Raw genomic sequence first — 131141 nt, forward strand, 5'->3', positions numbered from 1 at the left:
GTTACTTCTGCTTATAATGGCACATTTGGAGGTGGTCCAAGTATGCAGCAGTGTTTGCTGAGAAATGGGAGAGTTTGCCAACAAAGACTTTCCCATCTTTTGGTCATAAACTTGCTGAGGTGCTTTTGAGCAAGTCACTGCAACCCAAACACTTATTGTACTACAGTGCAAATATGTGGAAGTTAAAGTGAAACGGGGGTATTGTTGGAAAAGAGCATGAAAGCTGAGCTGATTTTCCTTGGATTTAAAAAGAATCTGGTTTCATGCCTTTTTCTATATGCGTGTGTGTGTGTGTGTGTGTGTGTGTGTGTGTGTGTGTGTCGTGGGTTGATTCCCCAGCATGCATGTTTTTTTTTCCCAGTTTCTATTCTTATGCGGGATGTGGAGAGGAAACCAGGAGAAGGAATGTGTCCCTTCTCCCTCTTGAGAGCACGGATCCTTTAGGGATTTGTTTTTGGAACACATGACTTGTAACTTTACTAGCAGCTTTATTTATAGTGTTCCAAAAATATCATTGTGTTATATACTACGGCAAATGTGGACATTTTGTTTTCCCATCCAGTAATGGCCACATACTGCAAATAAAATGTAACACATGCTGCATTATGTTTTCCTATGAATATACATGTGTGTGTGTGTGTCTTGGTGGAAAAGCATATACTGTATGGGTGTGGTACAGTTATGAGAGCTGAGAGTCATGCATTGTTTTGTATGATGGGCTAGGTTAGCTCCAAATCACACCCCTCCATCCCCCCAACCATCACAAGGTGTGAGCAGTGCTCGCTGAAGTCTTTCTCTTTCTCACACACCCCAGTATTTTCACAATTAACAGCAGTCATCAAAGATTTTTTGAACCTACAAGAGGCTGAGTCAGCGTTTTGTCATCAAGAACAGGCTCAAAGTAGCAAAGTGACTTGTTTCTTCAAAAGAATTGAATAAATATATGAAACCAATAAGCTGGCATCCCAACGCGAGTGTGTTATCGAAAGTGATTTAATCAATGCCCCTTTCTCTTATTCTTAATCACATAAGAGCACCACCACAGCACTCTGCGTAGCATTCTGCTTGTAAAGCAACATGAGGTCAGAGCCTCCAGCTAACTTCCCACTGCTGCTGCACATTCGATGAGCCCGTGTGTGAGGGGGCGGGCGGGGGCCAATCTGCAACATTAGACCGTGCGGGCCGCGGTGAAAGAGACAGACGGTGGCTGAGGAGAGCATGACAGATGCCCCTTTCACCAACAAATGCAGGCAGGCCGCCAGAGGTCATAGCATCAGCCAAGGGTCAGAGGTCATCCCGCCTGCAGTGTGCGTGGACGGGCGAGAGATAAGACAGATATGGTGATCAGAGGTCAGAGGATTCAGCTTGTGAACGGCGAAAATATTAGCGAGGAAGCATTAGTATGATGTGCCCCAGTGCTCTAAATACACACTCCCACATGGCTTCAGTGTATGCATGGGTGCTCACACACACACACACACACAGCCAGACACACATAGACACGCAGGTAAAAGCAACTTTAATGCCATCTCTAATGCCTCTGCAACAAAAATGAAAGATTTATTCAGAAAGGGAGCAACATTCAAGCCTGAGGCCTCTTCTCACAGGAAATGGATCCTATCTTCATCTCTGCATGTGTGTGTGTGTGTGTGTGTGTGCGTGTGTGTGCAAGTTGTTATTATGTGCATGAATGACTTGTTGTGAGATGCTGGCAAAGCATGCCTACGCACACATTCACAAAGACCTGGATGTTGGGAGGGGTAAATAATTCGTCTTATTTTTAGAGGTCTGCTCCAATTTGTGCCTCACTCCTCTGAACCCAGCCGGAGTCAGAGCTAATCAGCACTGCCTCCCCACAGCCACAGAGAGAGCAACAAGCCGCAGCCGGTGTTCCTGTGTGGAGGAAATACCTCCATCTCTCCACTCATCTCAGCACAAGGAGAGGCAGATTTGTTCTATTTTTTGGTTTTCAAAAATCGTTTGTAACTCTGTGATGGTGTATATATCTTTCTACATGGCCATTGTTTACTGTAAAGCATATCGAGTTTGTATCATAAACATTTTATTGCCTTGCCTTCCAAAACAAAAAAGGATTTAAAATTCTTTAAACTCCTTTTTTCTTGTAACCATGACTTGAAGTGTCTTTTCAGGCCGTTACTCTATTTTCATCTGACTTCAAGCATGTGGCGCTGGGTTGGTAGTGTTGTGACGGCTGAACCTGACAACTTCTCATTATCACATGTGAGCTCATTGTGACTCCAGCAAAGAGAAATAAGATGCATTAGATGCAGTGAAGTGCACTAGAATAAACACTGCTTCCTTTCCCACCACTGTCTCCATGTTGCCCCGAGGATGCAGGTTGGTATTAACCTTTAATTCAAACTGTTCGTGCACATCTTCATTTGTTTCCTTAAACCTGTTTGGTTTTCTCTCTGCTGGCCGTCTTTCGCTGCTTGGTGCACAGCTGTGTTACACAGAGCACGGTCAACACTGACAGCTGCTCATGTAAATGAGCCGCTTGCGTCACTGCTGTGTTATTTTGATGGTGGACTGGAATTTACCAGGGTCCAGACCTTTGAATCTGGTCATGTGCATGGATGAACAGAAACGTCTCCTCTGGACTCAGTGTAATGCATTGTTCTGTAAGTGGCCCTGTGAGTATTCCTCCTCGTGGAGCCTGGGCTCCTCTTTGGCTGCTCTCAGTGCTCCCTGCAGAGTTTCCTGCCGCTGAACTGACCCTGACCCCCTCCACATGCCTCCATCGCAGCTCACATGCTCCGTCTGTGAGTGTGTTTGTGTGTGTGTGTGTGTGTGTGTGCATGGAGGGTGGCCATTTCAACTCGTGCTTGGTCAGAGGATTTCAGCGCGTGCAGGCTACATCTTGACCTCGGACTGAATAATCACACACTCGCATTCCTCCCTGTTTGCTTTGCTTCCAAAGTTCTTCTATTAAGGCAGAGAGGACAGCACTGACCTCTGGTTACTTTAAGGAACAAGGGAGAGAAGAGAAAGAACAAATATTGGGATGATCTGGTCACCAAAGCGAAGCGTCCTTATTTTATTATTTGGAACAAAGTTTGACTCGGTACAGGATGATTCAGTTTTGCGTTATTATGTATCACTGAAGGAATTTACGTTGCTGATGTAAATATTCTGTACCACATATTCTTCATTTTTCATTTGGTACAGCATTGATGTCGTACAGGAGCTGCATTTTAAGACAGTGTTGAAATATTCACAATGATCATTATCCTCTATTACAGCGTACAGCTTCCAGGCTTGACTATGCTGCCCTCTTCGTCTTTGCCTCACCATTTCCCCACACACTGCTTCCTCCTTTGTTGCTCCAGTAATTTTGCTGAACTGCAAAAGTGAAGTTTGCCCTCTTGTAGTTTATTGATACATTTTTAATATGTAACTGAAAGTAGTCTATTAATCAATCAGTTAATAGTTATTAATGTCCCAAGATGACATGTACAGATATACGAAATCAGTGACATTATGTCATGGCTGTAAAATGACCATGATGCTAAGAGTGCAGCTCGTTTCATTAAGTGCAATGAATAATATTTCCCATACTGTATTCTATAAGCTGGACAGAGGCCTGATTCTTGGGCAGCCAAGTGTTATGTTTGCCTTGGCTACGACACTCTCTGACTGCAAACCACTTGGTCACACTGCAAATCCCTCAAGCAAACAGCCATTGGTAGCACAGTATATGTGTGTGTGTGTGTGTGTGTGTGTGTGTGTTGGATGGTGGAGCACGGAGAGAGAAAGAGAGACGAGAATCCACTTCACACAGGAATTCAACCATGTGTTATTGTCCTCTATCTCCGCTTGCACTCTTTCAGTGCACCATCAGTGCAGTTTGGCAGAAGCTGTCTACCTCTCATATAATGACCATGTGTGTGTGGGAGATCACATATGTGCTATGACACTGTAACACCTTCCAGTACAACAGCCCTGGAAGAAATATTTGTGCGTCTTCTAGCGTCGTGCAACGTTTACTTCACAAGACACACATTCATGGAAACAACTAGAGACTGTTGATTTGACTCTGTGGTTTTAGGAGTTAATGGGGATGTCAGACTGCATTACAGTGTGAGCGGTTTGTGTACTTTACTCTTCTATACAGAGAGAGGTGACAGATTACAGGAAACACCTGAAGAAATCAGCAAATAAAAACATGCCTACATGCTACAGATGATTCCATACAGAACATCACAGCTCACTAAATGTACTGAAAGCACATTTAATTAACTTTCATTGACTTGTAGGTTACTTGCATATGTCCATTGTATTCTTCTTCATACTTTACCAATTAAGACTTTTCCACAAGACACATCAACAGTAAATCAAATCTGAAGCATTTCCATCAATCAAATGGCTGTCAGTGTGTAGAATCAGAGCTGAAATGATCTGTTGGTTCATTTGGTCAAAACTTATTCCATTGACTGATTAATCATGGAAGTAAATCCTCGTGCAACAACAGCAAGTTTTCACGGCTTCAGCTTCTCGGGTGTAAGGTTTTGTGCATACATGAAGCACACAGGATCCTACGGCTCTCAGTCTAACTGAACTTGAACACGTGTGGGTGATTTTGGATTTGTGAGACAGTGGTCTCCACTACCATAATAAAAACATCAACTGTGGAAATACCTTTAGTTTACAACATGGAGCATTGAAGCTGGTGGTGGAAGAAAACTTTCCTAACACACTTAATTTTGATTTTCCCCTTCATTCGTCAACGATCTGCATGTAGCTGGACTCTAAACTATTAGATGAATAGGAGAGCGTGTTCACATTAGCATTATATTTATTCATAATCTGCCAGATGCAAATATTTCAGAAGGCAGTATTGTGAAAAACATCATCATTAGACGTCATCCAAGGTGTTCCAGAATTATCCAATATCCATTTTCACAGCTGAGCTACGTTTGAGTTATAAACATTCATTCAGATTCAGACAGCAAAGCCAAATATAAAGTACAACATGGAAACATGTAGAAAAGAAAAATGATGCTCATGATATTTCATCAAAACAACTTGTAACTTGTTTTATTGTGTTGCTCACCTCCACAGACAGAGGAGGGCATGTGAACTGCTTTAGATGAATACTGCTGTGTTGGTGCTTGCCCTGTCATAGAGCAGCATGTGCAGTTCATCTGAAAGCCGGTCAGCTGCACTCAGTACAAATACTCGAGAAATAATCCAGGCCGGAACCAGCATCTTTACACACTCGATACAAACTGAGCGTTATTGAAATGCCACAGAGTACTTATGTGTCTTTGCTGAAAAGAGGCATCCTTTTACCCCTGCAGTCTGCGCCTTCCACTATCCACAATACAGCCGCCGCTCATCATCTCAGCATAGTCTCTGAAACACTGTAAAGGTGGAAAGTGCACGGGGGCTCTCCTCAGTCTTTTTGAGCCCTTTATGAATACTTTCCTTAAGTCTGCACTCTTGCACTCTTTCCTTCAGGGGATAATGTTGTGATGTTAAAAATAGGGATGACAGAGGGGGGAAAAAAAAGATGTGCTACATGTGCCCATGTAGCTGATCAGTAAGCCCTGTGTGGAGCTGTTTGACTCATGGTGGCACAGGGATGTTTCTAGATGATTTTCTGTGATTTAATTCAACAACAAATTCTATTTTGCTTGTACACTGAGAGGAAAACTCCCCAATTAAACTGCACAAGCTCATTCTGCAGGCCACAGAAATGTTATGCACGCTCATGTGACTTTCTAAACTGTTTCACCTTCTTACAGTCATGCACATGTGCATGTATAATGTCAGTTTAATTCGGCAGGTTGTGGGTTGAAGCTGGGCAGCTCTGATCCTTAAAGGATCATTCCAGTTTCATAGAACTTGTGTCTCGTTTTTGTAGTTTTGACCAGTACGTCTATTAATTATGTCCATGTACTCACCAAGCTAAGGGAAAACTGCAGCTTATTACAACTTTTGACTGACATTGTCATTATATAGTTAATTGTTGAGATCTGATTGAGACATCAGTAAAATAGGCCATCAGACCAGTTTAGCAGAACATATTTGGAGAAAGAGAGAAAACAAAGATGAACAGCATAGTTATAATCGGGCCTGCGTCTCGTAAACGTCCATCACAGTTTACAGGCCCGTCTCTGCTTCAGCTTCCACTTACTGTGTTTACCATGGCGGCTCAGCACAGTCTACTATACAATGTGGAATTATGATCAACATTTTGAGCACTCATTCTGGACAACAACACGTGTTGCCCCACGACACTTTAGCAAAGAGACCAACACAGCTTAGTTCACGAAGGGCAACTGAACATCCACATCATTTTAGCAGCACCCATGATTGGAGTCCAAGACATATGCTATGTTTTTACAATAAGACCAGATCTTTACAAATTTAATATTTTCCAAATTTCAACATTGTCCGCATTTTGAGTAAGAATTGACTTTCCTTGAAATGAGTCAAGGAAATAACCAGCTATTTATCACCTAATTAAATAATGTTGGAATCATTTTCAAGAACGTTTGAGGTAAACGTTAAAAATGTCACTTTGCTTGCTTATTATGACCTTCTCACCATGACATTTACAGACTTATTATAAAATAAAATGTTACCAGAATATTTACGGGACTCTATTAGACAAATACCCTAAAACAATGTAGCTTTTATGACGGCAGACTTGTCCCTCAGTACAATCAAAAAATACATTAGAGGAAATTACACAATTGCTGGTATGTATATAATTATATTAAAACATATTGATGCAATCTTCGTTGTTCTGTCTGCTGCCATGAACTCATATTAGTCTAACTCCTGTTTGCACTCCTTGTCTGCAGCTGCTTACATTAGAATCACGTTAGCGCCAATGATTTATCACTCCTGACATATGTGCTCATGTATTTACAACATGGATTTATTCCTCTGTGTACTCCCATGCACCTGTGGAGCAGATTTATGATACGCAAACTCCCACATATCACCACATGAGTCTTCCACATTAACATGGTGAGGAATAGTCCGTCTCTTGGACAATACTTCATTTAAATACGAGACATTTTTTTGTTCCTGCCTAAATTTGATTTTGGGAAGCAAAGAGTAAAAGAAAGTTTTTCTTCTTCCTTCTTATTGTTTATGCAAAGTCAGCTGCTGTACAATCCTTCTACACCGATAACAGAGATGAGATCGCCGCTGCAGATCTGCTGTTTTCTGCCGACATGTGCACTATCTCAGCCCGATGCACACACACACACACATCGCCCACAGGCACATGCATACACACATCCACACTCACATTCGCTCTAATCTGATTGTTCCGGAAAACTGAATATAAAATTGCAATCAGTGTAGTGCAATTATTAGCCATCGTGCAATTCAGTCTGCACTCTACTCTTCCTCCTCAACTGCTGGAAATCAGCACATTCACTGCAGGCAAAAAGAGGAACAAGTGGGTGGAAGGAACGACAAAGAAAGAAGTGAGTAAAGACAGAGAGAGAGAAACAACAGAAAGAAAGAAAGACAGAAAGAAAGAGAAATCAATTGCTGTCACATCCATCACAGAAGATACAGTGGTATAAAGAGACAGAAAGACAGAATTTAGTATAACGTAGGCACAGATTTTGAGAAATGGCTGAAAGAGAAGTAAAGTATGAGGAAAGATGGAGTAGGAGGAAATAGTTGAAAGAACAAAAGCAAAATAAAGAAATCAATTAGTGTCAAATCTGTCGGAGGAACTGCAGTGGTGGAAAGAAAGAAAATGAGAAAGGTTGAGGAGGGAATCACATCTGAAAAACTTACATCTAAAATTCAGAAAGCTTCCTCCGCAAAACTACTGAAATATTCAAATGGCAGTAGCCTAGGGACGGCACATCCATCGGCCTAATATGTTTGATTTTTCCATGTAGAAATAAAAAGCCAGTGAGTAAAATATTGATATCTTCTTCCTAATGACCTATAGAGGATGTGGAGCAAAATTATGATGTATAGAGCATGAGACAGGAGAGTAAAATGGAATAAAGGACACAATAGAAGAGACCTATTTTGCCCAGGAGAGGTGAAGGGGGCTCAGGACAGACATTGTAATACCCTCTATAGAACATAATTCATGGCATACGGACATATACCACAGATACTGAAGCAATTTTTCTTACTTTGTATTGGTGAACATACGGTCGTATCCCACATGACTGGTAATTTATTATGCTGGGTGAGTATTCTCACTGGTAACTTTTATAATTTTTGTACAACAGACTCAAAGACTGTGATAGAGAGTCAAAGTTTTCAGGGAGGACAAGACTAAGCGTCCTATTTTTGTAGCAGCACAACTATAGATTTATAAAGAGAACTGGATACAGTGTTGGGGGCGGGGCCCCATTCATTCCTATGAAAGTTGCTCAGTAGCGCATGAAGCAAAAACAGTTTGACTTCTAGGTATAAAATGACCCTGATCTTAGGCCCATAGAGCAAGCATATTAGTGTCTTCTCTATCCCCGCCTCCCAGTCACTCAGTCGACTAAAATAACTCTGCTAATAGTTAATAACTCTGCTAACTTTACAACAGTTATTTGAGTGTTCGGGCACGGTAGTTGATGTGCCTCAAAAAAAAAAAAAAATTGTCTAATTTACAGATGCCTGCGTACATCTTTTTTCCTCCTTGTTTTACTCTCAGTCCACATCAGTCCGTGTCAGTTTTGAAAGCAGCTCAACTGTTTGTATGGAATCGAAGACACTCTTCTTCTGCTTCTTCTTCACTGTCGCCGCTTTGTTGTTAAAAATTTCTGAACATAAAAATACGACAGTGTCCGTTATAGCTCGACAATACGGCAGACTATCATAAGGCCATCAGTTTGAATTATTTCCTCCTCAATTCTACAAACGATTATTATTATTTTCATCCATTTTTCATAGTGAAAGTGGCATCATTATCCATGACTCTCATTGACTGTTGCTATGGATGCAACCACTGTCCACTTTGCATTATGTTATAAAATGCACAAAAATTACTATGATGCTCTCACATCGTTGACTAGATATTTGATAGATATATCTTTTTACAACCCTGCTTTGTAAACTGTAAGAATTGCCATCCAAAAACTTTGTTGTCTAGAATCTTAGCTTAAATATCTGGCATAAACCAACAAATTTATTTTTTCTTAACATGGATCATCTAGATGCAGCGTTATTACTAATTCAGCTGTAATATATATATGATATATTCAAAAGATGTGTATTTTTATAACCTTACTTTTTAAACTGTAAGAACTGCCAGTCTAAAACTTCATTTTCTAGAATGCTTGCTTTAATATCTGGCATGAACCAACATGTTTAATTTTTCTCAACACAGATTGTCTAGTTGCAGTGTAATTACTAGTTTGGGTATACTAGATGTGTGATACATCCAGTATATATATATGTGTGTATATATATATATATATATATATATATATATATATATGTGTGTGTGTGTGTGTGTGTGTGTGTGTGTGTGTGTGTGTGTATATATATGTATATATGTATATATATATATACACACACACACACACACACACACACACACACACACACACACACACACACACACATATATATATATATATATATATATATATATATATATATATATATATATATATATATATATATATATATATACATATATATATATATACGGTATATCTTTTTATGACCCTTTTTCTAACCCTAAACTTAGAACTACAACTGTGGTGCTAATCTGTATCAGATTGGATGGTGCAGCTCTAAGGAACAATAGTTTTCGATAACAGCCCTCTATAATAGTTGGTCCCATGTGTGCGGCCCCTTATGATGCTGAATTATAAGCCTTTGTACATGCTGCAAGGTGAAGGTTCAACGGTTAGTATTACACTGCAGGAGCCATGTAGAATCAGCATACTTATATATGTTACTGTACAGGCTTACACTTTTCTGATGATGTGTTTGGTTTAGTTCTATGACCGTTTTACTTTTTTTAATTTCATGGACACAGTGCATCTAGTTTCAGAGAAGACTTTTGAGCCCCACTTTATAAAATGAAATAAAAAAAATGGGTCCAGTATTATTAATCAAATTGAAAAATTCAAATTGCAGAGTTGAATAGTAAGCTAATAGTTACAAAATGAAGAAACTAGAAATATTGACCGTACAAATGAAATGTGGACTGTACTATGGATAAACAAAGGAAGTGTAGGCCTGTGAAATATATGAAGGTGAAAAAAGCAAAAATTTAATGTGACACATGGATAAATAATTAAATTGTTTAAAGTCCAGTTTGATGAAATATATGAAGGTGACAAGTGCAAGGATTAAATGAGGGATGTGGAGTGTAAAATCCAGCTTGATAACCCCATCTTCATGCCATTTATATGGTTATCGTACAAAATTTGATGCCAACAACACGGTGTACTTTGATACATCAAGTATATCAAGTATGATTAAATCCTGTACATAAATGATATGATTCTATCACATTAATAATAAAGTTTTGTAATTTAAAGCTGATGTGTTCGTCCGACACTGAGGAGGAAAAGTGGAGCATCTTCGCCTCCATAAAAAGCTTCATTATTAAAAACCAACAAAAAACATGATTTTCCAGGATCAAAGGAGAAATAAATAGTATCATAGCATTAACCCGTCTTATTGTTGATTTATCAAGTGCACATTTTTGACCAGCAGAAAAGAAAAAAAAAAAGACATGACATAGACATGAAAACACAGTCCCATAGATATACATTAATTAAAAATTCCTGCCAATGTGAAAAAAATTTGACATTTTATGTCCAAGGACATTCGTGTCATAGATAAAAATTTGTGACTACGTCACAAGCATTTGTCAGACAGGTTCAATCAATCAATCAATATACTTTATTAATCCCCGAGGGGAAATTCCGTTTACAGTGGGGGGGAAAGTGGGGAGGAAAACAGGAGGAGAGAGAGGGGAGGAGGTTGCTAGATTGCTTGGATATTCATGTTCCACATGACTTCTGGTGACTCCCTGACATTTTATTTCACTTCACCTCCACCTAAACCTTCTATTTGACCACCACTTTGGTCCTTTAAAACTTATATCATGATTGCCATAGAATTTGCTTCAATGGACCCCACAGCATGACCCCAAACATTTCCTCCAGCACAGCTTATCCAAATCTAGCTAAATTGCTATTAAATGTAATGAGCATGTTAATGCTGATTAACATCCATCTATCCATCTATTTATTCATCCATCTTGCACCATTTACTGTAGGTACTGCTGACACTGAATTGCTCATAGGATCGTTAAAGTGCAATTATTATTATTATCATTGTTATTATTATTAGTCTGATAGACATTATGCATGCAGACCGAAACAGTATGATAGAATATATTTTGCCATGTAATTGGAGTGCACTGATCATATACACCAGATCAGGGTGGAGACTGGATCAAACACAGACCATGTTAACCAGGTCAAGCATCAGCCAGACATGACCGATCTACATCATTATCATATTGTAATTATGAAATACAGAGTTTCAGCGAGTTACAATAAATCACTCAACGACTCCAAATTCTGCACTATGGTAGAAAGATCTATAAAGATGTATTTTAAAACCATCATAATAAATAGAAATAATGTTTAACTCAAGCCATGTCTCAACTGCATCACAGTCCATTGTTGTGGAGTTGTGTACAGGATAGCAATGACATGTCCAGACCAAAACTGGTTGAAGATCTATATGTACAAAAGGAAATCTGGCAGCATAACATATTACTGGTTTGGGTATTTTGATGGGATTTTTCCAAGGAAAAAAAAACAGCAGCCTCACCCTTTAAAAAAAAGAGCTAAGTACAAAGAAATATAATCAATAAATGAATATATATATATAGATATACTGTATACTGAAATACTGAGTAGACCAATAAGAAACTGTCCTGTGCACATCGCACGAGGGAAATTGCTAGATTCAGAGTTTTAATACTATTACCATTATTTAAATTAACAAGCTGTGGAATTAGACTATTAAACTAGTAACTAACAAATACTGTGAAAAATGTGAAATAAGACACCCAGAGAAATTAAAGTCTTTTATTGGAGGCTGTGTTTCAGTTCATTGCAGTAGTGAGGTGCATACTTGGAAACCAGTCGTTCCTAGTTTGGAGCTGGAACGATGAACTTTTCGAGCCTGTGATTTTGAGGTAAAATATCTCAGCAGCTTAGATGGCATAGTTTTACTAATAAACGATATGGCGGTCAACTCCTGAAAACATGCTTGGCTCGTCCAGCTGTGGTCCGGTTTGGCTCCATCCTCAGCGCAGCTTTAAATCCCACCAGAAGAGTTTTTTTTACCCATAAGACGTATTTGGACTGGGGCACTGCCAGTCATTAATTGTGTTTTCTTTACTTTTTACACTCTTGATATTTTCTCGTACTTGAGAGCATTTTAGTTATTTTAGCCACTTTAACTAGTTCTTTTTAACCCATATTTTTATTCATTGTGTTTTTATTACTTTTTCAGCTTAGGAGCAATTTTTAATGACATGGTGTTTTCAGTCAATCAAATAATCTTTACTTATATAGCGCCAATTCACAACAACCGCTATCTCAAGCCACGTTTCATGAAAGACCAAACTCTTTTTGGTTTTAATAAATTATTGAAAGTTCTCCCATGAGGTTGTGTGACATCATAAACATAATGGTTTACACAGGCTCTGCCACACTGATGAGAATAAAATGATAACTATATTGATATGATAACTAATAACTATATTGCTTCAGTCTCTCAAAATGTATACAGGCCAAAGCTATTGCTGACATGGCTATGTACACCTTTTCCTCTTTGCATTATCACGGCAAAGTACTGTTTCGTTAGGCAGAGCGACTGCTTGACCAGCCAAGTCCAATGGAAAGACAGAGTAGTGACCACAGCCAGCACTGGATGCCTCACTGCATCACCAATATTTTGGTCAAAGTATTCAATTACCCCTTTAACAGAGAGCTGAGCCAAAGAAAGCGGACTTCCCGACTCTGTTTTAGTGTGTGAGGGTGTGTGTTCGAGTGTGTGTGTGTGTGTGTGTGTGTGTGTGTGTGTGTGTGTGTGTGTGCAAGTGCACATGGGGACCTAAAAGCAGACCTAATTGAAACCAGCTGTTCCACTGAGACAGTGCTGGAATGAAGCCATAGCGCCACATTGGTCTGACATGGATAGAGCGAGAGACATGTACAGAGACAGGGAGAGAGAGATAAAAGAATGTGGGGCTCATGCAGAGAGTCAGTGTTTGATAGAAAAAGGAGGGGGAGTGAGTGGTTCTCATTGTTTCTCTCGAGACTTCTGTGACAATTTCATGACTTTTGTATTGTGCACAAGTGTCAGACTGGAAGTGAAAGACATGCAGATAGCTCACTGACAGGAAGAGCTCATGGAAAGTAAAACCATTACCATCGGCAGTGCTGCAAAAGAGCCTCATTGTAAAACATTTGCTTATGTACAGTACATAATCATGGGTCTCCCCACAGGCAAAGTTATTCTGTTTTCATTACTTGGACCCAGATATCAAAGCGTAAGGGCTTTTGACATATGGAAAGTTCAAATCAGCTGCAAAATACGTTATTTCTGATTTTGTTCTGACTCACTATAAGACTTTTAACCTTAATGATGAAAATTCCCTAACCTTCATGACATTCTTGCTTTTAATCCAAACCCTAATTTTAGACACTAACCACGTTGTTTTTGCCTAATTCCAATGAAACCTTAATAGCGGTGACATGACTGTTTACATGAATCATTTTTGTATATTTTGTAAGGCTCCGGCCAGAAACAGCCAGAGCCTTGCTCTTTCTGCCAATAGGGGATGTTTTAAAGGACACTGACATTTTTTTTTCATGACCTATTGGATCCATTAACCCCGCTAGTTATGACCTAGAGGCCAACATTGTCATCTGATGACTGTTCAGTTGTGTTGAGAGCAGTGAATTAATTAGTCTAACTGAATTTACTCACACAAACATTTTTGATAGACTTTATTGTCTGCCCCAGACGGTGACAGAAATTGTCCTTTGACAAGGCTCTAACAATAAAAAACAACACATATCACACACACATATGACAAGTGAAATGTTAAAAGCAAACAGCAGCCAATACATGCCAAACATGAGGATTCCATGCCAGTTAACTCAGTTAATATTAAGTCTTTAATTCTAACTAGGATCAGATGGACAATTATGTCAAAACTGAAATTAATATAAATAATTAGTACAAATTATGAACTTGGAAAAGAAATTGGAAAAAAGTCCTCGAAATTTGTTTTATGTGGGAGTTAAGGACAAATCCCGATCAAAGATAACTCCTAGATTCCTCACAGTGGAGCTGGAGGCCAGAGTAATGCCATCCAGAGCAGTTATATTGTTAGAAAATGTGTCTCTAAGGTGTCTGGGGTCAAGCAGAATAATTTCAGTTTTGTCTGAGTTTAGCAGCAGAAAATTGCTGCTCATCCAGGACTTTATGTCCTTAAAGGGTTAAGGCAGACTTGGAGTTTAGTCAACTGATTGGATTAATCTGGCTTTATTGATAAGTATAATTGGGTATCATCTGCATAACAGTGGAAATTAATGGATTGTTTCCTGATAATATTACCCACAGGAAGCATACATAAGATAAATAATATCGGGCCAAGCACCAAACCTTGTGGAACTCCGTCTTACTTCTACTACTTGTGGAAGGAGGACTCATTGTTAACATCTACAAACTGAAATCGATCTGATAATTAGGACTTAAACCAGCTTAATATGGTTCGTTTTATGCCAATGAACTGTTCCAGTCTCTGTAATAAGATGTGATGGTCAATGGTATCAAACGCAGCACTCAGGTCTAACAAGACCTGTACAGAGAGAAGTCCTCTGTCTGATGCCATAAGAACAGCTGTTTCCATGATTCCTGAGTTTGAGGTTAATCAGACCCTGTTGATGGCAGAAGGCAATGAATTAATCTCTAATAGTTAGAATTTTATCATGAAAGAAGCTCATGAAGTCGTTGCTACTGAGCCTGGCTAACGTGCTGTTTTTACTTTGTTCTATCAGTGAGGAGTAATAGGTGGCTCTGGCATTACAGAGGGCCTTTCTATAGGTTTTCAGACTGTCTTGGCAGATTAAGGGTAATTCTTCTAGAACCCCTCAGAACCCCTAGACTGGGGCATAACATCACTTTCGCTAAAGGAAGCAGAGGAATAACTAAACATATGACACACCGAGCAATAGCGAGCAGGAGAGCGAGAGGAGAGAGAGAAACCGTCAAAAACCCGTTAGCAAGGTTAGCTGTTAAGATCCCTGATAAGCTAAAGTTATTCAACTGTGGAAATTGTGGGACAATCGCTAAAAGAAAGTGAGAGCTGGGCATGCTAGCCTAGATTGAAATGTATGGGTGATTAGTCATAACAGTGAAGTATAAATCAGATTTAGTTAAATGTGCAGTATTTGTTCATTTACTAAAGGGTGTGTCGCTCTTTAAAATATTGAAGGGACTACCGGTCTGTGTTTCCTTTCCAGTGGCTCTCCAGTTTAATGTCACAGATACTACAGATCTCATATCTGAAAACTCATATATCTCATATATGTGAGTGTCAGTATCAGCTGAACTGTTTGTGGAGTAAAAGTATTAGCAGAATCCAAAGCAAATGGATAAATTCCTCTGAACGGGGAGTTGGCGCAGTATTGTGTGACACTGTTTCAAGTTAGAAAGTAGCACAACACGCACCTGTACGAACAAAAATGTCATATATTATTACTGCAAGAGAGAAGTGTGGAAATGGTAAATGGTCTGTATTTGTACAGCACCTTTCTAGTCATTTCCACCACTCAAAGTGCTTCTACATCACATCCTCATTCACACATCATTCATTCAGGAGGAGACTATTCTTTCACACACATTCACACACTGAAGCTGCTTCAGGAGCAGGTTAGAGTTCAGTGTCTTGCCCAAGGACACTTTGACACGCTGACTCATAGGAGCTGGGGATCAAACCAGCAACCTTCCGCTTGATGGACGACCCACTCTACCTCTTAGCCACAGCCGCGAAACATCAATGAAATGAATGTAGAAAAGATTCTAGAGCACGAGGGAAGAGTAACGATATAATTGAAGCTGCCTGTCTTCCTCCCTCTCCTCTCCTCTTCTTTCAGTCCCATCTCATCTTTCCTGCCTCCTTCTTTTTGCCTAGTTCATCTTCCCATCCCATCAATTTTTATTATTCTCCATTACATTGTACAGATGTCAGCTCCGTATGCCCAGACATCTTCTCCTTTTTCCTTATTCTGTTCTGTCTGTTCCCACTCTTATCTCCCGTTACCGCTCCTCTCCTTGTCCTCTTCCTCTTCTTTCTTCTGGTTACCATGTCCCTTTACTTGTCCCCTCTTCTCTCCTCCTTTTTCTCCATCCAATCATGCATTTTGATCCATTCTCTTTTGTCATCCTCATATTTTTTCTCCTCTTGTTTTCCTTTCATTCTTTCTTTGTACATCTCCCACTTTTTTCCCTCTCTCTCGTGACAATCTGCAGGCCCTTTTTTATGCCATTATTCAGTCAGACAGCCTCTGATTCATGTGCCCATCATCCCATCCGCCCAAGGGCCATCGGGCCAGGCACAAAAGACGCAAGCAACCAAGCATCTCTTTCTCCTCTCTCTGCACTCATTTTCATTGCTCCCTTCCCTAACTTGTGTCTCTTTCTTCTCCTCTCATTCGCCTGTCACTGTCGCGCCTCTACTGTAGGTCTTGCTCTGTTAGTTTTTCTCCCTCTGTCTACCAAACATCATTCATCACCCACTTTGCTCATTTCTTCCCTTTATCTGTTTGCTTTTCTTGTATTTTCAATGCCTTCAGCTCTCATCTGTTTTCAGTCCTTTCTCTCATCCCTCCTCCTCTGCTGTATTTCACTTTCTCTCCTCATCACTCATCGCATTCATTTAACGGAGCAGAGAGGAATGTAGGACAGTTTGAGAGATTATTATTACAGAACTGAACTTATTTGGATTTTTTAGCTCTGCTTGAAGAGAATGATTGAGCCCAAATGAGATTCATCTGATTGTTCAAAGGGTGAGATCCTGGCTTTGCATCACGTGTTGACCCTAAAATCTGGCAGTGAATCCAGCTCCAGCCTGGATGCTGGACCACATCAATATTTCAAAACTCTGACTAGAATCTCCCATATGCCTGAGGTCTGTGGAAACCCAGAGTAGAGCAGTTTGATTCTGTGCGGTCTGTTGTGTAAGCCAGTTGGTGCTGACAGTCAGCAGATAAAATCAAATGGTGTGTGATAAGTAAAGATTCTTATCTAAAGTCTTCAGATCCTGCTGATTCTATCGTTCCAAATTGTTTAAGCATGTTTAATATTTGGGACTGACATTATCGACCAATGATGTTATGTGTGTGTCGCCCAAGGAGGACATACTGGTAAATACACAAAACAAGAAGAATGGGAAGCAAAAAGGTTTTTGGTGTGAGGGTAAACTGGACAATTGAAAAGGAAGATTTCTTCCAAAATTCTTCTTCCCTTCTGTTTTGGCCTTTCCAAGGGTCGTTTAGCCTACTGTCAGAATTCCAGAAATTACCGAGCTGTGAGGCAGTCTGGTGTATTTACTCAGTTGTAACGGTTTATGCTCCTTCCAGACAGTTAAAGACTAAAACATCTGAGAAAGTTGGTGGAAACAGTAGTATAAATTATATCAATATATGTAATCTAGTATCTATGGCAAGAGCATGTTAGCATGCTAACTTATGCATGTAACTAACATTAAATATGCCATACATCGCCAGTTTGGAGGAGCAGGCATGAGTCCAGCACTGAAGCTAAACAGGAGAGGTAGGGAAAGTCATGCAGCAATCGTGCCTTTTGCAATCGATGAAAACACCTTTTTACAGACTTACACCATGTAAGTATGAGCAAGCATGTATGAACGCAGTCGCCCACGATCAGAAACTTTGCAGTAGAGACTCCCACATTTGGGGAATTTGCAGAGATCAGCAAGGCCGCAGTGTATTGGCTAAGCCTCGCTCTAGGTAACTAAACCTCCTTGATGATGGTATCTCCCCTGCTAGATAAGTATGAATGGCAAGTGTCAGAGGTTTGGATGCCATTCCCAGACATGGGACCCTAGGCTGACGGGGGGAGGAGAGGAGAAAAGGCAATTCCATCCGGCCCATGTAAACGGCCACGCCCCCCGGAGCAGATCATTTGCTCATTGTTCATCACAGATAACATTTGCTAATTGTTCATCACAGATAACATTTGCTAATTGTTCATCACATATAGCATTTGCTCATTGTTCATCACAGATAACATTTACTCATTATTCATCACAGATAACATTTGCTAATTGTTCATCACCACTTTTCTGTTCTATCCGCAACAGAACTTGGAGACGAGAAATCAGTACTGAACAGACTAGCCCCGCTAGAATATCTTGCTTCTCTTTGACATGTCGATCAGGGGAGAGCGCGAACGCGGTGGTGATGAACAATTAGCAAATGTTATCTGTGATGAACAATTAGCAAATGTTGTATGTGATGAACAACGAGTAAATATTATCTGTGATGAACAATGAGCAAATGCTATGTGTGATGAACAATTAGCAAATGTTGTATGTGATGAAAAACGAGTAAATGTTATCTGTGATGAACAATGAGCAAATGATCTGCTCCGGGGGGCGTGGCCGTTTACATGGGCCGGATGGAATTGCCTTTTCTCCTCTCCTCCCCACCGTCAGCCTGGGGTCCCGTGTCTGGGAATGGCCTCCAAACCTCTGACACTTGCAACTCATACTTACCTGGCAGGGGAGATACCATGATCAAGAAGGTGGTTCACCCAGAGCGAGGCTCGGCCATTGCACTGCGGCCGTGCTGACCTCTGCGAATTCCCCAAATGTGGGAATCTCGACTGCAAAATTTCTGGTAGTGGGGGACTGCGTTCGCGCTCTTCCCTGATCGACATGTCAAAGAGAAGCAAGATATTCTAGCGGGGCTAGTCTGTTGAGTACTGATTTCTCGTCTCCAAGTTCTGTCCGCAAAGTGGTGATGAACAATTAGCAAATGTTATCTGTGATGAACAATTAGCAAATGTTGTATGTGATGAACAACAAGTAAATGTTATCTGTGATGAACAATGAGTAAATGTTATCAGTGATGAACAATGAGCAAATGCTATATGTGATGAACAATGAGCAAATGATCTGCTCCGGGGGGCGTGGCCGTTTACATGGGCCGGATGGAATTGCCTTTTCTCCTGTCCTCCCCCCCGTCAGCCTGGGGTCCCGTGTCTGGGAATGGCCTCCAAACCTCTGACACTTGCAACTCATACTTACCTGGCAGGGGAGATACCATGATCAAGAAGGTGGTTCACCCAGAGCGAGGCTCGGCCATTGCACTGCGGCCGTGCTGACCTCTGCGAATTCCCCAAATGTGGGAATCTCGACTGCAAAATTTCTGGTAGTGGGGGACTGCGTTCGCGCTCTCCCCTGATCGACATGTCAAAGAGAAGCAAGATATTCTAGTGGGGCTAGTCTGTTGAGTACTGATTTCTCGTCTCCAAGTTCTGTCCGCAAAGTGGTGATGAACAATTAGCAAATGTTATCTGTGATGAACAATTCGCAAATGTTGTATGTGATGAACAATTAGCAAATGCTATGTGTGATGAACAATTAGCAAATGTTATCTGTGATGTTGTATGTGATGAACAACAAGTAAATGTTATCTGTGATGAACAATGAGTAAATGTTATCAGTGATGAACAATGAGCAAATGCTATATGTGATGAACAATTAGCAAATGTTATCTGTGATGAACAATTAGCAAATGTTATCTGTGATGAACAATGAGCAAATGATCTGCTCCGGGGGGCGTGGCCGTTTACATGGGCCGGATGGAATTGCCTTTTCTCCTGTCCTCCCCCCCGTCAGCCTGGGGTCCCGTGTCTGGGAATGGCCTCCAAACCTCTGACACTTGCAACTCATACTTACCTGGCAGGGGAGATACCATGATCAAGAAGGTGGTTCACCCAGAGCGAGGCTCGGCCATTGCACTGCGGCCGTGCTGACCTCTGCGAATTCCCCAAATGTGGGAATCTCGACTGCAAAATTTCTGGTAGTGGGGGACTGCGTTCGCGCTCTCCCCTGATCGACATGTCAAAGAGAAGCAAGATATTCTAGCCGGGCTAGTCTGTTGAGTACTGATTTCTCGTCTCCAAGTTCTGTCCGCAAAGTGGTGATGAACAATTAGCAAATGTTATCTGTGATGAACAATTCGCAAATGTTGTATGTGATGAACAATTAGCAAATGCTATGTGTGATGAACAATTAGCAAATGTTATCTGTGATGTTGTATGTGATGAACAACAAGTAAATGTTATCTGTGATGAACAATGAGTAAATGTTATCAGTGATGAACAATGAGCAAATGCTATATGTGATGAACAATTAGCAAATGTTATCTGTGATGAACAATTAGCAAATGTTATCTGTGATGAACAATTAGCAAATGTTATCTGTGATGAACAATGAGCAAATGATCTGCTCCGGGGGGCGTGGCCGTTTACATGGGCCGGATGGAATTGCCTTTTCTCCTCTCCTCCCCCCGTCAGCCTGGGGTCCCGTGTCTGGGAATGGCCTCCAAACCTCTGACACTTGCAACTCATACTTACCTGGCAGGGGAGATACCATGATCAAGAAGGTGGTTCACCCAGAGCGAGGCTCGGCCATTGCACTGCGGCCGTGCTGACCTCTGCGAATTCCCCAAATGTGGGAATCTCGACTGCAAAGTTTCTGGTAGTGGGGGACTGCGTTCGCGCTCTCCCCTGATCGACATGTCAAAGAGAAGCAAGATATTCTAGCGGGGCTAGTCTGTTGAGTACTGATTTCTCGTCTCCAAGTTCTGTTGCGGATAGAACAGAAAAGTGGTGATGAACAATTAGCAAATGTTATCTGTGATGAACAATTAGCAAATGTTGTATGTGATGAACAACAAGTAAATGTTATCTGTGATGAACAATGAGTAAATGTTATCAGTGATGAACAATGAGCAAATGCTATATGTGATGAACAATGAGCAAATGATCTGCTCCGGGGGGCGTGGCCGTTTACATGGGCCGGATGGAATTGCCTTTTCTCCTGTCCTCCCCCCCGTCAGCCTGGGGTCCCGTGTCTGGGAATGGCCTCCAAACCTCTGACACTTGCAACTCATACTTACCTGGCAGGGGAGATACCATGATCAAGAAGGTGGTTCACCCAGAGCGAGGCTCGGCCATTGCACTGCGGCCGTGCTGACCTCTGCGAATTCCCCAAATGTGGGAATCTCGACTGCAAAATTTCTGGTAGTGGGGGACTGCGTTCGCGCTCTCCCCTGATCGACATGTCAAAGAGAAGCAAGATATTCTAGCCGGGCTAGTCTGTTGAGTACTGATTTCTCGTCTCCAAGTTCTGTTGCGGATAGAACAGAAAAGTGGTGATGAACAATTAGCAAATGTTATCTGTGATGAACAATTAGCAAATGTTGTATGTGATGAACAACAAGTAAATGTTATCTGTGATGAACAATGAGTAAATGTTATCAGTGATGAACAATGAGCAAATGCTATATGTGATGAACAATGAGCAAATGATCTGCTCCGGGGGGCGTGGCCGTTTACATGGGCCGGATGGAATTGCCTTTTCTCCTGTCCTCCCCCCCGTCAGCCTGGGGTCCCGTGTCTGGGAATGGCCTCCAAACCTCTGACACTTGCAACTCATACTTACCTGGCAGGGGAGATACCATGATCAAGAAGGTGGTTCACCCAGAGCGAGGCTCGGCCATTGCACTGCGGCCGTGCTGACCTCTGCGAATTCCCCAAATGTGGGAATCTCGACTGCAAAATTTCTGGTAGTGGGGGACTGCGTTCGCGCTCTCCCCTGATCGACATGTCAAAGAGAAGCAAGATATTCTAGCCGGGCTAGTCTGTTGAGTACTGATTTCTCGTCTCCAAGTTCTGTCCGCAAAGTGGTGATGAACAATTAGCAAATGTTATCTGTGATGAACAATTCGCAAATGCTATGTGTGATGAACAATGAGCAAATGTTATCTGTGATGTTGTATGTGATGAACAACAAGTAAATGTTATCTGTGATGAACAATGAGTAAATGTTATCAGTGATGAACAATGAGCAAATGCTATATGTGATGAACAATTAGCAAATGTTATCTGTGATGAACAATTAGCAAATGTTATCTGTGATGAACAATGAGCAAATGATCTGCTCCGGGGGGCGTGGCCGTTTACATGGGCCGGATGGAATTGCCTTTTCTCCTCTCCTCCCCCCGTCAGCCTGGGGTCCCGTGTCTGGGAATGGCCTCCAAACCTCTGACACTTGCAACTCATACTTACCTGGCAGGGGAGATACCATGATCAAGAAGGTGGTTCACCCAGAGCGAGGCTCGGCCATTGCACTGCGGCCGTGCTGACCTCTGCGAATTCCCCAAATGTGGGAATCTCGACTGCAAAATTTCTGGTAGTGGGGGACTGCGTTCGCGCTCTCCCCTGATCGACATGTCAAAAAGAAGCAAGATATTCTAGCGGGGCTAGTCTGTTGAGTACTGATTTCTCGTCTCCAAGTTCTGTCCGCAAAGTGGTGATGAACAATTAGCAAATGTTATCTGTGATGAACAATTCGCAAATGTTGTATGTGATGAACAATTAGCAAATGCTATGTGTGATGAACAATTAGCAAATGTTATCTGTGATGTTGTATGTGATGAACAACAAGTAAATGTTATCTGTGATGAACAATGAGTAAATGTTATCAGTGATGAACAATGAGCAAATGCTATATGTGATGAACAATTAGCAAATGTTATCTGTGATGAACAATTAGCAAATGTTATCTGTGATGAACAATTAGCAAATGATCTGCTCCGGGGGGCGTGGACGTTTACATGGGCCGGATGGAATTGCCTTTTCTCCTCTCCTCCCCCCGTCAGCCTGGGGTCCCGTGTCTGGGAATGGCCTCCAAACCTCTGACACTTGCAATTCATACTTACCTGGCAGGGGAGATACCATGATCAAGAAGGTGGTTCACCTAGAGCGAGGCTCGGCCATTGCACTGCGGCCGTGCTGACCTCTGCGAATTCCCCAAATGTGGGAATCTCGACTGCAAAATTTCTGGTAGTGGGGGACTGCGTTCGCGCTCTCCCCTGATCGACATGTCAAAGAGAAGCAAGATATTCTAGCGGGGCTAGTCTGTTGAGTACTGATTTCTCGTCTCCAAGTTCTGTCCGCAAAGTGGTGATGAACAATTAGCAAATGTTATCTGTGATGAACAATTAGCAAATGTTGTATGTGATGAACAACAAGTAAATGTTATCTGTGATGAACAATGAGTAAATGTTATCAGTGATGAACAATGAGCAAATGCTATATGTGATGAACAATGAGCAAATGATCTGCTCCGGGGGGCGTGGCCGTTTACATGGGCCGGATGGAAGTGCCTTTTCTCCTGTCCTCCCCCCCGTCAGCCTGGGGTCCCGTGTCTGGGAATGGCCTCCAAACCTCTGACACTTGCAACTCATACTTACCTGGCAGGGGAGATACCATGATCAAGAAGGTGGTTCACCCAGAGCGAGGCTCGGCCATTGCACTGCGGCCGTGCTGACCTCTGCGAATTCCCCAAATGTGGGAATCTCGACTGCAAAATTTCTGGTAGTGGGGGACTGCGTTCGCGCTCTTCCCTGATCGACATGTCAAAGAGAAGCAAGATATTCTAGCGGGGCTAGTCTGTTGAGTACTGATTTCTCGTCTCCAAGTTCTGTCCGCAAAGTGGTGATGAACAATTAGCAAATGTTATCTGTGATGAACAATTAGCAAATGTTGTATGTGATGAACAACAAGTAAATGTTATCTGTGATGAACAATGAGTAAATGTTATCAGTGATGAACAATGAGCAAATGCTATATGTGATGAACAATGAGCAAATGATCTGCTCCGGGGGGCGTGGCCGTTTACATGGGCCGGATGGAATTGCCTTTTCTCCTGTCCTCCCCCCCGTCAGCCTGGGGTCCCGTGTCTGGGAATGGCCTCCAAACCTCTGACACTTGCAACTCATACTTACCTGGCAGGGGAGATACCATGATCAAGAAGGTGGTTCACCCAGAGCGAGGCTCGGCCATTGCACTGCGGCCGTGCTGACCTCTGCGAATTCCCCAAATGTGGGAATCTCGACTGCAAAATTTCTGGTAGTGGGGGACTGCGTTCGCGCTCTCCCCTGATCGACATGTCAAAGAGAAGCAAGATATTCTAGTGGGGCTAGTCTGTTGAGTACTGATTTCTCGTCTCCAAGTTCTGTCCGCAAAGTGGTGATGAACAATTAGCAAATGTTATCTGTGATGAACAATTCGCAAATGTTGTATGTGATGAACAATTAGCAAATGCTATGTGTGATGAACAATTAGCAAATGTTATCTGTGATGTTGTATGTGATGAACAACAAGTAAATGTTATCTGTGATGAACAATGAGTAAATGTTATCAGTGATGAACAATGAGCAAATGCTATATGTGATGAACAATTAGCAAATGTTATCTGTGATGAACAATTAGCAAATGTTATCTGTGATGAACAATGAGCAAATGATCTGCTCCGGGGGGCGTGGCCGTTTACATGGGCCGGATGGAATTGCCTTTTCTCCTGTCCTCCCCCCCGTCAGCCTGGGGTCCCGTGTCTGGGAATGGCCTCCAAACCTCTGACACTTGCAACTCATACTTACCTGGCAGGGGAGATACCATGATCAAGAAGGTGGTTCACCCAGAGCGAGGCTCGGCCATTGCACTGCGGCCGTGCTGACCTCTGCGAATTCCCCAAATGTGGGAATCTCGACTGCAAAATTTCTGGTAGTGGGGGACTGCGTTCGCGCTCTCCCCTGATCGACATGTCAAAGAGAAGCAAGATATTCCAGCCGGGCTAGTCTGTTGAGTACTGATTTCTCGTCTCCAAGTTCTGTCCGCAAAGTGGTGATGAACAATTAGCAAATGTTATCTGTGATGAACAATTCGCAAATGTTGTATGTGATGAACAATTAGCAAATGCTATGTGTGATGAACAATTAGCAAATGTTATCTGTGATGTTGTATGTGATGAACAACAAGTAAATGTTATCTGTGATGAACAATGAGTAAATGTTATCAGTGATGAACAATGAGCAAATGCTATATGTGATGAACAATTAGCAAATGTTATCTGTGATGAACAATTAGCAAATGTTATCTGTGATGAACAATTAGCAAATGTTATCTGTGATGAACAATGAGCAAATGATCTGCTCCGGGGGGCGTGGCCGTTTACATGGGCCGGATGGAATTGCCTTTTCTCCTCTCCTCCCCCCGTCAGCCTGGGGTCCCGTGTCTGGGAATGGCCTCCAAACCTCTGACACTTGCAACTCATACTTACCTGGCAGGGGAGATACCATGATCAAGAAGGTGGTTCACCCAGAGCGAGGCTCGGCCATTGCACTGCGGCCGTGCTGACCTCTGCGAATTCCCCAAATGTGGGAATCTCGACTGCAAAGTTTCTGGTAGTGGGGGGACTGCGTTCGCGCTCTCCCCTGATCGACATGTCAAAGAGAAGCAAGATATTCTAGCGGGGCTAGTCTGTTGAGTACTGATTTCTCGTCTCCAAGTTCTGTTGCGGATAGAACAGAAAAGTGGTGATGAACAATTAGCAAATGTTATCTGTGATGAACAATTAGCAAATGTTGTATGTGATGAACAACAAGTAAATGTTATCTGTGATGAACAATGAGTAAATGTTATCAGTGATGAACAATGAGCAAATGCTATATGTGATGAACAATGAGCAAATGATCTGCTCCGGGGGGCGTGGCCGTTTACATGGGCCGGATGGAATTGCCTTTTCTCCTGTCCTCCCCCCCGTCAGCCTGGGGTCCCGTGTCTGGGAATGGCCTCCAAACCTCTGACACTTGCAACTCATACTTACCTGGCAGGGGAGATACCATGATCAAGAAGGTGGTTCACCCAGAGCGAGGCTCGGCCATTGCACTGCGGCCGTGCTGACCTCTGCGAATTCCCCAAATGTGGGAATCTCGACTGCAAAATTTCTGGTAGTGGGGGACTGCGTTCGCGCTCTCCCCTGATCGACATGTCAAAGAGAAGCAAGATATTCTAGCCGGGCTAGTCTGTTGAGTACTGATTTCTCGTCTCCAAGTTCTGTTGCGGATAGAACAGAAAAGTGGTGATGAACAATTAGCAAATGTTATCTGTGATGAACAATTAGCAAATGTTGTATGTGATGAACAACAAGTAAATGTTATCTGTGATGAACAATGAGTAAATGTTATCAGTGATGAACAATGAGCAAATGCTATATGTGATGAACAATGAGCAAATGATCTGCTCCGGGGGGCGTGGCCGTTTACATGGGCCGGATGGAATTGCCTTTTCTCCTGTCCTCCCCCCCGTCAGCCTGGGGTCCCGTGTCTGGGAATGGCCTCCAAACCTCTGACACTTGCAACTCATACTTACCTGGCAGGGGAGATACCATGATCAAGAAGGTGGTTCACCCAGAGCGAGGCTCGGCCATTGCACTGCGGCCGTGCTGACCTCTGCGAATTCCCCAAATGTGGGAATCTCGACTGCAAAATTTCTGGTAGTGGGGGACTGCGTTCGCGCTCTCCCCTGATCGACATGTCAAAGAGAAGCAAGATATTCTAGCCGGGCTAGTCTGTTGAGTACTGATTTCTCGTCTCCAAGTTCTGTCCGCAAAGTGGTGATGAACAATTAGCAAATGTTATCTGTGATGAACAATTCGCAAATGCTATGTGTGATGAACAATGAGCAAATGTTATCTGTGATGTTGTATGTGATGAACAACAAGTAAATGTTATCTGTGATGAACAATGAGTAAATGTTATCAGTGATGAACAATGAGCAAATGCTATATGTGATGAACAATTAGCAAATGTTATCTGTGATGAACAATTAGCAAATGTTATCTGTGATGAACAATGAGCAAATGATCTGCTCCGGGGGGCGTGGCCGTTTACATGGGCCGGATGGAATTGCCTTTTCTCCTCTCCTCCCCCCGTCAGCCTGGGGTCCCGTGTCTGGGAATGGCCTCCAAACCTCTGACACTTGCAACTCATACTTACCTGGCAGGGGAGATACCATGATCAAGAAGGTGGTTCACCCAGAGCGAGGCTCGGCCATTGCACTGCGGCCGTGCTGACCTCTGCGAATTCCCCAAATGTGGGAATCTCGACTGCAAAATTTCTGGTAGTGGGGGACTGCGTTCGCGCTCTCCCCTGATCGACATGTCAAAAAGAAGCAAGATATTCTAGCGGGGCTAGTCTGTTGAGTACTGATTTCTCGTCTCCAAGTTCTGTCCGCAAAGTGGTGATGAACAATTAGCAAATGTTATCTGTGATGAACAATTCGCAAATGTTGTATGTGATGAACAATTAGCAAATGCTATGTGTGATGAACAATTAGCAAATGTTATCTGTGATGTTGTATGTGATGAACAACAAGTAAATGTTATCTGTGATGAACAATGAGTAAATGTTATCAGTGATGAACAATGAGCAAATGCTATATGTGATGAACAATTAGCAAATGTTATCTGTGATGAACAATTAGCAAATGTTATCTGTGATGAACAATTAGCAAATGATCTGCTCCGGGGGGCGTGGACGTTTACATGGGCCGGATGGAATTGCCTTTTCTCCTCTCCTCCCCCCGTCAGCCTGGGGTCCCGTGTCTGGGAATGGCCTCCAAACCTCTGACACTTGCAATTCATACTTACCTGGCAGGGGAGATACCATGATCAAGAAGGTGGTTCACCTAGAGCGAGGCTCGGCCATTGCACTGCGGCCGTGCTGACCTCTGCGAATTCCCCAAATGTGGGAATCTCGACTGCAAAATTTCTGGTAGTGGGGGACTGCGTTCGCGCTCTCCCCTGATCGACATGTCAAAGAGAAGCAAGATATTCTAGCGGGGCTAGTCTGTTGAGTACTGATTTCTCGTCTCCAAGTTCTGTCCGCAAAGTGGTGATGAACAATTAGCAAATGTTATCTGTGATGAACAATTAGCAAATGTTGTATGTGATGAACAACAAGTAAATGTTATCTGTGATGAACAATGAGTAAATGTTATCAGTGATGAACAATGAGCAAATGCTATATGTGATGAACAATGAGCAAATGATCTGCTCCGGGGGGCGTGGCCGTTTACATGGGCCGGATGGAATTGCCTTTTCTCCTGTCCTCCCCCCCGTCAGCCTGGGGTCCCGTGTCTGGGAATGGCCTCCAAACCTCTGACACTTGCAACTCATACTTACCTGGCAGGGGAGATACCATGATCAAGAAGGTGGTTCACCCAGAGCGAGGCTCGGCCATTGCACTGCGGCCGTGCTGACCTCTGCGAATTCCCCAAATGTGGGAATCTCGACTGCAAAATTTCTGGTAGTGGGGGACTGCGTTCGCGCTCTCCCCTGATCGACATGTCAAAGAGAAGCAAGATATTCTAGCGGGGCTAGTCTGTTGAGTACTGATTTCTCGTCTCCAAGTTCTGTCCGCAAAGTGGTGATGAACAATTAGCAAATGTTATCTGTGATGAACAATTCGCAAATGTTGTATGTGATGAACAATTAGCAAATGCTATGTGTGATGAACAATGAGCAAATGTTATCTGTGATGTTGTATGTGATGAACAACAAGTAAATGTTATCTGTGATGAACAATGAGTAAATGTTATCAGTGATGAACAATGAGCAAATGCTATATGTGATGAACAATTAGCAAATGTTATCTGTGATGAACAATTAGCAAATGTTATCTGTGATGAACAATTAGCAAATGATCTGCTCCGGGGGGCGTGGCCGTTTACATGGGCCGGATGGAATTGCCTTTTCTCCTCTCCTCCCCACCGTCAGCCTGGGGTCCCGTGTCTGGGAATGGCCTCCAAACCTCTGACACTTGCAACTCATACTTACCTGGCAGGGGAGATACCATGATCAAGAAGGTGGTTCACCCAGAGCGAGGCTCGGCCATTGCACTGCGGCCGTGCTGACCTCTGCGAATTCCCCAAATGTGGGAATCTCGACTGCAAAATTTCTGGTAGTGGGGGACTGCGTTCGCGCTCTCCCCTGATCGACATGTCAAAGAGAGGCAAGATATTCTAGCGGGGCTAGTCTGTTGAGTACTGATTTCTCGTCTCCAAGTTCTGTCCGCAAAGTGGTGATGAACAATTAGCAAATGTTATCTGTGATGAACAATTCGCAAATGTTGTATGTGATGAACAATTAGCAAATGCTATGTGTGATGAACAATTAGCAAATGTTATCTGTGATGTTGTATGTGATGAACAACAAGTAAATGTTCTGCTCCGGGGGGCGTGGCCGTTTACATGGGCCGGATGGAATTGCCTTTTCTCCTCTCCTCCCCCCGTCAGCCTGGGGTCCCGTGTCTGGGAATGGCCTCCAAACCTCTGACACTTGCAACTCATACTTACCTGGCAGGGGAGATACCATGATCAAGAAGGTGGTTCACCCAGAGCGAGGCTCGGCCATTGCACTGCGGCCGTGCTGACCTCTGCGAATTCCCCAAATGTGGGAATCTCGACTGCAAAATTTCTGGTAGTGGGGGACTGCGTTCGCGCTCTCCCCTGATCGACATGTCAAAGAGAAGCAAGATATTCTAGCGGGGCTAGTCTGTTGAGTACTGATTTCTCGTCTCCAAGTTCTGTCCGCAAAGTGGTGATGAACAATTAGCAAATGTTATCTGTGATGAACAATTCGCAAATGTTGTATGTGATGAACAATTAGCAAATGCTATGTGTGATGAACAATTAGCAAATGTTATCTGTGATGTTGTATGTGATGAACAACAAGTAAATGTTATCTGTGATGAACAATGAGTAAATGTTATCAGTGATGAACAATGAGCAAATGCTATATGTGATGAACAATTAGCAAATGTTATCTGTGATGAACAATTAGCAAATGTTATCTGTGATGAACAATGAGCAAATGATCTGCTCCGGGGGGCGTGGCCGTTTACATGGGCCGGATGGAATTGCCTTTTCTCCTCTCCTCCCCCCGTCAGCCTGGGGTCCCGTGTCTGGGAATGGCCTCCAAACCTCTGACACTTGCAACTCATACTTACCTGGCAGGGGAGATACCATGATCAAGAAGGTGGTTCACCCAGAGCGAGGCTCGGCCATTGCACTGCGGCCGTGCTGACCTCTGCGAATTCCCCAAATGTGGGAATCTCGACTGCAAAATTTCTGGTAGTGGGGGACTGCGTTCGCGCTCTCCCCTGATCGACATGTCAAAGAGAAGCAAGATATTCTAGCCGGGCTAGTCTGTTGAGTACTGATTTCTCGTCTCCAAGTTCTGTTGCGGATAGAACAGAAAAGTGGTGATGAACAATTAGCAAATGTTATCTGTGATGAACAATTAGCAAATGTTGTATGTGATGAACAACAAGTAAATGTTATCTGTGATGAACAATGAGTAAATGTTATCAGTGATGAACAATGAGCAAATGCTATATGTGATGAACAATGAGCAAATGATCTGCTCCGGGGGGCGTGGCCGTTTACATGGGCCGGATGGAATTGCCTTTTCTCCTGTCCTCCCCCCCGTCAGCCTGGGGTCCCGTGTCTGGGAATGGCCTCCAAACCTCTGACACTTGCAACTCATACTTACCTGGCAGGGGAGATACCATGATCAAGAAGGTGGTTCACCCAGAGCGAGGGTCGGCCATTGCACTGCGGCCGTGCTGACCTCTGCGAATTCCCCAAATGTGGGAATCTCGACTGCAAAATTTCTGGTAGTGGGGGACTGCGTTCGCGCTCTCCCCTGATCGACATGTCAAAGAGAAGCAAGATATTCTAGCCGGGCTAGTCTGTTGAGTACTGATTTCTCGTCTCCAAGTTCTGTCCGCAAAGTGGTGATGAACAATTAGCAAATGTTATCTGTGATGAACAATTCGCAAATGCTATGTGTGATGAACAATGAGCAAATGTTATCTGTGATGTTGTATGTGATGAACAACAAGTAAATGTTATCTGTGATGAACAATGAGTAAATGTTATCAGTGATGAACAATGAGCAAATGCTATATGTGATGAACAATTAGCAAATGTTATCTGTGATGAACAATTAGCAAATGTTATCTGTGATGAACAATGAGCAAATGATCTGCTCCGGGGGGCGTGGCCGTTTACATGGGCCGGATGGAATTGCCTTTTCTCCTCTCCTCCCCCCGTCAGCCTGGGGTCCCGTGTCTGGGAATGGCCTCCAAACCTCTGACACTTGCAATTCATACTTACCTGGCAGGGGAGATACCATGATCAAGAAGGTGGTTCACCTAGAGCGAGGCTCGGCCATTGCACTGCGGCCGTGCTGACCTCTGCGAATTCCCCAAATGTGGGAATCTCGACTGCAAAATTTCTGGTAGTGGGGGACTGCGTTCGCGCTCTCCCCTGATCGACATGTCAAAGAGAAGCAAGATATTCTAGCGGGGCTAGTCTGTTGAGTACTGATTTCTCGTCTCCAAGTTCTGTCCGCAAAGTGGTGATGAACAATTAGCAAATGTTATCTGTGATGAACAATTAGCAAATGTTGTATGTGATGAACAACAAGTAAATGTTATCTGTGATGAACAATGAGTAAATGTTATCAGTGATGAACAATGAGCAAATGCTATATGTGATGAACAATGAGCAAATGATCTGCTCCGGGGGGCGTGGCCGTTTACATGGGCCGGATGGAATTGCCTTTTCTCCTGTCCTCCCCCCCGTCAGCCTGGGGTCCCGTGTCTGGGAATGGCCTCCAAACCTCTGACACTTGCAACTCATACTTACCTGGCAGGGGAGATACCATGATCAAGAAGGTGGTTCACCCAGAGCGAGGCTCGGCCATTGCACTGCGGCCGTGCTGACCTCTGCGAATTCCCCAAATGTGGGAATCTCGACTGCAAAATTTCTGGTAGTGGGGGACTGCGTTCGCGCTCTCCCCTGATCGACATGTCAAAAAGAAGCAAGATATTCTAGCGGGGCTAGTCTGTTGAGTACTGATTTCTCGTCTCCAAGTTCTGTCCGCAAAGTGGTGATGAACAATTAGCAAATGTTATCTGTGATGAACAATTCGCAAATGTTGTATGTGATGAACAATTAGCAAATGCTATGTGTGATGAACAATTAGCAAATGTTATCTGTGATGTTGTATGTGATGAACAACAAGTAAATGTTATCTGTGATGAACAATGAGTAAATGTTATCAGTGATGAACAATGAGCAAATGCTATATGTGATGAACAATTAGCAAATGTTATCTGTGATGAACAATTAGCAAATGTTATCTGTGATGAACAATTAGCAAATGTTATCTGTGATGAACAATGAGCAAATGATCTGCTCCGGGGGGCGTGGCCGTTTACATGGGCTGGATGGAATTGCCTTTTCTCCTCTCCTCCCCCCGTCAGCCTGGGGTCCCGTGTCTGGGAATGGCCTCCAAACCTCTGACACTTGCAACTCATACTTACCTGGCAGGGGAGATACCATGATCAAGAAGGTGGTTCACCCAGAGCGAGGCTCGGCCATTGCACTGCGGCCGTGCTGACCTCTGCGAATTCCCCAAATGTGGGAATCTCGACTGCAAAATTTCTGGTAGTGGGGGACTGCGTTCGCGCTCTCCCCTGATCGACATGTCAAAGAGAAGCAAGATATTCTAGTGGGGCTAGTCTGTTGAGTACTGATTTCTCGTCTCCAAGTTCTGTCCGCAAAGTGGTGATGAACAATTAGCAAATGTTATCTGTGATGAACAATTAGCAAATGTTGTATGTGATGAACAACAAGTAAATGTTATCTGTGATGAACAATGAGTAAATGTTATCAGTGATGAACAATGAGCAAATGCTATATGTGATGAACAATGAGCAAATGATCTGCTCCGGGGGGCGTGGCCGTTTACATGGGCCGGATGGAATTGCCTTTTCTCCTGTCCTCCCCCCCGTCAGCCTGGGGTCCCGTGTCTGGGAATGGCCTCCAAACCTCTGACACTTGCAACTCATACTTACCTGGCAGGGGAGATACCATGATCAAGAAGGTGGTTCACCCAGAGCGAGGCTCGGCCATTGCACTGCGGCCGTGCTGACCTCTGCGAATTCCCCAAATGTGGGAATCTCGACTGCAAAATTTCTGGTAGTGGGGGACTGCGTTCGCGCTCTCCCCTGATCGACATGTCAAAGAGAAGCAAGATATTCTAGTGGGGCTAGTCTGTTGAGTACTGATTTCTCGTCTCCAAGTTCTGTCCGCAAAGTGGTGATGAACAATTAGCAAATGTTATCTGTGATGAACAATTCGCAAATGTTGTATGTGATGAACAATTAGCAAATGCTATGTGTGATGAACAATTAGCAAATGTTATCTGTGATGTTGTATGTGATGAACAACAAGTAAATGTTATCTGTGATGAACAATGAGTAAATGTTATCAGTGATGAACAATGAGCAAATGCTATATGTGATGAACAATTAGCAAATGTTATCTGTGATGAACAATTAGCAAATGTTATCTGTGATGAACAATGAGCAAATGATCTGCTCCGGGGGGCGTGGCCGTTTACATGGGCCGGATGGAATTGCCTTTTCTCCTGTCCTCCCCCCCGTCAGCCTGGGGTCCCGTGTCTGGGAATGGCCTCCAAACCTCTGACACTTGCAACTCATACTTACCTGGCAGGGGAGATACCATGATCAAGAAGGTGGTTCACCCAGAGCGAGGCTCGGCCATTGCACTGCGGCCGTGCTGACCTCTGCGAATTCCCCAAATGTGGGAATCTCGACTGCAAAATTTCTGGTAGTGGGGGACTGCGTTCGCGCTCTCCCCTGATCGACATGTCAAAGAGAAGCAAGATATTCTAGCGGGGCTAGTCTGTTGAGTACTGATTTCTCGTCTCCAAGTTCTGTTGCGGATAGAACAGAAAAGTGGTGATGAACAATTAGCAAATGTTATCTGTGATGAACAATGAGTAAATGTTATCAGTGATGAACAATGAGCAAATGCTATATGTGATGAACAATTAGCAAATGTTATCTGTGATGAACAATTAGCAAATGTTATCTGTGATGAACAATGAGCAAATGATCTGCTCCGGGGGGCGTGGCCGTTTACATGGGCCGGATGGAATTGCCTTTTCTCCTCTCCTCCCCCCGTCAGCCTGGGGTCCCGTGTCTGGGAATGGCCTCCAAACCTCTGACACTTGCAACTCATACTTACCTGGCAGGGGAGATACCATGATCAAGAAGGTGGTTCACCCAGAGCGAGGCTCGGCCATTGCACTGCGGCCGTGCTGACCTCTGCGAATTCCCCAAATGTGGGAATCTCGACTGCAAAGTTTCTGGTAGTGGGGGACTGCGTTCGCGCTCTCCCCTGATCGACATGTCAAAGAGAAGCAAGATATTCTAGCGGGGCTAGTCTGTTGAGTACTGATTTCTCGTCTCCAAGTTCTGTTGCGGATAGAACAGAAAAGTGGTGATGAACAATTAGCAAATGTTATCTGTGATGAACAATTAGCAAATGTTGTATGTGATGAACAACAAGTAAATGTTATCTGTGATGAACAATGAGTAAATGTTATCAGTGATGAACAATGAGCAAATGCTATATGTGATGAACAATGAGCAAATGATCTGCTCCGGGGGGCGTGGCCGTTTACATGGGCCGGATGGAATTGCCTTTTCTCCTGTCCTCCCCCCCGTCAGCCTGGGGTCCCGTGTCTGGGAATGGCCTCCAAACCTCTGACACTTGCAACTCATACTTACCTGGCAGGGGAGATACCATGATCAAGAAGGTGGTTCACCCAGAGCGAGGCTCGGCCATTGCACTGCGGCCGTGCTGACCTCTGCGAATTCCCCAAATGTGGGAATCTCGACTGCAAAATTTCTGGTAGTGGGGGACTGCGTTCGCGCTCTCCCCTGATCGACATGTCAAAGAGAAGCAAGATATTCTAGCGGGGCTAGTCTGTTGAGTACTGATTTCTCGTCTCCAAGTTCTGTCCGCAAAGTGGTGATGAACAATTAGCAAATGTTATCTGTGATGAACAATTCGCAAATGTTGTATGTGATGAACAATTAGCAAATGCTATGTGTGATGAACAATGAGCAAATGTTATCTGTGATGTTGTATGTGATGAACAACAAGTAAATGTTATCTGTGATGAACAATGAGTAAATGTTATCAGTGATGAACAATGAGCAAATGCTATATGTGATGAACAATTAGCAAATGTTATCTGTGATGAACAATTAGCAAATGTTATCTGTGATGAACAATGAGCAAATGATCTGCTCCGGGGGGCGTGGCCGTTTACATGGGCCGGATGGAATTGCCTTTTCTCCTCTCCTCCCCCCGTCAGCCTGGGGTCCCGTGTCTGGGAATGGCCTCCAAACCTCTGACACTTGCAACTCATACTTACCTGGCAGGGGAGATACCATGATCAAGAAGGTGGTTCACCCAGAGCGAGGCTCGGCCATTGCACTGCGGCCGTGCTGACCTCTGCGAATTCCCCAAATGTGGGAATCTCGACTGCAAAATTTCTGGTAGTGGGGGACTGCGTTCGCGCTCTCCCCTGATCGACATGTCAAAAAGAAGCAAGATATTCTAGCGGGGCTAGTCTGTTGAGTACTGATTTCTCGTCTCCAAGTTCTGTCTGCAAAGTGGTGATGAACAATTACCAAATGTTATCTGTGATGAACAATTCGCAAATGTTGTATGTGATGAACAATTAGCAAATGCTATGTGTGATGAACAATTAGCAAATGTTATCTGTGATGTTGTATGTGATGAACAACAAGTAAATGTTCTGCTCCGGGGGGCGTGGCCGTTTACATGGGCCGGATGGAATTGCCTTTTCTCCTCTCCTCCCCCCGTCAGCCTGGGGTCCCGTGTCTGGGAATGGCCTCCAAACCTCTGACACTTGCAACTCATACTTACCTGGCAGGGGAGATACCATGATCAAGAAGGTGGTTCACCCAGAGCGAGGCTCGGCCATTGCACTGCGGCCGTGCTGACCTCTGCGAATTCCCCAAATGTGGGAATCTCGACTGCAAAATTTCTGGTAGTGGGGGACTGCGTCCGCGCTCTCCCCTGATCGACATGTCAAAAAGAAGCAAGATATTCTAGCGGGGCTAGTCTGTTGAGTACTGATTTCTCGTCTCCAAGTTCTGTCCGCAAAGTGGTGATGAACAATTAGCAAATGTTATCTGTGATGAACAATTCGCAAATGTTGTATGTGATGAACAATTAGCAAATGCTATGTGTGATGAACAATGAGCAAATGTTATCTGTGATGTTGTATGTGATGAACAACAAGTAAATGTTATCTGTGATGAACAATGAGTAAATGTTATCAGTGATGAACAATGAGCAAATGCTATATGTGATGAACAATTAGCAAATGTTATCTGTGATGAACAATTAGCAAATGTTATCTGTGATGAACAATGAGCAAATGATCTGCTCCGGGGGGCGTGGCCGTTTACATGGGCTGGATGGAATTGCCTTTTCTCCTCTCCTCCCCCCGTCAGCCTGGGGTCCCGTGTCTGGGAATGGCCTCCAAACCTCTGACACTTGCAACTCATACTTACCTGGCAGGGGAGATACCATGATCAAGAAGGTGGTTCACCCAGAGCGAGGCTCGGCCATTGCACTGCGGCCGTGCTGACCTCTGCGAATTCCCCAAATGTGGGAATCTCGACTGCAAAATTTCTGGTAGTGGGGGACTGCGTTCGCGCTCTCCCCTGATCGACATGTCAAAGAGAAGCAAGATATTCTAGCGGGGCTAGTCTGTTGAGTACTGATTTCTCGTCTCCAAGTTCTGTTGCGGATAGAACAGAAAAGTGGTGATGAACAATTAGCAAATGTTATCTGTGATGAACAATTAGCAAATGTTGTATGTGATGAACAACAAGTAAATGTTATCTGTGATGAACAATGAGTAAATGTTATCAGTGATGAACAATGAGCAAATGCTATATGTGATGAACAATGAGCAAATGATCTGCTCCGGGGGGCGTGGCCGTTTACATGGGCCGGATGGAATTGCCTTTTCTCCTGTCCTCCCCCCCGTCAGCCTGGGGTCCCGTGTCTGGGAATGGCCTCCAAACCTCTGACACTTGCAACTCATACTTACCTGGCAGGGGAGATACCATGATCAAGAAGGTGGTTCACCCAGAGCGAGGCTCGGCCATTGCACTGCGGCCGTGCTGACCTCTGCGAATTCCCCAAATGTGGGAATCTCGACTGCAAAATTTCTGGTAGTGGGGGACTGCGTTCGCGCTCTCCCCTGATCGACATGTCAAAGAGAAGCAAGATATTCTAGCCGGGCTAGTCTGTTGAGTACTGATTTCTCGTCTCCAAGTTCTGTTGCGGATAGAACAGAAAAGTGGTGATGAACAATTAGCAAATGTTATCTGTGATGAACAATTAGCAAATGTTGTATGTGATGAACAACAAGTAAATGTTATCTGTGATGAACAATGAGTAAATGTTATCAGTGATGAACAATGAGCAAATGCTATATGTGATGAACAATGAGCAAATGATCTGCTCCGGGGGGCGTGGCCGTTTACATGGGCCGGATGGAATTGCCTTTTCTCCTGTCCTCCCCCCCGTCAGCCTGGGGTCCCGTGTCTGGGAATGGCCTCCAAACCTCTGACACTTGCAACTCATACTTACCTGGCAGGGGAGATACCATGATCAAGAAGGTGGTTCACCCAGAGCGAGGCTCGGCCATTGCACTGCGGCCGTGCTGACCTCTGCGAATTCCCCAAATGTGGGAATCTCGACTGCAAAATTTCTGGTAGTGGGGGACTGCGTTCGCGCTCTCCCCTGATCGACATGTCAAAGAGAAGCAAGATATTCTAGCGGGGCTAGTCTGTTGAGTACTGATTTCTCGTCTCCAAGTTCTGTCCGCAAAGTGGTGATGAACAATTAGCAAATGTTATCTGTGATGAACAATTCGCAAATGTTGTATGTGATGAACAATTAGCAAATGCTATGTGTGATGAACAATTAGCAAATGTTATCTGTGATGTTGTATGTGATGAACAACAAGTAAATGTTATCTGTGATGAACAATGAGTAAATGTTATCAGTGATGAACAATGAGCAAATGCTATATGTGATGAACAATTAGCAAATGTTATCTGTGATGAACAATTAGCAAATGATCTGCTCCGGGGGGCGTGGCCGTTTACATGGGCCGGATGGAATTGCCTTTTCTCCTCTCCTCCCCACCGTCAGCCTGGGGTCCCGTGTCTGGGAATGGCCTCCAAACCTCTGACACTTGCAACTCATACTTACCTGGCAGGGGAGATACCATGATCAAGAAGGTGGTTCACCCAGAGCGAGGCTCGGCCATTGCACTGCGGCCGTGCTGACCTCTGCGAATTCCCCAAATGTGGGAATCTCGACTGCAAAATTTCTGGTAGTGGGGGACTGCGTTCGCGCTCTCCCCTGATCGACATGTCAAAGAGAGGCAAGATATTCTAGCGGGGCTAGTCTGTTGAGTACTGATTTCTCGTCTCCAAGTTCTGTCCGCAAAGTGGTGATGAACAATTAGCAAATGTTATCTGTGATGAACAATTCGCAAATGTTGTATGTGATGAACAATTAGCAAATGCTATGTGTGATGAACAATTAGCAAATGTTATCTGTGATGTTGTATGTGATGAACAACAAGTAAATGTTCTGCTCCGGGGGGCGTGGCCGTTTACATGGGCCGGATGGAATTGCCTTTTCTCCTCTCCTCCCCCCGTCAGCCTGGGGTCCCGTGTCTGGGAATGGCCTCCAAACCTCTGACACTTGCAACTCATACTTACCTGGCAGGGGAGATACCTAGATCAAGAAGGTGGTTCACCCAGAGTGAGGCTCGGCCATTGCACTGCGGCCGTGCTGACCTCTGCGAATTCCCCAAATGTGGGAATCTCGACTGCAAAATTTCTGGTAGTGGGGGACTGCGTTCGCGCTCTCCCCTGATCGACATGTCAAAGAGAAGCAAGATATTCTAGCGGGGCTAGTCTGTTGAGTACTGATTTCTCGTCTCCAAGTTCTGTCCGCAAAGTGGTGATGAACAATTAGCAAATGTTATCTGTGATGAACAATTCGCAAATGTTGTATGTGATGAACAATTAGCAAATGCTATGTGTGATGAACAATTAGCAAATGTTATCTGTGATGTTGTATGTGATGAACAACAAGTAAATGTTATCTGTGATGAACAATGAGTAAATGTTATCAGTGATGAACAATGAGCAAATGCTATATGTGATGAACAATTAGCAAATGTTATCTGTGATGAACAATTAGCAAATGTTATCTGTGATGAACAATGAGCAAATGATCTGCTCCGGGGGGCGTGGCCGTTTACATGGGCCGGATGGAATTGCCTTTTCTCCTCTCCTCCCCCCGTCAGCCTGGGGTCCCGTGTCTGGGAATGGCCTCCAAACCTCTGACACTTGCAACTCATACTTACCTGGCAGGGGAGATACCATGATCAAGAAGGTGGTTCACCCAGAGCGAGGCTCGGCCATTGCACTGCGGCCGTGCTGACCTCTGCGAATTCCCCAAATGTGGGAATCTCGACTGCAAAATTTCTGGTAGTGGGGGACTGCGTTCGCGCTCTCCCCTGATCGACATGTCAAAGAGAAGCAAGATATTCTAGCGGGGCTAGTCTGTTGAGTACTGATTTCTCGTCTCCAAGTTCTGTCCGCAAAGTGGTGATGAACAATTAGCAAATGTTATCTGTGATGAACAATTCGCAAATGTTGTATGTGATGAACAATTAGCAAATGCTATGTGTGATGAACAATTAGCAAATGTTATCTGTGATGTTGTATGTGATGAACAACAAGTAAATGTTATCTGTGATGAACAATGAGTAAATGTTATCAGTGATGAACAATGAGCAAATGCTATATGTGATGAACAATTAGCAAATGTTATCTGTGATGAACAATTAGCAAATGATCTGCTCCGGGGGGCGTGGCCGTTTACATGGGCCGGATGGAATTGCCTTTTCTCCTCTCCTCCCCACCGTCAGCCTGGGGTCCCGTGTCTGGGAATGGCCTCCAAACCTCTGACACTTGCAACTCATACTTACCTGGCAGGGGAGATACCATGATCAAGAAGGTGGTTCACCCAGAGCGAGGCTCGGCCATTGCACTGCGGCCGTGCTGACCTCTGCGAATTCCCCAAATGTGGGAATCTCGACTGCAAAATTTCTGGTAGTGGGGGACTGCGTTCGCGCTCTCCCCTGATCGACATGTCAAAGAGAGGCAAGATATTCTAGCGGGGCTAGTCTGTTGAGTACTGATTTCTCGTCTCCAAGTTCTGTCCGCAAAGTGGTGATGAACAATTAGCAAATGTTATCTGTGATGAACAATTCGCAAATGTTGTATGTGATGAACAATTAGCAAATGCTATGTGTGATGAACAATTAGCAAATGTTATCTGTGATGTTGTATGTGATGAACAACAAGTAAATGTTCTGCTCCGGGGGGCGTGGCCGTTTACATGGGCCGGATGGAATTGCCTTTTCTCCTCTCCTCCCCCCGTCAGCCTGGGGTCCCGTGTCTGGGAATGGCCTCCAAACCTCTGACACTTGCAACTCATACTTACCTGGCAGGGGAGATACCTAGATCAAGAAGGTGGTTCACCCAGAGTGAGGCTCGGCCATTGCACTGCGGCCGTGCTGACCTCTGCGAATTCCCCAAATGTGGGAATCTCGACTGCAAAATTTCTGGTAGTGGGGGACTGCGTTCGCGCTCTCCCCTGATCGACATGTCAAAGAGAAGCAAGATATTCTAGCGGGGCTAGTCTGTTGAGTACTGATTTCTCGTCTCCAAGTTCTGTCCGCAAAGTGGTGATGAACAATTAGCAAATGTTATCTGTGATGAACAATTCGCAAATGTTGTATGTGATGAACAATTAGCAAATGCTATGTGTGATGAACAATTAGCAAATGTTATCTGTGATGTTGTATGTGATGAACAACAAGTAAATGTTATCTGTGATGAACAATGAGTAAATGTTATCAGTGATGAACAATGAGCAAATGCTATATGTGATGAACAATTAGCAAATGTTATCTGTGATGAACAATTAGCAAATGTTATCTGTGATGAACAATGAGCAAATGATCTGCTCCGGGGGGCGTGGCCGTTTACATGGGCCGGATGGAATTGCCTTTTCTCCTCTCCTCCCCCCGTCAGCCTGGGGTCCCGTGTCTGGGAATGGCCTCCAAACCTCTGACACTTGCAACTCATACTTACCTGGCAGGGGAGATACCATGATCAAGAAGGTGGTTCACCCAGAGCGAGGCTCGGCCATTGCACTGCGGCCGTGCTGACCTCTGCGAATTCCCCAAATGTGGGAATCTCGACTGCAAAATTTCTGGTAGTGGGGGACTGCGTTCGCGCTCTCCCCTGATCGACATGTCAAAGAGAAGCAAGATATTCTAGCCGGGCTAGTCTGTTGAGTACTGATTTCTCGTCTCCAAGTTCTGTTGCGGATAGAACAGAAAAGTGGTGATGAACAATTAGCAAATGTTATCTGTGATGAACAATTAGCAAATGTTGTATGTGATGAACAACAAGTAAATGTTATCTGTGATGAACAATGAGTAAATGTTATCAGTGATGAACAATGAGCAAATGCTATATGTGATGAACAATGAGCAAATGATCTGCTCCGGGGGGCGTGGCCGTTTACATGGGCCGGATGGAATTGCCTTTTCTCCTGTCCTCCCCCCCGTCAGCCTGGGGTCCCGTGTCTGGGAATGGCCTCCAAACCTCTGACACTTGCAACTCATACTTACCTGGCAGGGGAGATACCATGATCAAGAAGGTGGTTCACCCAGAGCGAGGCTCGGCCATTGCACTGCGGCCGTGCTGACCTCTGCGAATTCCCCAAATGTGGGAATCTCGACTGCAAAATTTCTGGTAGTGGGGGACTGCGTTCGCGCTCTCCCCTGATCGACATGTCAAAGAGAAGCAAGATATTCTAGCGGGGCTAGTCTGTTGAGTACTGATTTCTCGTCTCCAAGTTCTGTCCGCAAAGTGGTGATGAACAATTAGCAAATGTTATCTGTGATGAACAATTCGCAAATGTTGTATGTGATGAACAATTAGCAAATGCTATGTGTGATGAACAATGAGCAAATGTTATCTGTGATGTTGTATGTGATGAACAACAAGTAAATGTTATCTGTGATGAACAATGAGTAAATGTTATCAGTGATGAACAATGAGCAAATGCTATATGTGATGAACAATTAGCAAATGTTATCTGTGATGAACAATTAGCAAATGTTATCTGTGATGAACAATGAGCAAATGATCTGCTCCGGGGGGCGTGGCCGTTTACATGGGCCGGATGGAATTGCCTTTTCTCCTCTCCTCCCCCCGTCAGCCTGGGGTCCCGTGTCTGGGAATGGCCTCCAAACCTCTGACACTTGCAACTCATACTTACCTGGCAGGGGAGATACCATGATCAAGAAGGTGGTTCACCCAGAGCGAGGCTCGGCCATTGCACTGCGGCCGTGCTGACCTCTGCGAATTCCCCAAATGTGGGAATCTCGACTGCAAAATTTCTGGTAGTGGGGGACTGCGTTCGCGCTCTCCCCTGATCGACATGTCAAAAAGAAGCAAGATATTCTAGCGGGGCTAGTCTGTTGAGTACTGATTTCTCGTCTCCAAGTTCTGTCCGCAAAGTGGTGATGAACAATTAGCAAATGTTATCTGTGATGAACAATTCGCAAATGTTGTATGTGATGAACAATTAGCAAATGCTATGTGTGATGAACAATTAGCAAATGTTATCTGTGATGTTGTATGTGATGAACAACAAGTAAATGTTATCTGTGATGAACAATGAGTAAATGTTATCAGTGATGAACAATGAGCAAATGCTATATGTGATGAACAATTAGCAAATGTTATCTGTGATGAACAATTAGCAAATGTTATCTGTGATGAACAATTAGCAAATGTTATCTGTGATGAACAATGAGCAAATGATCTGCTCCGGGGGGCGTGGCCGTTTACATGGGCTGGATGGAATTGCCTTTTCTCCTGTCCTCCCCCCCGTCAGCCTGGGGTCCCGTGTCTGGGAATGGCCTCCAAACCTCTGACACTTGCAACTCATACTTACCTGGCAGGGGAGATACCATGATCAAGAAGGTGGTTCACCCAGAGCGAGGCTCGGCCATTGCACTGCGGCCGTGCTGACCTCTGCGAATTCCCCAAATGTGGGAATCTCGACTGCAAAATTTCTGGTAGTGGGGGACTGCGTTCGCGCTCTCCCCTGATCGACATGTCAAAGAGAAGCAAGATATTCTAGCCGGGCTAGTCTGTTGAGTACTGATTTCTCGTCTCCAAGTTCTGTTGCGGATAGAACAGAAAAGTGGTGATGAACAATTAGCAAATGTTATCTGTGATGAACAATTAGCAAATGTTGTATGTGATGAACAACAAGTAAATGTTATCTGTGATGAACAATGAGTAAATGTTATCAGTGATGAACAATGAGCAAATGCTATATGTGATGAACAATGAGCAAATGATCTGCTCCGGGGGGCGTGGCCGTTTACATGGGCCGGATGGAATTGCCTTTTCTCCTCTCCTCCCCCCCGTCAGCCTGGGGTCCCGTGTCTGGGAATGGCCTCCAAACCTCTGACACTTGCAACTCATACTTACCTGGCAGGGGAGATACCATGATCAAGAAGGTGGTTCACCCAGAGCGAGGCTCGGCCATTGCACTGCGGCCATGCTGACCTCTGCGAATTCCCCAAATGTGGGAATCTCGACTGCAAAATTTCTGGTAGTGGGGGACTGCGTTCGCGCTCTCCCCTGATCGACATGTCAAAGAGAAGCAAGATATTCTAGCCGGGCTAGTCTGTTGAGTACTGATTTCTCGTCTCCAAGTTCTGTTGCGGATAGAACAGAAAAGTGGTGATGAACAATTAGCAAATGTTATCTGTGATGAACAATTAGCAAATGTTGTATGTGATGAACAACAAGTAAATGTTATCTGTGATGAACAATGAGTAAATGTTATCAGTGATGAACAATGAGCAAATGCTATATGTGATGAACAATGAGCAAATGATCTGCTCCGGGGGGCGTGGCCGTTTACATGGGCCGGATGGAATTGCCTTTTCTCCTGTCCTCCCCCCCGTCAGCCTGGGGTCCCGTGTCTGGGAATGGCCTCCAAACCTCTGACACTTGCAACTCATACTTACCTGGCAGGGGAGATACCATGATCAAGAAGGTGGTTCACCCAGAGCGAGGCTCGGCCATTGCACTGCGGCCGTGCTGACCTCTGCGAATTCCCCAAATGTGGGAATCTCGACTGCAAAATTTCTGGTAGTGGGGGACTGCGTTCGCGCTCTCCCCTGATCGACATGTCAAAGAGAAGCAAGATATTCTAGCGGGGCTAGTCTGTTGAGTACTGATTTCTCGTCTCCAAGTTCTGTCCGCAAAGTGGTGATGAACAATTAGCAAATGTTATCTGTGATGAACAATTCGCAAATGTTGTATGTGATGAACAATTAGCAAATGCTATGTGTGATGAACAATGAGCAAATGTTATCTGTGATGTTGTATGTGATGAACAACAAGTAAATGTTATCTGTGATGAACAATGAGTAAATGTTATCAGTGATGAACAATGAGCAAATGCTATATGTGATGAACAATTAGCAAATGTTATCTGTGATGAACAATTAGCAAATGTTATCTGTGATGAACAATGAGCAAATGATCTGCTCCGGGGGGCGTGGCCGTTTACATGGGCCGGATGGAATTGCCTTTTCTCCTCTCCTCCCCCCGTCAGCCTGGGGTCCCGTGTCTGGGAATGGCCTCCAAACCTCTGACACTTGCAACTCATACTTACCTGGCAGGGGAGATACCATGATCAAGAAGGTGGTTCACCCAGAGCGAGGCTCGGCCATTGCACTGCGGCCGTGCTGACCTCTGCGAATTCCCCAAATGTGGGAATCTCGACTGCAAAATTTCTGGTAGTGGGGGACTGCGTTCGCGCTCTCCCCTGATCGACATGTCAAAAAGAAGCAAGATATTCTAGCGGGGCTAGTCTGTTGAGTACTGATTTCTCGTCTCCAAGTTCTGTCTGCAAAGTGGTGATGAACAATTACCAAATGTTATCTGTGATGAACAATTCGCAAATGTTGTATGTGATGAACAATTAGCAAATGCTATGTGTGATGAACAATTAGCAAATGTTATCTGTGATGTTGTATGTGATGAACAACAAGTAAATGTTCTGCTCCGGGGGGCGTGGCCGTTTACATGGGCCGGATGGAATTGCCTTTTCTCCTCTCCTCCCCCCGTCAGCCTGGGGTCCCGTGTCTGGGAATGGCCTCCAAACCTCTGACACTTGCAACTCATACTTACCTGGCAGGGGAGATACCATGATCAAGAAGGTGGTTCACCCAGAGCGAGGCTCGGCCATTGCACTGCGGCCGTGCTGACCTCTGCGAATTCCCCAAATGTGGGAATCTCGACTGCAAAATTTCTGGTAGTGGGGGACTGCGTCCGCGCTCTCCCCTGATCGACATGTCAAAAAGAAGCAAGATATTCTAGCGGGGCTAGTCTGTTGAGTACTGATTTCTCGTCTCCAAGTTCTGTCCGCAAAGTGGTGATGAACAATTAGCAAATGTTATCTGTGATGAACAATTCGCAAATGTTGTATGTGATGAACAATTAGCAAATGCTATGTGTGATGAACAATGAGCAAATGTTATCTGTGATGTTGTATGTGATGAACAACAAGTAAATGTTATCTGTGATGAACAATGAGTAAATGTTATCAGTGATGAACAATGAGCAAATGCTATATGTGATGAACAATTAGCAAATGTTATCTGTGATGAACAATTAGCAAATGTTATCTGTGATGAACAATGAGCAAATGATCTGCTCCGGGGGGCGTGGCCGTTTACATGGGCTGGATGGAATTGCCTTTTCTCCTCTCCTCCCCCCGTCAGCCTGGGGTCCCGTGTCTGGGAATGGCCTCCAAACCTCTGACACTTGCAACTCATACTTACCTGGCAGGGGAGATACCATGATCAAGAAGGTGGTTCACCCAGAGCGAGGCTCGGCCATTGCACTGCGGCCGTGCTGACCTCTGCGAATTCCCCAAATGTGGGAATCTCGACTGCAAAATTTCTGGTAGTGGGGGACTGCGTTCGCGCTCTCCCCTGATCGACATGTCAAAGAGAAGCAAGATATTCTAGCGGGGCTAGTCTGTTGAGTACTGATTTCTCGTCTCCAAGTTCTGTTGCGGATAGAACAGAAAAGTGGTGATGAACAATTAGCAAATGTTATCTGTGATGAACAATTAGCAAATGTTGTATGTGATGAACAACAAGTAAATGTTATCTGTGATGAACAATGAGTAAATGTTATCAGTGATGAACAATGAGCAAATGCTATATGTGATGAACAATGAGCAAATGATCTGCTCCGGGGGGCGTGGCCGTTTACATGGGCCGGATGGAATTGCCTTTTCTCCTGTCCTCCCCCCCGTCAGCCTGGGGTCCCGTGTCTGGGAATGGCCTCCAAACCTCTGACACTTGCAACTCATACTTACCTGGCAGGGGAGATACCATGATCAAGAAGGTGGTTCACCCAGAGCGAGGCTCGGCCATTGCACTGCGGCCGTGCTGACCTCTGCGAATTCCCCAAATGTGGGAATCTCGACTGCAAAATTTCTGGTAGTGGGGGACTGCGTTCGCGCTCTCCCCTGATCGACATGTCAAAGAGAAGCAAGATATTCTAGCCGGGCTAGTCTGTTGAGTACTGATTTCTCGTCTCCAAGTTCTGTTGCGGATAGAACAGAAAAGTGGTGATGAACAATTAGCAAATGTTATCTGTGATGAACAATTAGCAAATGTTGTATGTGATGAACAACAAGTAAATGTTATCTGTGATGAACAATGAGTAAATGTTATCAGTGATGAACAATGAGCAAATGCTATATGTGATGAACAATGAGCAAATGATCTGCTCCGGGGGGCGTGGCCGTTTACATGGGCCGGATGGAATTGCCTTTTCTCCTGTCCTCCCCCCCGTCAGCCTGGGGTCCCGTGTCTGGGAATGGCCTCCAAACCTCTGACACTTGCAACTCATACTTACCTGGCAGGGGAGATACCATGATCAAGAAGGTGGTTCACCCAGAGCGAGGCTCGGCCATTGCACTGCGGCCGTGCTGACCTCTGCGAATTCCCCAAATGTGGGAATCTCGACTGCAAAATTTCTGGTAGTGGGGGACTGCGTTCGCGCTCTCCCCTGATCGACATGTCAAAGAGAAGCAAGATATTCTAGCGGGGCTAGTCTGTTGAGTACTGATTTCTCGTCTCCAAGTTCTGTCCGCAAAGTGGTGATGAACAATTAGCAAATGTTATCTGTGATGAACAATTCGCAAATGTTGTATGTGATGAACAATTAGCAAATGCTATGTGTGATGAACAATTAGCAAATGTTATCTGTGATGTTGTATGTGATGAACAACAAGTAAATGTTATCTGTGATGAACAATGAGTAAATGTTATCAGTGATGAACAATGAGCAAATGCTATATGTGATGAACAATTAGCAAATGTTATCTGTGATGAACAATTAGCAAATGTTATCTGTGATGAACAATGAGCAAATGATCTGCTCCGGGGGGCGTGGCCGTTTACATGGGCCGGATGGAATTGCCTTTTCTCCTCTCCTCCCCCCGTCAGCCTGGGGTCCCCTGTCTGGGAATGGCCTCCAAACCTCTGACACTTGCAACTCATACTTACCTGGCAGGGGAGATACCATGATCAAGAAGGTGGTTCACCCAGAGCGAGGCTCGGCCATTGCACTGCGGCCGTGCTGACCTCTGCGAATTCCCCAAATGTGGGAATCTCGACTGCAAAATTTCTGGTAGTGGGGGACTGCGTTCGCGCTCTCCCCTGATCGACATGTCAAAAAGAAGCAAGATATTCTAGCGGGGCTAGTCTGTTGAGTACTGATTTCTCGTCTCCAAGTTCTGTCCGCAAAGTGGTGATGAACAATTAGCAAATGTTATCTGTGATGAACAATTCGCAAATGTTGTATGTGATGAACAATTAGCAAATGCTATGTGTGATGAACAATTAGCAAATGTTATCTGTGATGTTGTATGTGATGAACAACAAGTAAATGTTATCTGTGATGAACAATGAGTAAATGTTATCAGTGATGAACAATGAGCAAATGCTATATGTGATGAACAATTAGCAAATGTTATCTGTGATGAACAATTAGCAAATGTTATCTGTGATGAACAATGAGCAAATGATCTGCTCCGGGGGGCGTGGCCGTTTACATGGGCTGGATGGAATTGCCTTTTCTCCTCTCCTCCCCCCGTCAGCCTGGGGTCCCGTGTCTGGGAATGGCCTCCAAACCTCTGACACTTGCAACTCATACTTACCTGGCAGGGGAGATACCATGATCAAGAAGGTGGTTCACCCAGAGCGAGGCTCGGCCATTGCACTGCGGCCGTGCTGACCTCTGCGAATTCCCCAAATGTGGGAATCTCGACTGCAAAATTTCTGGTAGTGGGGGACTGCGTTCGCGCTCTCCCCTGATCGACATGTCAAAGAGAAGCAAGATATTCTAGCGGGACTAGTCTGTTGAGTACTGATTTCTCGTCTCCAAGTTCTGTTGCGGATAGAACAGAAAAGTGGTGATGAACAATTAGCAAATGTTATCTGTGATGAACAATTAGCAAATGTTGTATGTGATGAACAACAAGTAAATGTTATCTGTGATGAACAATGAGTAAATGTTATCAGTGATGAACAATGAGCAAATGCTATATGTGATGAACAATGAGCAAATGATCTGCTCCGGGGGGCGTGGCCGTTTACATGGGCCGGATGGAATTGCCTTTTCTCCTGTCCTCCCCCCCGTCAGCCTGGGGTCCCGTGTCTGGGAATGGCCTCCAAACCTCTGACACTTGCAACTCATACTTACCTGGCAGGGGAGATACCATGATCAAGAAGGTGGTTCACCCAGAGCGAGGCTCGGCCATTGCACTGCGGCCGTGCTGACCTCTGCGAATTCCCCAAATGTGGGAATCTCGACTGCAAAATTTCTGGTAGTGGGGCACTGCGTTCGCGCTCTCCCCTGATCGACATGTCAAAGAGAAGCAAGATATTCTAGCGGGGCTAGTCTGTTGAGTACTGATTTCTCGTCTCCAAGTTCTGTCCGCAAAGTGGTGATGAACAATTAGCAAATGTTATCTGTGATGAACAATTCGCAAATGTTGTATGTGATGAACAATTAGCAAATGCTATGTGTGATGAACAATGAGCAAATGTTATCTGTGATGTTGTATGTGATGAACAACAAGTAAATGTTATCTGTGATGAACAATGAGTAAATGTTATCAGTGATGAACAATGAGCAAATGCTATATGTGATGAACAATTAGCAAATGTTATCTGTGATGAACAATTAGCAAATGTTATCTGTGATGAACAATGAGCAAATGATCTGCTCCGGGGGGCGTGGCCGTTTACATGGGCCGGATGGAATTGCCTTTTCTCCTCTCCTCCCCCCGTCAGCCTGGGGTCCCGTGTCTGGGAATGGCCTCCAAACCTCTGACACTTGCAACTCATACTTACCTGGCAGGGGAGATACCATGATCAAGAAGGTGGTTCACCCAGAGCGAGGCTCGGCCATTGCACTGCGGCCGTGCTGACCTCTGCGAATTCCCCAAATGTGGGAATCTCGACTGCAAAATTTCTGGTAGTGGGGGACTGCGTTCGCGCTCTCCCCTGATCGACATGTCAAAAAGAAGCAAGATATTCTAGCGGGGCTAGTCTGTTGAGTACTGATTTCTCGTCTCCAAGTTCTGTCCGCAAAGTGGTGATGAACAATTAGCAAATGTTATCTGTGATGAACAATTCGCAAATGTTGTATGTGATGAACAATTAGCAAATGCTATGTGTGATGAACAATTAGCAAATGTTATCTGTGATGTTGTATGTGATGAACAACAAGTAAATGTTATCTGTGATGAACAATGAGTAAATGTTATCAGTGATGAACAATGAGCAAATGCTATATGTGATGAACAATTAGCAAATGTTATCTGTGATGAACAATTAGCAAATGTTATCTGTGATGAACAATGAGCAAATGTTATCTGTGATGAACAATTAGCAAATGATCTGCTCCGGGGGGCGTGGCCGTTTACATGGGCCGGATGGAATTGCCTTTTCTCCTCTCCTCCCCCCGTCAGCCTGGGGTCCCGTGTCTGGGAATGGCCTCCAAACCTCTGACACTTGCAACTCATACTTACCTGGCAGGGGAGATACCATGATCAAGAAGGTGGTTCACCCAGAGCGAGGCTCGGCCATTGCACTGCGGCCGTGCTGACCTCTGCGAATTCCCCAAATGTGGGAATCTCGACTGCAAAATTTCTGGTAGTGGGGGACTGCGTTCGCGCTCTCCCCTGATCGACATGTCAAAGAGAAGCAAGATATTCTAGCGGGGCTAGTCTGTTGAGTACTGATTTCTCGTCTCCAAGTTCTGTTGCGGATAGAACAGAAAAGTGGTGATGAACAATTAGCAAATGTTATCTGTGATGAACAATTAGCAAATGTTGTATGTGATGAACAACAAGTAAATGTTATCTGTGATGAACAATGAGTAAATGTTATCAGTGATGAACAATGAGCAAATGCTATATGTGATGAACAATGAGCAAATGATCTGCTCCGGGGGGCGTGGCCGTTTACATGGGCCGGATGGAATTGCCTTTTCTCCTGTCCTCCCCCCCGTCAGCCTGGGGTCCCGTGTCTGGGAATGGCCTCCAAACCTCTGACACTTGCAACTCATACTTACCTGGCAGGGGAGATACCATGATCAAGAAGGTGGTTCACCCAGAGCGAGGCTCAGCCATTGCACTGCGGCCGTGCTGACCTCTGCGAATTCCCCAAATGTGGGAATCTCGACTGCAAAATTTCTGGTAGTGGGGCACTGCGTTCGCGCTCTCCCCTGATCGACATGTCAAAGAGAAGCAAGATATTCTAGCGGGGCTAGTCTGTTGAGTACTGATTTCTCGTCTCCAAGTTCTGTCCGCAAAGTGGTGATGAACAATTAGCAAATGTTATCTGTGATGAACAATTCGCAAATGTTGTATGTGATGAACAATTAGCAAATGCTATGTGTGATGAACAATTAGCAAATGTTATCTGTGATGTTGTATGTGATGAACAACAAGTAAATGTTCTGCTCCGGGGGGCGTGGCCGTTTACATGGGCCGGATGGAATTGCCTTTTCTCCTCTCCTCCCCCCGTCAGCCTGGGGTCCCGTGTCTGGGAATGGCCTCCAAACCTCTGACACTTGCAACTCATACTTACCTGGCAGGGGAGATACCTAGATCAAGAAGGTGGTTCACCCAGAGTGAGGCTCGGCCATTGCACTGCGGCCGTGCTGACCTCTGCGAATTCCCCAAATGTGGGAATCTCGACTGCAAAATTTCTGGTAGTGGGGGACTGCGTTCGCGCTCTCCCCTGATCGACATGTCAAAGAGAAGCAAGATATTCTAGCGGGGCTAGTCTGTTGAGTACTGATTTCTCGTCTCCAAGTTCTGTCCGCAAAGTGGTGATGAACAATTAGCAAATGTTATCTGTGATGAACAATTCGCAAATGTTGTATGTGATGAACAATTAGCAAATGCTATGTGTGATGAACAATTAGCAAATGTTATCTGTGATGTTGTATGTGATGAACAACAAGTAAATGTTATCTGTGATGAACAATGAGTAAATGTTATCAGTGATGAACAATGAGCAAATGCTATATGTGATGAACAATTAGCAAATGTTATCTGTGATGAACAATTAGCAAATGTTATCTGTGATGAACAATGAGCAAATGATCTGCTCCGGGGGGCGTGGCCGTTTACATGGGCCGGATGGAATTGCCTTTTCTCCTCTCCTCCCCCCGTCAGCCTGGGGTCCCGTGTCTGGGAATGGCCTCCAAACCTCTGACACTTGCAACTCATACTTACCTGGCAGGGGAGATACCATGATCAAGAAGGTGGTTCACCCAGAGCGAGGCTCGGCCATTGCACTGCGGCCGTGCTGACCTCTGCGAATTCCCCAAATGTGGGAATCTCGACTGCAAAATTTCTGGTAGTGGGGGACTGCGTTCGCGCTCTCCCCTGATCGACATGTCAAAGAGAAGCAAGATATTCTAGCGGGGCTAGTCTGTTGAGTACTGATTTCTCGTCTCCAAGTTCTGTCCGCAAAGTGGTGATGAACAATTAGCAAATGTTATCTGTGATGAACAATTCGCAAATGTTGTATGTGATGAACAATTAGCAAATGCTATGTGTGATGAACAATTAGCAAATGTTATCTGTGATGTTGTATGTGATGAACAACAAGTAAATGTTATCTGTGATGAACAATGAGTAAATGTTATCAGTGATGAACAATGAGCAAATGCTATATGTGATGAACAATTAGCAAATGTTATCTGTGATGAACAATTAGCAAATGATCTGCTCCGGGGGGCGTGGCCGTTTACATGGGCCGGATGGAATTGCCTTTTCTCCTCTCCTCCCCACCGTCAGCCTGGGGTCCCGTGTCTGGGAATGGCCTCCAAACCTCTGACACTTGCAACTCATACTTACCTGGCAGGGGAGATACCATGATCAAGAAGGTGGTTCACCCAGAGCGAGGCTCGGCCATTGCACTGCGGCCGTGCTGACCTCTGCGAATTCCCCAAATGTGGGAATCTCGACTGCAAAATTTCTGGTAGTGGGGGACTGCGTTCGCGCTCTCCCCTGATCGACATGTCAAAGAGAGGCAAGATATTCTAGCGGGGCTAGTCTGTTGAGTACTGATTTCTCGTCTCCAAGTTCTGTCCGCAAAGTGGTGATGAACAATTAGCAAATGTTATCTGTGATGAACAATTCGCAAATGTTGTATGTGATGAACAATTAGCAAATGCTATGTGTGATGAACAATTAGCAAATGTTATCTGTGATGTTGTATGTGATGAACAACAAGTAAATGTTCTGCTCCGGGGGGCGTGGCCGTTTACATGGGCCGGATGGAATTGCCTTTTCTCCTCTCCTCCCCCCGTCAGCCTGGGGTCCCGTGTCTGGGAATGGCCTCCAAACCTCTGACACTTGCAACTCATACTTACCTGGCAGGGGAGATACCTAGATCAAGAAGGTGGTTCACCCAGAGTGAGGCTCGGCCATTGCACTGCGGCCGTGCTGACCTCTGCGAATTCCCCAAATGTGGGAATCTCGACTGCAAAATTTCTGGTAGTGGGGGACTGCGTTCGCGCTCTCCCCTGATCGACATGTCAAAGAGAAGCAAGATATTCTAGCGGGGCTAGTCTGTTGAGTACTGATTTCTCGTCTCCAAGTTCTGTCCGCAAAGTGGTGATGAACAATTAGCAAATGTTATCTGTGATGAACAATTCGCAAATGTTGTATGTGATGAACAATTAGCAAATGCTATGTGTGATGAACAATTAGCAAATGTTATCTGTGATGTTGTATGTGATGAACAACAAGTAAATGTTATCTGTGATGAACAATGAGTAAATGTTATCAGTGATGAACAATGAGCAAATGCTATATGTGATGAACAATTAGCAAATGTTATCTGTGATGAACAATTAGCAAATGTTATCTGTGATGAACAATGAGCAAATGATCTGCTCCGGGGGGCGTGGCCGTTTACATGGGCCGGATGGAATTGCCTTTTCTCCTCTCCTCCCCCCGTCAGCCTGGGGTCCCGTGTCTGGGAATGGCCTCCAAACCTCTGACACTTGCAACTCATACTTACCTGGCAGGGGAGATACCATGATCAAGAAGGTGGTTCACCCAGAGCGAGGCTCGGCCATTGCACTGCGGCCGTGCTGACCTCTGCGAATTCCCCAAATGTGGGAATCTCGACTGCAAAATTTCTGGTAGTGGGGGACTGCGTTCGCGCTCTCCCCTGATCGACATGTCAAAGAGAAGCAAGATATTCTAGCCGGGCTAGTCTGTTGAGTACTGATTTCTCGTCTCCAAGTTCTGTTGCGGATAGAACAGAAAAGTGGTGATGAACAATTAGCAAATGTTATCTGTGATGAACAATTAGCAAATGTTGTATGTGATGAACAACAAGTAAATGTTATCTGTGATGAACAATGAGTAAATGTTATCAGTGATGAACAATGAGCAAATGCTATATGTGATGAACAATGAGCAAATGATCTGCTCCGGGGGGCGTGGCCGTTTACATGGGCCGGATGGAATTGCCTTTTCTCCTGTCCTCCCCCCCGTCAGCCTGGGGTCCCGTGTCTGGGAATGGCCTCCAAACCTCTGACACTTGCAACTCATACTTACCTGGCAGGGGAGATACCATGATCAAGAAGGTGGTTCACCCAGAGCGAGGCTCGGCCATTGCACTGCGGCCGTGCTGACCTCTGCGAATTCCCCAAATGTGGGAATCTCGACTGCAAAATTTCTGGTAGTGGGGGACTGCGTTCGCGCTCTCCCCTGATCGACATGTCAAAGAGAAGCAAGATATTCTAGCGGGGCTAGTCTGTTGAGTACTGATTTCTCGTCTCCAAGTTCTGTCCGCAAAGTGGTGATGAACAATTAGCAAATGTTATCTGTGATGAACAATTCGCAAATGTTGTATGTGATGAACAATTAGCAAATGCTATGTGTGATGAACAATGAGCAAATGTTATCTGTGATGTTGTATGTGATGAACAACAAGTAAATGTTATCTGTGATGAACAATGAGTAAATGTTATCAGTGATGAACAATGAGCAAATGCTATATGTGATGAACAATTAGCAAATGTTATCTGTGATGAACAATTAGCAAATGTTATCTGTGATGAACAATGAGCAAATGATCTGCTCCGGGGGGCGTGGCCGTTTACATGGGCCGGATGGAATTGCCTTTTCTCCTCTCCTCCCCCCGTCAGCCTGGGGTCCCGTGTCTGGGAATGGCCTCCAAACCTCTGACACTTGCAACTCATACTTACCTGGCAGGGGAGATACCATGATCAAGAAGGTGGTTCACCCAGAGCGAGGCTCGGCCATTGCACTGCGGCCGTGCTGACCTCTGCGAATTCCCCAAATGTGGGAATCTCGACTGCAAAATTTCTGGTAGTGGGGGACTGCGTTCGCGCTCTCCCCTGATCGACATGTCAAAAAGAAGCAAGATATTCTAGCGGGGCTAGTCTGTTGAGTACTGATTTCTCGTCTCCAAGTTCTGTCCGCAAAGTGGTGATGAACAATTAGCAAATGTTATCTGTGATGAACAATTCGCAAATGTTGTATGTGATGAACAATTAGCAAATGCTATGTGTGATGAACAATTAGCAAATGTTATCTGTGATGTTGTATGTGATGAACAACAAGTAAATGTTATCTGTGATGAACAATGAGTAAATGTTATCAGTGATGAACAATGAGCAAATGCTATATGTGATGAACAATGAGCAAATGATCTGCTCCGGGGGGCGTGGCCGTTTACATGGGCCGGATGGAATTGCCTTTTCTCCTCTCCTCCCCCCCGTCAGCCTGGGGTCCCGTGTCTGGGAATGGCCTCCAAACCTCTGACACTTGCAACTCATACTTACCTGGCAGGGGAGATACCATGATCAAGAAGGTGGTTCACCCAGAGCGAGGCTCGGCCATTGCACTGCGGCCATGCTGACCTCTGCGAATTCCCCAAATGTGGGAATCTCGACTGCAAAATTTCTGGTAGTGGGGGACTGCGTTCGCGCTCTCCCCTGATCGACATGTCAAAGAGAAGCAAGATATTCTAGCCGGGCTAGTCTGTTGAGTACTGATTTCTCGTCTCCAAGTTCTGTTGCGGATAGAACAGAAAAGTGGTGATGAACAATTAGCAAATGTTATCTGTGATGAACAATTAGCAAATGTTGTATGTGATGAACAACAAGTAAATGTTATCTGTGATGAACAATGAGTAAATGTTATCAGTGATGAACAATGAGCAAATGCTATATGTGATGAACAATGAGCAAATGATCTGCTCCGGGGGGCGTGGCCGTTTACATGGGCCGGATGGAATTGCCTTTTCTCCTGTCCTCCCCCCCGTCAGCCTGGGGTCCCGTGTCTGGGAATGGCCTCCAAACCTCTGACACTTGCAACTCATACTTACCTGGCAGGGGAGATACCATGATCAAGAAGGTGGTTCACCCAGAGCGAGGCTCGGCCATTGCACTGCGGCCGTGCTGACCTCTGCGAATTCCCCAAATGTGGGAATCTCGACTGCAAAATTTCTGGTAGTGGGGGACTGCGTTCGCGCTCTCCCCTGATCGACATGTCAAAGAGAAGCAAGATATTCTAGCGGGGCTAGTCTGTTGAGTACTGATTTCTCGTCTCCAAGTTCTGTCCGCAAAGTGGTGATGAACAATTAGCAAATGTTATCTGTGATGAACAATTCGCAAATGTTGTATGTGATGAACAATTAGCAAATGCTATGTGTGATGAACAATGAGCAAATGTTATCTGTGATGTTGTATGTGATGAACAACAAGTAAATGTTATCTGTGATGAACAATGAGTAAATGTTATCAGTGATGAACAATGAGCAAATGCTATATGTGATGAACAATTAGCAAATGTTATCTGTGATGAACAATTAGCAAATGTTATCTGTGATGAACAATGAGCAAATGATCTGCTCCGGGGGGCGTGGCCGTTTACATGGGCCGGATGGAATTGCCTTTTCTCCTCTCCTCCCCCCGTCAGCCTGGGGTCCCGTGTCTGGGAATGGCCTCCAAACCTCTGACACTTGCAACTCATACTTACCTGGCAGGGGAGATACCATGATCAAGAAGGTGGTTCACCCAGAGCGAGGCTCGGCCATTGCACTGCGGCCGTGCTGACCTCTGCGAATTCCCCAAATGTGGGAATCTCGACTGCAAAATTTCTGGTAGTGGGGGACTGCGTTCGCGCTCTCCCCTGATCGACATGTCAAAAAGAAGCAAGATATTCTAGCGGGGCTAGTCTGTTGAGTACTGATTTCTCGTCTCCAAGTTCTGTCTGCAAAGTGGTGATGAACAATTACCAAATGTTATCTGTGATGAACAATTCGCAAATGTTGTATGTGATGAACAATTAGCAAATGCTATGTGTGATGAACAATTAGCAAATGTTATCTGTGATGTTGTATGTGATGAACAACAAGTAAATGTTCTGCTCCGGGGGGCGTGGCCGTTTACATGGGCCGGATGGAATTGCCTTTTCTCCTCTCCTCCCCCCGTCAGCCTGGGGTCCCGTGTCTGGGAATGGCCTCCAAACCTCTGACACTTGCAACTCATACTTACCTGGCAGGGGAGATACCATGATCAAGAAGGTGGTTCACCCAGAGCGAGGCTCGGCCATTGCACTGCGGCCGTGCTGACCTCTGCGAATTCCCCAAATGTGGGAATCTCGACTGCAAAATTTCTGGTAGTGGGGGACTGCGTCCGCGCTCTCCCCTGATCGACATGTCAAAAAGAAGCAAGATATTCTAGCGGGGCTAGTCTGTTGAGTACTGATTTCTCGTCTCCAAGTTCTGTCCGCAAAGTGGTGATGAACAATTAGCAAATGTTATCTGTGATGAACAATTCGCAAATGTTGTATGTGATGAACAATTAGCAAATGCTATGTGTGATGAACAATGAGCAAATGTTATCTGTGATGTTGTATGTGATGAACAACAAGTAAATGTTATCTGTGATGAACAATGAGTAAATGTTATCAGTGATGAACAATGAGCAAATGCTATATGTGATGAACAATTAGCAAATGTTATCTGTGATGAACAATTAGCAAATGTTATCTGTGATGAACAATGAGCAAATGATCTGCTCCGGGGGGCGTGGCCGTTTACATGGGCTGGATGGAATTGCCTTTTCTCCTCTCCTCCCCCCGTCAGCCTGGGGTCCCGTGTCTGGGAATGGCCTCCAAACCTCTGACACTTGCAACTCATACTTACCTGGCAGGGGAGATACCATGATCAAGAAGGTGGTTCACCCAGAGCGAGGCTCGGCCATTGCACTGCGGCCGTGCTGACCTCTGCGAATTCCCCAAATGTGGGAATCTCGACTGCAAAATTTCTGGTAGTGGGGGACTGCGTTCGCGCTCTCCCCTGATCGACATGTCAAAGAGAAGCAAGATATTCTAGCGGGGCTAGTCTGTTGAGTACTGATTTCTCGTCTCCAAGTTCTGTTGCGGATAGAACAGAAAAGTGGTGATGAACAATTAGCAAATGTTATCTGTGATGAACAATTAGCAAATGTTGTATGTGATGAACAACAAGTAAATGTTATCTGTGATGAACAATGAGTAAATGTTATCAGTGATGAACAATGAGCAAATGCTATATGTGATGAACAATGAGCAAATGATCTGCTCCGGGGGGCGTGGCCGTTTACATGGGCCGGATGGAATTGCCTTTTCTCCTGTCCTCCCCCCCGTCAGCCTGGGGTCCCGTGTCTGGGAATGGCCTCCAAACCTCTGACACTTGCAACTCATACTTACCTGGCAGGGGAGATACCATGATCAAGAAGGTGGTTCACCCAGAGCGAGGCTCGGCCATTGCACTGCGGCCGTGCTGACCTCTGCGAATTCCCCAAATGTGGGAATCTCGACTGCAAAATTTCTGGTAGTGGGGGACTGCGTTCGCGCTCTCCCCTGATCGACATGTCAAAGAGAAGCAAGATATTCTAGCCGGGCTAGTCTGTTGAGTACTGATTTCTCGTCTCCAAGTTCTGTTGCGGATAGAACAGAAAAGTGGTGATGAACAATTAGCAAATGTTATCTGTGATGAACAATTAGCAAATGTTGTATGTGATGAACAACAAGTAAATGTTATCTGTGATGAACAATGAGTAAATGTTATCAGTGATGAACAATGAGCAAATGCTATATGTGATGAACAATGAGCAAATGATCTGCTCCGGGGGGCGTGGCCGTTTACATGGGCCGGATGGAATTGCCTTTTCTCCTGTCCTCCCCCCCGTCAGCCTGGGGTCCCGTGTCTGGGAATGGCCTCCAAACCTCTGACACTTGCAACTCATACTTACCTGGCAGGGGAGATACCATGATCAAGAAGGTGGTTCACCCAGAGCGAGGCTCGGCCATTGCACTGCGGCCGTGCTGACCTCTGCGAATTCCCCAAATGTGGGAATCTCGACTGCAAAATTTCTGGTAGTGGGGGACTGCGTTCGCGCTCTCCCCTGATCGACATGTCAAAGAGAAGCAAGATATTCTAGCGGGGCTAGTCTGTTGAGTACTGATTTCTCGTCTCCAAGTTCTGTCCGCAAAGTGGTGATGAACAATTAGCAAATGTTATCTGTGATGAACAATTCGCAAATGTTGTATGTGATGAACAATTAGCAAATGCTATGTGTGATGAACAATTAGCAAATGTTATCTGTGATGTTGTATGTGATGAACAACAAGTAAATGTTATCTGTGATGAACAATGAGTAAATGTTATCAGTGATGAACAATGAGCAAATGCTATATGTGATGAACAATTAGCAAATGTTATCTGTGATGAACAATTAGCAAATGTTATCTGTGATGAACAATGAGCAAATGATCTGCTCCGGGGGGCGTGGCCGTTTACATGGGCCGGATGGAATTGCCTTTTCTCCTCTCCTCCCCCCGTCAGCCTGGGGTCCCCTGTCTGGGAATGGCCTCCAAACCTCTGACACTTGCAACTCATACTTACCTGGCAGGGGAGATACCATGATCAAGAAGGTGGTTCACCCAGAGCGAGGCTCGGCCATTGCACTGCGGCCGTGCTGACCTCTGCGAATTCCCCAAATGTGGGAATCTCGACTGCAAAATTTCTGGTAGTGGGGGACTGCGTTCGCGCTCTCCCCTGATCGACATGTCAAAAAGAAGCAAGATATTCTAGCGGGGCTAGTCTGTTGAGTACTGATTTCTCGTCTCCAAGTTCTGTCCGCAAAGTGGTGATGAACAATTAGCAAATGTTATCTGTGATGAACAATTCGCAAATGTTGTATGTGATGAACAATTAGCAAATGCTATGTGTGATGAACAATTAGCAAATGTTATCTGTGATGTTGTATGTGATGAACAACAAGTAAATGTTATCTGTGATGAACAATGAGTAAATGTTATCAGTGATGAACAATGAGCAAATGCTATATGTGATGAACAATTAGCAAATGTTATCTGTGATGAACAATTAGCAAATGTTATCTGTGATGAACAATGAGCAAATGATCTGCTCCGGGGGGCGTGGCCGTTTACATGGGCTGGATGGAATTGCCTTTTCTCCTCTCCTCCCCCCGTCAGCCTGGGGTCCCGTGTCTGGGAATGGCCTCCAAACCTCTGACACTTGCAACTCATACTTACCTGGCAGGGGAGATACCATGATCAAGAAGGTGGTTCACCCAGAGCGAGGCTCGGCCATTGCACTGCGGCCGTGCTGACCTCTGCGAATTCCCCAAATGTGGGAATCTCGACTGCAAAATTTCTGGTAGTGGGGGACTGCGTTCGCGCTCTCCCCTGATCGACATGTCAAAGAGAAGCAAGATATTCTAGCGGGACTAGTCTGTTGAGTACTGATTTCTCGTCTCCAAGTTCTGTTGCGGATAGAACAGAAAAGTGGTGATGAACAATTAGCAAATGTTATCTGTGATGAACAATTAGCAAATGTTGTATGTGATGAACAACAAGTAAATGTTATCTGTGATGAACAATGAGTAAATGTTATCAGTGATGAACAATGAGCAAATGCTATATGTGATGAACAATGAGCAAATGATCTGCTCCGGGGGGCGTGGCCGTTTACATGGGCCGGATGGAATTGCCTTTTCTCCTGTCCTCCCCCCCGTCAGCCTGGGGTCCCGTGTCTGGGAATGGCCTCCAAACCTCTGACACTTGCAACTCATACTTACCTGGCAGGGGAGATACCATGATCAAGAAGGTGGTTCACCCAGAGCGAGGCTCGGCCATTGCACTGCGGCCGTGCTGACCTCTGCGAATTCCCCAAATGTGGGAATCTCGACTGCAAAATTTCTGGTAGTGGGGCACTGCGTTCGCGCTCTCCCCTGATCGACATGTCAAAGAGAAGCAAGATATTCTAGCGGGGCTAGTCTGTTGAGTACTGATTTCTCGTCTCCAAGTTCTGTCCGCAAAGTGGTGATGAACAATTAGCAAATGTTATCTGTGATGAACAATTCGCAAATGTTGTATGTGATGAACAATTAGCAAATGCTATGTGTGATGAACAATGAGCAAATGTTATCTGTGATGTTGTATGTGATGAACAACAAGTAAATGTTATCTGTGATGAACAATGAGTAAATGTTATCAGTGATGAACAATGAGCAAATGCTATATGTGATGAACAATTAGCAAATGTTATCTGTGATGAACAATTAGCAAATGTTATCTGTGATGAACAATGAGCAAATGATCTGCTCCGGGGGGCGTGGCCGTTTACATGGGCCGGATGGAATTGCCTTTTCTCCTCTCCTCCCCCCGTCAGCCTGGGGTCCCGTGTCTGGGAATGGCCTCCAAACCTCTGACACTTGCAACTCATACTTACCTGGCAGGGGAGATACCATGATCAAGAAGGTGGTTCACCCAGAGCGAGGCTCGGCCATTGCACTGCGGCCGTGCTGACCTCTGCGAATTCCCCAAATGTGGGAATCTCGACTGCAAAATTTCTGGTAGTGGGGGACTGCGTTCGCGCTCTCCCCTGATCGACATGTCAAAAAGAAGCAAGATATTCTAGCGGGGCTAGTCTGTTGAGTACTGATTTCTCGTCTCCAAGTTCTGTCCGCAAAGTGGTGATGAACAATTAGCAAATGTTATCTGTGATGAACAATTCGCAAATGTTGTATGTGATGAACAATTAGCAAATGCTATGTGTGATGAACAATTAGCAAATGTTATCTGTGATGTTGTATGTGATGAACAACAAGTAAATGTTATCTGTGATGAACAATGAGTAAATGTTATCAGTGATGAACAATGAGCAAATGCTATATGTGATGAACAATTAGCAAATGTTATCTGTGATGAACAATTAGCAAATGTTATCTGTGATGAACAATGAGCAAATGTTATCTGTGATGAACAATTAGCAAATGATCTGCTCCGGGGGGCGTGGCCGTTTACATGGGCCGGATGGAATTGCCTTTTCTCCTCTCCTCCCCCCGTCAGCCTGGGGTCCCGTGTCTGGGAATGGCCTCCAAACCTCTGACACTTGCAACTCATACTTACCTGGCAGGGGAGATACCATGATCAAGAAGGTGGTTCACCCAGAGCGAGGCTCGGCCATTGCACTGCGGCCGTGCTGACCTCTGCGAATTCCCCAAATGTGGGAATCTCGACTGCAAAATTTCTGGTAGTGGGGGACTGCGTTCGCGCTCTCCCCTGATCGACATGTCAAAGAGAAGCAAGATATTCTAGCGGGGCTAGTCTGTTGAGTACTGATTTCTCGTCTCCAAGTTCTGTTGCGGATAGAACAGAAAAGTGGTGATGAACAATTAGCAAATGTTATCTGTGATGAACAATTAGCAAATGTTGTATGTGATGAACAACAAGTAAATGTTATCTGTGATGAACAATGAGTAAATGTTATCAGTGATGAACAATGAGCAAATGCTATATGTGATGAACAATGAGCAAATGATCTGCTCCGGGGGGCGTGGCCGTTTACATGGGCCGGATGGAATTGCCTTTTCTCCTGTCCTCCCCCCCGTCAGCCTGGGGTCCCGTGTCTGGGAATGGCCTCCAAACCTCTGACACTTGCAACTCATACTTACCTGGCAGGGGAGATACCATGATCAAGAAGGTGGTTCACCCAGAGCGAGGCTCAGCCATTGCACTGCGGCCGTGCTGACCTCTGCGAATTCCCCAAATGTGGGAATCTCGACTGCAAAATTTCTGGTAGTGGGGCACTGCGTTCGCGCTCTCCCCTGATCGACATGTCAAAGAGAAGCAAGATATTCTAGCCGGGCTAGTCTGTTGAGTACTGATTTCTCGTCTCCAAGTTCTGTTGCGGATAGAACAGAAAAGTGGTGATGAACAATTAGCAAATGTTATCTGTGATGAACAATTAGCAAATGTTGTATGTGATGAACAACAAGTAAATGTTATCTGTGATGAACAATGAGTAAATGTTATCAGTGATGAACAATGAGCAAATGCTATATGTGATGAACAATGAGCAAATGATCTGCTCCGGGGGGCGTGGCCGTTTACATGGGCCGGATGGAATTGCCTTTTCTCCTGTCCTCCCCCCCGTCAGCCTGGGGTCCCGTGTCTGGGAATGGCCTCCAAACCTCTGACACTTGCAACTCATACTTACCTGGCAGGGGAGATACCATGATCAAGAAGGTGGTTCACCCAGAGCGAGGCTCGGCCATTGCACTGCGGCCGTGCTGACCTCTGCGAATTCCCCAAATGTGGGAATCTCGACTGCAAAATTTCTGGTAGTGGGGGACTGCGTTCGCGCTCTCCCCTGATCGACATGTCAAAGAGAAGCAAGATATTCTAGCGGGGCTAGTCTGTTGAGTACTGATTTCTCGTCTCCAAGTTCTGTCCGCAAAGTGGTGATGAACAATTAGCAAATGTTATCTGTGATGAACAATTCGCAAATGTTGTATGTGATGAACAATTAGCAAATGCTATGTGTGATGAACAATTAGCAAATGTTATCTGTGATGTTGTATGTGATGAACAACAAGTAAATGTTATCTGTGATGAACAATGAGTAAATGTTATCAGTGATGAACAATGAGCAAATGCTATATGTGATGAACAATTAGCAAATGTTATCTGTGATGAACAATTAGCAAATGTTATCTGTGATGAACAATGAGCAAATGATCTGCTCCGGGGGGCGTGGCCGTTTACATGGGCCGGATGGAATTGCCTTTTCTCCTCTCCTCCCCCCGTCAGCCTGGGGTCCCGTGTCTGGGAATGGCCTCCAAACCTCTGACACTTGCAACTCATACTTACCTGGCAGGGGAGATACCATGATCAAGAAGGTGGTTCACCCAGAGCGAGGCTCGGCCATTGCACTGCGGCCGTGCTGACCTCTGCGAATTCCCCAAATGTGGGAATCTCGACTGCAAAATTTCTGGTAGTGGGGGACTGCGTTCGCGCTCTCCCCTGATCGACATGTCAAAGAGAAGCAAGATATTCTAGCCGGGCTAGTCTGTTGAGTACTGATTTCTCGTCTCCAAGTTCTGTTGCGGATAGAACAGAAAAGTGGTGATGAACAATTAGCAAATGTTATCTGTGATGAACAATTAGCAAATGTTGTATGTGATGAACAACAAGTAAATGTTATCTGTGATGAACAATGAGTAAATGTTATCAGTGATGAACAATGAGCAAATGCTATATGTGATGAACAATGAGCAAATGATCTGCTCCGGGGGGCGTGGCCGTTTACATGGGCCGGATGGAATTGCCTTTTCTCCTGTCCTCCCCCCCGTCAGCCTGGGGTCCCGTGTCTGGGAATGGCCTCCAAACCTCTGACACTTGCAACTCATACTTACCTGGCAGGGGAGATACCATGATCAAGAAGGTGGTTCACCCAGAGCGAGGCTCGGCCATTGCACTGCGGCCGTGCTGACCTCTGCGAATTCCCCAAATGTGGGAATCTCGACTGCAAAATTTCTGGTAGTGGGGCACTGCGTTCGCGCTCTCCCCTGATCGACATGTCAAAGAGAAGCAAGATATTCTAGCGGGGCTAGTCTGTTGAGTACTGATTTCTCGTCTCCAAGTCCTGTCTGAAAGTGGTGATGAACAATTAGCAAATGTTATCTGTGATGAACAATTCGCAAATGTTGTATGTGATGAACAATTAGCAAATGCTATGTGTGATGAACAATGAGCAAATGTTATCTGTGATGTTGTATGTGATGAACAACAAGTAAATGTTATCAGTGATGAACAATGAGCAAATGCTATATGTGATGAACAATTAGCAAATGTTATCTGTGATGAACAATTAGCAAATGTTATCTGTGATGAACAATGAGCAAATGATCTGCTCCGGGGGGCGTGGCCGTTTACATGGGCCGGATGGAATTGCCTTTTCTCCTCTCCTCCCCCCGTCAGCCTGGGGTCCCGTGTCTGGGAATGGCCTCCAAACCTCTGACACTTGCAACTCATACTTACCTGGCAGGGGAGATACCATGATCAAGAAGGTGGTTCACCCAGAGCGAGGCTCGGCCATTGCACTGCGGCCGTGCTGACCTCTGCGAATTCCCCAAATGTGGGAATCTCGACTGCAAAATTTCTGGTAGTGGGGGACTGCGTTCGCGCTCTCCCCTGATCGACATGTCAAAAAGAAGCAAGATATTCTAGCGGGGCTAGTCTGTTGAGTACTGATTTCTCGTCTCCAAGTTCTGTCCGCAAAGTGGTGATGAACAATTAGCAAATGTTATCTGTGATGAACAATTCGCAAATGTTGTATGTGATGAACAATTAGCAAATGCTATGTGTGATGAACAATTAGCAAATGTTATCTGTGATGTTGTATGTGATGAACAACAAGTAAATGTTATCTGTGATGAACAATGAGTAAATGTTATCAGTGATGAACAATGAGCAAATGCTATATGTGATGAACAATTAGCAAATGTTATCTGTGATGAACAATTAGCAAATGTTATCTGTGATGAACAATTAGCAAATGTTATCTGTGATGAACAATTAGCAAATGATCTGCTCCGGGGGGCGTGGCCGTTTACATGGGCCGGATGGAATTGCCTTTTCTCCTCTCCTCCCCCCGTCAGCCTGGGGTCCCGTGTCTGGGAATGGCCTCCAAACCTCTGACACTTGCAACTCATACTTACCTGGCAGGGGAGATACCATGATCAAGAAGGTGGTTCACCCAGAGCGAGGCTCGGCCATTGCACTGCGGCCGTGCTGACCTCTGCGAATTCCCCAAATGTGGGAATCTCGACTGCAAAATTTCTGGTAGTGGGGGACTGCGTTCGCGCTCTCCCCTGATCGACATGTCAAAGAGAAGCAAGATATTCTAGCGGGGCTAGTCTGTTGAGTACTGATTTCTCGTCTCCAAGTTCTGTCCGCAAAGTGGTGATGAACAATTAGCAAATGTTATCTGTGATGTTGTATGTGATGAACAACAAGTAAATGTTATCTGTGATGAACAATGAGTAAATGTTATCAGTGATGAACAATGAGCAAATGCTATATGTGATGAACAATTAGCAAATGTTATCTGTGATGAACAATTAGCAAATGTTATCTGTGATGAACAATGAGCAAATGATCTGCTCCGGGGGGCGTGGCCGTTTACATGGGCCGGATGGAATTGCCTTTTCTCCTCTCCTCCCCCCGTCAGCCTGGGGTCCCGTGTCTGGGAATGGCCTCCAAACCTCTGACACTTGCAACTCATACTTACCTGGCAGGGGAGATACCATGATCAAGAAGGTGGTTCACCCAGAGCGAGGCTCGGCCATTGCACTGCGGCCGTGCTGACCTCTGCGAATTCCCCAAATGTGGGAATCTCGACTGCAAAATTTCTGGTAGTGGGGGACTGCGTTCGCGCTCTCCCCTGATCGACATGTCAAAGAGAAGCAAGATATTCTAGCGGGGCTAGTCTGTTGAGTACTGATTTCTCGTCTCCAAGTTCTGTTGCGGATAGAACAGAAAAGTGGTGATGAACAATTAGCAAATGTTATCTGTGATGAACAATTAGCAAATGTTGTATGTGATGAACAACAAGTAAATGTTATCTGTGATGAACAATGAGTAAATGTTATCAGTGATGAACAATGAGCAAATGCTATATGTGATGAACAATGAGCAAATGATCTGCTCCGGGGGGCGTGGCCGTTTACATGGGCCGGATGGAATTGCCTTTTCTCCTGTCCTCCCCCCCGTCAGCCTGGGGTCCCGTGTCTGGGAATGGCCTCCAAACCTCTGACACTTGCAACTCATACTTACCTGGCAGGGGAGATACCATGATCAAGAAGGTGGTTCACCCAGAGCGAGGCTCGGCCATTGCACTGCGGCCGTGCTGACCTCTGCGAATTCCCCAAATGTGGGAATCTCGACTGCAAAATTTCTGGTAGTGGGGCACTGCGTTCGCGCTCTCCCCTGATCGACATGTCAAAGAGAAGCAAGATATTCTAGCGGGGCTAGTCTGTTGAGTACTGATTTCTCGTCTCCAAGTCCTGTCTGAAAATGGTGATGAACAATTAGCAAATGTTATCTGTGATGAACAATTCGCAAATGTTGTATGTGATGAACAATTAGCAAATGCTATGTGTGATGAACAATGAGCAAATGTTATCTGTGATGTTGTATGTGATGAACAACAAGTAAATGTTATCAGTGATGAACAATGAGCAAATGCTATATGTGATGAACAATTAGCAAATGTTATCTGTGATGAACAATTAGCAAATGTTATCTGTGATGAACAATGAGCAAATGATCTGCTCCGGGGGGCGTGGCCGTTTACATGGGCCGGATGGAATTGCCTTTTCTCCTCTCCTCCCCCCGTCAGCCTGGGGTCCCGTGTCTGGGAATGGCCTCCAAACCTCTGACACTTGCAACTCATACTTACCTGGCAGGGGAGATACCATGATCAAGAAGGTGGTTCACCCAGAGCGAGGCTCGGCCATTGCACTGCGGCCGTGCTGACCTCTGCGAATTCCCCAAATGTGGGAATCTCGACTGCAAAATTTCTGGTAGTGGGGGACTGCGTTCGCGCTCTCCCCTGATCGACATGTCAAAAAGAAGCAAGATATTCTAGCGGGGCTAGTCTGTTGAGTACTGATTTCTCGTCTCCAAGTTCTGTCCGCAAAGTGGTGATGAACAATTAGCAAATGTTATCTGTGATGAACAATTCGCAAATGTTGTATGTGATGAACAATTAGCAAATGCTATGTGTGATGAACAATTAGCAAATGTTATCTGTGATGTTGTATGTGATGAACAACAAGTAAATGTTATCTGTGATGAACAATGAGTAAATGTTATCAGTGATGAACAATGAGCAAATGCTATATGTGATGAACAATTAGCAAATGTTATCTGTGATGAACAATTAGCAAATGTTATCTGTGATGAACAATTAGCAAATGTTATCTGTGATGAACAATTAGCAAATGATCTGCTCCGGGGGGCGTGGCCGTTTACATGGGCCGGATGGAATTGCCTTTTCTCCTCTCCTCCCCCCGTCAGCCTGGGGTCCCGTGTCTGGGAATGGCCTCCAAACCTCTGACACTTGCAACTCATACTTACCTGGCAGGGGAGATACCATGATCAAGAAGGTGGTTCACCCAGAGCGAGGCTCGGCCATTGCACTGCGGCCGTGCTGACCTCTGCGAATTCCCCAAATGTGGGAATCTCGACTGCAAAATTTCTGGTAGTGGGGGACTGCGTTCGCGCTCTCCCCTGATCGACATGTCAAAGAGAAGCAAGATATTCTAGCGGGGCTAGTCTGTTGAGTACTGATTTCTCGTCTCCAAGTTCTGTTGCGGATAGAACAGAAAAGTGGTGATGAACAATTAGGAAATGTTATCTGTGATGAACAATTAGCAAATGTTGTATGTGATGAACAACAAGTAAATGTTATCTGTGATGAACAATGAGTAAATGTTATCAGTGATGAACAATGAGCAAATGCTATATGTGATGAACAATGAGCAAATGATCTGCTCCGGGGGGCGTGGCCGTTTACATGGGCCGGATGGAATTGCCTTTTCTCCTGTCCTCCCCCCCGTCAGCCTGGGGTCCCGTGTCTGGGAATGGCCTCCAAACCTCTGACACTTGCAACTCATACTTACCTGGCAGGGGAGATACCATGATCAAGAAGGTGGTTCACCCAGAGCGAGGCTCGGCCATTGCACTGCGGCCGTGCTGACCTCTGCGAATTCCCCAAATGTGGGAATCTCGACTGCAAAATTTCTGGTAGTGGGGGACTGCGTTCGCGCTCTCCCCTGATCGACATGTCAAAGAGAAGCAAGATATTCTAGCCGGGCTAGTCTGTTGAGTACTGATTTCTCGTCTCCAAGTTCTGTTGCGGATAGAACAGAAAAGTGGTGATGAACAATTAGCAAATGTTATCTGTGATGAACAATTAGCAAATGTTGTATGTGATGAACAACAAGTAAATGTTATCTGTGATGAACAATGAGTAAATGTTATCAGTGATGAACAATGAGCAAATGCTATATGTGATGAACAATGAGCAAATGATCTGCTCCGGGGGGCGTGGCCGTTTACATGGGCCGGATGGAATTGCCTTTTCTCCTGTCCTCCCCCCCGTCAGCCTGGGGTCCCGTGTCTGGGAATGGCCTCCAAACCTCTGACACTTGCAACTCATACTTACCTGGCAGGGGAGATACCATGATCAAGACGGTGGTTCACCCAGAGCGAGGCTCGGCCATTGCACTGCGGCCGTGCTGACCTCTGCGAATTCCCCAAATGTGGGAATCTCGACTGCAAAATTTCTGGTAGTGGGGGACTGCGTTCGCGCTCTCCCCTGATCGACATGTCAAAGAGAAGCAAGATATTCTAGCGGGGCTAGTCTGTTGAGTACTGATTTCTCGTCTCCAAGTTCTGTCCGCAAAGTGGTGATGAACAATTAGCAAATGTTATCTGTGATGAACAATTCGCAAATGTTGTATGTGATGAACAATTAGCAAATGCTATGTGTGATGAACAATTAGCAAATGTTATCTGTGATGTTGTATGTGATGAACAACAAGTAAATGTTATCTGTGATGAACAATGAGTAAATGTTATCAGTGATGAACAATGAGCAAATGCTATATGTGATGAACAATTAGCAAATGTTATCTGTGATGAACAATTAGCAAATGTTATCTGTGATGAACAATGAGCAAATGATCTGCTCCGGGGGGCGTGGCCGTTTACATGGGCCGGATGGAATTGCCTTTTCTCCTCTCCTCCCCCCGTCAGCCTGGGGTCCCGTGTCTGGGAATGGCCTCCAAACCTCTGACACTTGCAACTCATACTTACCTGGCAGGGGAGATACCATGATCAAGAAGGTGGTTCACCCAGAGCGAGGCTCGGCCATTGCACTGCGGCTGTGCTGACCTCTGCGAATTCCCCAAATGTGGGAATCTCGACTGCAAAATTTCTGGTAGTGGGGGACTGCGTTCGCGCTCTCCCCTGATCGACATGTCAAAGAGAAGCAAGATATTCTAGCCGGGCTAGTCTGTTGAGTACTGATTTCTCGTCTCCAAGTTCTGTTGCGGATAGAACAGAAAAGTGGTGATGAACAATTAGCAAATGTTATCTGTGATGAACAATTAGCAAATGTTGTATGTGATGAACAACAAGTAAATGTTATCTGTGATGAACAATGAGTAAATGTTATCAGTGATGAACAATGAGCAAATGCTATATGTGATGAACAATGAGCAAATGATCTGCTCCGGGGGGCGTGGCCGTTTACATGGGCCGGATGGAATTGCCTTTTCTCCTGTCCTCCCCCCCGTCAGCCTGGGGTCCCGTGTCTGGGAATGGCCTCCAAACCTCTGACACTTGCAACTCATACTTACCTGGCAGGGGAGATACCATGATCAAGAAGGTGGTTCACCCAGAGCGAGGCTCGGCCATTGCACTGCGGCCGTGCTGACCTCTGCGAATTCCCCAAATGTGGGAATCTCGACTGCAAAATTTCTGGTAGTGGGGGACTGCGTTCGCGCTCTCCCCTGATCGACATGTCAAAGAGAAGCAAGATATTCTAGCCGGGCTAGTCTGTTGAGTACTGATTTCTCGTCTCCAAGTTCTGTTGCGGATAGAACAGAAAAGTGGTGATGAACAATTAGCAAATGTTATCTGTGATGAACAATTAGCAAATGTTGTATGTGATGAACAACAAGTAAATGTTATCTGTGATGAACAATGAGTAAATGTTATCAGTGATGAACAATGAGCAAATGCTATATGTGATGAACAATGAGCAAATGATCTGCTCCGGGGGGCGTGGCCGTTTACATGGGCCGGATGGAATTGCCTTTTCTCCTGTCCTCCCCCCCGTCAGCCTGGGGTCCCGTGTCTGGGAATGGCCTCCAAACCTCTGACACTTGCAACTCATACTTACCTGGCAGGGGAGATACCATGATCAAGACGGTGGTTCACCCAGAGCGAGGCTCGGCCATTGCACTGCGGCCGTGCTGACCTCTGCGAATTCCCCAAATGTGGGAATCTCGACTGCAAAATTTCTGGTAGTGGGGGACTGCGTTCGCGCTCTCCCCTGATCGACATGTCAAAGAGAAGCAAGATATTCTAGCGGGGCTAGTCTGTTGAGTACTGATTTCTCGTCTCCAAGTTCTGTCCGCAAAGTGGTGATGAACAATTAGCAAATGTTATCTGTGATGAACAATTCGCAAATGTTGTATGTGATGAACAATTAGCAAATGCTATGTGTGATGAACAATTAGCAAATGTTATCTGTGATGTTGTATGTGATGAACAACAAGTAAATGTTATCTGTGATGAACAATGAGTAAATGTTATCAGTGATGAACAATGAGCAAATGCTATATGTGATGAACAATTAGCAAATGTTATCTGTGATGAACAATTAGCAAATGTTATCTGTGATGAACAATGAGCAAATGATCTGCTCCGGGGGGCGTGGCCGTTTACATGGGCCGGATGGAATTGCCTTTTCTCCTCTCCTCCCCCCGTCAGCCTGGGGTCCCGTGTCTGGGAATGGCCTCCAAACCTCTGACACTTGCAACTCATACTTACCTGGCAGGGGAGATACCATGATCAAGAAGGTGGTTCACCCAGAGCGAGGCTCGGCCATTGCACTGCGGCCGTGCTGACCTCTGCGAATTCCCCAAATGTGGGAATCTCGACTGCAAAATTTCTGGTAGTGGGGGACTGCGTTCGCGCTCTCCCCTGATCGACATGTCAAAGAGAAGCAAGATATTCTAGCCGGGCTAGTCTGTTGAGTACTGATTTCTCGTCTCCAAGTTCTGTTGCGGATAGAACAGAAAAGTGGTGATGAACAATTAGCAAATGTTATCTGTGATGAACAATTAGCAAATGTTGTATGTGATGAACAACAAGTAAATGTTATCTGTGATGAACAATGAGTAAATGTTATCAGTGATGAACAATGAGCAAATGCTATATGTGATGAACAATGAGCAAATGATCTGCTCCGGGGGGCGTGGCCGTTTACATGGGCCGGATGGAATTGCCTTTTCTCCTGTCCTCCCCCCCGTCAGCCTGGGGTCCCGTGTCTGGGAATGGCCTCCAAACCTCTGACACTTGCAACTCATACTTACCTGGCAGGGGAGATACCATGATCAAGAAGGTGGTTCACCCAGAGCGAGGCTCGGCCATTGCACTGCGGCCGTGCTGACCTCTGCGAATTCCCCAAATGTGGGAATCTCGACTGCAAAATTTCTGGTAGTGGGGGACTGCGTTCGCGCTCTCCCCTGATCGACATGTCAAAGAGAAGCAAGATATTCTAGCGGGGCTAGTCTGTTGAGTACTGATTTCTCGTCTCCAAGTTCTGTCCGCAAAGTGGTGATGAACAATTAGCAAATGTTATCTGTGATGAACAATTCGCAAATGTTGTATGTGATGAACAATTAGCAAATGCTATGTGTGATGAACAATGAGCAAATGTTATCTGTGATGTTGTATGTGATGAACAACAAGTAAATGTTATCTGTGATGAACAATGAGTAAATGTTATCAGTGATGAACAATGAGCAAATGCTATATGTGATGAACAATTAGCAAATGTTATCTGTGATGAACAATTAGCAAATGTTATCTGTGATGAACAATGAGCAAATGATCTGCTCCGGGGGGCGTGGCCGTTTACATGGGCCGGATGGAATTGCCTTTTCTCCTCTCCTCCCCCCGTCAGCCTGGGGTCCCGTGTCTGGGAATGGCCTCCAAACCTCTGACACTTGCAACTCATACTTACCTGGCAGGGGAGATACCATGATCAAGAAGGTGGTTCACCCAGAGCGAGGCTCGGCCATTGCACTGCGGCCGTGCTGACCTCTGCGAATTCCCCAAATGTGGGAATCTCGACTGCAAAATTTCTGGTAGTGGGGGACTGCGTTCGCGCTCTCCCCTGATCGACATGTCAAAAAGAAGCAAGATATTCTAGCGGGGCTAGTCTGTTGAGTACTGATTTCTCGTATCCAAGTTCTGTCTGCAAAGTGGTGATGAACAATTAGCAAATGTTATCTGTGATGAACAATTCGCAAATGTTGTATGTGATGAACAATTAGCAAATGCTATGTGTGATGAACAATTAGCAAATGTTATCTGTGATGTTGTATGTGATGAACAACAAGTAAATGTTATCTGTGATGAACAATGAGTAAATGTTATCAGTGATGAACAATGAGCAAATGCTATATGTGATGAACAATTAGCAAATGTTATCTGTGATGAACAATTAGCAAATGTTATCTGTGATGAACAATTAGCAAATGTTATCTGTGATGAACAATGAGCAAATGATCTGCTCCGGGGGGCGTGGCCGTTTACATGGGCTGGATGGAATTGCCTTTTCTCCTCTCCTCCCCCCGTCAGCCTGGGGTCCCGTGTCTGGGAATGGCCTCCAAACCTCTGACACTTGCAACTCATACTTACCTGGCAGGGGAGATACCATGATCAAGAAGGTGGTTCACCCAGAGCGAGGCTCGGCCATTGCACTGCGGCCGTGCTGACCTCTGCGAATTCCCCAAATGTGGGAATCTCGACTGCAAAATTTCTGGTAGTGGGGGACTGCGTTCGCGCTCTCCCCTGATCGACATGTCAAAGAGAAGCAAGATATTCTAGCGGGGCTAGTCTGTTGAGTACTGATTTCTCGTCTCCAAGTTCTGTTGCGGATAGAACAGAAAAGTGGTGATGAACAATTAGCAAATGTTATCTGTGATGAACAATTAGCAAATGTTGTATGTGATGAACAACAAGTAAATGTTATCTGTGATGAACAATGAGTAAATGTTATCAGTGATGAACAATGAGCAAATGCTATATGTGATGAACAATGAGCAAATGATCTGCTCCGGGGGGCGTGGCCGTTTACATGGGCCGGATGGAATTGCCTTTTCTCCTGTCCTCCCCCCCGTCAGCCTGGGGTCCCGTGTCTGGGAATGGCCTCCAAACCTCTGACACTTGCAACTCATACTTACCTGGCAGGGGAGATACCATGATCAAGAAGGTGGTTCACCCAGAGCGAGGCTCGGCCATTGCACTGCGGCCGTGCTGACCTCTGCGAATTCCCCAAATGTGGGAATCTCGACTGCAAAATTTCTGGTAGTGGGGCACTGCGTTCGCGCTCTCCCCTGATCGACATGTCAAAGAGAAGCAAGATATTCTAGCGGGGCTAGTCTGTTGAGTACTGATTTCTCGTCTCCAAGTTCTGTCCGCAAAGTGGTGATGAACAATTAGCAAATGTTATCTGTGATGAACAATTCGCAAATGTTGTATGTGATGAACAATTAGCAAATGCTATGTGTGATGAACAATGAGCAAATGTTATCTGTGATGTTGTATGTGATGAACAACAAGTAAATGTTATCTGTGATGAACAATGAGTAAATGTTATCAGTGATGAACAATGAGCAAATGCTATATGTGATGAACAATTAGCAAATGTTATCTGTGATGAACAATTAGCAAATGTTATCTGTGATGAACAATGAGCAAATGATCTGCTCCGGGGGGCGTGGCCGTTTACATGGGCCGGATGGAATTGCCTTTTCTCCTCTCCTCCCCCCGTCAGCCTGGGGTCCCGTGTCTGGGAATGGCCTCCAAACCTCTGACACTTGCAACTCATACTTACCTGGCAGGGGAGATACCATGATCAAGAAGGTGGTTCACCCAGAGCGAGGCTCGGCCATTGCACTGCGGCCGTGCTGACCTCTGCGAATTCCCCAAATGTGGGAATCTCGACTGCAAAATTTCTGGTAGTGGGGGACTGCGTTCGCGCTCTCCCCTGATCGACATGTCAAAAAGAAGCAAGATATTCTAGCGGGGCTAGTCTGTTGAGTACTGATTTCTCGTCTCCAAGTTCTGTCCGCAAAGTGGTGATGAACAATTAGCAAATGTTATCTGTGATGAACAATTCGCAAATGTTGTATGTGATGAACAATTAGCAAATGCTATGTGTGATGAACAATTAGCAAATGTTATCTGTGATGTTGTATGTGATGAACAACAAGTAAATGTTATCTGTGATGAACAATGAGTAAATGTTATCAGTGATGAACAATGAGCAAATGCTATATGTGATGAACAATTAGCAAATGTTATCTGTGATGAACAATTAGCAAATGTTATCTGTGATGAACAATGAGCAAATGTTATCTGTGATGAACAATTAGCAAATGATCTGCTCCGGGGGGCGTGGCCGTTTACATGGGCCGGATGGAATTGCCTTTTCTCCTCTCCTCCCCCCGTCAGCCTGGGGTCCCGTGTCTGGGAATGGCCTCCAAACCTCTGACACTTGCAACTCATACTTACCTGGCAGGGGAGATACCATGATCAAGAAGGTGGTTCACCCAGAGCGAGGCTCGGCCATTGCACTGCGGCCGTGCTGACCTCTGCGAATTCCCCAAATGTGGGAATCTCGACTGCAAAATTTCTGGTAGTGGGGGACTGCGTTCGCGCTCTCCCCTGATCGACATGTCAAAAAGAAGCAAGATATTCTAGCGGGGCTAGTCTGTTGAGTACTGATTTCTCGTATCCAAGTTCTGTCTGCAAAGTGGTGATGAACAATTAGCAAATGTTATCTGTGATGAACAATTCGCAAATGTTGTATGTGATGAACAATTAGCAAATGCTATGTGTGATGAACAATTAGCAAATGTTATCTGTGATGTTGTATGTGATGAACAACAAGTAAATGTTATCTGTGATGAACAATGAGTAAATGTTATCAGTGATGAACAATGAGCAAATGCTATATGTGATGAACAATTAGCAAATGTTATCTGTGATGAACAATTAGCAAATGTTATCTGTGATGAACAATTAGCAAATGTTATCTGTGATGAACAATGAGCAAATGATCTGCTCCGGGGGGCGTGGCCGTTTACATGGGCTGGATGGAATTGCCTTTTCTCCTCTCCTCCCCCCGTCAGCCTGGGGTCCCGTGTCTGGGAATGGCCTCCAAACCTCTGACACTTGCAACTCATACTTACCTGGCAGGGGAGATACCATGATCAAGAAGGTGGTTCACCCAGAGCGAGGCTCGGCCATTGCACTGCGGCCGTGCTGACCTCTGCGAATTCCCCAAATGTGGGAATCTCGACTGCAAAATTTCTGGTAGTGGGGGACTGCGTTCGCGCTCTCCCCTGATCGACATGTCAAAGAGAAGCAAGATATTCTAGCGGGGCTAGTCTGTTGAGTACTGATTTCTCGTCTCCAAGTTCTGTTGCAGATAGAACAGAAAAGTGGTGATGAACAATTAGCAAATGTTATCTGTGATGAACAATTAGCAAATGTTGTATGTGATGAACAACAAGTAAATGTTATCTGTGATGAACAATGAGTAAATGTTATCAGTGATGAACAATGAGCAAATGCTATATGTGATGAACAATGAGCAAATGATCTGCTCCGGGGGGCGTGGCCGTTTACATGGGCCGGATGGAATTGCCTTTTCTCCTGTCCTCCCCCCCGTCAGCCTGGGGTCCCGTGTCTGGGAATGGCCTCCAAACCTCTGACACTTGCAACTCATACTTACCTGGCAGGGGAGATACCATGATCAAGAAGGTGGTTCACCCAGAGCGAGGCTCGGCCATTGCACTGCGGCCGTGCTGACCTCTGCGAATTCCCCAAATGTGGGAATCTCGACTGCAAAATTTCTGGTAGTGGGGCACTGCGTTCGCGCTCTCCCCTGATCGACATGTCAAAGAGAAGCAAGATATTCTAGCGGGGCTAGTCTGTTGAGTACTGATTTCTCGTCTCCAAGTTCTGTCCGCAAAGTGGTGATGAACAATTAGCAAATGTTATCTGTGATGAACAATTCGCAAATGTTGTATGTGATGAACAATTAGCAAATGCTATGTGTGATGAACAATGAGCAAATGTTATCTGTGATGTTGTATGTGATGAACAACAAGTAAATGTTATCTGTGATGAACAATGAGTAAATGTTATCAGTGATGAACAATGAGCAAATGCTATATGTGATGAACAATTAGCAAATGTTATCTGTGATGAACAATTAGCAAATGTTATCTGTGATGAACAATGAGCAAATGATCTGCTCCGGGGGGCGTGGCCGTTTACATGGGCCGGATGGAATTGCCTTTTCTCCTCTCCTCCCCCCGTCAGCCTGGGGTCCCGTGTCTGGGAATGGCCTCCAAACCTCTGACACTTGCAACTCATACTTACCTGGCAGGGGAGATACCATGATCAAGAAGGTGGTTCACCCAGAGCGAGGCTCGGCCATTGCACTGCGGCCGTGCTGACCTCTGCGAATTCCCCAAATGTGGGAATCTCGACTGCAAAATTTCTGGTAGTGGGGGACTGCGTTCGCGCTCTCCCCTGATCGACATGTCAAAAAGAAGCAAGATATTCTAGCGGGGCTAGTCTGTTGAGTACTGATTTCTCGTCTCCAAGTTCTGTCCGCAAAGTGGTGATGAACAATTAGCAAATGTTATCTGTGATGAACAATTCGCAAATGTTGTATGTGATGAACAATTAGCAAATGCTATGTGTGATGAACAATTAGCAAATGTTATCTGTGATGTTGTATGTGATGAACAACAAGTAAATGTTATCTGTGATGAACAATGAGTAAATGTTATCAGTGATGAACAATGAGCAAATGCTATATGTGATGAACAATTAGCAAATGTTATCTGTGATGAACAATTAGCAAATGTTATCTGTGATGAACAATGAGCAAATGTTATCTGTGATGAACAATTAGCAAATGATCTGCTCCGGGGGGCGTGGCCGTTTACATGGGCCGGATGGAATTGCCTTTTCTCCTCTCCTCCCCCCGTCAGCCTGGGGTCCCGTGTCTGGGAATGGCCTCCAAACCTCTGACACTTGCAACTCATACTTACCTGGCAGGGGAGATACCATGATCAAGAAGGTGGTTCACCCAGAGCGAGGCTCGGCCATTGCACTGCGGCCGTGCTGACCTCTGCGAATTCCCCAAATGTGGGAATCTCGACTGCAAAATTTCTGGTAGTGGGGGACTGCGTTCGCGCTCTCCCCTGATCGACATGTCAAAGAGAAGCAAGATATTCTAGCGGGGCTAGTCTGTTGAGTACTGATTTCTCGTCTCCAAGTTCTGTTGCGGATAGAACAGAAAAGTGGTGATGAACAATTAGCAAATGTTATCTGTGATGAACAATTAGCAAATGTTGTATGTGATGAACAACAAGTAAATGTTATCTGTGATGAACAATGAGTAAATGTTATCAGTGATGAACAATGAGCAAATGCTATATGTGATGAACAATGAGCAAATGATCTGCTCCGGGGGGCGTGGCCGTTTACATGGGCCGGATGGAATTGCCTTTTCTCCTGTCCTCCCCCCCGTCAGCCTGGGGTCCCGTGTCTGGGAATGGCCTCCAAACCTCTGACACTTGCAACTCATACTTACCTGGCAGGGGAGATACCATGATCAAGAAGGTGGTTCACCCAGAGCGAGGCTCAGCCATTGCACTGCGGCCGTGCTGACCTCTGCGAATTCCCCAAATGTGGGAATCTCGACTGCAAAATTTCTGGTAGTGGGGCACTGCGTTCGCGCTCTCCCCTGATCGACATGTCAAAGAGAAGCAAGATATTCTAGCCGGGCTAGTCTGTTGAGTACTGATTTCTCGTCTCCAAGTTCTGTTGCGGATAGAACAGAAAAGTGGTGATGAACAATTAGCAAATGTTATCTGTGATGAACAATGAGTAAATGTTATCAGTGATGAACAATGAGCAAATGCTATATGTGATGAACAATTAGCAAATGTTATCTGTGATGAACAATTAGCAAATGTTATCTGTGATGAACAATGAGCAAATGATCTGCTCCGGGGGGCGTGGCCGTTTACATGGGCCGGATGGAATTGCCTTTTCTCCTGTCCTCCCCCCCGTCAGCCTGGGGTCCCGTGTCTGGGAATGGCCTCCAAACCTCTGACACTTGCAACTCATACTTACCTGGCAGGGGAGATACCATGATCAAGAAGGTGGTTCACCCAGAGCGAGGCTCGGCCATTGCACTGCGGCCGTGCTGACCTCTGCGAATTCCCCAAATGTGGGAATCTCGACTGCAAAATTTCTGGTAGTGGGGGACTGCGTTCGCGCTCTCCCCTGATCGACATGTCAAAGAGAAGCAAGATATTCTAGCGGGGCTAGTCTGTTGAGTACTGATTTCTCGTCTCCAAGTTCTGTCCGCAAAGTGGTGATGAACAATTAGCAAATGTTATCTGTGATGAACAATTCGCAAATGTTGTATGTGATGAACAATTAGCAAATGCTATGTGTGATGAACAATTAGCAAATGTTATCTGTGATGTTGTATGTGATGAACAACAAGTAAATGTTATCTGTGATGAACAATGAGTAAATGTTATCAGTGATGAACAATGAGCAAATGCTATATGTGATGAACAATTAGCAAATGTTATCTGTGATGAACAATTAGCAAATGTTATCTGTGATGAACAATGAGCAAATGATCTGCTCCGGGGGGCGTGGCCGTTTACATGGGCCGGATGGAATTGCCTTTTCTCCTCTCCTCCCCCCGTCAGCCTGGGGTCCCGTGTCTGGGAATGGCCTCCAAACCTCTGACACTTGCAACTCATACTTACCTGGCAGGGGAGATACCATGATCAAGAAGGTGGTTCACCCAGAGCGAGGCTCGGCCATTGCACTGCGGCCGTGCTGACCTCTGCGAATTCCCCAATTGTGGGAATCTCGACTGCAAAATTTCTGGTAGTGGGGGACTGCGTTCGCGCTCTCCCCTGATCGACATGTCAAAGAGAAGCAAGATATTCTAGCCGGGCTAGTCTGTTGAGTACTGATTTCTCGTCTCCAAGTTCTGTTGCGGATAGAACAGAAAAGTGGTGATGAACAATTAGCAAATGTTATCTGTGATGAACAATTAGCAAATGTTGTATGTGATGAACAACAAGTAAATGTTATCTGTGATGAACAATGAGTAAATGTTATCAGTGATGAACAATGAGCAAATGCTATATGTGATGAACAATGAGCAAATGATCTGCTCCGGGGGGCGTGGCCGTTTACATGGGCCGGATGGAATTGCCTTTTCTCCTGTCCTCCCCCCCGTCAGCCTGGGGTCCCGTGTCTGGGAATGGCCTCCAAACCTCTGACACTTGCAACTCATACTTACCTGGCAGGGGAGATACCATGATCAAGAAGGTGGTTCACCCAGAGCGAGGCTCAGCCATTGCACTGCGGCCGTGCTGACCTCTGCGAATTCCCCAAATGTGGGAATCTCGACTGCAAAATTTCTGGTAGTGGGGCACTGCGTTCGCGCTCTCCCCTGATCGACATGTCAAAGAGAAGCAAGATATTCTAGCCGGGCTAGTCTGTTGAGTACTGATTTCTCGTCTCCAAGTTCTGTTGCGGATAGAACAGAAAAGTGGTGATGAACAATTAGCAAATGTTATCTGTGATGAACAATGAGTAAATGTTATCAGTGATGAACAATGAGCAAATGCTATATGTGATGAACAATTAGCAAATGTTATCTGTGATGAACAATTAGCAAATGTTATCTGTGATGAACAATGAGCAAATGATCTGCTCCGGGGGGCGTGGCCGTTTACATGGGCCGGATGGAATTGCCTTTTCTCCTGTCCTCCCCCCCGTCAGCCTGGGGTCCCGTGTCTGGGAATGGCCTCCAAACCTCTGACACTTGCAACTCATACTTACCTGGCAGGGGAGATACCATGATCAAGAAGGTGGTTCACCCAGAGCGAGGCTCGGCCATTGCACTGCGGCCGTGCTGACCTCTGCGAATTCCCCAAATGTGGGAATCTCGACTGCAAAATTTCTGGTAGTGGGGGACTGCGTTCGCGCTCTCCCCTGATCGACATGTCAAAGAGAAGCAAGATATTCTAGCGGGGCTAGTCTGTTGAGTACTGATTTCTCGTCTCCAAGTTCTGTCCGCAAAGTGGTGATGAACAATTAGCAAATGTTATCTGTGATGAACAATTCGCAAATGTTGTATGTGATGAACAATTAGCAAATGCTATGTGTGATGAACAATTAGCAAATGTTATCTGTGATGTTGTATGTGATGAACAACAAGTAAATGTTATCTGTGATGAACAATGAGTAAATGTTATCAGTGATGAACAATGAGCAAATGCTATATGTGATGAACAATTAGCAAATGTTATCTGTGATGAACAATTAGCAAATGTTATCTGTGATGAACAATGAGCAAATGATCTGCTCCGGGGGGCGTGGCCGTTTACATGGGCCGGATGGAATTGCCTTTTCTCCTCTCCTCCCCCCGTCAGCCTGGGGTCCCGTGTCTGGGAATGGCCTCCAAACCTCTGACACTTGCAACTCATACTTACCTGGCAGGGGAGATACCATGATCAAGAAGGTGGTTCACCCAGAGCGAGGCTCGGCCATTGCACTGCGGCCGTGCTGACCTCTGCGAATTCCCCAATTGTGGGAATCTCGACTGCAAAATTTCTGGTAGTGGGGGACTGCGTTCGCGCTCTCCCCTGATCGACATGTCAAAGAGAAGCAAGATATTCTAGCCGGGCTAGTCTGTTGAGTACTGATTTCTCGTCTCCAAGTTCTGTTGCGGATAGAACAGAAAAGTGGTGATGAACAATTAGCAAATGTTATCTGTGATGAACAATTAGCAAATGTTGTATGTGATGAACAACAAGTAAATGTTATCTGTGATGAACAATGAGTAAATGTTATCAGTGATGAACAATGAGCAAATGCTATATGTGATGAACAATGAGCAAATGATCTGCTCCGGGGGGCGTGGCCGTTTACATGGGCCGGATGGAATTGCCTTTTCTCCTGTCCTCCCCCCCGTCAGCCTGGGGTCCCGTGTCTGGGAATGGCCTCCAAACCTCTGACACTTGCAACTCATACTTACCTGGCAGGGGAGATACCATGATCAAGAAGGTGGTTCACCCAGAGCGAGGCTCGGCCATTGCACTGCGGCCGTGCTGACCTCTGCGAATTCCCCAAATGTGGGAATCTCGACTGCAAAATTTCTGGTAGTGGGGGACTGCGTTCGCGCTCTCCCCTGATCGACATGTCAAAGAGAAGCAAGATATTCTAGCCGGGCTAGTCTGTTGAGTACTGATTTCTCGTCTCCAAGTTCTGTTGCGGATAGAACAGAAAAGTGGTGATGAACAATTAGCAAATGTTATCTGTGATGAACAATTAGCAAATGTTGTATGTGATGAACAACAAGTAAATGTTATCTGTGATGAACAATGAGTAAATGTTATCAGTGATGAACAATGAGCAAATGCTATATGTGATGAACAATGAGCAAATGATCTGCTCCGGGGGGCGTGGCCGTTTACATGGGCCGGATGGAATTGCCTTTTCTCCTGTCCTCCCCCCCGTCAGCCTGGGGTCCCGTGTCTGGGAATGGCCTCCAAACCTCTGACACTTGCAACTCATACTTACCTGGCAGGGGAGATACCATGATCAAGAAGGTGGTTCACCCAGAGCGAGGCTCGGCCATTGCACTGCGGCCGTGCTGACCTCTGCGAATTCCCCAAATGTGGGAATCTCGACTGCAAAATTTCTGGTAGTGGGGGACTGCGTTCGCGCTCTCCCCTGATCGACATGTCAAAGAGAAGCAAGATATTCTAGCGGGGCTAGTCTGTTGAGTACTGATTTCTCGTCTCCAAGTTCTGTCCGCAAAGTGGTGATGAACAATTAGCAAATGTTATCTGTGATGAACAATTCGCAAATGTTGTATGTGATGAACAATTAGCAAATGCTATGTGTGATGAACAATTAGCAAATGTTATCTGTGATGTTGTATGTGATGAACAACAAGTAAATGTTATCTGTGATGAACAATGAGTAAATGTTATCAGTGATGAACAATGAGCAAATGCTATATGTGATGAACAATTAGCAAATGTTATCTGTGATGAACAATTAGCAAATGTTATCTGTGATGAACAATTAGCAAATGTTATCTGTGATGAACAATGAGCAAATGATCTGCTCCGGGGGGCGTGGCCGTTTACATGGGCCGGATGGAATTGCCTTTTCTCCTCTCCTCCCCCCGTCAGCCTGGGGTCCCGTGTCTGGGAATGGCCTCCAAACCTCTGACACTTGCAACTCATACTTACCTGGCAGGGGAGATCCCATGATCAAGAAGGTGGTTCACCCAGAGCGAGGCTCGGCCATTGCACTGCGGCCGTGCTGACCTCTGCGAATTCCCCAAATGTGGGAATCTCAACTGCAAAATTTCTGGTAGTGGGGGACTGCGTTCGCGCTCTCCCCTGATCGACATGTCAAAGAGAAGCAAGATATTCTAGCGGGGCTAGTCTGTTGAGTACTGATTTCTCGTCTCCAAGTTCTGTCCGCAAAGTGGTGATGAACAATTAGCAAATGTTATCTGTGATGAACAATTCGCAAATGTTGTATGTGATGAACAATTAGCAAATGCTATGTGTGATGAACAATTAGCAAATGTTATCTGTGATGTTGTATGTGATGAACAACAAGTAAATGTTATATGTGATGAACAATGAGTAAATGTTATCAGTGATGAACAATGAGCAAATGCTATATGTGATGAACAATTAGCAAATGTTATCTGTGATGAACAATTAGCAAATGTTATCTGTGATGAACAATGAGCAAATGATCTGCTCCGGGGGTCGTGGCCGTTTACATGGGCCGGATGGAATTGCCTTTTCTCCTCTCCTCCCCCCGTCAGCCTGGGGTCCCGTGTCTGGGAATGGCCTCCAAACCTCTGACACTTGCAACTCATACTTACCTGGCAGGGGAGATACCATGATCAAGAAGGTGGTTCACCCAGAGCGAGGCTCGGCCATTGCACTGCGGCCGTGCTGACCTCTGCGAATTCCCCAAATGTGGGAATCTCGACTGCAAAATTTCTGGTAGTGGGGGACTGCGTTCGCGCTCTCCCCTGATCGACATGTCAAAGAGAAGCAAGATATTCTAGCCGGGCTAGTCTGTTGAGTACTGATTTCTCGTCTCCAAGTTCTGTTGCGGATAGAACAGAAAAGTGGTGATGAACAATTAGCAAATGTTATCTGTGATGAACAATTAGCAAATGTTGTATGTGATGAACAACAAGTAAATGTTATCTGTGATGAACAATGAGTAAATGTTATCAGTGATGAACAATGAGCAAATGCTATATGTGATGAACAATGAGCAAATGATCTGCTCCGGGGGGCGTGGCCGTTTACATGGGCCGGATGGAATTGCCTTTTCTCCTCTCCTCCCCCCCGTCAGCCTGGGGTCCCGTGTCTGGGAATGGCCTCCAAACCTCTGACACTTGCCACTCATACTTACCTGGCAGGGGAGATACCATGATCAAGAAGGTGGTTCACCCAGAGCGAGGCTCGGCCATTGCACTGCGGCCGTGCTGACCTCTGCGAATTCCCCAAATGTGGGAATCTCGACTGCAAAATTTCTGGTAGTGGGGGACTGCGTTCGCGCTCTCCCCTGATCGACATGTCAAAGAGAAGCAAGATATTCTAGCGGGGCTAGTCTGTTGAGTACTGATTTCTCGTCTCCAAGTTCTGTCCGCAAAGTGGTGATGAACAATTAGCAAATGTTATCTGTGATGAACAATTCGCAAATGTTGTATGTGATGAACAATTAGCAAATGCTATGTGTGATGAACAATTAGCAAATGTTATCTGTGATGTTGTATGTGATGAACAACAAGTAAATGTTATCTGTGATGAACAATGAGTAAATGTTATCAGTGATGAACAATGAGCAAATGCTATATGTGATGAACAATTAGCAAATGTTATCTGTGATGAACAATTAGCAAATGTTATCTGTGATGAACAATTAGCAAATGTTATCTGTGATGAACAATGAGCAAATGATCTGCTCCGGGGGGCGTGGCCGTTTACATGGGCCGGATGGAATTGCCTTTTCTCCTCTCCTCCCCCCGTCAGCCTGGGGTCCCGTGTCTGGGAATGGCCTCCAAACCTCTGACACTTGCAACTCATACTTACCTGGCAGGGGAGATCCCATGATCAAGAAGGTGGTTCACCCAGAGCGAGGCTCGGCCATTGCACTGCGGCCGTGCTGACCTCTGCGAATTCCCCAAATGTGGGAATCTCAACTGCAAAATTTCTGGTAGTGGGGGACTGCGTTCGCGCTCTCCCCTGATCGACATGTCAAAGAGAAGCAAGATATTCTAGCGGGGCTAGTCTGTTGAGTACTGATTTCTCGTCTCCAAGTTCTGTCCGCAAAGTGGTGATGAACAATTAGCAAATGTTATCTGTGATGAACAATTCGCAAATGTTGTATGTGATGAACAATTAGCAAATGCTATGTGTGATGAACAATTAGCAAATGTTATCTGTGATGTTGTATGTGATGAACAACAAGTAAATGTTATCTGTGATGAACAATGAGTAAATGTTATCAGTGATGAACAATGAGCAAATGCTATATGTGATGAACAATTAGCAAATGTTATCTGTGATGAACAATTAGCAAATGTTATCTGTGATGAACAATGAGCAAATGATCTGCTCCGGGGGGCGTGGCCGTTTACATGGGCCGGATGGAATTGCCTTTTCTCCTCTCCTCCCCCCGTCAGCCTGGGGTCCCGTGTCTGGGAATGGCCTCCAAACCTCTGACACTTGCAACTCATACTTACCTGGCAGGGGAGATACCATGATCAAGAAGGTGGTTCACCCAGAGCGAGGCTCGGCCATTGCACTGCGGCCGTGCTGACCTCTGCGAATTCCCCAAATGTGGGAATCTCGACTGCAAAATTTCTGGTAGTGGGGGACTGCGTTCGCGCTCTCCCCTGATCGACATGTCAAAGAGAAGCAAGATATTCTAGCGGGGCTAGTCTGTTGAGTACTGATTTCTCGTCTCCAAGTTCTGTTGCGGATAGAACAGAAAAGTGGTGATGAACAATTAGCAAATGTTATCTGTGATGAACAATTAGCAAATGTTGTATGTGATGAACAACAAGTAAATGTTATCTGTGATGAACAATGAGTAAATGTTATCAGTGATGAACAATGAGCAAATGCTATATGTGATGAACAATGAGCAAATGATCTGCTCCGGGGGGCGTGGCCGTTTACATGGGCCGGATGGAATTGCCTTTTCTCCTCTCCTCCCCCCCGTCAGCCTGGGGTCCCGTGTCTGGGAATGGCCTCCAAACCTCTGACACTTGCCACTCATACTTACCTGGCAGGGGAGATACCATGATCAAGAAGGTGGTTCACCCAGAGCGAGGCTCGGCCATTGCACTGCGGCCATGCTGACCTCTGCGAATTCCCCAAATGTGGGAATCTCGACTGCAAAATTTCTGGTAGTGGGGGACTGCGTTCGCGCTCTCCCCTGATCGACATGTCAAAGAGAAGCAAGATATTCTAGCGGGGCTAGTCTGTTGAGTACTGATTTCTCGTCTCCAAGTTCTGTCCGCAAAGTGGTGATGAACAATTAGCAAATGTTATCTGTGATGAACAATTCGCAAATGTTGTATGTGATGAACAATTAGCAAATGCTATGTGTGATGAACAATTAGCAAATGTTATCTGTGATGTTGTATGTGATGAACAACAAGTAAATGTTATCTGTGATGAACAATGAGTAAATGTTATCAGTGATGAACAATGAGCAAATGCTATATGTGATGAACAATTAGCAAATGTTATCTGTGATGAACAATTAGCAAATGTTATCTGTGATGAACAATGAGCAAATGATCTGCTCCGGGGGGCGTGGCCGTTTACATGGGCCGGATGGAATTGCCTTTTCTCCTCTCCTCCCCCCGTCAGCCTGGGGTCCCGTGTCTGGGAATGGCCTCCAAACCTCTGACACTTGCAACTCATACTTACCTGGCAGGGGAGATACCATGATCAAGAAGGTGGTTCACCCAGAGCGAGGCTCGGCCATTGCACTGCGGCCGTGCTGACCTCTGCGAATTCCCCAAATGTGGGAATCTCGACTGCAAAATTTCTGGTAGTGGGGGACTGCGTTCGCGCTCTCCCCTGATTGACATGTCAAAGAGAAGCAAGATATTCTAGCGGGGCTAGTCTGTTGAGTACTGATTTCTCGTCTCCAAGTTCTGTCCGCAAAGTGGTGATGAACAATTAGCAAATGTTATCTGTGATGAACAATTCGCAAATGTTGTATGTGATGAACAATTAGCAAATGCTATGTGTGATGAACAATTAGCAAATGTTATCTGTGATGTTGTATGTGATGAACAACAAGTAAATGTTATCTGTGATGAACAATGAGTAAATGTTATCAGTGATGAACAATGAGCAAATGCTATATGTGATGAACAATTAGCAAATGTTATCTGTGATGAACAATTAGCAAATGTTATCTGTGATGAACAATGAGCAAATGATCTGCTCCGGGGGGCGTGGCCGTTTACATGGGCCGGATGGAATTGCCTTTTCTCCTCTCCTCCCCCCGTCAGCCTGGGGTCCCGTGTCTGGGAATGGCCTCCAAACCTCTGACACTTGCAACTCATACTTACCTGGCAGGGGAGATACCATGATCAAGAAGGTGGTTCACCCAGAGCGAGGCTCGGCCATTGCACTGCGGCCGTGCTGACCTCTGCGAATTCCCCAAATGTGGGAATCTCGACTGCAAAATTTCTGGTAGTGGGGGACTGCGTTCGCGCTCTCCCCTGATCGACATGTCAAAGAGAAGCAAGATATTCTAGCGGGGCTAGTCTGTTGAGTACTGATTTCTCGTCTCCAAGTTCTGTCCGCAAAGTGGTGATGAACAATTAGCAAATGTTATCTGTGATGAACAATTCGCAAATGTTGTATGTGATGAACAACGAGTAAATGTTATCTGTGATGAACAATGAGTAAATGTTATCTGTGATGAACAATGAGCAAATGCTATATGTGATGAACAATTAGCAAATGTTACCTGTGATGAACAATTAGCAAATGTTTTCCGTGATGAACAATTAGCAAATGTTATCTGTGATGAACAATGAGCAAATGATCTGCTCCGGGGGGCGTGGCCGTTTACATGGGCCGGATGGAATTGCCTTTTCTCCTCTCCTCCCCCCGTCAGCCTGGGGTCCCGTGTCTGGGAATGGCCTCCAAACCTCTGACACTTGCAACTCATACTTACCTGGCAGGGGAGATACCATGATCAAGAAGGTGGTTCACCCAGAGCGAGGCTCGGCCATTGCACTGCGGCCGTGCTGACCTTTGCGAATTCCCCAAATGTGGGAATCTCGACTGCAAAATTTCTGGTAGTGGGGGACTGCGTTCGCGCTCTCCCCTGATCGACATGTCAAAGAGAAGCAAGATATTCTAGCGGGGCTAGTCTGTTGAGTACTGATTTCTCTTCTCCAAGTTCTGTTGCGGATAGAACAGAAAAGTGGTGATGAACAATTAGCAAATGTTATCTGTGATGAACAATGAGTAAATGTTATCTGTGATGGACAATGAGCAAATACTATGTGTGATGAACAATTAGCAAATGTTATCTGTGATGAACAATTAACAAATGTTGTATGTGATGAACAACAAGTAAATGTTATCTGTGATGAACAATGAGTAAATGTTATCAGTGATGAACAATGAGCAAATGCTATATGTGATGAACAATTAGCAAATGTTATCTGTGATGAACAATTAGCAAATGTTATCTGTGATGAACAATGAGCAAATGATCTGCTCCGGGGGGCGTGGCCGTTTACATGGGCCGGATGGAATTGCCTTTTCTCCTCTCCTCCCCCCGTCAGCCTGGGGTCCCGTGTCTGGGAATGGCCTCCAAACCTCTGACACTTGCAACTCATACTTACCTGGCAGGGGAGATACCATGATCAAGAAGGTGGTTCACCCAGAGCGAGGCTCGGCCATTGCACTGCGGCCGTGCTGACCTCTGCGAATTCCCCAAATGTGGGAATCTCGACTGCAAAATTTCTGGTAGTGGGGGACTGCGTTCGCGCTCTCCCCTGATCGACATGTCAAAGAGAAGCAAGATATTCTAGCGGGGCTAGTCTGTTGAGTACTGATTTCTCGTCTCCAAGTTCTGTCCGCAAAGTGGTGATGAACAATTAGCAAATGTTATCTGTGATGAACAATTCGCAAATGTTGTATGTGATGAACAACGAGTAAATGTTATCTGTGATGAACAATTAGCAAATTGTATGTGATGAACAACAAGTAAATGTTATCTGTGATGAACAATGAGTAAATGTTATCTGTGATGAACAATGAGTAAATGTTATCTGTGATGAACAATGAGCAAATGCTATATGTGATGAACAATTAGCAAATGTTACCTGTGATGAACAATTAGCAAATGTTTTCCGTGATGAACAATTAGCAAATGTTATCTGTGATGAACAATGAGCAAATGATCTGCTCCGGGGGGCGTGGCCGTTTACATGGGCCGGATGGAATTGCCTTTTCTCCTCTCCTCCCCCCGTCAGCCTGGGGTCCCGTGTCTGGGAATGGCCTCCAAACCTCTGACACTTGCAACTCATACTTACCTGGCAGGGGAGATACCATGATCAAGAAGGTGGTTCACCCAGAGCGAGGCTTGGCCATTGCACTGCGGCCGTGCTGACCTTTGCGAATTCCCCAAATGTGGGAATCTCGACTGCAAAATTTCTGGTAGTGGGGGACTGCGTTCGCGCTCTCCCCTGATCGACATGTCAAAGAGAAGCAAGATATTCTAGCGGGGCTAGTCTGTTGAGTACTGATTTCTCTTCTCCAAGTTCTGTTGCGGATAGAACAGAAAAGTGGTGATGAACAATTAGCAAATGTTATCTGTGATGAACAATGAGTAAATGTTATCTGTGATGGACAATGAGCAAATACTATGTGTGATGAACAATTAGCAAATGTTATCTGTGATGAACAATTAACAAATGTTGTATGTGATGAACAACAAGTAAATGTTATCTGTGATGAACAATGAGTAAATGTTATCTGTGATGAACAATTAGCAAATGTTATCTGTGATGGACAATGAGCAAATGCTATCTGTGATGAACAATTAGCAAATGTTATCTGTGATGAACAATTAGCAAATGTTATCTGTGATGAACAATTAGCAAATGTTGTATGTGATGAACAACGAGTAAATGTTATCTGTGATGAACAATTAGCAAATGTTATCTGTGATGGACAATGAGCAAATGTTATCTGTGATGAACAATTAGCAAATGTTATCTGTGATGAACAATTAGCAAATGTTATCTGTGATGAACAATTAGCAAATGTTGTATGTGATGAACAACGAGTAAATGTTATCTGTGATGAACAATTAGCAAATGTTATCTGTGATGAACAATTAGCAAATGATCTGCTCCGGGGGGCGTGGCCGTTTACATGGGCCGGATGGAATTGCCTTTTCTCCTCTCCTCCCCACCGTCAGCCTGGGGTCCCGTGTCTGGGAATGGCCTCCAAACCTCTTATACTTGAAACTCATACTCCAAACTCAATCTCTGACAGTCTGAAACTCATACTTACCTGGCAGGGGAGATACCATGATCAAGAAGGTGGTTCACCCAGAGCGAGGTTCGGCCATTGCACTGCGGTTTTGCTGACCTCTGCGATACTCTATGTATTAAAGCTGTCCATCTTCATGGTAAATCACAAATCGTATGTATTTGTATAGCGGCTTTCTAGTCATTTCGAGTTCTCAAAGCACTTTGCTATCACATTCTCACTTGCACATTCATTCAGGAGGAATCTAAGCAGAAGGAGACTATTCTTTCACACATTCACACACTGAAGCTGTTTCAGGAGCAAGTTGGGGTTCAGTGTCTTGCCCAAGGACACTTTGATATTCGGACTTGGAGTATCCATTGATCTTTCAATTGATCTACGACCCACTCTACCTCTGTGTATGTGGTACATTCTATGTTGTTTTGGCACTTGTCACTGGCAGAGCAGAGTGGTGGTTGTAATTGGCTTCTTTTCCCTTTCTGTTTGTCTAGTGTGTGTGTGCGTGTGTTTGTGTATGACAGAGAGAGAGTGTGTGTGTCAGTCATGCCATGTCGACACTACCAGATGGAGAGCAGCCATAGTGAAGGACAAGCGTTTCTCATCCATTTATGAGGCCGTCAGCAGAAAAGCCAGCCAAGCATCTTAATGACCTATGACTCAACCCGGCATAATCTGACACACACACACACATGCACACACAGACATGCGCAGACACACGGCTGAATCACACAATGTTCACATGTAGCACAAACGGTGAGACACGAAACGCATCTTATTCCCAATACTAAGACCCCATCATGACCTCATGCAGCTACATGAGGAAATACTTGTGATACATGTGATATGTGACACAATCCATGTCCTTTTAGCTGTAGGAACCCTTCATACACCAGTAAACCACGAAACAGACGCTCATGGTATGGGCTTCAGTAGCTGTCTGATGATGACATTAACAGTTGAGCTGGCAGCATGACTTCCTGCTGAATCCCTGCACACATAAATGGCATGAAAATAATTCACTGATTTGACTCTTTAAGACTTTTTAAATTTTATTGGATTGAATTTTCAAATTCTGATAATGCAAATTTCAGGTTGTTCAGTTTGTGTAGAATGTAATTTTGAATAAGTTGTATTTTAATTAAATATATTTTTCACACCTATATTTTGTATTTTATTTAAATCCATTTGATGAACAAGTATTTGTCATTTGTGACAAGACACTTTTTGATGTATTTGTGTCCATGTCTTGCAGCCCACGGATGTATAAAGAGAACTGGATACAGTGTTGGAGGCAGGGACCAGTTGATTCCTATCGTAGCTGTGCAGGGGTGCGTGAAGCAAAATTAAGTTTGATTTCTGAGTATAAAATGACCTGGATCTTCCACATCTGTGGGGCCCTTAACCCTTTCTCCCAGGCGCTCAGTCTTGGGTTTGCTCACATCAAAACACTGTTTATTGTGCCCAGGAAAATAACTTACTACATTCAGTTACTGAATATGTTAATGTGCTAATGAACAACTTGTAGAAAGTTGATTTAGAAAGAAATTCTGTCACGTGATGGATCCAGAAGTTCTAACACCAGGGTTTGGCCACTATGTCAGAGTGGCTTCAAAGACCGGCGCTGCTCTGCTATCCAGTTCTCTTTATTCATTCCTGTCACAGCCTAGTGCTTTCCCTGCAGGCTTGGTGCTATTAAAACAACTAACACATAGAACAATTGTTTCCCTTTTGTTGTATTAATTACAATGATGACCCTTGCAACATGTTTGCTGCCCCAGTGGCCAGTACATGTGTCCTTTCAGAATAAGCAGAATAAGGAATAGTTAGATGTCTATTTGCTTTCTTGCTGAGAGTCCTGGCAGAGACGTGCACAGTCCATCTCAGTTGATGGCCAACAAGACCCACAGAACATGTAAATGTATACCATTTTTATGCCAACGTTTACCATAATGATACTTCTTCACTACGTTTCCCTTTGATTTCTGCTGTAATTAGACCGCATGACTCAATTCCCAATTTAGCAATTGGCATAGAGTTTTTCTTTAAATGCCTTTGAAAGAAAAAGTGACCGCAAAAGGAAATTACACAGAATACATTATCAAAATATGAACATGAACTATCAAAATGTTTTGTCCTTTTTTCTCTCCTCTCAGTCTCTGCGGAGTTTATTGATCTGTACTGAACATGAGTTTGTTGACTCCCTGGGGTTTAGGATTAGGATTGAGTACACTGGAGAGATTATTTTTTTAATCTTTTAATCAGTGGTGAATATTTATGATTTTAAATGTGATTATGGTGTTCCACAGGGAGGCTATGTTGTGATGGAGAGAACGCTGTGTATGCTTTCGCATGTATGTGTGTGTGTGTGTGTTTGTCTATTCATTTATTACTGCAGTAAAACATCAATTCAGTATAAGATTTTAGTTAATTTATTATTTTAATCTTTACAACAGCAGAACACTTGAGCAGGGTTGGTTGCTCGCAAGAAAAATATTTTTAAAAAGTCATGCCATAAATAGTGTTCATTCATAGTGGTGGACAGATGAGGCATGCATTGATGTGATGATGATGATGGAAATCCAAGGATGAAAGTGTAATAATGACAACCAAAATACTAACAGCAACCATAGTGCTGACAATAGGAATATGACTAATAATTAGCAATATGGCAACAAAGACAATAGTTAATATCTTAATAATAATAACAAGACTACTATCAGTAAAAAGTGTCGGTGGCTGACGATCCTCTACTCCTTATTTGGGCAACCTGATAATAAGGAGTTGCAATAGTCCAACCTAGAAGTGACAAATGTGAGGCCTAATATTTCTGCATCATTCATAGACAAGATGGGCCTGATTTTAGCAATATTACGTAGATGGAAAAATGCAGTCCTGGAAATCTGTTTAATGTGGGAGTTAAAGGACAAATCCTGATCAAAGATAACTCCCAGTTTCCTCACAGTGGAGCTGGAGGCCAGAGTAATGCCATCCAGAGTAGTTATGTTGTTAGAAAAGGTGTCTCTGAGGTGTCTGGGACCAAGCAGAATAACTTCAGCTTTGTCTGAGTTTAGCAGCAGAAAGTTGCTGCTCATCCAGGACTTTATGTCCTTAAGGCAGACTTGGAGTTTAGCCAACTGATTGGATTCATCTGGCTTTATTGATAAGTATAATTGGGTATCATCTGCATAACAGTGGAAATTAATGGAGTGTTTCCTGATAATATTACCCAGAGGAAGCATATATAAGGTAAATAATATTGGTCCAAGCACCAAACCTTGTGGAACTCCATGTCTAACTTTAGTGTGGACAGAGGACTCATTGTTAACATGTACAAACTGAAATCAATCTGATAAATAGGACTTAAACCAGCTTAATGTGGTTCCTTTAGCCAATGAAGTGTCCCGGTCTCTGTAATAGGATGTGATGGTCAATGGTATCCAAAGGAGCACTCAGATCTAACAAGACCAGTATAGAGAGAAGTCCTCTGTCTAATGCCATAAGGAGGTTGTTTGTAACCTTCACCAGTGCTGTCTCTGTGCTATGGTTCACTCTAAATCCTCAAATAGACTATTGGAAGTAATGAGTTTTCTTTTTTTTTGATTTTGTGGACCACAGCTTTCATGTTTATATTCACTTTCATCAGGAAGTTGTTTTCAGCGAAAGCTCTGATAAACCAACTGTACACTACCTGCTCATCAGTGAACAGCAGACAAACACAGAGCCAGTGGATTATTTAGCAGCTACACATATTTTTCTCAGGAGTCGATGAAGACCAGACCAGAGCTTAAAGAGAGAGAGAATTAGACCTATTTACAAGAGAACTCCAAATGACTAAATGTATTTACACAGTGATAATATGTCAGCTTTGTGTTTGCAGTTAGTTTCATGCCCCCAAGTGACCAAAACAATGTCATCCAGTAATGCTTCTGTATGATTACTACAAAATCCTGGTAAAATTACAGTACTGTGCTGTACAGTGAATATAGTGATCTCATCTTAGGTCCAGTCCTCAGTACAAAGCTTCTTCATATGTTGCATCTGCTTTAGAATTCTTTAAATAATCTATTCATATAATAGTGTTGCTATTAGATCAGTGTTCCAGTGGTGCAGAGAAGTAGGTGAGGTGTGAAGTGCATTTGCGTGTCCATGGCCTCATGTCTTGAATTCAATATTTAATGACACCCATAGCTAACCAGCCCAAAGACAATCAAAACAAGTGCATCTCAAAATCTGTTCCTCGCAGTTATTAAATTAGCCAATTAAAAGCAGAGATTATCCCCAGAGATAATCTCAGTCTACATTTTGCTCTGCACCGATCATGTTTGTTTAGCAGGGAGAATGAAAAGTGATGGTTCTCTGAGGATCTGTATGGTAATAAAGGTTAGTGAGGCTGTGAGATCTCTTCAGATCTGTTCTCAAAAGAACAAGGGGCCAAAATGTTATTGTGAAAATAAAGATTTGATGAAAACGGAATGCATTTTATCCCCTGATGTATGGGTGATGATTACCTCAGAAAACTTTATTATTAGGGGATTTAGGGAATTTACCTCTTTGCACAGAGATGTATTCATTTTATTGGAACAACATACACATGTCCTCTAGTAATAGCAACCTCTTTTGTAATTATTTTGGATAAATTAGTCTTATTGAATCAGACCTGAAATTGACAATGTGCAGTGTTGCTTTTGAATCTCTCTGTTGAAAAACGTACTTAATATTATTAATATTGATATTAATGCTTAAATTCAAATCAATTTATCATGTTAAACAATATTAAACTTGTTCTAATGGATCAATGGATTGGAACAAGTTGAAACAATGGAATTTGAGATATTGGAACCATCACAAATCTTTACCCATCATGTGGCATTAAATTAAGTCAAATCAGGGGCATTTTCATTCAGTCAGTTGTTTAGAACATAAATCTGCATGAAAAACAATACAAAGTGGCCTTGAAAAATCATGAAGATTTTTGTCTATGGACTCAAGAATGGGCAGTAGCTCCTCATAGCATGGTCTTTACTTCTGTGTTACAAGACAAAAGTGTGTTACAACTCATGTTACTTTTGTTCTGGTGCTACAACTTGGACCTTTTTTGGACCACGCTAATAAAATGCTGTGTTCTTTTATTGTACTGTCTGCAGGAAAGATCAAGGGAACAGAAAACAGTGTTTAGTGGGGATTTAGCTGAGTCAGAGAGAAGGATGAGAGGGTGCTGGGGTCTGTATGTCGACCGCCCTTCAGTGGACCAAGCCAAGCAGAAAATAAAGCAGCTGCATCTCGCTGACCAGCGACTCAGAAAACCCTCATCTCTTGATGCTCAGTTTGTGTGTGTATACTTCTGTGTGTGTGTGTGTGTTCTGCTAAGCAGGCCATGATATTAGTACTTGGGTTGTGTGTGTGTGTGTGTGTGTGTGTGTGTGTGTGTGTGTGTGTGTGTGTGTGGGGGGGGGGGGTCAGGGGAGACGCTTGAATGGAAAAAGACAATATCAATTTTTCCCTTGCAAAGGCTAAGTTGGGAAAACCCTTCATAAGACTGAAATGCTTTGTGGCTACACATTATAGGGATAATGACACAGCTGCAAAACTAAACAAACATGCAATTTATGCTTCAACTCTTCAAAGACAATTCAGCCGACCCTCCTACCTCCTACAGAAATATTTTGGTGTTGTTACCCAATATGTGTACGTACGATGAGAAGATCTCTTTCAAACAGGCAGTGCCATTGTTCACATTTTCTTCATTTACTGATAATTTTAACTCACCAGGTTAACTGCCTAGATCTGGGAGTGGACATCACTCTGGGAAATGGGGGTGAGGGGGTTGTTTTGGATGGTTCCTGCATGTGTTGCCCCAGCCCTGTGTCTGACTGAGTGTGTTTCTTTTTGAGTGTGTCTCTGACAGGTGGCCTGAAGATTGAAATGATTCATCCACTATGTATTATATGGATGTGTGTATTATACTGTAGGTATATTTCTGATAAAATTTTCTTACTTGCTAGCTTTTGTCTAGACCCAAGAAAACTTTTTTTTTCTTTAGAAGAATAAGTTCAGGAAGACCACTAATCCTCCCAATCACCTAAGCCAGGTTAAAGAGAGCTCCGTGCCCTTCATCCTGACACACACAGATGAAACTGAACTGATTTTCACTCTGGCAAAAAAATCTAACTAGAAGACTTTCCGAAATGCGTAATGTTTCTTTAAATTGAGACATATTGGTATCACTCTACTTATACAGTTTGCCAACAGCCAAGTGCTCCACACTTTGACTATCAAGCGGTGCAACAGAGTCCACAGCATCACTTGAGCTATTTCTCAGTGGTTGCGGGCTAATACTCCTCCATAGCTATCACCAGCTAGTCCCCAAACAGCCTCCTTCCACCCACAACTCCCTGAAGTGCTTACACAGGCTGCCTAGCATTGGCAGGATATGACACGCCATTAACTGGCCACCATGCCACAACGCTTATTTAGAGACATCTGGAGCTGAAAATATTTCATGACTTCTCCCAGGACTTCCACGGATTAAAATAAGGGGGCTAGGTTTAAATACGGAGACGGAGAGAGGGAGATATGGGAGTAGTGGGGAGAGAGAGAGAGAGAGGGCCCTGTAGAGGAGTCCAACGGTGACAGTACAGCCATGGCTAATGTGATTCCACTGCCATGACTCATAGAAGAGGTATATAAATACCCACACAGGGCCTTGTCAGTGACACACAAACTCTTCCCAGCTTTGTATAAACCCATGAGACAGAGAGAGACAGAATTTAAAAAGGGTGGAAATGTTTCTTTCCCCCCCCCTGAACTGTGAACTGTGTTTATCTTGCATGAGGGAGGTGTGTGGGTGTCTACCACACAGCTGTGCAATAGAAAGATGAAAATTGGGAATAGTTAGTTGGTTGACAGGGGTTTCCCGGTGCCTCAAATGAGCAGAAAGTGTAGATAAACGACAGAGAAGTAAATGACACAACCAAGACAGGGGGAGGATGGGGGGGACGTCCAAACTTCCTCACTTTAGACCTTATTTAATGTGAGTCTCCACCTGCAGCTGTTAACACAGTGGGAGTAATGTGGAGATGGAGATGGGAGGAACCTGTTGTCTCTGTGTTCAGATTCACAACAAGTCACTAAATAATCTGATGACACGGTTACATTTCCAACTTCAAGTCTAATCAACACATGGGGACATGGATTCAAACCTTTATTAACGCTGTGAATCCACTGCTGTATTTGCTTGCTTTTCATTACCTTTACTGATACTTCACGTCGTACCTAGCATGCCAAATATTGGTGGTGTAATATATGGAAAAGGAAATGTAAGAGTACTCAGAAATGTATGCTGAGTAGTAATTTACAGGTACATGCTGTAGGACAGTGGTTCCCAACCCCTGGGCCATGGACCATTACCAGATCATAGAAACTCTTTTCCAAGGCTCCATGGAAATGATATAATTCTGAGGGGGGGGAGGGTAAATATATGCAAGATGCAAGATAATAAAGGAGATCGGGAATATGATAGGTAATCAGTATGTAATCACTTTGTCATTATTCTCTTACCTGCTCCGTATGCACAAGTTGCCTTTCCAGTTAGAGAAAAAGATGGTTTTGTTGTTAGTTTTGGGGAGGTAAGGGGGATTAAAAAAAACATATTAAAGGTATGAAAAATAAAGACTAGAACTAGTTTTTGCATGCATTTCCACAAGACACTGCTAACATCTGTATATGAATAGATAGGGGAGAATATAGAACTACGTTAATGGGACATTTTACACTATAACTGTGTAACCTACACATACAGGTGTCCCAGAAATATATTTGTATTGATATTGTGACGTGAAGAAAAGACAAATTTACATGCATTTTGTTATTAGTATTGTTTTTCTCCCCTTCATATTTCCAACTGTAATGATTGTTACATTTCATTTCGCATGAGGCTTAGAATGATTTAGATTAACAGGTAGTGTAATATCATGTCTTTTATGTCTTTTATTTAATCACTATTTCTTAAATTAGTAGTTCCAAAGCTTTTATTGTATTCATAGTTAATTGTCTATCTGTGACCCCTCATCAGTGGTTCAAATATTCCACCAGTTGTCTGTCCTGAAGAAGTAAAATGATGTAGCAATTCACAAGAAAACAAGAAAAAGAAAAAGCCATGCTTGTTCAAGGCTATACTGTGAGTTTATACTACATGGAGCTGCAGTGTTGCTCTCAGTTCTCGCTCATTCAGGAGATCACCAAAGTTATAACCAATTTATCCTGTGGAGAACATACGTCTGTACAAAATGTCATGTCAGTGCATCCAATATTTGCTTAGATATTTCAGTCTGCTTAAAAGTGGTGGAACACTCCACACAAACCACCTGGAAGGCCTGAAAAAGTCAATCAAACCTTTGGCAGCAGACATTAGTTCTTTATTTCTTTCTTGGTAGGTACCACTGCCCTGTACACTAAACACTCGGCAGTTCACTCGGTGGTGTGCAGGAAATTGAGATGTCCGACACTAATGAATCATCATCATCATCATCATCATCAGCCATGAACACTACTTTTCTGTTGCGTTTTGGGAATTGTTGGGAGCACTAGAGCGTAGTCATTTCTGTTTGGGAGTTAGCTGTTTTCTATAGATGAAAATGACCAGACTGAAATTTCTCAAAAACTATTAGATGGATTGCCTTAGCATTTGGTACACAGATTCATGTTCCCCTCAGGATGAATCACAACCACTTTGACGATCAGATGTTTCCTTGCATTATCTAAATATGACATTTTTGTTGAAAAGTCCTGCTGCATTGGCTACAACCATTTTCTGTTTGCACTGTACCCATGGATGTAAAAGTAACAATCACTGGATCTACTTTTATTCTGAAGAAAATGTGATTAGTATGAGACAAAAGTTGTAAGGGGTTCTTTTTTGATATGATTTCGAAATTGATTTATGAACTTATCTTTAATAGACGGAGAAACTGTTTCTTAGAGTACTATTCCAACAGTGTGTGTACAACACCTTTAAGAAAAATGGGTCATTTCTCGCCTATACAGTGCATCAGTGAAATCCTGAGTGTTAACTGGATTTGTATGGAGCAGGTTATCATGAAATAAAAAAGAAATAATAATTCACATCAATCTGCCAAATGCTGAACTCTGAAAAGGAATCAAAAGGATAAAAACATTTCAAGGAAGTGTGTGTGCAAACAGCCTTGTCTCACAGCTTCATTAGCTTGGAAAGCTCTGTAGACATCCTGAGCCCTCATTACAGGCTCTAACACAGTGAACTAATGAAGGGCAGGGATGTGAGCCATCACGTCTAAATTACTTTAATTAAGAGAAAAATACTGATGCTTTGCTGCCGATTAGCATGAAAAAGACAGAGAAGAAAAGCGTGGTTTGCTGATCCTGTCAGCTGTGTGGGTCACACACCACCACCCCCTGCAAGACACCCTCATAGCTGATGAGAATGAGACAGTGCACTTTTAGTGGACTTGCTGCCACTAGCAGCGTCTTAAAGTCAGTCCCTGTTGATGTTTATGTAAAAATGGATTTAAAGGAAAATTTCCCTCTTGATGAAAATTGTTTGATGAGATTGGAAATAAGGAATCAACTAATGGAACTGGGAGAAATCATTAGTTGAATGTTTCCTTGGTAGCCTAGCATTTATTTGCTTGGAGGCAAAATATCACCTCTAACTCTAAAGGTTATAGATTAGTGACTTATCATGATATAACTGTCTTTCTTCATTCTTGACATTGTTTTGATGTTAGCCAATGTCTATTTGGGGGAGGGGGGGTATTTTTGTTTTGTGTTGCCCTAACCAGTCAGCAGCAGAAGAATGTTTGTCCCACCCACATCATTTTCATTCAACACGGGAACTGCGGTAGTGTTGGTCTAGGAGCAGTCATCTCCACATTTTCTCATTTTCTTAGATTCAAGACATTTTGGTTTGGTTCCATTCTCAGTATAGCAGGATCATATGACACTTAAACAGTCATTACAAAAGCAATGGCTGTAAAAGCCATCAGCTTCTGAGCCTTGAGGAGCTCTATGAGTTTTCACGTTTTATGTATGTGGTGAGCTAACAAGAAGTTCGCCCTTAGCTCTCAATCGGCTCAGACCTTTGACTGTCTGTGAAGATGAATGACGCATCTCTCCTTCCTCCCACTGTTCAAAAATGAAGCCAAACATTCTGGTGATGAAATTTGGAGTCACAGCCTGCAAAGTAGTCACCAGGATGTAGCCTGCAGACTGCTCCATACACACCTGCATACACACCTGCCCAATACAATCGGGTTAAGTGATTACACCCACTCTAGCTAATGCTTTTAATCCTACCAGAAGTGCCACAGTGTGTTTCAGAGGCATCCCAGAAGTGACTCCACTCCGCTAAAGATATGCGCCTGGTCTATTTTTGACTGCGTCAAGCAGCACAGAGCAGAGGAGGCAAGCAGGAAGTCAGGCAGGCAACAAATGACAAAGAGAATCCGGCCAATTTTCAAAATAAAATACCCCGTGCAGGCTTTCACAGTCTGAAGTTTGTCTCTGATGTGTAAAAATGGACTAAAACTTTAACCCACTGTCTGTAGGCTACAGCACAATAAAATTTCAAACAGACATAAGAAACGTGGTCTGCTCATGTTAAAAGCACGACAATCACGAAAATGACCAAATCCACAAAATCTGAGTAAGTCACATAATCAGCCAGGCAAAATGTTCCGTATCTGAAACACCTCTGAAACACTCCCAGTGGGATTTCAAGCCATCCTGAGAACAGAGCAAAACCGGACCGCAGCCATAACAGGACACAGATGTGTCCAGTTGGTTTTGGAGCCCTGGCTCCACAGACACCCTCCCAATCCAATCATGTATTACAATTTGCTGTCACTCATGACATTTAAATCCCCTTTTTCGTAGAATCACTTAACTAACTAGAACCAAACTGATGAACAAAATGAATATGTGAACACATCAGAGTGATAAAAACTTCCAAAAATGACAGTAACCTTCTTTGAGAAAGATTTATTTGACATGTACTTGGACTTTTTAGTTTGGACCATGTCTCAGGCAATAACATAGAGAAGGTGGGCTTTATGGCCTATACTTCAGCCAGCCACTTGGGGGCAATTGAGATGTTATTGCATCACTTTTGGGGAGCTGTCATGTTGTCCATTTTTATATACAATATATGGCTCGGACAGGCAAGTATTGTAGTGGACATGATTCATGAGCCCTAGGAGGACAACAGATTTCTATATACATCCTTACACTGCAAAAGACTGGTAATTCTGTAGCTGCTATATATTGCAGTTTAACATTATAATCATAATTATAACATTATAGTAATGGTAATGTGCCATGCAGAGGGTTGTAAAAACAGCCAGAGTATTCAGTCGTTTTGTAGCTGAAAGCTAAGGCTTCCTTCTTTTGCATCATTATGGTGTATGCTCCTGTTGCAGCTGATGTCATTATATTACCTGCGGTGCAAAACATGGTGACAATGAGACGTGGTGCAGTGAATAGGCACCAGAAGAAAAGCAGATTGACAGTTCATGACAGAGAAATATTGAGAGAATTAGAATTGATGTGGTAGTTTTCAGCATAGTTACATATTTGTTTTGACTGAATGTTTTGTATATTTATTTATTAAAATATGATGAAAAACATACATACAGACATAATTGCCATCATGGTTTTCTGACATAATCTTTTATCTTATGTACAGATTTGAGGAATATGAAGCATCTGAAGATACTACAAAGGCACTGGTGAACATTTCTATTGCTGAGTGCAAAGGATTAATGTGGTTTGATTTTCTTAAAAAGACAAAATAACTTAGAATGTGAAGACTGATTTTTTTTTGTTGAAACACGCATGAGAAATTGAACCTGAACTCACAGAAATATGTGATACATCCACGCCCTCTTAATTGGCCACCGCCATGGTGGTGTCAAGAAATGTATAAACAATATCAATGGAAATGAACAACTCATAGAAGTTTGTGAAATAGTCCTGGAATTTAATCTATTGATTTGTGTCTGAGGAAAGGAATGTTTCTCTTTTCTTTGTCCCTCAGCACGATTTTCAAACTAATGCATTTTAATTGGATTATCTTTCTGTCTGCATCACGTCTTTTTTCTGTCAGTGGGATTTCTGTGGGACCTGGGAGCACAGAAGCTGTACTGTATTTTTTTAACTATAACTGCTACATTACTCAACATGTAATCGTTTGGTTTTGTCCTTGTTTTCCTTACTTTATTTTATCAGTCCACGGTGGTCAAAAAACAATAATGTTTTTTTGTCCGTTTTTCACAGTGAGTGAAAGCATCAGTTGGAAGGTCTGTGGTTCAATCCCGGGCTGCTTTGCATGTCGAATTGTCCTTGGGCAAGATACTGTGAAAGAATAGTGTCCTCCAACTTGATGATGTGTGAATGGATGAATGAGGATGTAATGTAAAAGAGCTCTGAGGAGTCTAAATGATTTTTCATTTTTCTATATATATCTATATCTTTTTCTTTTGAACAGGACATAACCCCAAGACAACAATATGATATGAACTCTATGAACCTATGTAAAAAAATTACAAGATTTCAACTATTTAGGTTGTGACATTGACTCATTAAAGCTAAAGCTACAGTTTGGAGGAGCTTTTGTCAAAATCCTGATGAACTAAATGCAGAATTACAAGGCAGAGGCTGGAGTAAGGCAACACAGTGATATTAAAGAATTTAGGCAGGGTAAAGTACAGTTCGTTCCAGAAGTCAAAACCGAATATCCAGGCAACCAGGCAGAGGTACAAAGGTGTGAGGCAAAGACACACATCGGGTAAACAGGAACAAGTCAAAAACATCCAAACGGAAAACCACATAAACAGGCAGAATACTAAGCAGGCAGAAGTACAAACTACAGCCTGATGAGGGAACTAAGGCAAACTAACTGAGCAATTGAGCCACAGGTGTGTGGCAGAATGAGCAGGCTGGCACTTGATTGGTTGACAGACAATAGAGGAGGAGTGCCAGTTGGTATGGATGGTGTACCGGCGGGGAAAAGCTGCCAGGTGCTGACTGGAGGATGAGCAGAGGGGTGTATGCAGGAGAAGCAGCAGGAGGGTGGGATTAAGAGGAGCAGGAAGCTCCAGCAGTGTCCAAGACAGCTTTGACAGCAATACAGACCATAAATATCAAGGTATTTACTCTATAGACTATGATGCACCTGTATCTGCAAAATGTTCTGCATTGTCTTCTGACAATTGAGCATACAATCATTATAGAGCTTTTTAAGAACGCTTCAAATCATTGTGAATTGTTAGATCCCAGATGCCGTTGCCGATGGTTCTCCGTTTAAATGGTCCGAGTCTTCACTGCCTTCAGGGATCTTACCCTTTAATGTTCTGGAAAACTATTTAAGAGATTCATCTCGCTTCTAACTGCCTGCTTCTGAACACCTACCCTGCCTCCTCTGGTGCCACACCCCACCGAACAGCCTACAGGTTGGGTATAGTCGCAGCCGCGCCTGTTGATGACAGCTCTCCTCTGAAGATCGATGCTCTTGGTGTGGTGCTAGAACTTTAATTTAGTGGCTAAAGCCCCAAGGAGAAACAGTAGACAGTAGTAGTATAGAAACAGTCTCTCGCAGTTCCTTACATGGTAAAAAGGCCGCAGGATCTCAACTCCTTTGACAGAGTACACGGTAGTTACTCATGAGCATAACTTTGACTGTGTGTGAGTACGTGGAAGGGTGTTTGCGGCTCTGGCTGTCTGTCTGTTTTTGCTTGTCAGTCTCTCTCACTCTCTCTCAGATCCTCAGTTCATGAATATTCATTGTCAGTATGATTATACCAGCTCTAATCCAGGAAGTGAGTGGGATGATAAAAAGCCCCCCGAGCGTCACAGCCATCTCTCCGACACCAAAATAAACAAATAATCACCGCATCTCAAACTCGCCTGCTCTAACACGAACTGTGTACAACTAGAGGGGACCTCGCTGCTCTTTCCTGACAATGTCGCATGACGGAGGGTGACAGAGGGTGATGGAGGGTGATGTACAGCCCACTGAAAACCAAACGTCAAAGTAGACAGACGATAAGTGTGTTTGAAAGAAGCGGAGCAGGGGTAGAATGAGTGTTCTGTGATTTCATGACCCCAGTCTGAGCTGAAACTAACGTGACTCACATGAGAAGAAAGACAAAGAGGGCCTCTTTCTTGTAATTGCATCAGCACTTCGTTAACAATAATGCAATTAAACAGAGGGCCCCTGGAAAACACGCAGCTAAAACGAATTTTTTTCCCCTTCTCTCTCTGTTTTCCCTCATGAGACCGAGGCATGTTAATGTCAATTGGATTCTGCTTGTTATCTCCCCAGCCGCCCTAATCTGATCCCTGGGAAAGTCAGGGAACAAGATGTCGAGTCAGTTAAAAAACTTCCCGGCTGATAAGGGAGAGCGTGGTTTTCTCTTCCCACAATGCCACACACTTGCAATTTAAAAGAGCAAAAATAACAGCAAATGTCACACTAAGAAAAGGCAGGCAGGGGGAGGAGAATTCCTGATACACACATAGTTGCCACATTATTAGGTACACCTACATGTAGCCTAATACAACAGATGTAATAAATCTCTATATGTTGAGTTGTTGTTCAAACCTTTTTGTCCACCCCATTTGAATCAGTGAGGGTAGACTAAATATAGAAAGACAAAGTAATTCAATAGCACCACAAACTACATCATAACGTGGAACTAATACCTCCATAAAACCCCAAAACAAACCTGTCTGAACAGCAGAAGCAGACAACATCGGCTATCTTTGAACACCAGACCAAAACCACTTACAGCACCCGCTTGGGGAGGGATCAAAGGTCATCAAACAGGAGTCAGTGGACAGCTGGAGAAAGATCAAGGAGGACATTCACATCTGACACCAGAGACATCTTTGAACAGAGACAAATGTGACCACACACAGTTTCCTCCATTCGCAACCACCTCGTGTGACACCTGAGGCAGTTCCATTCGTTCAAAGTTAGTCTCAACAAAAACTGAACTCTAGAACCTTTATGAAGGTCTATGAAAGAAAGAGAATCGTGGTGCTGTTGTATTAGACTGCATTATATTAAACTGGGTGTGCCTGATAAATGGCCAATCCATCCATCAATCATTTCTTAGCATTAATGAAAGAAACAGATATCTCTAAACAGGAAGTACCTAATACCTCTTTTACACTCTGGCCTGACCAAATACATTTAGCAGATCCTGAACATATCTGAAAAATGTACACTTGCAGAGGGCAACACTTTTATGGTTATGCTTAGACAACACAGAGCGCTTAGTTAAGGTTCATGAAGAATTGTGGTCTTGCTTAAGATTGAAAAACTGAGTGGCAACTTGAAGTCCAAGACAGGATGACTTTTCAATATTTACTGTAACTGAAACCACCACCTTACATACCCTGACATTGGAAAAGACATTTAGTACATGCAACATGTATTTTAGGAAGTCTTGTTGGTTTTTTGGGACTTGGATCAGGATAAGAAGATTTTAGTTGTTAGCTGGTTTTCTCTGGTTAAGCACACTATTTGTACATTTGGAAATCACCCAAGTCTGCCCTTGAAGAAATTGAAGTGGAGATTAAAACATTATCCATTAATCTGAGACTAAATATGGGCGCCAACACCAAACAAAGAAAATGTTAATTAGATAGTCCGAATGAATCAAAAGTGATTCTCTATGTGCAGGGTTTCCTTCTTCTATGAACTTCAACAAAGAGGAGAAATAAACTGCCTAACAACAGTGATGTTTGTCATCTAGTGCTTCTTTTTCTTGTATGCAAACCATGCCTGGTTACACCCTAGAAGGACATTTATTCACCCATGTTAATGTTTTAGTGGGAAATAAAAGATGGGTGGAGAAACAAAAGGACAGACAGTCACCCGCTCTGTCTTCCAAGGAGGCAGACGTTTGACCTAATTAGTATGCAAACGTATGCGCGGGTGCACGAGAGCGTTCAGTCGGAGGTTGATGGTGATTTAAGGCGGGAGAGGAGAATCTCTCCTTTTCTTACCCTCCATTCATCCTTCCACCTCCGCTGCCTTTTGTGCCCTGTAGCCCTACATCTCCCTGGCCTACATTCACTCCTAGACATCTTTGTCTTTGAGCGGCTGGAGGACAAGGCCAGGCGGGTAAGACCCAACATCCAAAAATTAAGATGCGGGAAAGTAGAAAAAAGCAGGACACAAGGCTTTGCTGTATTGTTTTTTTTTTCTTGTGATGTGATAAGGGCACAACAGTTGGTAAAAGAGCTTTGTTTGTGGGTTGTGTTCCTTGCATTGTCTCAGACAAAGATGCATTTAGTTGAGCACTCAGATGATCCTCAGGCTCAGAGAGACAATAGACAGAATACCTCTCTCCAGCTGAATACCTCATTCCCTCTGTAAGGAGCCAGACAAAGCTTCAGTACTGATGATGTAAATCTGAAAACAAAAGGCAGAAAGGAAGAGGGAAAGGAGAAATTGAATGAGCATGTTGGCATTTTGTAAAAAGGGCATTCTGAGACCCCTGCTGTTTTCATCGCATCATGCATCCCAGACACACTTCTCCTCATCTCCTCTGGCCTTTGGCGCAAAAGACATTGGCATTAATTGTCTGTGATGGTTTCAGTCCCGAGAATAAGACGACGAGTCGGAGCGGTTGAGAAGGGCGGCGACCAGATGAAGGGCGGATGGGATAGGACATAGCAGTGAGGGGAAGGAGGGGTAATGAGAGAGGAAATAAAGTGAAATGGAAGTGAACACGGGAGGAAAGGGCAAAGAGGATGTGGACAGACTGATGGAGAACGAAGGAGGAGACAAAGGCAAAAGGGGAGAAAAGGAGAGGGGAAACAGAATTGGCTGTAATAAATGTCTCATAGAGGAAACTCATCAAGGGTTTCACAGGCCTGATATATGCAAGAGGTGACCAGGTTCAATATCAGGCCCAACAGGCAGGACGGTGCTCTATTAGGACAACGTGCAGGAAGAGAGAGGAAACAAGGGAAGGCTAAGAGATGAGATGACTGGAGAGAAGAGAGGAGAGCACGAAGCAGGAAAGGAGAAGAGGCGAGATCAGGAAAGGAAAAAAGAAGAAGACAAGGGAATAAAGGAATAAAGTAATAAAGCAAAAAGGAGAATGATTTAATGGAAGGGGGAGGATGGAGAAAAAGAGGAAAAAAGAGAGAAAAGATAGGAAGGACAGAAGATGAGAAGGAAAGATTAGAATAAGAGAGGAGTAAAGGAAGATAACGAGGCATGGGGAGAAAGGAGGAGCAGAGAGAAAAGAGAAAAAGAATGTTGGAGAGGAGAAGAGTATTAAAAAGAGAAGAGAAAGGAAAAAGACAGAATATGAGATAAAGGGAAAAGTGGAAAGAATGAGATGAAAGAGGAGATGAGAGGGCAAGAGGAACAAGTATAGGACAAAAAGAGAGGAGAGGAAAGGAGCAGAAGAAAGAAGAGAAAACAAATTATTAGTCCTAAAGCCTCACACATATACAGATCTGACTTAACTAACTTAACGCCTGCTAAAAGAAGAACTGTAAAATGCTCTACAGACATACGTTGCCATGGGATGATTTGGTTAGCAACTGACTTTTTCTTCTAGCAATACCAACAGGTTGACTTTTTTGATCACAAGTGAAAAGTCACAACAGCTATTAGATGGATTGCCTTCACTGGCATTGATGTTCCAAGAATTTTAATAACTTTAATCCCTTGATTTTTCATCATCAGGTCAAAATTTTAATTCGTCATATACTACGTATCTATAAAACTACTGACATTCCCGTCAGCCCCAGCTTTACTTACTGATTTTGTGCTAAAAATATCAACATGCTGGCACACTAAACTAAGATTGTAATACCTGATAATAGCTGATAAAAATCTGCATGTTTGCATTGTGACTGTCAGCATGTTTGTATGCTAATGTTAGTATTTGGCTCAAAGCACCACTGGTATCGAATCAGATATGTTGTTAGGAGATACCAAATCAAAATCTATATCAGGTGATAAAATGGCATTGAAAGAGAAAAGATGAGGTTGTTCTGAATAAAGATATTGCACAGTTGGTGTACATTACAGTGCCATTATCATTATTATTATTATTATTATTATTATTATTATTATTATTGGTGCAGTGTGGTCTGATACATAAAATAAGACAAGATATTCCTTTATTTGTCCGGAGGAGATTAAAAAAAATATGTACAGCTAAGACAGCGGAAGTATAAAAATATAAATAATATAATGTACAAAGGGGTAATAACTCTAAAATAAAGATACTGCACAGTTGGTGTACATTACAGTGCCGTTATTGTCAGTTTAGTGTGGCCTACTGGAAGCAATGCTGGTTGTAGAGTCCGACAGCTGCTGGAAGGAAGGACCTGTGATATCACTCCTTCACACACTGAGGGTGGAGGAGTCTGTCGCTGAAGGAGCTCTCCAGTGCTGTCAGAGTGTCCTTCATGGGGTGGGAGTCGTTCTGTCTCATGGATGATAGCTTCACCATCATCCTCCTCTCTCCCACCACCACCACTGGATTGAGGGGGCGACCCAGGACAGAGCTGGCCTTCTTGATGAGCGTGTCCAGTCACTTCCTGTTCAGAGCTGCGATGCTGCTCCCCCAGCAGACCACTCCATATAAGATGGCTGGTGCCACAACAGAGTGATAGAGTCATAGCCTTGTTTAGTCTCAACTGTCAGAGAGAATAACAGTTTTAACAACTGAGTAAAAATAGAGACAACACACAGTGCAACAAGTAGGCTGTGATTACCTTCATGTTGCCAAATCTGCAACAGCACAAATTCTCATGTGTTTCTTCACCAAAGCAGAAAGTGACATTCAGCTAAAAGACTTTGTCTTGCTAACTTATACTGCAATCTGTGATGAAAGGGGAAAGAAACAGAGGAAAGGTTTGCAGTTTGCAGCTTTAAAAAAATTAGGATTTCTCTCGCTCGCACAACTGTTTTAGTCAATAGACCCAGTTTCAGTCGTGAATATCAAACATGTTTAAAATATACTTACAGAGCCCGAGGAGCAGCGATTGGATCTGAACACTATTCGAATCCTTTAACACCACACACTGTTTAATTTTATCTCCAGACTGTCAACACCAACCACACTGGAATATAATATTGCTTTGTTTTTTGGGAGAGAGAACCAGGCGTTTTCTTCATTCAGTAAGTCCTGGTGGGAGGTTTGGAGTTTCACTGAATTCATGTATGTGCTTACTTTTGTCTGAAAAGACCACAGAGTGAATTGTGAAAGTCAGAACCCTCAGTAGCTGGCTGACGAATTGTTGAGTAATTGGTATTGATCAGCTGCCCTATCAACCCCCTGCAGACATATTATTTAGTCATTCTGTGCAATGGGACAGTAAACATGGGAATTATTTCGTCACACATGGTCACTGGGGCCTGCAGGGAGAAATTTCAAAGTGAGGGGGGTACAAGGGTGGTGACAAGGATGGAGGGACAGAAAAGAGGAGAACTCCAGTGGGATTGCTAGAGAGGCTCTGCTGTGTCCTCGGGGGTGCAGGCATAAGAGCACTCCACATCAACACCATTACAAAAGAAGAGGAGAAGAAAGACAGGAGAAAAAACATGAAGAGATGGAAAATGACATGTGGCCCTTTTATTTCTCCAAGAGCTGTGCTGCCATCTCTCACCCATCTCTCTTTTTTTTTTTTTTTGGATGTAAGCTGTCTTCCATTCTCTCTCTCTCTTCCTCTATCAGTCCATCCAGCTCTGTTTGTGAATTCTCATCACGCTGCTGTCTGAATGAGTCTAGGACTGCATGTCGCAGAGAGAGAGAGAGAGAGGAGAAAGAATGGCAGAATGTAAAAGGTGATCTTGACATCCCAACATGCACACATTATTAGCCCAAAACTTAAACTCATTATGAATTCCATTTGTCTTACCACTCCATGGAACATTTCCTTTACACTCGAAATTCCATCTTGTCTTCCAGGATCAGTCTGCTTTCTCATCTGTGAACGATCAGGAAGCCAAACAGTGCTCCATGTTGGGGAAATATCCCTGTAATTTATCAAGAACACTAACTTAACTATGCGGCCTGGAATGTACACCGTATACATGCATGAATGCGTAAGTCCATAAAATTCAAAACAAAGATAAATTCGAGTACAAGATTAAGCCATTTAGTGAAAGCTCATGAGTTTGACCAGTCTACTAAGGCCATGTTTCACCCCACAAGGATATATTGTGGCCTTTTAGGGTGTCAAAGTGTTAGATTACAGTTACATTACAAAAAGCATTGGACAGCATCATTGTAGAATAATACAGCAGATGCTAGCTATCCATTACGCAACATCACTATCAAGCATTCGTAGTTTTATTTGAATGTAAGCATTGAATGTAAGCTACATTGATTTTACTGTAGTTTGGACCCGCTGACTCTTGGTTGATGCTAGAGGCCGTTTTGGTTATGTGTAACCTCTGTAGACTGTTGGCTGGCTGGAAACACCTGTCCTAGACATATTATACGTCTTATGAATCTAATCCTGAAGGAACACTCATCTCATTATCTCATAAAAAGTTGAAATACTTGACATCTTGACTTCATTCTCAATATTTCAGCTTTATTTTCAAAAAACGAATTAAAAAAGTCTCCCGTGCTTAGCCCTAATACTCTTTGATAACACTGTACCAGACCCTGTGAATGCAATGACAGGTGATGGTGGTGCATGAATGTAACATAGTCATGGCATTGCTTGTTTAATCAACAGAAGTTCTTGGCTTTACTAGAAAATCTCAGGGAATTTCTTATGTTAATGTTACTGAATAAATGTGTGTGAATGGCCTGAATTAAACCTACGACTCTCTGCTTACATGACATGCTCTCCTCTGTTATCCCACCAATGCCGCAGAAATACTTGTATCTGCTCTACCCTATAGTGGCAGTGAGCTACCGCACTTTAGTTCCAAGCAGTTATTTCCTCTTTGGTCACGGTATCCTGAGGGAAACACTTGCAGAAATATGCTAATGACAATATTATTGTGCCACATTTGTGTTATTCCATATTCATCCCTTCTTATTTTTATTCTTTTAATGTGCAAATGAATGCAACACAACACAAAGCTGTTGCACCTACAGTACATCCATCAGCGGTAGTTAGAGTGCGTCAGAAGCTGCCTGTCACAGGGTTTAACCACGACTTTCATCCCTGAAGCTAATGACAACAAGTCATCCGTTTTATCAGGTAGAATAAGGTTTGTATACTGTATATTTATATACTGCATATATGCATTTTATATATATGTTTTTAGTTACTTTTGTGCTGCTGACCGCTGATGTTTTAACATTTTTATAGCAACTCATGGACAGCCACTACATTTAAACAGAAGTAGGTCACCCCCATTTTGGGGTCATAACACAGAGTTTCAAAGACTATCGTTGAATTACACATGTTCATGGTGAAATCTCAGTATATTGTATGTGTGTGTGCGTGTGGGAGGAGGGGTGGGTGGGTGGGGGAGGGTATACTGGGACCCACTTTTTAGACCCATTTGGCTTCTTATTGTGCCAACCTGTTACCTGTCTGCTTTAACATGCCTGCCACCCAGCTGTATTGTCTTAACCATATTACCAGTGATTCCCACCATAAAAGACACACACACACACACACACACACACACACACACACACACACAGCCTCCTACGAATTTGTCAACATATTAAGCATGTGCTATTGGAGGCCTTTTGTCCCATGGGCAGACAGGGTTTTGGACAGTGTGGTCTTTTGTTTGCACCCCCTGCTGCAGAGCCACGTCACCAGACAATGGGGCCATTGACAGTGAATTTGCCCTGACGCACTTGGCTGCACTGGGGGTTGGGGTTCAGGATGTGTGGACTGGCACAAGCTAGGCAAGCTAAATATGTTATGTTAAGTGTGTATGTTTGTGCATGTGCTTGGGATTAAAGAATAGGTCTTGTGCTAAACAATATTACTATCACAAAAATCCCATGAAAAGATCAAATGAATGCAACACAACACAATGCCTAGCAACACTGATTTGATTTTACTGACAAGTATTGTGATTGTTATTATCATAACTATTGATTATTATTAATAAAATAACCAGGTGAAGATAGCAACAATTCTTTACACCCAGATCCTGATTTGGCTCTGTTCCTCTTCACCCTCTTCACTGCAGACTTCTCCTACAACTTGCACATCCTGCCACTTGCAAAAGTTCTCTGAATCGTTGGTCTCATCACCGATGGAGATGACAGAGAGTACAGAGAACTAACGCAGGACTTTGTGGACTGTGCCAGAGGAACCACCTCCAGATCAATGCAGGGAAAACCAAACAACTGGATTTCTGCAGATGCACACACGCCCCCCCAACACTGGTGAGGGAACGGACATCAAGGTGGTGACATCTCATAAGTACGTGGGTGTTCACCTCAACAATAAACTGGACTACACTGACAACGCAAATGCACTTTATAAGAAAGAACGGAGTAGACTCTATCTGCTCAGGAGGCTCAGGTCTTTTGGAGTGCAGGGGGCTCTGCTGAAGACCTTCTACTCTGTTTGCTTTGGCAACATGAAGGTAATTACAGCCTACTTGTTGCACTGTGTGTTATCTCTATTTTTACTCAGTTATTAAAACTGTGATTCTCTCTGACAGTTGAGACTAGACTAGACTAAACAAGACTATCACTCTGTTGTGGCATCAGTCATCTTATATGGAGTGGTCTGCTGGGGGAGCAGCATCGCAGCTGTGGACAGGAAGAGACTGGGCAAGCTCATCAAGGTGGCCAGCTCTGTCCTGGGTCGCCCCATCGACCCTGTTGAGGTGGTGGGAGAGAGGAGGATGATGGCAAAGCTATCATTCATGAGACAGAACGAGTCCCACCCCATGAAGGACACTCTGACAGCACTGGAGAGCTTCTTGAGCGACAGACTCCTCCACCCTCAGTGTGTGAAGGAGTGATATCGCAGGTCCTTCCTTCTCCACAACCAGCACTGCTCCCAGTAGACCACACTGCACCAAAACTGACAATAACAGCACTATAATGTACACCAACTGTACAATATATTTATTCATCTTTTTATCTCACTTCACAATGTGCAATACTTTCTAATATCTTCCCCTTCCTTTTTTTTTATCACCCATTTGTACATTATATTATTTCTACTTTCATACTTCCTCTGTCTTAGCTGTATATGTATTTTTTTTATCTCCTGTCTGCTTTGACACTGTAAATTTCCCAGTCGTTGGACTAATAAAGGAATATCTTGTCTTATTTTATGTATCATTAGTAACACTGCAGGTTTCATCATGACAGACAGACAGCACTCAGTGGACCAGATAGTTGTTATTTCCCAAATTTCCCATTTTGATGGTCAGATTCATTTAAGAAAGTCCCTTGTGGTTGAAAGGTGTTTACAAGAAGCACCTTAAGATTCTCCTACACAAGATCACAGAAAAAGACAAGCCCTTAGCAATCGTGCAACAAGAGCTCTTATCAATTCTAATTTACCTTCTAATTCATGCTAATCTTGGATAATCCACATGCCTAATCCAGAACACTCCCTTGAAACAACATTCAATGTCAAACACAATTTTTCTGCACCCAGGAGCCAGCCACGGAGTACAATACATGCTGTAAGCAGGCTTTATAATTATACTAGCTGTAGCCAAACAATATTAAGTCTTTAATTAAAAAGTAAGTGTTTTCTGGTACATGTGCCGGTGTCTGTATGCTCAACCAAAGATGGCATCATGGAGATAGAAACTCCTATTAATCCCCCTGGGCATACATGAGCATTAAACTCACTAACATGTGCCTGTTGCATTATATAAGAAGAGGATGTAAGCTCTGTACATAAGCTATAGATAGTGTAGTCTCACAGGCAACTCTGAGCTTTTGAGGAATTTACACATTACAGCGTACAGTGTACAATGAGGTGAACCAGGTGTCATTGAACTGAGGATTGGTGTCAAATGGTCAGTTTAGAATGTGGTGTGCATTCAGCTACTTAATACATCATTGATTCGATTAACATCAGGACAATGATGAGTCAATGACATGCATCTCATGTTATTATGTTAACAGCATACTGAATATCAAAAGTCACGATAACATAGGATCCAACTGGTTTAACATCTGGAGTGTTGACGATGCTTCCATCTTTCAGGGGACCCTTTTCCATAGAAAGATTGTGTCTGTAACAGGTTCAACTGACTCATACTTGACCTTTAACATTTAACTGTAGCTGTGGGTCACTTGGAAATGTGGAGAGGAGATACAGCAGTGACATCAACAAGATCCACTGTTTCAAAGTTGTGCCCCATTCATTTGAATAAAAGCTCCTTACCTGGCTTCATCGGGCCTCTGTGTCATTGAGTCCACAGATCATGCTCATGTTTAGTTCCTACATCTGGGACCAGTGGGCATCATGTGACCTGTAGTTCTGACTGTGGCCTATATTCCAAACAGCATGTTCTTGAGTGACTGGAAAAAATATAATTGGTCATTTTGAATAAATTGTGTTTACTGAAGCAATACGTGTAATTCATAACATAGTAGTTTTAGCCTATTATCTATTCTATATCTATCTATTAGCTGTTATCTTGACTCAGCCATAAAGGATTATTATTCATTTGTTGGTGTTGTTTTTGTTTTGTATACCGTCACTGAAACTTTTTCTTTTTGTGAAAAACCTGAGCTAATGAGGTCAAATAGTGATGGTGAAGCTCTGGACCCATTGGCACTTCAGCTACATTCAGCACCTTAACAGTTCCCTTCCTCTGTCTCTGTTTGGTTTTCTGAGATGTTATCAGCCATAACACATATATATATGTGTGTGTGTATATGTGTGTGTGTGTGTGTGTGTTTATTACTGCAACCAAAAAAAGACCTATTTCCTTGCCTGACTTGTTTTATTTCACACAGCTAAAACTGGAGGGAAGAGACAGAGTTAGTGTAAGAGAAATGGCTCTGGAGAAAAAAGGCGAACAAACACGAGATAACAATGAGACAGAAAGCGACAGTGAGATGCTTCTGGGGGAGAAAAACGAGGAAAAACAAGAGGAGGAGGAGGAGGAGGGAGAAGAGGCGAAAGAAAAGAAGAAAGAGAGTTAAGCCAGATTGAGAGTGTCTGCCTCGGGTGGTACTAGTCACCCTGAATTATAAATGGTCTCTCACTTTCCGAGCCAAAACACACAAACACAATATAATACCCATGATGCATTTCCACTGGCTGGCCACTCCGTTGTCCCCTGGGTTAGCCCTCGCCACTAATCTCTGTCCTCTGCTTTCCTTCTCCTCCATCCCTCTCTCTCTGTCTTTTCAGTCCCCAGAGTGAGGGATTTTGCAAACTTTGCCCTCCTTCGCTCTCTCTCTATCTTCTTGCTCTGGTCAGTGAGTGCTTGTACTGTGTCACAGTGAGCCGCAATCGCCTCAGAAATAGCTTTTCACCCCTCTCTCTATCTCTTTCTTTCGCTCTGTGAAATGAAATATTCTATTCACCATCCCTGAACTCTCTCCACGCTCAGCTGTCCCAGTTTCTTTTGCAACTAGCTTTGCACATTTTGTTCTCTTTCACATTATGATGCTGCTGTCATCCTTCCTATAATGTTTGCAGCGTGTTCGCTTTTAGTGGGTTTGCTTTCTCGTGACTATGAGATCTACCGTCCAAGTTGATCAGCAGCTTTCATCTCTTTCTGCAGTGTCAGAGAGACCAGGATGCACTCCAGACAGACCTGCGTGCGTGGCTGCAAAAGTTGACAGCATGTTATTGTATGTCCAATTACTATGATTCATCGTCTTTGGGCAAATGAAATTTTGGTGTTAGTGAGGGAAAAGCTCCTGACTAGAATAATCAAAGTATGAGAAGGACAGCCAAAGTGCAAGGATCGCGTCTGTGTGTGTATTTTAGAGGGAAATAATCAGACCATTCTCATCCCCAGGTTGTCAAATACCAACGCTTTGGCATCTGATACCAATGCACAAGGCACAAACTTTAAAATTAATGAACAGAAAATATAATATCACATGTGAACACACTATGAAAATGATTTCTTTTTTCACATCAAGCGATTCATTCTCTATAGCAAAGACACGCACCAAACAAACAGAACTAATGACACAAAGCCAATGTAATTTAAGAGGTGTAACATTAATTTGAAATTGTTACGTTTTATTAGATGCAGATCTATTTCTCTACAACCAATTTCTTAATTTAAATGGTAATCTGTGGTGCACACACACGGCAACCGTATACTTTCCGACATGCAGCCAATCGCGACATTAATACACATGATGTGTCATCTGTAAAAGCAGCTCTGGCAGACTGAGCACATCCTTATTCCCTCTGCCTGCAACTTAGCCCTGACCAACATTATACAATCTGGACATAATCATAAGGCATGAAAACAGGGAAAAGGTGAATACTCATCATCATCTCCAGCAGCACACACACACATTAACGCACACACACACACACACACACACACACACTTTCTCTCTCGTTCGTCATGTTGCAAGAGAGGGAAATCAAATCATGTGCGTCCCACAATTGACTGCCAATGAGCTTATGTCCGCTTCAAAATATTCACTTCTGACAAGACCTCATCTGTTTCCCATTTTCAGACTGTGGAAATATTTCCCCCCATGCAGTTCACTTATATACTAATGTGTTTCCATCACCGCTCCGAGCTTGCCTGTGCAGCCACACACACACACACACACACACACACACACACACACACATACACACTCTGCTTAATTCAATAGAAAGTCATCTGGTAAAGGCCAAGTTTCTGGCTGCTTTATCTCTCTGTTCCACTGTAAACTAATGTGCGTCAGTGCAAGAATGAGGAGGAAAATCTGGCAGACACCATTCTCTGATTTAGCTGTGTGAAGAGCTTAATGTGGCAAATACATTAGAGCAAGCACACCTCTTGTGTCATGAAATAATATTTGCATAATTATGTAAAAAGGGAGCCATCCTGCACGTTGCAGTAATGAGGAGGATTTTTTCAGGGGAGAAATGGGCCTCACAACATGTAGATGTGTACACACACATACACATACATACATATATGTTGTGTGTGTGTGTGTGTGTACTAAAGCAGTCCTAACAGCAGTCCTAAGAGGCTACAGCTCCTCCTCACATCCTCACATTGCGTGAGTGTGTATATATATATATATACTATAGTTTGTGTCTGTGTGTGTGTTTGTGTGTGTGTGTGTGTGTGTGTTTTTTTATGTGTCCCGCTTCACATTTGCTCTCCGGGCTCTGAAAGGAAAGCAGTCTCAGAGTGGCCCAGCACACCTCAAGGCTCACCACAACAAGGCAGTGCTTCGTGTTTGATCTCTGTGTCTGAGATCAGTTTATCATAACATCTCCTCCTTCTTTCTGCGGGGGAAACTGAGTCCATAACAGACTCCACGATGAGCAGGATTGGATTGTGAACCCGACACTGTAACAACTGCAAAAAACTGCTATAAATGCGGTTGCTTGTTTTCATTGTCACCGTAACCACGTTAACTGTGTTTTTGCTGGTCTTCAAAATAAAGCAATAGTTCAACATTTTGGGATGAGCTCAGCATAATGACTGGAAGCAAGGGAAAACAGCTAGGCTGGCCCTATCCAAAAGCACATACCAAAAATTTGTCAGTTAGTGATATTAGGTGGAGTTACAAGTTGTGACTATTTCCTGCCAAACAACATTTTATCACTCCGCCCAGCACTTCTGTACAGCATCTCCAGTTATAGCACATGTTGCCAGATGTAGTCAGTGAGCAAAGGTTTTAGTTTTGATCTCTGTGTGCTAGACGTTAGGAGGTCACTGTGAAGCAGTTCCAGCACATAACTCACCCTAAGACCGCACATTTTAAGTGTAACATTTTTGTTTGTGTACTAATACCATAATGCAAATCAGTGAGGTTTAGTGGTGCTGGTGGGTGTATTTTTGTACTTCAGATGGAACCAGACTAGTTGTTTCCCCCTGCTTGATGTTTAAGAGAGGCTAAAAGTCTTTCTGGGGATTTCATTCCCAACCCACTCACTGCTTTAACCACACCATTGACCTTGTTCTGGCATATGGTATTGAAATTGAACAGTTAACAGTCTTCCCACAAAACTCTATTCTATCAGGTCATTACCTGATAACTTTTGATTTCTTGTTACTGGACTATGCATCATATGACAAAAATGTCCTCACTAGATGCCTATCTGATAGGGCTGTTGCCAAATTTAAGGAAGTGATTCCATCAGTATTTAAATAGAAGACCCCTATGCGAATCTTAGCCCCTTCCAAAATGATTATCTGATCGATAGTGCTTCAGACTCCCTGCGAATGACACCCGTCTCCATCGCCCCTCTAAAAAGCTAATATAAGATAATTAAAGAAAAGAGACAAAACTCCTTGGTATAATTCCCAGACCCGCAAAATTAAGCCAAATTTACGAAAATTTGAAAGGATATGGCGTGCCACCAAATTAGAAGAATCACACCTAATCTGATAAGACCGTCTGAAAACCTATAGAAAGGCCCTCTGTAATGCCAGAGCTGCCTATTACTCCTCATTAATAGAAGAGAATAAAAACAACCCTAGATTTCTGTTCAGCACGTTAGCCAGGCTGACAAAGAGCCAGAACTCCACTGATCCTCGTGATCCTTTAGAGCTCAGTAGCAATGACTTCATGAGCTTCTTTGATGATAAAATTCTAACTATTAGAGACAAAATTCATCCCCTCCTGGCCTCAACAGGCTCTGATTCAACCTCAAACTTGGGAATCATAGAAACAGCTGTTGGGCTTAATGTGTATTTGGCCTGTTTTTCTCCAACTGATCTTCCTGAATTGGTTTCAATAATCTCCTAATCCAAACCGTCAACTTGTCTCCTAGACCCCATTCCTACTGGGTTACTTAAGGAAGTCCTGCCCTTAATTAGCACCTTACTGGATGTGATCAATCAGTCTTTACTAACAGGCTATGTACCACAGTCCTTCAAAGTAGCAGTAATTAAACCTCTTCTGAAAAAGCCCACTCTTGATTCAGGTGTATTAGCCAATTATAGACCTATATCCAACCTTCCCTTTATCTCGAAGATCTTCCAGGAAGTAGTAAGCTAATCAGCTGTGTAATTTTCTAAATTCCAACAGCCAACATTTGAGGATTTTCAGTCAGGTTTTAGAGCGAACCATAGCACAGAGACAGCACTGGTGAAGGTTACAAACGACCTCCTTATGGCATCAGACAGAGGACTTCTCTCTGTACTGGTCTTGTTAGATTTGAGTGCTGCATTTCATACCATTGACCATCACATCCTATTACAGAGACTGGAACAGTTCATTGTCATAACAGGAACCACATGAAGCTGATTTAAGTCCTATTTATTAGATTGATTTCAGTTTGTAGATGTCAACAATGAGTCCCCTGTCCACACTAAAGTTAGACATGGAGTTCCACAAGGTTTGGTGCTTGGACCAATACTATTTACCTTATATATGCTTCTTCTAGGTAATATTATCAGGAAGCACTCCATTAATTTCCACTGTTATGCAGATGATACCCAAATATACTTACCAAAATGATATGCCAGATGAATCCAATCAGTTGACTAAACTTCAAGTCTGCCTTAAGGACATAAAGTCCTGGATGAGCAGCAATTTTCTGCTGCTAAACTCAGACAAAGCTGAAGTTATTCTGCTTGGCCCCAAACACCTTAGAGACACATTTTCTAACAACATATATACCCTGGATGGCATTACTTTGGCCTCCAGCTCCACTGTGAGGAATCTGGGAGTCTTATTTGATCAGGATTTGTCCTTTAACTTCCACATTAAACAGATTTCCAGAACTGCCTTTTTCCATTGACGTAATATTGCTAAAATCAGGCCCATCTTGTCTATAGATGATGCAGAAAAATTAGTCCACAATTTGTCACTTCTTCTATTGCGACTCGTTATTATCAGGCTGCCCCAATAAGTCCAATAAGTCCAATAAAATCTAGAATAGAGTTTAAAATCCTTCTCCTCACCTACAAGGCTCTTAATGGTCAGGCTCCATCATATCTTAAAGAACTCATAGTACCCTACTACCTCACTAGAGCACTGTGCTCCCAGAATGCAGGCCTACTGGTGGTTGCTAAAGTCCTCTAAAGTAGTGATGGAGCCAGAGCTTTCAGCTATCAGGCTCCTCTCCTGTGGAATCTCCTTCCAGTTTGGGTTTGGGGGGCAGACACCCTCTCTACATTTAAGAGTAGACTAAAAACCTTCTTTAGTGATAAAGCTTATAGTTTAGGGCTGGCTCAGGCCTTGGACCAGTCTTTAGTTATGCTGCTATAGGCTTAGACTGCCAGGGGACTCCCGTGATGCACTGGGCTCCTCTCTCCTCCTCTTCCTCTCCATCCTTATGCTTCATGTCTCTTTAATGTCTGTTACTAACTTGGTATCTTCCCCGGAGCCTTTCTGTGCTTTTCTCATCTCTCTGGTTCCTGTGGATCCTGGCCCTGGTTCTCCTGCTGTGGTTCTCTGGTTCCTGTGGATCCTGGTCCTGGTTCTCCTGCTGTGGTTCTCTGGCTTCATGAATCACTGATGCCGGTCGTCGGCCACTCGTCATGTTTTTCAATATTATCATACTGCTAATTTATTAGTCAGACTCCTATTCTCAGTGCTATAGATATTAGTTATTAGTCATGTTATTATTATTAATGTCATGTTCATAATAATTAATATATCAACTACTATACTGTTTTTCTCTGTTACCATATTGCTAATTATTAGTCATATTCCTATTGTCAGTACTATAGTTGCTGTTAGTATTTTGGTTGCTGTTTTGTCTCTCTCTCTCTGTCCAACCTCCACCCAACACAGACCCCAACAGAAAGCCCCCCCCGAGCCTGGGTCTGTTCCAGGTTTCTTCCTGTTAAAGGGGAGTTCTTCCTGCCACTGTTGCTTAATATAATATCTGATGCTGCTCATGTGGGGATTCTCGAATCCTTAATGTTGAATTCCTGAATCGTTGGGTCTCTCTCTAATTAAAGAGTTTGGTCTAGACCTGCTCTTTATGGAAAGAGTCTTGAGATAACGCTGTTATGAATTGGCGCTATATAAATAAAGACTAATTGATTGATTGATTTCCATCATTATAACCTCCTGCTTTGTCACTGTGCCTGAACTATACCATGTCAGGCCAGTCTCAAGTAGAATTATTGCTACTGCATCAGAGGTAATTCCATCATGAAGAATAATCATCACCCTCTGTCACAAAGTAAATATGCATGATATTTACTGCCTGATAATGTGATCTAGTCTTGTGGCAGTCTACACTCTAAATTGGACTGGAGACCGCATGCTTCTATCGTAAGAATGCCAGAAGAATAGACAGAGAAACATAAATCACATACATCATCTTTGATATTATTATAAGTAGAAATGGTGGCATTAGGAATGCTGTGCACTGAAGAGAATCAAGGAAGTTGTTTTCAAGTGAGATGATCTATCATGGAACTGAAATCATTTTTAAACCTTTTAAAATGTCAGAAGTAAGAGTAACTGTTCATACAATTACAGCATTTAACTGGTAAAAAAAAAAAAAGCCCTATATGCTGCTGCTCTTACCATTATCAATCAACAGTATCTGTTCAATACAGTTTTCTTTTTATGGTAAGAAGGGGGACTCAACCTATATTTATATTCAGTGCTACAGCAGGAAATAGCATTATGTTCTGCTAAAATAATCTGATCATGAAGATGAAAGTGGCTGATTTGATGTCAACAGTCAATATTAGTCTCTCTATAATGCTTATATGGGTTTGCAAGGTAATGACAAACAAAAACCCAGTTTGGAATTATTTGTTGCCAATGCTGTTGGGTGTGTACATGTCAATTATACAAAGAAATGTACTAATGGTTTAAATGAATTACCTAGACGTAAAATATGGATATAAATTATATATTGATGGTATAATTCCAGTGTAGGTCACATTTGTTCTCTAAAAGTCACTAAGTATTGGGAGCAAGGTCTACATATACTGTATAATATTAGTCTAATGCCTGAATATGCACCTCTGAATAGATGAGATGAAAATTTGAATGTGGTGTTTGTACTAACATGTTTGTAACAACAGAACGTCACTGTGCAGCGTGCAGACCTTGGGTGTCACGGTGCGGCTCATGGGAGGGAAATGTCTGAGTGCGCCTTGATCCCTCTACACACACAGCAGAGCCCAAGTTCCGTCCAAATGTCAAGCAAGCTAGCAACATTAAACCTCAGGGGTGTTTAAGAGAATAAACACACACACATCTGAGATGGAGACAGAGAGAGTCATCACCTAGCCTCTAAATCTGTTGATTTCATGGTGCATAGGATGCTGGGAGCCAGGTCTCATCAGCGTTCTTTGTCTTGTTAGAACAGCCCGAAGGCACCAGGGCACACCAGGGCACTCAAGTGTTTGTGACGAGGGTTTGTTTAGTTTGTGTTTGTGTCTTATGTGTCTGGATGTGTTTGTTTCTTTCGCAGTGGATGCTTGGCTCATGATGGTCTGAGAGCAATATTCTGCTGTTTCTTATTTTTATCATAAACCTGCATCCCTGCCAGCTCTTCCATTAGTTTAGTAATTAAGGAGCATCTCCAGTGTGTCTACACTGTGTGAAAAATATTATAATCTTGAGAATGAGAAAGGTGGTGTGGTCTGTGGCGTGAGTGGTTTTCAGATAAGCCTATTATGCTTTAGTGTTTACACATCCTGGATAGCAAAGCTAATGTACAGTACAAGTTCAGGGACTGTAAATGTAAATATAGAAATATGAAGTGATATTTTTAATGGGTGTCTCTAGACAGACTAGATCTGTTACAATGGAATCTTGGGGTTTTCTAGAACCCTCAGATAACAGATAAAAATTCAGGGTTTTCTAGTGCGTAGAACACAAGTAGAAACTTTGGGTTTTCTTAAATGCTGGATTGAAGGTAAAACCATGGGTTTTTATAGAATTGGTATAGAAACTAACTACTTTTACAGAACAGATCGAACCTTGGTCCAGCCACCTGGGATTTCTCTAACTCCAGATTCCAAATTTTTTCTATAACAAACCCCATAATTCTAGAAAATCTTTCAGGTACACTTTTAGACTTCGACTGCCAATAGTCAGTATTCTATCAATATCCATGCCCCAAAATCCCACATAATTTGAATTGAGTCACTTCGTGTATGCTTTTGCAGCCTTTTAGTAGGAATTGCTCAATTTTCGTTTTGTGAGCAACAAGTTCTCTCAGACAGCAAAAATGCATTTGAAGATTTTGCAGCAGACAGTGATGAAATGTGTTACCCATAGAGAGGGATAATTCACCTTGTATCATGATTCTCAAAATGCAGAATAAACACACAGTCCATTCACACACATGTATCAGAATAGGTGGTCACATGTATGCACAAACATTAACACTGATCAGACCAGACACAACTCTAAATGTTTTTTTTCCCATGAAATGGAGAGATTCAGTTCTGTTTTGATACGACAAAACACTCATGGAAATGTCAGAACAACGAAAAAGCCAAGAGAGTTCACAGCATGTGTAGCTAGTACAACCATCATAGGTTTTGGAGCACTGGGACCTTAGCAGTGTTAAAAATGGTCACTTCAAGTTTTGCCTATATGAGCATGATATTTGTGACTTTATTCTTGTTACGACTAGATATACATAATTTGGGTTACAGAACTCCCACAAACACTTGTCTTTCCTGCTGCGATAGAATTCTTGAGCTCAGAAGTGCCTCCCCTCACCTCTGCTCTGCTGATGCTTTTGTCACTATAACTGGTCTTAGAACTGAGCTACAAGAATCATTGATAACATATTTAGGTCAGAAACTGGCAGGACGACACCAAACCTACTCTCAGGCCTCCACACTTTCCCATCACAGAATCCAGACCACATCACCATGCTAATATACAGGGTCAGGATGTGGTTAAGCATAAAGAAAGGAGGCAAGGGGAAACAGTTAGCCTGGCTCTGTGCAAAATTAAAAATTCCACCTACCAGCAACTCTCAAGCGAGGCGAGTATCTTTAAGCAATCTTAAATGTATAAGATTTATTTATTATATTTCATCACCTTGCATGTTATTTCTGCATGTGTGTGACAACAAAAAAGCAAAAGATATTCAAGGACAATAGAGTTCACAGTTGTGAAAGTCTGATTATGGGGGTTGAAAGAGCTTTGGTTGTTGCATGAATCCCTGGCAAGACCTTGCTATGAGCCTGGTTTTCTAACTGTGGTTTTAGTTCTTGTAATAACACAGTCAAGGTAGGATGTGAGCAAGACAAGGGCCGAGAGCAGACAGACAGGGAGAAGGGTGTGCTGGAATTAAAGAAAGGACAACTAGAGGTGGGAAAAATAAAGACTGTATGGAATGATGGATGAAGGTGAAACCAAAACTCAATGAATGAGCGCTCTGTGCACTAAACACGCTTTCTATGGGCAGCAGCAGGTGGTGAAACTCAATGTCAACCCAGACTATTACAAAATTGCGTTCTGACATTTTGAAATAGAGGTGGGAAGTTGAACATGGCCATTCTTTCAGAACGGTATGTCTAACAAAATTGACTATCGATTTCTGAAACTTAAGACCAGATCCCACAGTATCCATCAGCAAACAGAAGTGACAAAGGCGTCATCATGCCACCCAAGTCCAGGTCTATGATGTACTAATCCCCACTGCTGTCACATGTGATGTCATACACCACTCCAATCTTTCCTTCTGTGGGGTCCTGACTAACAACACTGCTCAATGGAACCACTAGTTTGTCTTAAGGTGGGCAAAAACCTCATCTGGTCAGATTTCCCTGTCTGACCTCAAGACCCTGCACAAAGCAAGCACATCCTGTACAACTCTGTCCATAAGACAGCGAAAAAGCCAACCCTAGAATGTCAAACTAACAAAGCCTTACTGGGATTAGTAACTAATGTAATCACTGAATTCCAAATTGTAATCTCTTACATCAGTTGTTATTTAAAACTAATGAGCAAAGTGAACACATTTCTTAGTGCAGTTCAGTTATCAAAGGTTAAAGGCAGCCTCATGTCAGCGCACATATCAAGTAGATAACCTTGTAGTATTGTGCTATTTGTTGCTTAGACTTCCATCTTCTTAATATCATCTCCATCAGCCACTGTAAACTGTGAGAGCCTCAGTAGGAAATACCAGGTATGACAACAACTCAAAAAGATGAACATTAGCATTCCACATTTGCAGCTCCACTCCATAAATCTGGCTGCAGTATAAAACAAATATAAGCAGAGTCTGTGTCAGACTCTCTAACACAATAAAAGCTGATTTGATGGCGAGTGTGTTGTAACAGGGAGCTGATGCAATGCAGTAAAACAAAGGAAAGTGAAGAAGTGAAGAGCCGCTGAACTCTGCTCCTCTCTTTCAGCAGCAGTCTGCTGGCGTCAAGCAAGTTGTGGAAGGAGGGGAGGAAAACACTCAAAAGCACTAGTGTCTGTCAAAGTGATATGCACGGTGAAACAACACACACACACATGCAGCAAGACTCTAATTATCTAGGAACGAAATGAACTGTGAGAGCTGGCCACGATGAGTGACTGTGTATACGCACATGTAGTGTTTGTGTGTGTGTGTGTGTGTGTAACGTATTATTAGAGATTATGGGGAAACAGAAGAAGAGACAAGCAGTAATTCCTCTTCTCATAAATCATTCATGAGCATTTGCATGTGAACATACATGCGTGTGTGTGTTTGTTTTCATGGCCGTCTTGCACAGGAGCAGCTCTGGCTGTGGCTTCCCCAAAACTACAACTATGCCATATTGGGGGGCCCTCTACCATCTCCTCCAAGTGAACCCAAGAAAGGTTGTGGGGGCCATTTTCACGGAGTTCACCAGAACCCACAACTGCTCTGGCCTTCCATCAACCGCTGAGGTCCATTATTTTCTCAAACTAAAGCAACAGTGATGTGATCATTTTCTTTTATAATCCCACAAATTTTTACACTAAAATGATCAAATGATATATTCACAACCACTTTCACAAGCCAAAACTTGCTTATTCCTTCAAAAGGTTTAAAGCACAGTAGGAGGAGCTTTGTTTTCCTAGAACTTATCCTCAGGCATCGTTCAGAATAAGCTAATTTAGCTTTTAAAGCACTAATCAATATATTTATATCATGTTAATCAGGTGGACACAAACACGACTCCGGATGAATGTGTCTGATGGATGCGCTCGCCATAAAAACTTCACATGGTTATAGTGTCAATATACACTACTCACAAAAAGTTAGGGATATTCGACTTTCAGGTGAAATATATGGAAAATGGAAAAAGTGAATGCTACAGTGATATTATATCATAAAAGTAGGGCATTTAAGTAGTAGCATGCAATGGTAATTTCTTCATCTTAAACAATTTATTGAAAGAAAATCTAACAACAGTGGTGGGTATACCACAACAAAAACGTCCTGTTTGAAGCCTCGCAATGGCGAGGTGCTGCTGATCAGTTGTTAGGTGTCGTCTTGGTCTCGTGATGTCAGAATGTGAACAGCATGATGAGGAGGACTGTTTAAATACCAATTCTAACTGAAGCAGGAAATGTATTGGTCGATTCATGGATCAAACCTGTTGTGAATGTTGCTGTTAAGCTTCTTGTTAGAGAACAGCAACTTGTGCAAAAAGTACTGAAACACTGAACAGTTGGACATGTGCATTCAAAGGTTTAGAGAAGGTCACATTAAGTTCACCTGGAAAGGTTAGAATGCATTTTAGGTTCATCCTGAAATTTCACCTGAAAGCCGAATATCCCTAACTTTTTGTGAGTAGTGTATGTCCAAAAGAAAAAAAAAAACCTGAACATAGTAGTTTTAACACAGTATGATTGCTACTTTACGTAAAACCTATAAATGCATCTGCTGCAGAGAAAGAGGTTGGTGAGTGAATAAAGTGACACATGTTTACAGTGTGGCTGGCGCTGTGTGAGATACAGAAGAACAGTGATTCAGGTGGACCTCATATGCCTCCTGGGTGCTTGTCGATAATGATGACCCCAGAATACACTTGAAGGATTGCATGTCCCCCGCCAACCTGCCGGATGGAAACAGCTGATGGCAAAAGGAACATTTGAACCAGAACTTGTCGGCTATGTTCCTCAAAAAAAAAAACGTAAATAATGCAAAAATCTGCTAAACAAGGATCGCTATTGTCAAAGCGTTACTGTGCGACTTCTTTGTGGCAGTGTCAGAATGAGCAGCCTGTGGTGCCATGGAGGGGCAGAAGGATCCTCTCAGTATGTTCAAAGACTCAGCTAGTCACGCTCACAACATGATTTGAAGATTATTTTTACTGCGTTTTCAGACAAGCATTCATCGCCAACAGGCTGTTGCTCTACATCTATATATAACATCTCTGTCATCTTTCAGCGCCACAGGAGATTCATCTGGAAGTAGCGCTTGCTGGACGAGACATACAAGAAGAAGTGAAATTTTCAATTAACCTACTTTGATCAGCCTCTTTTAGTGTTTTTTTTATTTTTGGGTGGGAGGAGATGTGGAGTCGCTCTGTGTGCTAACACGTGTCTTTTCCAATTTTGTGTCCTGATATCATGCGGGTTCATCATACGCCCACTCCTCCTCACTGTGCTGGGATTAAGACAGCAGATTCCTCGCCATCGCAGAATACACAGTGGATTAAGACGAAAGTAAACCCCAGGTTGTTGCTTTCATTTTCTCCCCTCCTAATTTCCTTCGCTTTCATTCTAAAGCAGCCTTCTTCTCTCCTAAATGAGTCTCTTCAAGGGGATGAGCCCAGCTTATAGCTGAAAATCTGCATTTTGGCGATTAAGGCCACTTGATGGATATCACAGCACAGTCATCAGCTCGTGCTATATAGAGCCCCTGACCCTGAAATGCCAATTTGTATTACATTTTTGCTTTAATCTATATTTCAAGGATCCTTGTGACCTTGTGACTCAGGTAAACATGCAGAAGTGATTGATTCCTGCAGATTCTAAAGGTCTGAGAGAGTGGCTCATTCGTCATGTGTTTAGATGCTGTCGGTGTGAGACTTCATAATCACATATCAGTGTGTATGATCAGCTCACATGGGTGTTACTGTATCAAACATGGTTTGCCAGCACTTGGTTAACAGTCCAATACAAGGCTTGATTTACAGAGGCCCTCTATACTTACTGCAAGTGGAATCAATACTAAGAGCATCAGCTTCAAGCGGAGGAAGGAGGCAGCCAGAGCCAGCGTCTTGACCATCAGGCTTACTTAAGTAAGGCCATAGTAGATGATTACCTAGCAGCTGACCTTAATCAACTTTAGAGCCATTAGGGCGGAATGGGTGGGAGACAGAACAAATGAAAGGTCATAAAGCAACTTTAAAAGAGTGAGGTCAGGCATGATGCAAGAGTGATTCACTGCTGACTGATAATGATGGCACGAGTTGATATTTGTGCTGGTTGATAGCAGTTTGTACGGAAGCCCATTTCTGCCAGGTAAAGAAAATGTAGATTAAAAGCTTTGCATAATAAAGTCAGTGATTTCTGCCATTTGGTGTCTTTTCATCAAAACAATCGCAAAATAATTTTAGTTTGATATCGTGGAGTAGCGTGGGATCATGGGAGTTGGTGTCTTCACCGCCAATGATGGTAAAAATCTGACTCAGACATGATACAAGTATAGTATTTATTATTATTACGGTTATTATTATCTGTCTGATAGAACAAATGTGAGATCTGTGTCTGTCCTAGCTTGTTAAGAAAATCTCTCCATCTCGGAAATGCTACCTTATTTGGTTCACCTATATGTTTGAGCTTTACGGGAACATCATCGGGCGAAGAATGCTTCATGATCCATCACAAGGGAGCACTGCAACACGGTCGCTAGCTAGCTAATTTGTCGTCTTCCCTCCCGACTCTCTGACATATAATCTGGTGTTTCTGTGTTTCCTTGAAAATTACAGCAACTGGAAGTGGTAAAGGGGATGACGCCATTGATAAGCAGTCAACTGAAATGTACCGTTACCTTGAATAAAAGCAAAAGAGTTTAAACATTGTTGGAAATATTTTAAAATGGTAAGTACACAACTCAGCAAAATATATAACACAGGTCTAGCCATTTTTAGACATAAAGCAGAAATGATTATGATATTGTCACGTAATTTTGACTTTGTACATCAAAATAATTAAACTTTTAGTTTAGGCTACACATAGTTATTCATCACATTATTCATCATCTGGGACAGAAATGCTTTTGGTAAAGTGCAACTTCCTTCCTACATTATCAAGCCTTCAAGACTAATAGAGTCACAAGTGCTAATATTGTGAAGCAGCTTCCACAGCTGTTCTTACTTCAAACAAGCTTTAAAACCATGTCATATGTATGATGCACGGTGGGTATGCTCAAAGGCTTTCAGATTTATTATTAAATGAATGAAGAGGTACCTGTGTGAATCAAAGCTTATTCAAATGTGCAGTGGTGTCAGCCGGCATCTGTGTCTCAGCCTACGTGAATCCAGGTTTGATCTGGTGGGATTTTATTGATGAAAAGCAAAGCAAACCCCCATACTCCAGGTCTGTTTAAAGGAAAATATACAAAATAGGTCTTATTTACATTATACCTATTACTTATTTAACATATTATTCACCAAGGTTCATCCTGTAATGTGGGCGTAAACAAACCCACAGTGTAGCCATAACATCTGAATAATACCTAAAGTTAGCACTTGACATATCAATCATGTCACATGAACTTTTACACTTATACCTCATCAGTATTTCCATTTCATGTAACGTCATATATTCTACTCCCCTAGACTTGTCTGACAACTGTAGTTACTAGAGTTGGTGTGAACTTTGTGGTCTGTTGATTGCGTAATGCAGCGGTTTACTGATAATTCTGTTCTGTCTTTCCAGTAATATGGTTTACTGCTGTAAAGATGGAAGGTTTGAGATGCTGTGGGTTTATAACTGAGGAGAAATCGCCTAATAGAGAGACGGAGGGGGAGAGGGGGATGTTGATCTTGGACAGCGTTCCCATGACTTCCGAGCAAAGCCACGCAACTGGAATGCAGAGCCAAAATGCATAGTTAGTGGTGTTGAATTAGAATTTAATATGACCATAGAATGTTTCAGGCCTTCTCAAATAAAGTTACTCTCTCCTCATGAGAGTGAACAGAATATGTCAATCTGACCTCCACAGACGTGGCTTCTCCTGTATTGTTTTGTGAAGAAGATAGACAGAATGTACCAGACGGACCTTGATTGTAATAAATTTGTTGTGCTAATCATATTCTAAAGTTGTGATTAGAGATACACGCCTACGCAAACAACATCCACAAGTGTTTGAATATTATATGATCACACCAGG

At 43.8% G+C, this 131141-nt stretch overlaps 120 non-coding genes and 1 pseudogene across 120 annotated transcripts; 120 read left to right on the top strand and 1 right to left on the bottom strand.

Annotated features, from left to right (window-relative positions):
* Window positions 1–17915: 17915 nt before the first annotated feature.
* LOC139207826 (U1 spliceosomal RNA) lies at window positions 17916–18082 on the bottom strand. Its single transcript, XR_011585124.1, has one exon. It is a non-coding gene; the product is annotated as a U1 spliceosomal RNA (small nuclear RNA).
* A 712-nt stretch (window positions 18083–18794) lies between these two features.
* Window positions 18795–18958, top strand: LOC139207797 (U1 spliceosomal RNA). Its single transcript, XR_011585098.1, has one exon. It is a non-coding gene; the product is annotated as a U1 spliceosomal RNA (small nuclear RNA).
* Window positions 18959–19328: 370 nt separating this feature from the next.
* On the top strand, window positions 19329–19492 carry LOC139207743 (U1 spliceosomal RNA). Its single transcript, XR_011585047.1, has one exon. It is a non-coding gene; the product is annotated as a U1 spliceosomal RNA (small nuclear RNA).
* A 490-nt stretch (window positions 19493–19982) lies between these two features.
* Window positions 19983–20146, top strand: LOC139207836 (U1 spliceosomal RNA). Its single transcript, XR_011585134.1, has one exon. It is a non-coding gene; the product is annotated as a U1 spliceosomal RNA (small nuclear RNA).
* Window positions 20147–20662: 516 nt separating this feature from the next.
* LOC139207791 (U1 spliceosomal RNA) lies at window positions 20663–20826 on the top strand. Its single transcript, XR_011585092.1, has one exon. It is a non-coding gene; the product is annotated as a U1 spliceosomal RNA (small nuclear RNA).
* A 381-nt stretch (window positions 20827–21207) lies between these two features.
* LOC139207848 (U1 spliceosomal RNA) lies at window positions 21208–21371 on the top strand. Its single transcript, XR_011585145.1, has one exon. It is a non-coding gene; the product is annotated as a U1 spliceosomal RNA (small nuclear RNA).
* A 381-nt stretch (window positions 21372–21752) lies between these two features.
* Window positions 21753–21916, top strand: LOC139207859 (U1 spliceosomal RNA). The gene has a single exon (XR_011585156.1). It is a non-coding gene; the product is annotated as a U1 spliceosomal RNA (small nuclear RNA).
* Window positions 21917–22378: 462 nt separating this feature from the next.
* On the top strand, window positions 22379–22542 carry LOC139207871 (U1 spliceosomal RNA). Its single transcript, XR_011585167.1, has one exon. It is a non-coding gene; the product is annotated as a U1 spliceosomal RNA (small nuclear RNA).
* A 489-nt stretch (window positions 22543–23031) lies between these two features.
* LOC139207780 (U1 spliceosomal RNA) lies at window positions 23032–23195 on the top strand. Its single transcript, XR_011585082.1, has one exon. It is a non-coding gene; the product is annotated as a U1 spliceosomal RNA (small nuclear RNA).
* Window positions 23196–23565: 370 nt separating this feature from the next.
* On the top strand, window positions 23566–23729 carry LOC139207798 (U1 spliceosomal RNA). Its single transcript, XR_011585099.1, has one exon. It is a non-coding gene; the product is annotated as a U1 spliceosomal RNA (small nuclear RNA).
* A 370-nt stretch (window positions 23730–24099) lies between these two features.
* On the top strand, window positions 24100–24263 carry LOC139207749 (U1 spliceosomal RNA). Its single transcript, XR_011585053.1, has one exon. It is a non-coding gene; the product is annotated as a U1 spliceosomal RNA (small nuclear RNA).
* A 490-nt stretch (window positions 24264–24753) lies between these two features.
* Window positions 24754–24917, top strand: LOC139207761 (U1 spliceosomal RNA). Its single transcript, XR_011585064.1, has one exon. It is a non-coding gene; the product is annotated as a U1 spliceosomal RNA (small nuclear RNA).
* A 516-nt stretch (window positions 24918–25433) lies between these two features.
* Window positions 25434–25598, top strand: LOC139207785 (U1 spliceosomal RNA). Its single transcript, XR_011585087.1, has one exon. It is a non-coding gene; the product is annotated as a U1 spliceosomal RNA (small nuclear RNA).
* Window positions 25599–25979: 381 nt separating this feature from the next.
* On the top strand, window positions 25980–26143 carry LOC139207773 (U1 spliceosomal RNA). Its single transcript, XR_011585075.1, has one exon. It is a non-coding gene; the product is annotated as a U1 spliceosomal RNA (small nuclear RNA).
* A 381-nt stretch (window positions 26144–26524) lies between these two features.
* LOC139207784 (U1 spliceosomal RNA) lies at window positions 26525–26688 on the top strand. The gene has a single exon (XR_011585086.1). It is a non-coding gene; the product is annotated as a U1 spliceosomal RNA (small nuclear RNA).
* Window positions 26689–27150: 462 nt separating this feature from the next.
* LOC139207796 (U1 spliceosomal RNA) lies at window positions 27151–27314 on the top strand. The gene has a single exon (XR_011585097.1). It is a non-coding gene; the product is annotated as a U1 spliceosomal RNA (small nuclear RNA).
* Window positions 27315–27803: 489 nt separating this feature from the next.
* LOC139207781 (U1 spliceosomal RNA) lies at window positions 27804–27967 on the top strand. The gene has a single exon (XR_011585083.1). It is a non-coding gene; the product is annotated as a U1 spliceosomal RNA (small nuclear RNA).
* Window positions 27968–28337: 370 nt separating this feature from the next.
* LOC139207808 (U1 spliceosomal RNA) lies at window positions 28338–28501 on the top strand. Its single transcript, XR_011585108.1, has one exon. It is a non-coding gene; the product is annotated as a U1 spliceosomal RNA (small nuclear RNA).
* A 490-nt stretch (window positions 28502–28991) lies between these two features.
* On the top strand, window positions 28992–29155 carry LOC139207820 (U1 spliceosomal RNA). Its single transcript, XR_011585119.1, has one exon. It is a non-coding gene; the product is annotated as a U1 spliceosomal RNA (small nuclear RNA).
* Window positions 29156–29509: 354 nt separating this feature from the next.
* On the top strand, window positions 29510–29673 carry LOC139207831 (U1 spliceosomal RNA). Its single transcript, XR_011585129.1, has one exon. It is a non-coding gene; the product is annotated as a U1 spliceosomal RNA (small nuclear RNA).
* A 489-nt stretch (window positions 29674–30162) lies between these two features.
* LOC139207834 (U1 spliceosomal RNA) lies at window positions 30163–30326 on the top strand. Its single transcript, XR_011585132.1, has one exon. It is a non-coding gene; the product is annotated as a U1 spliceosomal RNA (small nuclear RNA).
* Window positions 30327–30707: 381 nt separating this feature from the next.
* On the top strand, window positions 30708–30871 carry LOC139207787 (U1 spliceosomal RNA). Its single transcript, XR_011585088.1, has one exon. It is a non-coding gene; the product is annotated as a U1 spliceosomal RNA (small nuclear RNA).
* Window positions 30872–31333: 462 nt separating this feature from the next.
* LOC139207782 (U1 spliceosomal RNA) lies at window positions 31334–31497 on the top strand. Its single transcript, XR_011585084.1, has one exon. It is a non-coding gene; the product is annotated as a U1 spliceosomal RNA (small nuclear RNA).
* Window positions 31498–31867: 370 nt separating this feature from the next.
* Window positions 31868–32031, top strand: LOC139207835 (U1 spliceosomal RNA). Its single transcript, XR_011585133.1, has one exon. It is a non-coding gene; the product is annotated as a U1 spliceosomal RNA (small nuclear RNA).
* A 516-nt stretch (window positions 32032–32547) lies between these two features.
* LOC139207837 (U1 spliceosomal RNA) lies at window positions 32548–32711 on the top strand. The gene has a single exon (XR_011585135.1). It is a non-coding gene; the product is annotated as a U1 spliceosomal RNA (small nuclear RNA).
* Window positions 32712–33081: 370 nt separating this feature from the next.
* Window positions 33082–33245, top strand: LOC139207838 (U1 spliceosomal RNA). Its single transcript, XR_011585136.1, has one exon. It is a non-coding gene; the product is annotated as a U1 spliceosomal RNA (small nuclear RNA).
* Window positions 33246–33735: 490 nt separating this feature from the next.
* On the top strand, window positions 33736–33899 carry LOC139207839 (U1 spliceosomal RNA). Its single transcript, XR_011585137.1, has one exon. It is a non-coding gene; the product is annotated as a U1 spliceosomal RNA (small nuclear RNA).
* A 380-nt stretch (window positions 33900–34279) lies between these two features.
* Window positions 34280–34443, top strand: LOC139207792 (U1 spliceosomal RNA). The gene has a single exon (XR_011585093.1). It is a non-coding gene; the product is annotated as a U1 spliceosomal RNA (small nuclear RNA).
* Window positions 34444–34824: 381 nt separating this feature from the next.
* LOC139207840 (U1 spliceosomal RNA) lies at window positions 34825–34988 on the top strand. The gene has a single exon (XR_011585138.1). It is a non-coding gene; the product is annotated as a U1 spliceosomal RNA (small nuclear RNA).
* Window positions 34989–35477: 489 nt separating this feature from the next.
* Window positions 35478–35641, top strand: LOC139207841 (U1 spliceosomal RNA). The gene has a single exon (XR_011585139.1). It is a non-coding gene; the product is annotated as a U1 spliceosomal RNA (small nuclear RNA).
* A 354-nt stretch (window positions 35642–35995) lies between these two features.
* Window positions 35996–36159, top strand: LOC139207793 (U1 spliceosomal RNA). The gene has a single exon (XR_011585094.1). It is a non-coding gene; the product is annotated as a U1 spliceosomal RNA (small nuclear RNA).
* Window positions 36160–36648: 489 nt separating this feature from the next.
* Window positions 36649–36812, top strand: LOC139207842 (U1 spliceosomal RNA). The gene has a single exon (XR_011585140.1). It is a non-coding gene; the product is annotated as a U1 spliceosomal RNA (small nuclear RNA).
* Window positions 36813–37193: 381 nt separating this feature from the next.
* On the top strand, window positions 37194–37357 carry LOC139207843 (U1 spliceosomal RNA). The gene has a single exon (XR_011585141.1). It is a non-coding gene; the product is annotated as a U1 spliceosomal RNA (small nuclear RNA).
* Window positions 37358–37738: 381 nt separating this feature from the next.
* Window positions 37739–37902, top strand: LOC139207845 (U1 spliceosomal RNA). The gene has a single exon (XR_011585142.1). It is a non-coding gene; the product is annotated as a U1 spliceosomal RNA (small nuclear RNA).
* Window positions 37903–38365: 463 nt separating this feature from the next.
* On the top strand, window positions 38366–38529 carry LOC139207846 (U1 spliceosomal RNA). Its single transcript, XR_011585143.1, has one exon. It is a non-coding gene; the product is annotated as a U1 spliceosomal RNA (small nuclear RNA).
* A 354-nt stretch (window positions 38530–38883) lies between these two features.
* On the top strand, window positions 38884–39047 carry LOC139207817 (U1 spliceosomal RNA). Its single transcript, XR_011585117.1, has one exon. It is a non-coding gene; the product is annotated as a U1 spliceosomal RNA (small nuclear RNA).
* Window positions 39048–39536: 489 nt separating this feature from the next.
* On the top strand, window positions 39537–39700 carry LOC139207847 (U1 spliceosomal RNA). Its single transcript, XR_011585144.1, has one exon. It is a non-coding gene; the product is annotated as a U1 spliceosomal RNA (small nuclear RNA).
* A 463-nt stretch (window positions 39701–40163) lies between these two features.
* LOC139207849 (U1 spliceosomal RNA) lies at window positions 40164–40327 on the top strand. Its single transcript, XR_011585146.1, has one exon. It is a non-coding gene; the product is annotated as a U1 spliceosomal RNA (small nuclear RNA).
* Window positions 40328–40681: 354 nt separating this feature from the next.
* On the top strand, window positions 40682–40845 carry LOC139207819 (U1 spliceosomal RNA). Its single transcript, XR_011585118.1, has one exon. It is a non-coding gene; the product is annotated as a U1 spliceosomal RNA (small nuclear RNA).
* Window positions 40846–41334: 489 nt separating this feature from the next.
* Window positions 41335–41498, top strand: LOC139207850 (U1 spliceosomal RNA). Its single transcript, XR_011585147.1, has one exon. It is a non-coding gene; the product is annotated as a U1 spliceosomal RNA (small nuclear RNA).
* A 381-nt stretch (window positions 41499–41879) lies between these two features.
* On the top strand, window positions 41880–42043 carry LOC139207851 (U1 spliceosomal RNA). The gene has a single exon (XR_011585148.1). It is a non-coding gene; the product is annotated as a U1 spliceosomal RNA (small nuclear RNA).
* A 489-nt stretch (window positions 42044–42532) lies between these two features.
* Window positions 42533–42696, top strand: LOC139207852 (U1 spliceosomal RNA). The gene has a single exon (XR_011585149.1). It is a non-coding gene; the product is annotated as a U1 spliceosomal RNA (small nuclear RNA).
* A 517-nt stretch (window positions 42697–43213) lies between these two features.
* On the top strand, window positions 43214–43377 carry LOC139207853 (U1 spliceosomal RNA). Its single transcript, XR_011585150.1, has one exon. It is a non-coding gene; the product is annotated as a U1 spliceosomal RNA (small nuclear RNA).
* Window positions 43378–43758: 381 nt separating this feature from the next.
* Window positions 43759–43922, top strand: LOC139207810 (U1 spliceosomal RNA). Its single transcript, XR_011585110.1, has one exon. It is a non-coding gene; the product is annotated as a U1 spliceosomal RNA (small nuclear RNA).
* Window positions 43923–44303: 381 nt separating this feature from the next.
* Window positions 44304–44467, top strand: LOC139207854 (U1 spliceosomal RNA). Its single transcript, XR_011585151.1, has one exon. It is a non-coding gene; the product is annotated as a U1 spliceosomal RNA (small nuclear RNA).
* A 489-nt stretch (window positions 44468–44956) lies between these two features.
* Window positions 44957–45120, top strand: LOC139207855 (U1 spliceosomal RNA). Its single transcript, XR_011585152.1, has one exon. It is a non-coding gene; the product is annotated as a U1 spliceosomal RNA (small nuclear RNA).
* A 354-nt stretch (window positions 45121–45474) lies between these two features.
* On the top strand, window positions 45475–45638 carry LOC139207794 (U1 spliceosomal RNA). The gene has a single exon (XR_011585095.1). It is a non-coding gene; the product is annotated as a U1 spliceosomal RNA (small nuclear RNA).
* A 489-nt stretch (window positions 45639–46127) lies between these two features.
* On the top strand, window positions 46128–46291 carry LOC139207856 (U1 spliceosomal RNA). The gene has a single exon (XR_011585153.1). It is a non-coding gene; the product is annotated as a U1 spliceosomal RNA (small nuclear RNA).
* A 381-nt stretch (window positions 46292–46672) lies between these two features.
* LOC139207857 (U1 spliceosomal RNA) lies at window positions 46673–46836 on the top strand. Its single transcript, XR_011585154.1, has one exon. It is a non-coding gene; the product is annotated as a U1 spliceosomal RNA (small nuclear RNA).
* Window positions 46837–47217: 381 nt separating this feature from the next.
* Window positions 47218–47381, top strand: LOC139207858 (U1 spliceosomal RNA). Its single transcript, XR_011585155.1, has one exon. It is a non-coding gene; the product is annotated as a U1 spliceosomal RNA (small nuclear RNA).
* A 489-nt stretch (window positions 47382–47870) lies between these two features.
* Window positions 47871–48034, top strand: LOC139207861 (U1 spliceosomal RNA). The gene has a single exon (XR_011585157.1). It is a non-coding gene; the product is annotated as a U1 spliceosomal RNA (small nuclear RNA).
* A 489-nt stretch (window positions 48035–48523) lies between these two features.
* Window positions 48524–48687, top strand: LOC139207862 (U1 spliceosomal RNA). Its single transcript, XR_011585158.1, has one exon. It is a non-coding gene; the product is annotated as a U1 spliceosomal RNA (small nuclear RNA).
* Window positions 48688–49068: 381 nt separating this feature from the next.
* LOC139207803 (U1 spliceosomal RNA) lies at window positions 49069–49232 on the top strand. Its single transcript, XR_011585103.1, has one exon. It is a non-coding gene; the product is annotated as a U1 spliceosomal RNA (small nuclear RNA).
* Window positions 49233–49721: 489 nt separating this feature from the next.
* LOC139207863 (U1 spliceosomal RNA) lies at window positions 49722–49885 on the top strand. Its single transcript, XR_011585159.1, has one exon. It is a non-coding gene; the product is annotated as a U1 spliceosomal RNA (small nuclear RNA).
* Window positions 49886–50401: 516 nt separating this feature from the next.
* On the top strand, window positions 50402–50565 carry LOC139207864 (U1 spliceosomal RNA). Its single transcript, XR_011585160.1, has one exon. It is a non-coding gene; the product is annotated as a U1 spliceosomal RNA (small nuclear RNA).
* A 381-nt stretch (window positions 50566–50946) lies between these two features.
* LOC139207813 (U1 spliceosomal RNA) lies at window positions 50947–51110 on the top strand. The gene has a single exon (XR_011585113.1). It is a non-coding gene; the product is annotated as a U1 spliceosomal RNA (small nuclear RNA).
* Window positions 51111–51464: 354 nt separating this feature from the next.
* LOC139207821 (U1 spliceosomal RNA) lies at window positions 51465–51628 on the top strand. Its single transcript, XR_011585120.1, has one exon. It is a non-coding gene; the product is annotated as a U1 spliceosomal RNA (small nuclear RNA).
* Window positions 51629–52117: 489 nt separating this feature from the next.
* LOC139207865 (U1 spliceosomal RNA) lies at window positions 52118–52281 on the top strand. Its single transcript, XR_011585161.1, has one exon. It is a non-coding gene; the product is annotated as a U1 spliceosomal RNA (small nuclear RNA).
* Window positions 52282–52744: 463 nt separating this feature from the next.
* Window positions 52745–52908, top strand: LOC139207866 (U1 spliceosomal RNA). The gene has a single exon (XR_011585162.1). It is a non-coding gene; the product is annotated as a U1 spliceosomal RNA (small nuclear RNA).
* A 354-nt stretch (window positions 52909–53262) lies between these two features.
* LOC139207822 (U1 spliceosomal RNA) lies at window positions 53263–53426 on the top strand. Its single transcript, XR_011585121.1, has one exon. It is a non-coding gene; the product is annotated as a U1 spliceosomal RNA (small nuclear RNA).
* A 489-nt stretch (window positions 53427–53915) lies between these two features.
* LOC139207867 (U1 spliceosomal RNA) lies at window positions 53916–54079 on the top strand. Its single transcript, XR_011585163.1, has one exon. It is a non-coding gene; the product is annotated as a U1 spliceosomal RNA (small nuclear RNA).
* A 381-nt stretch (window positions 54080–54460) lies between these two features.
* On the top strand, window positions 54461–54624 carry LOC139207868 (U1 spliceosomal RNA). The gene has a single exon (XR_011585164.1). It is a non-coding gene; the product is annotated as a U1 spliceosomal RNA (small nuclear RNA).
* Window positions 54625–55113: 489 nt separating this feature from the next.
* On the top strand, window positions 55114–55277 carry LOC139207869 (U1 spliceosomal RNA). The gene has a single exon (XR_011585165.1). It is a non-coding gene; the product is annotated as a U1 spliceosomal RNA (small nuclear RNA).
* A 436-nt stretch (window positions 55278–55713) lies between these two features.
* On the top strand, window positions 55714–55877 carry LOC139207811 (U1 spliceosomal RNA). The gene has a single exon (XR_011585111.1). It is a non-coding gene; the product is annotated as a U1 spliceosomal RNA (small nuclear RNA).
* A 381-nt stretch (window positions 55878–56258) lies between these two features.
* Window positions 56259–56422, top strand: LOC139207870 (U1 spliceosomal RNA). Its single transcript, XR_011585166.1, has one exon. It is a non-coding gene; the product is annotated as a U1 spliceosomal RNA (small nuclear RNA).
* A 489-nt stretch (window positions 56423–56911) lies between these two features.
* Window positions 56912–57075, top strand: LOC139207872 (U1 spliceosomal RNA). Its single transcript, XR_011585168.1, has one exon. It is a non-coding gene; the product is annotated as a U1 spliceosomal RNA (small nuclear RNA).
* A 354-nt stretch (window positions 57076–57429) lies between these two features.
* Window positions 57430–57593, top strand: LOC139207795 (U1 spliceosomal RNA). Its single transcript, XR_011585096.1, has one exon. It is a non-coding gene; the product is annotated as a U1 spliceosomal RNA (small nuclear RNA).
* A 489-nt stretch (window positions 57594–58082) lies between these two features.
* LOC139207873 (U1 spliceosomal RNA) lies at window positions 58083–58246 on the top strand. The gene has a single exon (XR_011585169.1). It is a non-coding gene; the product is annotated as a U1 spliceosomal RNA (small nuclear RNA).
* Window positions 58247–58627: 381 nt separating this feature from the next.
* On the top strand, window positions 58628–58791 carry LOC139207874 (U1 spliceosomal RNA). The gene has a single exon (XR_011585170.1). It is a non-coding gene; the product is annotated as a U1 spliceosomal RNA (small nuclear RNA).
* A 381-nt stretch (window positions 58792–59172) lies between these two features.
* On the top strand, window positions 59173–59336 carry LOC139207875 (U1 spliceosomal RNA). Its single transcript, XR_011585171.1, has one exon. It is a non-coding gene; the product is annotated as a U1 spliceosomal RNA (small nuclear RNA).
* Window positions 59337–59825: 489 nt separating this feature from the next.
* LOC139207877 (U1 spliceosomal RNA) lies at window positions 59826–59989 on the top strand. Its single transcript, XR_011585172.1, has one exon. It is a non-coding gene; the product is annotated as a U1 spliceosomal RNA (small nuclear RNA).
* A 489-nt stretch (window positions 59990–60478) lies between these two features.
* On the top strand, window positions 60479–60642 carry LOC139207744 (U1 spliceosomal RNA). The gene has a single exon (XR_011585048.1). It is a non-coding gene; the product is annotated as a U1 spliceosomal RNA (small nuclear RNA).
* Window positions 60643–61023: 381 nt separating this feature from the next.
* Window positions 61024–61187, top strand: LOC139207804 (U1 spliceosomal RNA). The gene has a single exon (XR_011585104.1). It is a non-coding gene; the product is annotated as a U1 spliceosomal RNA (small nuclear RNA).
* Window positions 61188–61676: 489 nt separating this feature from the next.
* LOC139207745 (U1 spliceosomal RNA) lies at window positions 61677–61840 on the top strand. The gene has a single exon (XR_011585049.1). It is a non-coding gene; the product is annotated as a U1 spliceosomal RNA (small nuclear RNA).
* Window positions 61841–62356: 516 nt separating this feature from the next.
* LOC139207746 (U1 spliceosomal RNA) lies at window positions 62357–62520 on the top strand. The gene has a single exon (XR_011585050.1). It is a non-coding gene; the product is annotated as a U1 spliceosomal RNA (small nuclear RNA).
* A 381-nt stretch (window positions 62521–62901) lies between these two features.
* Window positions 62902–63065, top strand: LOC139207814 (U1 spliceosomal RNA). The gene has a single exon (XR_011585114.1). It is a non-coding gene; the product is annotated as a U1 spliceosomal RNA (small nuclear RNA).
* Window positions 63066–63446: 381 nt separating this feature from the next.
* Window positions 63447–63610, top strand: LOC139207747 (U1 spliceosomal RNA). Its single transcript, XR_011585051.1, has one exon. It is a non-coding gene; the product is annotated as a U1 spliceosomal RNA (small nuclear RNA).
* A 489-nt stretch (window positions 63611–64099) lies between these two features.
* On the top strand, window positions 64100–64263 carry LOC139207748 (U1 spliceosomal RNA). Its single transcript, XR_011585052.1, has one exon. It is a non-coding gene; the product is annotated as a U1 spliceosomal RNA (small nuclear RNA).
* A 381-nt stretch (window positions 64264–64644) lies between these two features.
* Window positions 64645–64808, top strand: LOC139207805 (U1 spliceosomal RNA). The gene has a single exon (XR_011585105.1). It is a non-coding gene; the product is annotated as a U1 spliceosomal RNA (small nuclear RNA).
* A 461-nt stretch (window positions 64809–65269) lies between these two features.
* On the top strand, window positions 65270–65433 carry LOC139207750 (U1 spliceosomal RNA). Its single transcript, XR_011585054.1, has one exon. It is a non-coding gene; the product is annotated as a U1 spliceosomal RNA (small nuclear RNA).
* Window positions 65434–65949: 516 nt separating this feature from the next.
* On the top strand, window positions 65950–66113 carry LOC139207751 (U1 spliceosomal RNA). The gene has a single exon (XR_011585055.1). It is a non-coding gene; the product is annotated as a U1 spliceosomal RNA (small nuclear RNA).
* Window positions 66114–66521: 408 nt separating this feature from the next.
* On the top strand, window positions 66522–66685 carry LOC139207752 (U1 spliceosomal RNA). The gene has a single exon (XR_011585056.1). It is a non-coding gene; the product is annotated as a U1 spliceosomal RNA (small nuclear RNA).
* Window positions 66686–67066: 381 nt separating this feature from the next.
* Window positions 67067–67230, top strand: LOC139207806 (U1 spliceosomal RNA). The gene has a single exon (XR_011585106.1). It is a non-coding gene; the product is annotated as a U1 spliceosomal RNA (small nuclear RNA).
* Window positions 67231–67691: 461 nt separating this feature from the next.
* Window positions 67692–67855, top strand: LOC139207753 (U1 spliceosomal RNA). The gene has a single exon (XR_011585057.1). It is a non-coding gene; the product is annotated as a U1 spliceosomal RNA (small nuclear RNA).
* Window positions 67856–68371: 516 nt separating this feature from the next.
* On the top strand, window positions 68372–68535 carry LOC139207755 (U1 spliceosomal RNA). The gene has a single exon (XR_011585058.1). It is a non-coding gene; the product is annotated as a U1 spliceosomal RNA (small nuclear RNA).
* A 381-nt stretch (window positions 68536–68916) lies between these two features.
* LOC139207756 (U1 spliceosomal RNA) lies at window positions 68917–69080 on the top strand. The gene has a single exon (XR_011585059.1). It is a non-coding gene; the product is annotated as a U1 spliceosomal RNA (small nuclear RNA).
* A 381-nt stretch (window positions 69081–69461) lies between these two features.
* On the top strand, window positions 69462–69625 carry LOC139207799 (U1 spliceosomal RNA). Its single transcript, XR_011585100.1, has one exon. It is a non-coding gene; the product is annotated as a U1 spliceosomal RNA (small nuclear RNA).
* A 489-nt stretch (window positions 69626–70114) lies between these two features.
* LOC139207783 (U1 spliceosomal RNA) lies at window positions 70115–70278 on the top strand. Its single transcript, XR_011585085.1, has one exon. It is a non-coding gene; the product is annotated as a U1 spliceosomal RNA (small nuclear RNA).
* A 381-nt stretch (window positions 70279–70659) lies between these two features.
* Window positions 70660–70823, top strand: LOC139207757 (U1 spliceosomal RNA). The gene has a single exon (XR_011585060.1). It is a non-coding gene; the product is annotated as a U1 spliceosomal RNA (small nuclear RNA).
* Window positions 70824–71204: 381 nt separating this feature from the next.
* LOC139207800 (U1 spliceosomal RNA) lies at window positions 71205–71368 on the top strand. The gene has a single exon (XR_011585101.1). It is a non-coding gene; the product is annotated as a U1 spliceosomal RNA (small nuclear RNA).
* Window positions 71369–71857: 489 nt separating this feature from the next.
* LOC139207758 (U1 spliceosomal RNA) lies at window positions 71858–72021 on the top strand. The gene has a single exon (XR_011585061.1). It is a non-coding gene; the product is annotated as a U1 spliceosomal RNA (small nuclear RNA).
* A 381-nt stretch (window positions 72022–72402) lies between these two features.
* LOC139207759 (U1 spliceosomal RNA) lies at window positions 72403–72566 on the top strand. Its single transcript, XR_011585062.1, has one exon. It is a non-coding gene; the product is annotated as a U1 spliceosomal RNA (small nuclear RNA).
* Window positions 72567–73055: 489 nt separating this feature from the next.
* LOC139207760 (U1 spliceosomal RNA) lies at window positions 73056–73219 on the top strand. The gene has a single exon (XR_011585063.1). It is a non-coding gene; the product is annotated as a U1 spliceosomal RNA (small nuclear RNA).
* Window positions 73220–73735: 516 nt separating this feature from the next.
* On the top strand, window positions 73736–73899 carry LOC139207762 (U1 spliceosomal RNA). Its single transcript, XR_011585065.1, has one exon. It is a non-coding gene; the product is annotated as a U1 spliceosomal RNA (small nuclear RNA).
* A 381-nt stretch (window positions 73900–74280) lies between these two features.
* Window positions 74281–74444, top strand: LOC139207807 (U1 spliceosomal RNA). Its single transcript, XR_011585107.1, has one exon. It is a non-coding gene; the product is annotated as a U1 spliceosomal RNA (small nuclear RNA).
* Window positions 74445–74933: 489 nt separating this feature from the next.
* Window positions 74934–75097, top strand: LOC139207763 (U1 spliceosomal RNA). Its single transcript, XR_011585066.1, has one exon. It is a non-coding gene; the product is annotated as a U1 spliceosomal RNA (small nuclear RNA).
* A 516-nt stretch (window positions 75098–75613) lies between these two features.
* LOC139207764 (U1 spliceosomal RNA) lies at window positions 75614–75777 on the top strand. The gene has a single exon (XR_011585067.1). It is a non-coding gene; the product is annotated as a U1 spliceosomal RNA (small nuclear RNA).
* Window positions 75778–76293: 516 nt separating this feature from the next.
* On the top strand, window positions 76294–76457 carry LOC139207765 (U1 spliceosomal RNA). The gene has a single exon (XR_011585068.1). It is a non-coding gene; the product is annotated as a U1 spliceosomal RNA (small nuclear RNA).
* A 381-nt stretch (window positions 76458–76838) lies between these two features.
* LOC139207809 (U1 spliceosomal RNA) lies at window positions 76839–77002 on the top strand. The gene has a single exon (XR_011585109.1). It is a non-coding gene; the product is annotated as a U1 spliceosomal RNA (small nuclear RNA).
* A 489-nt stretch (window positions 77003–77491) lies between these two features.
* LOC139207766 (U1 spliceosomal RNA) lies at window positions 77492–77655 on the top strand. Its single transcript, XR_011585069.1, has one exon. It is a non-coding gene; the product is annotated as a U1 spliceosomal RNA (small nuclear RNA).
* Window positions 77656–78171: 516 nt separating this feature from the next.
* LOC139207767 (U1 spliceosomal RNA) lies at window positions 78172–78335 on the top strand. The gene has a single exon (XR_011585070.1). It is a non-coding gene; the product is annotated as a U1 spliceosomal RNA (small nuclear RNA).
* Window positions 78336–78716: 381 nt separating this feature from the next.
* On the top strand, window positions 78717–78880 carry LOC139207815 (U1 spliceosomal RNA). Its single transcript, XR_011585115.1, has one exon. It is a non-coding gene; the product is annotated as a U1 spliceosomal RNA (small nuclear RNA).
* Window positions 78881–79261: 381 nt separating this feature from the next.
* Window positions 79262–79425, top strand: LOC139207768 (U1 spliceosomal RNA). Its single transcript, XR_011585071.1, has one exon. It is a non-coding gene; the product is annotated as a U1 spliceosomal RNA (small nuclear RNA).
* A 489-nt stretch (window positions 79426–79914) lies between these two features.
* On the top strand, window positions 79915–80078 carry LOC139207788 (U1 spliceosomal RNA). Its single transcript, XR_011585089.1, has one exon. It is a non-coding gene; the product is annotated as a U1 spliceosomal RNA (small nuclear RNA).
* A 381-nt stretch (window positions 80079–80459) lies between these two features.
* Window positions 80460–80623, top strand: LOC139207816 (U1 spliceosomal RNA). Its single transcript, XR_011585116.1, has one exon. It is a non-coding gene; the product is annotated as a U1 spliceosomal RNA (small nuclear RNA).
* Window positions 80624–81004: 381 nt separating this feature from the next.
* LOC139207769 (U1 spliceosomal RNA) lies at window positions 81005–81168 on the top strand. The gene has a single exon (XR_011585072.1). It is a non-coding gene; the product is annotated as a U1 spliceosomal RNA (small nuclear RNA).
* Window positions 81169–81657: 489 nt separating this feature from the next.
* On the top strand, window positions 81658–81821 carry LOC139207789 (U1 spliceosomal RNA). Its single transcript, XR_011585090.1, has one exon. It is a non-coding gene; the product is annotated as a U1 spliceosomal RNA (small nuclear RNA).
* Window positions 81822–82202: 381 nt separating this feature from the next.
* Window positions 82203–82366, top strand: LOC139207771 (U1 spliceosomal RNA). The gene has a single exon (XR_011585073.1). It is a non-coding gene; the product is annotated as a U1 spliceosomal RNA (small nuclear RNA).
* Window positions 82367–82747: 381 nt separating this feature from the next.
* Window positions 82748–82911, top strand: LOC139207772 (U1 spliceosomal RNA). The gene has a single exon (XR_011585074.1). It is a non-coding gene; the product is annotated as a U1 spliceosomal RNA (small nuclear RNA).
* Window positions 82912–83427: 516 nt separating this feature from the next.
* LOC139207823 (U1 spliceosomal RNA) lies at window positions 83428–83591 on the top strand. Its single transcript, XR_011585122.1, has one exon. It is a non-coding gene; the product is annotated as a U1 spliceosomal RNA (small nuclear RNA).
* A 489-nt stretch (window positions 83592–84080) lies between these two features.
* LOC139207774 (U1 spliceosomal RNA) lies at window positions 84081–84244 on the top strand. The gene has a single exon (XR_011585076.1). It is a non-coding gene; the product is annotated as a U1 spliceosomal RNA (small nuclear RNA).
* Window positions 84245–84625: 381 nt separating this feature from the next.
* LOC139207775 (U1 spliceosomal RNA) lies at window positions 84626–84789 on the top strand. The gene has a single exon (XR_011585077.1). It is a non-coding gene; the product is annotated as a U1 spliceosomal RNA (small nuclear RNA).
* Window positions 84790–85305: 516 nt separating this feature from the next.
* LOC139207824 (U1 spliceosomal RNA) lies at window positions 85306–85469 on the top strand. The gene has a single exon (XR_011585123.1). It is a non-coding gene; the product is annotated as a U1 spliceosomal RNA (small nuclear RNA).
* A 489-nt stretch (window positions 85470–85958) lies between these two features.
* On the top strand, window positions 85959–86122 carry LOC139207776 (U1 spliceosomal RNA). The gene has a single exon (XR_011585078.1). It is a non-coding gene; the product is annotated as a U1 spliceosomal RNA (small nuclear RNA).
* A 381-nt stretch (window positions 86123–86503) lies between these two features.
* LOC139207812 (U1 spliceosomal RNA) lies at window positions 86504–86667 on the top strand. Its single transcript, XR_011585112.1, has one exon. It is a non-coding gene; the product is annotated as a U1 spliceosomal RNA (small nuclear RNA).
* A 489-nt stretch (window positions 86668–87156) lies between these two features.
* LOC139207777 (U1 spliceosomal RNA) lies at window positions 87157–87320 on the top strand. Its single transcript, XR_011585079.1, has one exon. It is a non-coding gene; the product is annotated as a U1 spliceosomal RNA (small nuclear RNA).
* A 489-nt stretch (window positions 87321–87809) lies between these two features.
* LOC139207778 (U1 spliceosomal RNA) lies at window positions 87810–87973 on the top strand. Its single transcript, XR_011585080.1, has one exon. It is a non-coding gene; the product is annotated as a U1 spliceosomal RNA (small nuclear RNA).
* A 450-nt stretch (window positions 87974–88423) lies between these two features.
* LOC139207790 (U1 spliceosomal RNA) lies at window positions 88424–88587 on the top strand. The gene has a single exon (XR_011585091.1). It is a non-coding gene; the product is annotated as a U1 spliceosomal RNA (small nuclear RNA).
* Window positions 88588–89102: 515 nt separating this feature from the next.
* Window positions 89103–89266, top strand: LOC139207779 (U1 spliceosomal RNA). The gene has a single exon (XR_011585081.1). It is a non-coding gene; the product is annotated as a U1 spliceosomal RNA (small nuclear RNA).
* Window positions 89267–89795: 529 nt separating this feature from the next.
* LOC139207801 (U1 spliceosomal RNA) lies at window positions 89796–89959 on the top strand. The gene has a single exon (XR_011585102.1). It is a non-coding gene; the product is annotated as a U1 spliceosomal RNA (small nuclear RNA).
* An 821-nt stretch (window positions 89960–90780) lies between these two features.
* On the top strand, window positions 90781–90957 carry LOC139207825 (U1 spliceosomal RNA; annotated as a pseudogene).
* The last annotated feature ends 40184 nt before the right edge of the window (window positions 90958–131141 follow it).

This window comes from Pempheris klunzingeri, chromosome 9 (assembly GCF_042242105.1).
Source record: "Pempheris klunzingeri isolate RE-2024b chromosome 9, fPemKlu1.hap1, whole genome shotgun sequence".
Taxonomy (NCBI): Eukaryota; Metazoa; Chordata; class Actinopteri; order Acropomatiformes; family Pempheridae; genus Pempheris; species Pempheris klunzingeri.